We start from the raw sequence: 144,179 nt of genomic DNA, 5'->3' as shown, positions 1-144,179 counted from the left end.
CCTATGAAGCCCTCTGCTATGATTCTGCCATCTTTCGTGTTGGGGTATGCTCTGAGCATGGGGATAAGGGTGTCTATGCAAATTGGTGATGGGCCCTTACCAGGTGACACCTGAATAGGAGAAGCTGCTGGAGGTGGTATGTGACCTGGCTGGTGTCGCAGCGGTGAACTGGCAACGGTGGGGGGGGGGACTGCGCTACTCGTTTTGTTTCTTGTCTGGCTTGTTGGCCGTTGGCTTATTGACGCAGGGCGCTGCTGGTTGACCTGCCCCACACTTGCTGCAAATGTGCCCAAACCTACAGACCTTTGCCCAAGAGCAGAAACCTGCGTTGTATATTCTACAAGAATTTGAGGTGAAACGTTTGCCCCCCTTCCTTGATGGCCGCCTCCTCGGACTTTCCGTCAGTTCGAAAGGACTGACGGAAAGGATGCCTAGTAGGATGTTTCTGACCCCTGACGCTTCCCTGTCCCTTCCTATATTTTGAAGTGCCCTTGACGTCTGCTGTGAACTTCCCCATGTTCTCCACCCAGAGCTGGATCTCCTATTGATCCCAGTTCAAATCTGGACACATAGCCATTCTCATTCTGAAATCTCAATCGTAATTGTACCACCCGATACCCCGTTGTTTCAGCCTCTTCATGTATTGCGTGAGAGTACTGCCAAATGGCGGGGGCCTGCTCTGGGAAATTTTCAGACACCACTGCTGCCAATATAGTGAAAGCGTCGCCCCAATTCTTTAATTGTTTTCTCCAGCCAATTCTGAAATTTGACCCTTTGTCTTCCTCCTTACCCCCCATCCTCCTGGTATCTAGTCCCTCTACCCCATGCATGAGTAGGGTAAAGATGTCCACAAATTCACGCCTCCATATACCCTCTTTTGCCGCCAAAGGAACTTCCCAGGCCAGGGAGCACCGACCTGATTTAAGTGCTGCTACTGTGATGAGCGGCGCTGTCGAACCTGTCTCCCCCATGCCTGACTCTGTCGGTACCGCTGACTTGTTAGCGTCCAAAGATCCCCCAGCGTGTGTTGTAACTGTGACCACTGGACTGATGGTGGGAGGGGGGGGGGGGTTGCAGGTCGCTGTGCTGTGGTAGCAGGCTCTGCTAGCACCCTTGGTGTTGAGCCGCTGCTGCCGGCTTGGGCCCCGTGGGATCCGGCTCTACGAGAGACTGCGCCAAACCCCCTGCTGAGACCTTGTCGCTGCCTAGGCTCCCGTGCTTGCGGGGTACTCGCCCTGTCAGGCGCTTCTCCCCACACTTCAACAATGGATGGTGCACTCCCCTCTCTAGCAGGCACGGCCATAGGCGTAGTAGTACATACTGATTCTACAAATCGGGATTTAAAGTCATCCAAGATGCTCAACATTGAGTCCATAATCTTACTGAATTTCTCAGTGCTCGTGTCGATAACCGTGCCTGACGGGGGCGGACCACCTGTGTAACCACCGATGCTGCTGCTCGTGGGGGGGGGGGAGTCGGGAAATCACCCTGACCTTCTGGACTGGCGGCTCCGGCGGAAACTCCTTGTTGGTCGGCCGGAGAGTGGTATTGACCTGAGACAATTCTGTTACCTTCCAGAATCCGCCGTGACTTGCACACCGGCTTGGTAAACCTCAGGCACCCTGCCTGCCCCCCCCATTGCGTCAGCCCTGCCTCCTTGCACCCTTACTGCTTCTGCGATAGTGCGAGCCGGGGCCCCAGTCACTCCTGCCACTCGTTTTGCTGCGACTAACTTTGTTATGTGGTGGCAGAGAAATGGTGATGACAATAGTTAGTTGTCACCTGCACTGGGGCCCGTAGTACTTCCTTGCTGTAGGTCAGCCCATGCCCACTGAACCCTTTCTCACCAGTGTGTATTCCCTGATGATATCCCGTTTTAAGTACCTCTGCGACTCTGTTGCGTTGTCCAGCTGCTTGCTTTACTTCCGGGTGAGCACCTGCTCCCTCTTTCTCTCTCTCTATATGTTATTCTGCGGATGGCAAAACAGTACACGTTATCAGCATTCAACAGTACCTTACAGGAAAAACCTTTGCAACACAGCTGTAACTCTGGATTAATAATCTCCTGCAAGGGAATGAGGTAAAAAACATGTGAGCCCTCCCACGAGATCCTGTTAGGGCCCTGTTGACCGCAAAGGGCCCGCGGGAGAAAAGTCTCCCCCACGCCCTGCCCCAACCAGGATCCAGCCGGGGACCTTTAACCTGCCCCCCTAAATGCTGTACGCGCTACCAGGCTGTCACGCTGGGGTCACCAGCAGACACGAGGACTCCGCCCGCTTGTGCCCATAGCAGGACGCGAGTGCAACAGTACCCTGCAGCAAAGCCCCTGCAGTCCTACCTCCGGGGGCACTAAGAAGTGGCCGCCAAGCGCCCCCACCTGCTGTAGGGCCGGCATGCTGCCGCGGGGTGCGCCTGGAGTTAGTCAGGTGCGCCTCTGGGTGCCCTGAATGCGGACCCAGCGGCAGCCGCTGAACAGAATTGACAATGTGAGAGTGGTGACAACAGTGTGGGGACCACGGTACCCCCGTTGTGGAGGCGCATAAACTCACGGCGGCATTGCCGCTCAGCTTCCCCTGCCGGACACTGCGTGTCCGTGCAACAGCTGGGGACTCGTGCACTCGCTGAGGTGCAGACACCATGCGGCTCACCGTTCCCCACTGCTCACAAACCCTCCATTGCTCCACCGCATTGGATGCCCGAGTGGCTGGCTAGGCTCAAACACCCCCCAGTTCAGGGCACGGGGTGCAGAAAACAGGCCGATGCCCCTAATACCTTGGCAGAGAGTTGGGGTTTAGGAGATGCATGGAGCATGGTGCACCCCCACTGATAAAGAATATTCTTTCTTTTCGGCACCGCATTGGCTGCATACCCGTATAAATAGAATGTTCTGTTCGCTGAATCTACTTGTAAATGTTAAAGATAATACGTACTTAGGCAAAACCTACTCGTATCATAACCCACTAGAAGTCGCACTGTTATGGGGGAAAAGTTCCAACACCAATACCAACCTAGAGGTTGCACCCCTCGATGTTGGAGGACCTGGTGTTCCATAGTACAGTCTGTGCGGCCATAGTCATTATTTCACTGACAACATAGACACCGCTAGCACACGTCAAATTGAATGGGACGCTTTTAAAACTGTGACTCGGGGGGCAATTAGCACAAGGGTGGGGAGGCGCACTGTTTTACTTAAAAAAAAAATCAAAGAAGTGGAAAAATGGCTAGTAAGTTCGAACAGGAAGCAGCATCAAGCGACATGTCAGGATGCGATACGAGAGACACACATAACACATGCTGAACTTCTAGAAGAACTTCGTACCATGGATTACCACTTATACACGCAGAAGCAGCATGCAATCGCAGATAGAGCGGGCCCACTACTTGCTAGAATTATTAAAGATACACCGTCAATGTCTCCTATTCTTGAAATCAACACGCCAGACGGCGCTGTTGTATGCACTCAATTGATGTCTCATACACCCGCAGCCGTCAATTCACAGGGCTGTATTTCCCTAGACCTACATCAAGCATTTGACTGCAATGGCGCTATAGGTAACAAACTTTCCCAAAAGTTTGGAATTCAGGAGGAATTTGTGAATTGGGTACAACTGCTGTAGACGAACCCCACGGCGCGCACACGTACAAGTGTTCACATCTCACAACAATAAACAATAGCAAAGGTTACTAGACAAGGTTGCCCGCTCTCACCTTTATTATTCATCTTCACTTTTGAACCTCTACTTCTTAAAACTTTACCCCCATCCTCCTGGACCTCTCAGCCGCCTTTGACACCGTCTGCCACCACACCCTACGCACACGACGCAGGATTACGCGGCAAAACCCTGGACTGGATCACCTCCTTCCTCACTGACAGAACCCAGAGGGTCGTGAAGCCACCAAGATCATCTGAGGCGCGCCCCAAGGATCAGCCCTCAGACCCTACCCTCTTCAACGTCTACATGGCACCGCTCGCCAACATTGTCCGCTCACACAACCTTGTCTCCTACGCTGATGACTCGCAACTAATCTGCTCAAACACCGAAAACCCTTCCACCGCCAAATACAATCTCCACGAAGGAATGAAGGCCGTCGCCAGCTGGATGCAGACCAGCCGCTTGAAACTTTACTCGGACAAGACAGAAGTACTCCTCCTCGGATCCACCCCCTCAGCTGAGACGACTCTTGGTGGCCAGCCACCCTGGGAGCCGCACCCACCCCCAACGACCACGCACGCAACCTGGGTGTCATCCTGGACTCATCGCTCTCAATGACGCAGCAAGTCAACGCCGTCTCCTCCTCCTGCTTCAACACCCTTTGCATACTATGCAAGATCTACAGATGGATAACCACCGAAACCAGGACGGTCACACAGGCCCTCGTCAGCAGCAGGCTGACTACGGCAACACCCTTTACGCAGGAACCACGGCAAAACTCCAGAAGAGACGCCAACTCATACAGAACGCCTCCGCATGCCTCATTCTCGACATACCCAGCCACACCCACATCACTGCCCACCTGAATGACCTGCACTGGCCCCCAGTCAACAAGAGGATCACCTTCACGCTCCTCACCCACAAAGCACTACACAACACCGGACCAGCCTACCTCAACAAGCGTCTCACCTTCTACACCCGAACCGCCAGCTGCGATCCGCCGACCTCACCCTCGCCGCTGTCCCACGCATCCACAGATCCTCCACTGGCAGCAGATCCTTCTACTACCTCGCGGCAAAGACATGGAACACCCTCCCCACACAGCTGCGAAAGACCCAGGACCTGCTGACCTTCAGGAGACTTCTCTTGACCTGGCTGTTCGAGCAGTAGCTGCACCCCCACCCCCGCTCAGCCCCTTGAGACTCTCACGGGTGATTAGTAAGCTCTACAAATATATGATTGAATGCAACTTTGTACTATGGCAGGATATAGAGGGATACGAATAGGAAGAGAGACACACATCATTTCAGCATATGTGGATGACCTCATATACTTCAATAATCTGAATGAGGATTATGACCCAATACCCACACTTTTTCTATGCATTTCAGCGGCTTTCAGGTCTTTCCTTAAATGAAAACAAATCATATGTATATTTTTTTACTGACACGGCAAAGGCTGAACCAATTCGTTTTGGACACTGGACATTTCAAACAGCGACAGTTACTTTCAAATATCTGGGCATCCAGATATACAGAGAGACGGAAGGTATTTTAGATGGAAATCTAAACCAAGCTATTGCGGCGCTTAGAGCGCAAATAAGATTCTGGACATCCCTGCCCATATCGGTACCAGGATGAGTAGCCATTGCCAAAATGGGTATGCTCCCTAGGCTGTTATATTATTTCACCAATCTACCTATCATTATTCCAACACAGATGTTTAAACTGCTAGACTCCCTCCTCAAAGAATTAATATGGGGGGCGGGACATAGACGGATAGGACTCACAAAACTACAATTCGATACGAAACAAGGGGGACTGGGAGTTCTGGACCTGAAGGCTTACTGTTATGCGGGCCAATTGCAATGGTTGGCGTACTTAATTGCAGGCCGCAATTTACAACAAATCGCTATTAAACACAATCAAATAAATGATTGACAAACATACTATTCTGGCCCCTGAGGCCAAACTAATGCGTAAAAGTATCCACAGTGTGAATATTAGAAATGGGGTGGGGGTTTTGAAGAATATTTGAAGTTTTTTCCCATTTGGCAACTTCTCCCAGCCATGACAAAAGATGTTGGTATTGGCCCATTACAGAGAGGCTTACAGGCCACAAAGGTTTTTCTGCTGAAAACAAAGTACTAATAACAGCAGACTGCTTCTTTTTGCCAGAGTTAGGCCCTCCACCTGGGATCATTTCAGGCCTCCCATGTTGCCTTGGTCGAAGAATCTAGGAAAATCCTTGTTCAGGGTGGGGTGCCGAACCTCACGCATCTAGCGTGAGGTGCCAAACCTCACGCATCTCGCGTGAGGTGCCGAACCTCACGCATCTCGCGTGAGGTGCCGGCCCTCACGCATCTCGCGTGAGGTGCCAAACCTCACGCATCTAGCGTGAGGTGCCGAACCTCACGCATCTAGCGTGAGATGCCAAACCTCACGCATCTAGCGTGAGTTGCCAAACCTCACGCATCCCGCGTGAGGTGCCGAACCTCACGCATCTCGCGTGAGGTGAGGAACCTCACGCATCTAGCGTGAGGTGCCAAACCTCACGCATCTCGCGTGAGGTGCCAAACCTCACGCATCTGGCGTGAGGTGCCGAAACTCACCCATCGCGCGTGAGGCGTCGAACCTCACGCATCGCACGTGAGACGCCGAACCTCACGCATCGCGCGTGAGGAGCCGGACCTCACGTATCGCGCGTAAGGCTCCGGACCTCACGCATCGTGCGTGAGGCGCCGGACCTCACGCATCGCGCGTGAGTCGCCGGACCTCACGCATTGCGCGTGAGGTGCCGGACCTCACGCATCGCGCGTGAGACGCCGGACCTCACGCATCGCGCGTGCGGTGCAGAACCTCACACATCACGCGTGAGGTGCAGAACCTCACACATCACGTGTGAGGTGCCGATTCTCACACATCTCGCGTGAGGCGCCGAATCTCACGCATCTCGCGTGCGCTGCCGAATCTCACGCATCTCGCGCTAGGGCATGCTGTGGTTGGAGGGGTCTGCAGGCACTGCCGATGGCGCTGGGGCAGGCTGTGGTGGGAGGCAGGAGGGGTATGCAGGCACTGCCGATGGCGCTGGGTCAGGCTGTGGCGGGAGGAGTCTGTAGGCATTGCCGCTGGGGCAGGCTGTGGTGGGAGACGGGAGGGGTATGCAGGCTCTGCCGATGGCGCTGGGGCAGGCTGTGGTGGGAGGCGGGAGGGGTATGCAGGCACTGCCAATGGCGCTAGGGCAGGCTGTGGTGGGAGGCGGGAGGAGTCTGCAGGCACTGTCGATGGCGCTGGGGCAGGCTGTGGTGGGAGGCAGGAGGGGTATGCAGGCACTGCCGATGGCGCTGGGGCAGGCTGTGGTGGGAGGTGGGAGGGGTATGCAGGCACTGCCAATGGCGCTGGGGCAGGCTGTGGTGGGAGGCGGGAGGGGTATGCAGGCCCTGCCAATGGCGCTGGGGCAGGCTGTGGTGGGAGGCGGGAGGGGTATGCAGGCACTGCCGACGGCGCTGGGGCAGGCTGTGGTGGGAGGGGGTATGCAGGCACTGCCGATGGCGCTGGGGCAGGCTGTGGTGGGAGACGGGAGGGGTATGCAGGCACTGCCGATGGCGCTGGGGCAGGCTGTGGTGGGAGGCGGGAGGGGTCTGTAGGCATTGCCGATAGGGCTTGGGCTGGCTGTGGTGGGAGGCGGCTGCAGGCACCACCGATCTTCTGTAAATATGCCAAAATAGTTTCTTACAGATGAAAATATACAGTCAGTGGCGAACAAGGAGCTAACAGAACAAGAATTGGCGGCAGTGAAACGAAAATCGTCCGCGAAATAATAGTTTAAAAAAAACGGGGAAATAACGCGAGTGTGACGCAAAATCGGCCGTGAAATGAAAGAAAAACAAGTCGGATGGGGTGGGGGCGGGGGAGAAGGAGAGTGAGCAGCCTTTGATGAGCGAGTGGGGGAGGAGAAACGAGAGACACGGCCTGGCGGCCGTGAAAGTGAAAGCTCTTGGCATTGCTGTGGGGAGGGGGGAGGAGAAATGCGACACGGCCGAAAAACCTTTGATAACAGCAGGGGGCGGTGAAGCTGCTGGCGGCAGATGGCTGGCTTTCATGTGCACGCGCATTTTATGTCAATGCGCTTGCGCATTGAGCTTGCTTATCACGGGCACTGCATGGAATCGCCTGATGGATAAGCTCTGGATAAGCCCCTATATTCTCGCAAGCGCATTGACAGGCGAGACCTAAAAAAAGGCATTTGCAATGCAGTAGTTCTCGCATTACTGAAAGTTTAAGCTATTGGCATTGCATTATTATTAGCAACGCCAATAGCTCAAACTTTCAGAAATGCGAGACCTATTGCATTGCAAATGCTTGTTATAGATTGGTGTGGATCTCCTTCTTGAGTCGTGTTGTCATTTATTAATCGTTTTGTGAATTTTGCAAATGTCTTGCACTCCTCTGTGTGCCTAAGGCTGCTCAACCACACTAACCCCCCTAATAGAGCACATTGGGATTGTATAGCAAGCCCATGTCCACTTATAAGGGAACCCCTGGAATCTTTACACTGTATATCAGATTTTTGATACACCACATACAGAGCCAGCGTCCTACAGAAACCAAAACCACCTCTGAGGATTTCAGTAAACAGATGTAGTAGCTGTGGTCTGCCAAAGATAGGGGAGAGCACGTTAGCTGTGGCCCTTGCTAGTCTCCTTGCGAAGACTCTGCCCGCTGGCACAACCCTCGCTGCAAAGTTCAGCTTCCCTAAGAGGCTCTGAATGACACCTAGCGGCGCTATGTCTTTGCCTAAGAGAGCCTGGCTATCCAGCCGCAGTGCCTGTACCTTCTCGGCCGGGAGCCTGGACACGCCCTGGACCGTGTCCATCGCAATGCCCAGAAAAGTGAGTACCTGCGCTGGACTCTCAGTTTTTCCCCGGCGCCAACGGCACCCGCCAGCGTCCTGCCAGTTCCTGAAAGTGAAGTAGTGCTGTGCTGCATTCCTGTGTCCCCGCCTTCCCTATGAAGAGAAAGTCGTCCAGGTAGTGCGTAACTCCGACAGTGTTGTACGACCAGGTGAGTGCCCACTGCAAGAAACTGCTAAACACCTCAAAGTACGAGCAGGAGACTGCGCAGCCCATTGGCATGCATTTGTCGAAATAGAATTTGTTCTGCCATTTAAAACCCAGTAGGTGATGACTCTCAGGGTGTACTGGGAGCAGGCGGAAGGCTGATTCTATGTCTGCCTTCACCAGCCATGCCCCCTTTCCTGCTCTCCTGACCATGTCCACCGCCATGTCAAAAGAACAGTACGACACTGAGCATGTTCCTTCCTCCAACCAGTGGTTGACCGAATCGCCTTCTGGGTAGGACAAGTGGTATATGAGGCGAAAGGCCCCAGGTTCTTTTTTGGGGACCACCCCTAGCGGGGATACCAGGAAATTATCTAGTGGAGGGGAGTCAAAAGGCCCTGCTATCCTTCCCAAGACCTTCTCCTTCAGAATCTTCTCATGTACCACCTGCGGAAGCTCCCTGGCAGACCTCAAATTGTAGGCGTCCCTGCACATCTTTGGCCCCTATGAAGCCCTCTGCTATGATTCTGCCATCTTTCGTGTTGGGGTATGCTCTGAGCATGGGGATAAGGGTGTCTATGCAAATTGGTGATGGGCCCTTACCAGGTGACACCTGAATAGGAGAAGCTGCTGGAGGTGGTATGTGACCTGGCTGGTGTCGCAGCGGTGAACTGGCAACGGTGGAGGGGGGGGACTGCGCTACTCGTTTTGTTTCTTGTCTGGCTTGTTGGCCGTTGGCTTATTGACGCAGGGCGCTGCTGGTTGACCTGCCCCACACTTGCTGCAAATGTGCCCAAACCTACAGACCTTTGCCCAAGAGCAGAAACCTGCGTTGTACATTCTACAAGAATTCAAGAATTTGAGGTGAAACGTTTGCCCCCCTTCCTTGATGGCCGCCTCCTCGGACTTTCCGTCAGTTCGAAAGGACTGACGGAAAGGATGCCTAGTAGGATGTTTCTGACCCCTGACGCTTCCCTGTCCCTTCCTATATTTTGAAGTGCCCTTGACGTCTGCTGTGAACTTCCCCATGTTCTCCACCCAGAGCTGGATCTCCTATTGATCCCAGTTCAAATCTGGACACATAGCCATTCTCATTCTGAAATCTCAATCGTAATTGTACCACCCGATACCCCGTTGTTTCAGCCTCTTCATGTATTGCGTGAGAGTACTGCCAAATGGCGGGGGCCTGCTCTGGGAAATTTTCAGACACCACTGCTGCCAATATAGTGAAAGCGTCGCCCCAATTCTTTAATTGTTTTCTCCAGCCAATTCTGAAATTTGACCCTTTGTCTTCCTCCTTACCCCCCATCCTCCTGGTATCTAGTCCCTCTACCCCATGCATGAGTAGGGTAAAGATGTCCACAAATTCACGCCTCCATATACCCTCTTTTGCCGCCAAAGGAACTTCCCAGGCCAGGGAGCACCGACCTGATTTAAGTGCTGCTACTGTGATGAGCGGCGCTGTCGAACCTGTCTCCCCCATGCCTGACTCTGTCGGTACCGCTGACTTGTTAGCGTCCAAAGATCCCCCAGCGTGTGTTGTAACTGTGACCACTGGACTGATGGTGGGAGGGGGGGGGTGTTGCAGGTCGCTGTGCTGTGGTAGCAGGCTCTGCTAGCACCCTTGGTGTTGAGCCGCTGCTGCCGGCTTGGGCCCCGTGGGATCCGGCTCTATGAGAGACTGCGCCAAACCCCCTGCTGAGACCTTGTCGCTGCCTAGGCTCCCGTGCTTGCGGGGTACTCGCCCTGTCAGGCGCTTCTCCCCACACTTCAACAATGGATGGTGCACTCCCCTCTCTAGCAGGCACGGCCATAGGCGTAGTAGTACATACTGATTCTACAAATCGGGATTTAAAGTCATCCAAGATGCTCAACATTGAGTCCATAATCTTACTGAATTTCTCAGTGCTCGTGTCAATAACCGTGCCTGACGGGGGCGGACCACCTGTGTAACCACCGATGCTGCTGCTCGTGGGGGGGGGGGGGGGGGGGGGGGGGGGGGTAGTCGGGAAATCACCCTGACCTTCTGGACTGGCGGCTCCGGCGGGAACTCCTTGTTGGTCGGCCGGAGAGTGGTATTGACCTGAGACAATTCTGTTACCTTCCAGAATCCGCCGTGACTTGCACACCGGCTTGGTAAACCTCAGGCACCCTGCCTGCCCCCCCCATTGCGTCAGCCCTGCCTCCTTCTGCCTCCTTGCACCCTTACTGCTTCTGCGATAGTGCGAGCCGGGGCCCCAGTCACTCCTGCCACTCGTTTTGCTGCGACTAACTTTGTTATGTGGTGGCAGAGAAATGGTGATGACAATAGTTAGTTGTCACCTGCACTGGGGCCCGTAGTACTTCCTTGCTGTAGGTCAGCCCATGCCCACTGAAACCTTTCTCACCAGTGTGTATTCCCTGATGATATCCCGTTTTAAGTACCTCTGCGACTCTGTTGCGTTGTCCAGCTGCTTGCTTTACTTCCGGGTGAGCACCTGCTCCCTCTTTCTCTCTCTCTATATGTTATTCTGCGGATGGCAAAACAGTACACGTTATCAGCATTCAGCAGTACCTTACAGGAAAAACCTTTGCAACACAGCTGTAACTCTGGCTTAATAATCTCCTGCAAGGGAATGAGGTAAAAAACATGTGAGCCCTCCCACGAGATCCTGTTAGGGCCCTGTTAACCGCAAAGGGCCCGCGGGAGAAAAGTCTCCCCCACGCCCTGCCCCAACCAGGATCCAGCCGGGGACCTTTAACCTGCCCCCCTAAATGCTGTACACCCTACCAGGCTGTCACGCTGGGGTCACCAGCAGACACGAGGACTCCGCCCGCTTGTGCCCATAGCAGGACGCGAGTGCAACAGTACCCTGCAGCAAAGCCCCTGCAGTCCTACCTCCGGGGGCACTAAGAAGTGGCCGCCAAGCGCCCCCACCTGCTGTGGGGCCGGCCTGCTGCCGCGGGGTGCGCCTGGAGTTAGTCAGGTGCGCCTCTGGGTGCCCTGAATGCGGACCCTGCGGCAGCCGCTGAACAGAATTGACAATGTGAGAGTGGTGACAACAGTGTGGGGACCGCGGTACCCCCGTTGTGGAGGCGCATAAACTCACGGCGGCATTGCCGCTCAGCTTCCCCTGCCGGACACTGCGTGTCCGTGCAACAGCTGGGGACTCGTGCACTCGCTGAGGTGCAGACACCATGCGGCTCACCGTTCCCCACTGCTCACAAACCCTCCATTGCTCCACCGCACGGGATGCCCGAGTGGCTGGCTAGGCTCAAACACCCCCCAGTTCAGGGCACGGGGTGCAGAAAACAGGCCGATGCCCCTAATACCTTGGCAGAGAGTTGGGGTTTAGGAGATGCATGGAGCATGGTGCACCTCCACTGATAAAGAATATTCTTTCTTTTCGGCACCGCATTGGCTGCATACCCGTATAAATAGAATGTTCTGTTCGCTGAATCTACTTGTAAATGTTAAAGATAATACGTACTTAGGCAAAACCTACTCGTATCATAACCCACTAGAAGTCGCACTGTTATGGGGGAAAAGTTCCAACACCAATACCAACCTAGAGGTTGCACCCCTCGATGTTGGAGGACCTGGTGTTCCATAGTACAGTCTGTGCGGCCATAGCCATTATTTCACTGACAACATAGACACCGCTAGCATATGTCAAATTGAATGGGACGCTTTTAAAACTGTGATTCGGGGGGCAATTAGCACAAGGGTGGGGAGGCGAATTGTTTTACTTAAAAAAAAAAATCAAAGAAGTGGAAAAATGGCTAGTAAGTTCGAACAGGAAGCAGCATCAAGCGACATGTCAGGATGCGATACGAGAGACACACATAACACATGCTGAACTTCTAGAAGAACTTCGTACCATGGATTACTACTTATACACGCAGAAGCAGCATGCAATCGCAGATAGAGCGGGCCCACTACTTGCTAGAATTATTAAAGATACACCGTCAATGTCTTCTATTCTTGAAATCAACACGCCAGACGGCGCTGTTGTATGCACTCAATTGATGTCTCATACACCCGCAGCCGTCAATTCACAGGGCTGTATTCCCCTAGACCTACATCAAGCATTTGACTGCAATGGCGCTATAGGTTACAAACTTTCCCAAAAGTTTGGAATTCAGGAGGAATTTGTGAATTGGGTACAACTGCTGTATACGAACCCCACGGCGCGCACATGTACAAGTGTTCACATCTCACAACAATAAACAATAGCAAAGGTTACTAGACAAGGTTGCCCGCTCTCACCTTTATTATTCATCTTCACTTTTGAACCTCTACTTCTTAAAACTTTACCCCCATCCTCCTGGACCTCTCAGCCGCCTTCGACACCGTCTGCCACCACACCCTACGCACACATCTCGCGTGAGGTGCCGGCCCTCACGCATCTAGCGTGAGGTGCCGAACCTCACGCATCTCGCGTGAGGTGCCGAACCTCACGCATCGCGCGTGAGGCGTCGAACCTTACGCATCGCGCGTGAGACGCCGGACCTCACACATCACGCGTGAGGCACGCATCTCGCGTGAGGTGCCAAACCTCACGCATCTTGCGTGAGATGCCGAACCTCACGCATCTTGCGTGAGGTGCCAAACCTCACGCATCTCGGGTGAGGTGCCAAACCTCACGGATCTCGCGTGAGGTGCCAAACCTCACGCATCGCGCGTGAGGCGTCGAACCTTACGCATCGCGCGTGAGACGCCGGACCTCACGCATCGCGCGTGAGGTGCCGGACCTCACGCATCGCGCGTGAGGCGCCGGACCTCACGCATCGCACGTGAGGCGCCGGACCTCACGCATCGCGCGTGAGTCGCCGGACCTCACGCATCGCGCGTGAGGTGCCGGACCTCACGCATCGCGCGTGAGATGCCGGACCTCACGCATCGCGCGTGAGGCGCCGAACCTCACACATCGCGCGTGAGGCGCCGGACCTCACGCATCGCGCGTGAGGTGCAGAACCTCACACATCACGCGTGAGGCACGCATCTCGCGTGAGGTGCCAAACCTCACGCATCTTGCGTGAGGTGCCGAACCTCACGCATCTCGCGTGAGGTGCCAAACCTCACGCATCTCGGGTGAGGTGCCAAACCTCACGGATCTCGCGTGAGGTGCCAAACCTCACGCATCTCGCGTGAGGTGCTAAACCTCACGCATCTCGCGTGAGGTGCCAAACCTCACGCACCTCACGTGAGGTGCCAAACCTCACACATCTCGCGTGAGATACTGAATCTCACGCATCTCGCTTGACATACCGAATCTCACGCATCTCGCGTGAGGTGCCAAACCTCAGGCATCTCGTGAGTGTCTGGCGCGGTAGTAAATGTCCTCCCATTCTTTGTTGCGCAGAGTCCGCCCCAGTTCCCTCTCCCATCTAGCCCGTCCTGCATTATAAACGCGCGAGTATCTGTCCAAGAGGAGCCGATATATGTTTGAAATGAGTCCCTTATCTATGGTGCGCGAGAGAAGCCAGTATTCATATTTACTGAGCTTGCGTGTAGCGTCTCCACGGATCTGGGGTTGAAGCGCCCAATGTCGGACCTGTAGACACCTAAGGCGTTCAGCCTCCGGGAGGTCATAGGTCTTCCGGAATTCCTCAAAAGGCATCACTCCCGCACCTGAATACATGTGAAAGAGGCATCGGCATCCTGTGGGCGCCACCGTGCAAAGGCCTGGACATCCCTACCCGGGCCGAAGTCAGGGTTTTCTAACAGGGGTGTGAGGGGAGACGGGAAGGTCGTCAGGTCGTGTAAGATGCATGTTCGATCCCATACCTCTAGCGGTACCCTCGCGACGAAGGAGGCGTATAGGTTAGGGGGCCGGTGTTGTCGCCGCAGGAAAGGCACCTCCTGGAGTGGACGCCCCGCGACCTCTTGGTCCTGGAACAACCAATGGCGCTCCGATTCCCATTTGCTCCATTCCACTAGGGTTCTGAGTTGGGTCGCCGGGTAATAGTGACGCAAATCCGGCAGGCCCAGCCCACCACTCTCCAGGGGAAGCATCGCTAGCCTCAGCTTGAGTCTCGGCCGTTTCCCGTTCCACACAAACTGAGCCAGCTCCGATTGCGTGCGGCGAATCCATCCCTCCGGGGGACGGAGCGGGCTAGCCCGAAAAACGTATAAAACTTGCGGGAGGATTGTCATCTTTACTGCTGCCACTCGGCCCAGCCAAGATAGTGGGAGGTGCCGCGGGGGGCGTGGCTTGGATGCCGAAGGAAATGGCGGCGTGAGCTCGGAGCTCGGCGCCTACTCCCCACGTTTATCCTGTCGAGCGGAGCTGAAGAGCCCGGGGCGGCCCCAGAAAAGAGGGGGCTTGATGTGGAGCTCGGTGCGCACGAGTGGAAACGGCGACAGTCTGACAGCCTGAGCACGGATGCCGCGGATCGGAGCTGGCTGGGCCGCGCTTGATGTGCGGAGGCTCTCAAGATGGCGGCCGCGCAGTAATCCCGACCGAGAGGACGAGAGTCCGGCGCTCTGCCGAGCAAAGACCCAACAGCCGGATGCTGTCGCTGCCTGAGGAGTGCTGACTAGGAGGTGCCCTTGGGAGCTGAGTACCGGAGGGCCCCCCGCCGGCTGCAAGCGCTGACGCGAGAAACAGCGGGGGCGAATGGCGGAGAGACCCGGATGACTGCGCCAAGCTGAGGGGGACCACCCGGAGGAGCACAGCCCCGAGATCGGGGTGAGGACGGAAAGTGAGCGGTAGGGGCGTGTGAGAGGGCGTCTACCCCGAGTCCTCCCCACAGTGAGAGGGCGAAAGAGAAGACCGGCCCCGGACAGCGAGGCGGGAGGGCAGATTAGTGGTGCCCGTGCCCCGGGGGGACCTGGCGGTTCCCAGGCGCTGGACAGAGAACCGGGCGGCGCAAAGACTACAAGAGGAGCTGGGGCAGCGGCGGAAAGAACCGCGAGGTGCATCATTGACCTGCTGGACCTGCGGAGCGGTACTGGACGCTGCGCAGAGGCCCTTGTCCTGACCCGAATTGTTCACACCTAGACGCTCTGCGCAGTAAAGCGGCCAACATAGGGCCACCGGAGCGCGAGGACTGAAAGTATTGGGCGGTAACTCCGCGGCAACCCGGACCAAGGGCTGACTGGAAGCGCGGCGTTCCCACAGGGAGGCCCCATTGCCGGAGGGGAAATCTGCAGAGTAGCAGGAGGCTTACTGGGCGAACGAACGCCGGCTGTGGACTGGCAACCTGGGCGCTGAGCAGAATGGGGAAGCCGAAAGGTAAGCCGGTGGGAGCGGCGAGTTCTGACGGGGCGGAGGGAGACCCTGTGGAACCCTCAGAACTGCAGCGACTGCAGGACCGCATCCTGGAGGCCATAACGGCCACGCGGGACACGCTACAAAACGATATCGCACAGGTGGCATCGGGGCTAGGCCTGCTACGAGCGGACCATGATAAATTGAAGAATAGGGTTAAGGAGGTTGAAGTCACCCTGCAGGGCCTGACCCCAGCTAACAAAACTATGGAGAGCAAATTAACAGATGCCCTTGACAGTATCCAGGTCTTGGAAAGGCGAGCTGAGGACGCCGAAAACAGGAGCCGGCGCAGTAACTTACGAATAGTGGGTGTTCCGGAAAAAGAAGAAGGGAGGGACATGGTGGACTTCCTGGACAAGTGGCTCAGGACTGTGGTAGCGCCAGAAGGCCTCTCGCCCTTTTTCACCTTAGAGCGTGCTCACCGAGTCCCGTCTGGCCCGCTCAAACCCGGACTGCCCCCAAGACCGATAGTAGCTAAGCTATTGCATTATAAGGACAGAGACCTCCTACTGCAAAGAGCCCGAGACGCTGGCCCGTTCCGAATAGCGAACAGCAAGGTCACACTATTCCCGGACTTCACCTTCGAAACGCAAAGACTGAGGGTCTCTTTTCTGACGCTCAAGAGGGAGCTACGAACAGAAGGTATTCCGTACTCCTTGCTGTTCCCAGCTAGGCTCCGGATAGTGGTAGACGAAAAGGCGCTCTTCTTCAGCATGGCGGCGGACGCCTGGGACTGGTGGGAAACATATCAGGCGGGAACGGACAGCGCCAAAGTCCGGGAGGAAAGGGAAAAGGAGCAAGAACGAGCACCGGCGGGCCTGCGGAAGTCGCAGAGGCTGAGAAAAAGGAGACATGGGACTCAAAAACCGACGGCCTCACAAACGGAGGCAGAACGGAAGGCAGCACTCCAAGCAGCGGAAACAGTGGCGAGGACCCAGGATTCCCAATCCAGGCAGGGTACGGACACAGAAGCGCATGCCTCGGCATCGGGCTCGGAATCGGACCTATCAGGAAGTGTGAAGAAGTGTGGCTCACTGGTTAGAGGCGGCAGACCCGTAAGCAGAGAACGGCCCGGGACCAGGGTTCGATTCCCGACGGGGCAGGGTCGTGGACCAGAGTCAGCGGACTCGATAATTCTCGCCTCGGTGCATACTCTAGTCAGGAACCACACTCGGCGACTCTGGGCATTAGCTTACCTCATCTTCACAACGGCCCCCCCAGACCGCCGGGGATGCTTGGTCGCACCTTAGAGATACCCATTAGGGACCATCTCTCAGGGTGAGCCAGGACGGGTTCCCCAGCGGTCGAAGCGCGGAGATACTCCTCCGGGAGTCGATCCTAGCGCTATATAAACCCGCAATTAATTAATTAATACATAATGCCAAAGGCCCGAAGGTGACACCGCAGACGTCGGAGGAGATCCTGAACATTTGACCTACAGGTAGTGGGAGGGAGGATTGATGAGAACCACAGACCTTGCAGGTATGAAGAAATGGGGCTAAGAACTGGGCTCAAAGCCAGCTGCTACCATGGGGGACCAAAGAGGGTGCGGGGAAGTGCCAGGTGGCTTCCTATCAGGCAAGGTCACGCTCCATAGGCCCTTAAGGCAACCACGGTTACGACCGTGTAGTAACAACGTCAGTTGGAAAGTTGCTGGAGTTTGGATGGGAACTGATAACCTGATATTGGGCCCTGTTCTGGGGGGGGTGCACTGTTGGGGAATGGTTTCATTCTGTGAGTTTGCGGCTACTGGGAAAGCTGGGAGTCGGAAAGTTTGCAGTTTTTGTTTGGTTGGGGGGGGGGGGGATACCATCTGTGAGGGACTGTTCATGGGGGAAGCAGACGAAATGCACTGAGGAACAATGGCTAATGTGAATGCATTAAAGTGCATAACCTGGAACGTGAGAGGACTTCACACGATGCAACGCAGACACAAAGTACACACCTACTTGCTCCGGAGGGGGGTACTTGTCGCGCTCCTGCAGGAAACACATCTCACAAAGCAGGAAGGAGTAGCTCTACAGAGGAGGTGGAGGGGCCAGATCTTTCACTCTAGCTACTCAGCATATGCCAGAGGAGCTTTGATATGGGTCAGAGCAGGAATACCTTTCCAACCCACACGACATTTGGTAGATCCGGAGGGGAGATATGTGGTGGTAGCGGGCAGGTTGAGGGGGCGGGACATTGTCCTCTGTAGCATATATGCCCCAAACGTGGAGCAGCTAGCCTTCTTTGCGGGATTATCAGGGACTTTAGCACACTTCCTAGCGGGCCCGACCCTAATGGGGGGAGACTTTAATTCCATAACGGACATACAGCTGGATAGATCTCACCCACCATTGAGGGAATCCCCTGTGCATCGACTCATTAAGGGTAGGTTGGAATGGCAGGAGAGTTGGGGACTGACTGACGTGTGGAGAGCTCAACATCCAACTGATCGCGATTATTCGTTCTTCTCCAGATTGCATGATCTCCATGTCCGCTTGGACACAATATTATGCTTGCAAGAAGTGTTACCGACTGTAACTGGGTCGGAATACTTAACGAGAACAATATCAGATCATAACCCGCTCCTGGTTACCTTGGTCTGGGTGAACGAGAAGCCCCGGGTCCCGACCTGGAAACTTAGGCCGGAGACTTTGGAAGACCCGCTATTTAGCGCGGCCCTAGAAGAAGGAATGACCCAGTACTTTGCTGACAATGAGGGGACGGCGGCCACTAGGGCACTAGAATGGGATGCTTTTAAAGTAGTGATGAGGGGCCAATGTATAACAAAGTACGTCGGCACGAGGAGGTGTAGGAAGGTACCTCCTGACTATGGTTGCCCCCAACTTTTTGCCCTGTGTTTTAGCTGGTTTTTGACATAGTCGACCTGGGACCCTACCAATCAGGACCCCAGGCCTACTGCTCTCTCTGTAAAATGGATTCCATGTACCTTAGGTACATTTCCAATTGGTACTGGGCCACCTTATCAGACCCTGTAACTCAGGGCATAGGTGTACCCAGGGCCTACCAGGGGCTGAAGCATGTATTATGCCACCCCTGGCTGGCCTCCTAAATTTGACACAACTGGCTGCATGACAGCTGGGGCAAAGTCGTGTAATCACCCTTTGCTGTAGATATAGTATACCTATATCTAACCCTAAAAATGGACACACAGATTCCTATCAGTCACTCCTATGGCAGGCCTTGACAATCCTGAAGGCAGAGTGCTTGGAATCGTGTGAGATGGTGCTCTGGCATGAGCTGAGCCCGTTTGCAGCTTGCGGAACCAAGTCCTAATAGCTGTTCCATGATAACGCATACCATATACTCTTAAGTGCATTATAATCCTCGCGGTTAAATGCTATCTTTGGTATTGCTTTATCAAAACATGTCGAGTAAGGTGTCATACGAATTGGAATACTAACCCCTCGCCAATTCTGGCGACGGGGTTAGCATTCCACCCTTCTAGAGGGACACGACATGTATGTAACTGTGAACCCCGGTTAAAGTTAAGCGAAGCCTCAGCTCCACAAAATGGATGCTGCCACCACAGACACGAGTCTGACCTCCTGCTGCTGGAAGTCCTTCCAGCGAGGAGAGCTTGGACAAAGGGTTTCCTGTCCGGGGCGGTGCTAGCACCATCCCAGACAGGGTTTTGTGTATCCTGGGTAGGCAGGGCTTTACAGGAAGGCGACTGTAGAGTGGCACCCCGGTGCTCACTACGCATCTGCCGGCTAGAACCAGTTCCAGGGGCACACCAGCCCCTGACCTGGGGAAAGTCCGGCATGGGAGAGGGGTGTAACCACCCCCCTCCTAGTCCCACCCATAGGCAGGACCTAGTCACCGGGTCAGCCCCTTTTCTTAGTATAAAGATAGGAGCGGGCCCCCTGTTCAAATTAGATCATCTTTGGAATCAAGACACGACTTTCTGCGAAAGGACATCAAGATTTCTTCTTCAAGATTCTCCCTTGTGACTAAGGAGTAGTCACCCTGCATCCGCAGGCACCATCCTAAAGAACACTGCGGTCTGCTGCAAGTCCTTCCTAAGGAATCCGACGACACAGCTCGACGAGACCCGGCTTCCCTGGCACCTCTGACCTCTACTCACCTCTACAGCCAAGCTGAGAACCGTGAGTGCGACGAGACCTCGAGGGACCGACGATCGCCAAGACTGCACGACTTCTTTACAGCAAGCCCGCCGAGTAATCCACTGGTGAGTGCTTTGGGGTCCGAGAAGCCCCGACCCTGAGCAGCTCCAGCACCGAAGATCAGCCCTCCAGCATCTCCACGATCTGCGTGGGGCCCTTCTGCTTTTTGCTGCTCACCGCGTTGTTTGGCTACTAGCCCGCTGGCTTGTGGCCTTCTTAACGACGCCCGACGACATCACTGCTGCTGGTCTGGTTGCTCCAGACTGGCCCTTGCTCCCTTCCAAAAGAGGAGCACCCCGGACCCTCCTGGTCCACTCCAGACGCCATTTTGAGTCCACCGCGTGGGCTTGAATTAGCCAAGGCTTTGTTGCCCAATCCTGGGTCCAGCGACGCCGACAGCTTCATCCATCGTGGGACAGCTCGCTCCTCCATCCTGGTCGCCGACAACACGTCCTGGTCCGTGAGATCTGCAGAGCACAGCGTCACCCACTCACCTAGTCGAGGTGACTACCATCCGGTGCCCTCCTGGTGCCACCTGACTACTGGCTAGTAGTCACGAACTTGGTCCCCTCTGCTTTCAGGTGTCTTCTATCTTCCAGATCCAGGCTTGGATCACTTCGAACTCTCTTCACTGGTCGCCTGCCAGCATCTTTCTTCCAGGCTCCTGGTTCCGTCTACGAGGATTCCCGACGTCTTTTCAGACCTATGCAGCTGCCGCCCCTGGGCTAGGTAACTTCGACATTTCAGTGCCCCAGCATAGCCTCACTATCCAAGGGTCAGGATCCACTTTCGTTTTTCTCCTACCAGGTCGGGTTCGCCCGAGAACACTAACTCTGTGAAATCTAGCTACCATAGACTTTTGTCCCGCATCCCGCGTGAGGGTGCACACTCTGCACCCGAGTCCCCTGGGCCTCCTAGAAGTAATCTAAAGATTCTATAGTCAAGTCCTAGCGATTCCAAAACCTATTAGTACTGTACTTACCTGCTAGTAATTTCGCATTCCACTTTCAGAGTATATGGTTTTCCGTGCCCCTCGGGCATTTGTATATACTGTGCTAACTTAAGTATTTTCGTAAGAGTTTTGTTTTGTGCTTAGTACCCTGTCCTCATAAAGAGTACAGGGCTGTTGTGATTCTAATAAATACACTGTTTATTTTCATAACACTTGTGTGGTGTCCTTTCACTTGGTGTTCAAGGGGTATATGTGTGGTATAACAGCTGGCTTAACACGCCCTCTCGAGTCTTTAGCCTTAGACTGCTCGTATCCACGCTACTAGGATAGCTGGTCTATAAGGTTGACTTACAACCAATCATCATAAGGGTCGCTGGACTGATACATAGTGATCACTAGAATAGTGAGCACTGCATATCAGGCCACCTTCTCACAGGAGGGTGCTATTGTCGGACGTGAACAGGGCAGACACCAAGCTGCGAGAAGCGGAAAGGGCGCGGCCAGGCCACCCTGACCTCCAAGAGGAGGTCAGTTCGGCTAGAGAGGCGGTGGCGGTTGAGGTGGAGCGGCTACGGGCCTTTGATTATCGGGCGTTTATGCTTCGGTCCCATGTAGAAGGGGATAAGGCAAGCACCCTCTTGGCGTGGCTAGCAAACCACACGAAACGGTGTACCCCTATATTGAGTATGGAGGATGGCGAAGGCCGTACTCACTATACCCAGGCGGCCATAGTGGATGGCTTCCGAAAGTACTACGAGGGCTTGTACAGAAGTACCCCGGGCGACCGAGAAAATGCAACGAAGCCTTCCTAGATGGCCTAACCCTACCACATCTGGATGAGGAGCAGGCGCGGGAGCTGGGGAAAGACATCGACTTGGGGGAGATCAGAGGTGCGGTGAAGAAAATGGCCCGCAATAAGACTCCGGGGATAGATGGGTTACCAATTGAATTCTACAGCAAGTACTTGGACATCTTAGCGCCGCGACTCCAAATCATCTATAAGGAGGCCATGACAGTGAACTGTCTCCCTCAGTCTATGCGTGAAGCGATAGTGATTCCACTCCTGAAACCGGGTAGGGAAGGCGGCAACCCCGCATCTTATAGACCGCTTTCCATGCTGACAGCAGATTATAAGATCCTGAGCTCCATACTAGTGGCTCGGCTGCTGAGGCATATGCCAGCCTTAGTACATGCGGACCAGAATAGTTTTATTTCCGCCCGGAACACTGCGCTCAATATTAGAAGGCTCACACGCCTACTGGAGGACTCACACATTGAAGGTCGAGCCCCACTAGTCCTCTTGGTTGATATCGAAAAAGCGTTCGATAGCCTGGAATGGGACTATTTATACACAGTGATAAAGCGCTTCGGCCTAGGCGACGGATACATTAAGTGGACACGCGTCCTATATGCAGCGGCTGTGGCGAGAGTGAGGGTCGGACCTTTAGTATCACATCAGTACCCGGTGGAGAGAGGCACCCGACAGGGGTGCTCCCTGTCCCCCCTCCTGTTCGCCCTAGCGATTGAGCCACTGGCAGCTGAGGCCCGGACGGGAAGATTCTTCACAGGAGTGGGAAGCAGCGATGGGCGGCAGTTTATTTCACTGTACGCCGATGACCTGTTGCTATTCCTTGAAAACGACACGTCAGAGCTAGAAGGCGCGGAAGGAATGTTAGAAAGGTTTGGCGAACTTTCAGGATTGAAAGTTAATTGGGCAAAGACGAGCCTGTTTCCAATGCGGAGGGAAGCCGCCCGGCCTGACCACAGACCATTGCTTACTTGGGAACCGACGTGTCTCAAGTCCCTCGGAGTGCACATTTACCACTCAGCTGTGGATATGTTTGAGGGTAATATAGGACGATGTATTCGAGAACTAAAGGGCAGTATGGCCTTTTGGGCCACACTTCCGCTATCCATAGCTGGCCGAATATCATTATTGAAGATGGTTACACTCCCGAGGTTGTTGTATTACTTTCGCGCAATCCCGATTTGGATCCCTGCCTCTATCTTCCGGCAAATTAAGTCTCAGCTAACCGCATTTCTATGGAGAGCGGGTAGATGCAGAGTGGCGCTAGCGACGCTTTCTCGCCCTAAGGATGACGGAGGTCTGGCAGTACCGGACTACGAACTCTATTATCTCGCTGCCCAACTGCAGTTTTATACGCAGGAGGTGGCTCGAGTGTACCGGGGCCCGGAGGACACCAGGATGAGGGGCACGCCTCGACATATCCTAGCCTATATTGCCTTGCAGCAGAAAATAGCTGCCCGAGACCTGACAATGGAGCAACACACGTTGCAACAATGTTGGAACAGGACGCAACGGCGAGCAGGAATTAAGCATCCATATGCCCCGGAAATACCACTAGGTATGCTGACGGCACTGCCGCACGGGGGCGATTGGGGGCGATTACTGCACTGGGAAGAGGCGGGGATACAGGTTATAGGAGACCTTTACGAAAATGGGGCGCTCCTCCCGTTCCAGGACCTTCATGAACGTTTTGGTCTCTCACGAGGAGGCTACCTCCTACACGCGGCAGTGGTAGGGGCGATTCGAACGCATTGGGGGACGGGACTAGCGGAGCCTGAGACGTCCAAGTCTTGCCAGTATACCATGATGGCGGCGGGGACGGTTAAGGCGGTGACGTGCCTTTATAATAGAATGCTCCGCGAAACCCTGTCGCCCCTATTGACGCTAAAATCCAAGTGGGAAACTGACTTGGACAAAGAAATACCTGACACGACGTGGGCCCAACTTGTGCGCCGAGCCCGGAATAGCACGAGGAATGCGAGATTCCAGATTATCCACTATTACGTACTGCATAGGGCGTACTTGACCCCTGGTAGAATTAAGAAGTATTTTGGGGCAGAGGAAGCTGCATGTCCTCGTTGTGCGAGGGAGGGGGCGGAACTGGAGCATATGTTGTGGTCTTGCTTGGCCCTCCGGGAATACTGGCAGGCTATAGGAGAGACCCTGAACGAAGTGACAGACAGGAACATTGACTATGATTCGGCGGTGTGTATTCTGCATTGGTTCCCCCATACCCCCAAAAACAAGACCTCAAGCAAATTCATTGACATGGGACTAGTAATAGCCTAAAGGGAGATAACTAGACAGGCGAAGGCGAAGACAGGCCCAACCCACAGGAGGTGGTACAATGAATTTCTGAAATGGGCGACCTGCGATAGCACACACAGATACCAGATGGCACGTAGGTCTCCTGATGGAAGGGCGCTGGAGGTGGCGGCGGCCTGGGAGATGCTAGTACAGGCCCTCAGAGACAGCATGGAGACAGAGGAGGTGGAGACCCTTAGCGCGAACAGGGACAGCACCCAAACCTAATTGGGAGGACAGCACACGTAGTCACTGAGGAGCTGGACTGATACCTTAGATTGATACATGAACAGAACCTGAGAGCGGATGGTGGGGGGGGGGGGGGGGGCTCAGGGGTTGCATAGTGTAAAGGGAGGGGTTTTGGGGGGGATTTATATAGATTAGGCGGGTTAGGAATGAAAAGTAGTCAGGCACACGCTGATGCGATCTGTAGATCCTAATGAGCAGTAACCACTCATGAGCGGGTTGAGGGATTGTTGCCGCCCAGCCTCCGGGATGTGGGCCTACAGGCTGTGTACAGAGGGGTGACGAATACTATGAAGCGACTCCCAGTTTAATACTGTATTTGTATGAACATTGGTTCGAACAGTGAATGACTACAATAAAAATTACTTTAAAAAAAAAAAGAAATAGTGGGAGGTGCCGCCACCGCCCGACCTCCGCGCAGATAGTGCGACTAAGGTTAGCGTAGTTGAGACGCACCGTTTCTGGTAGCGTGGCCGCCAATTGTATGCCCAGGTAGGGGACTTCACCGCCTGCCCATTGGAAGGGGAATTGAGCTTCTAGGGAGGCCTGCGTGTGTGCCTCCAAGGAAAGGTCAAGAGCTACTGATTTCGTCATGTTCACCTTAAAGCCAGAGGCTGTAGGAAGGTGGATATCTGACTATGGTTGCCCCCAACTTTTTGCCTGGTGTTTTGCTGGTTTTCCGACTTAGTTGACCTGGGGCCCTGCTATTCAGGACCCCAGGCCCACAGCTCTCTCTGTAAAATGGATTCCATGTACCCTAGGTACATATCTAATTGGATACTGAGTCACCTTATCAGCCCCTGTACAGTGTACCTTAGGTACCCAGGGCATAGGTGCACACAGGGCCTACCAGGGGCTGCAGCATGTATTATGCCACCCCTGGCTGGCCACCCAAATCTGACACAACTGGCTGCACGACAGCTGGGGCAAGGTGGTGTAAACACCCTTTGCTTTAGATATAGTATTCCTATATCTAACCCTAAAATGGACACATATATTCCTATCAGTCACTCCTATGGCAGGCCTTATCAATCCTGAAGGCAGAGTGCTTGGAATTATGTGAAATGGTGCTCTGGCATGAGCTGAGCCCGTTTGCAGCTTGCGGAACCAAGTCCTAATAGCTGTTCCATGATAACGCGTACCATATACTCTTAAGTGCATTATAATCCTCGCGGTTATTTGCCAACTTTGGTATCGCTTTATCAAAACATGTCGAGTAAGGTGTCATACGAATTGGAATACTAACCCCTCGCCAATTCTGGCGACAGGGTTAGCATTCCACCCTTCTAGAGGGACACGACATGTATGTAACTGTGAACCCCGGTTAAAGCTAACTCGAGCCTCAGCATCACAAAATGGATGCTGCCACCACAGACACAAGTCTGACCTCCTGCTGCTGGGAGTCCTTCCAGCGAGGAGACCTCGGACAAAGGGTTTCCTGTCAGGGGCGGTGCTAGCACCATCCCAGACAGGGTTTTGTGTATCCCAGGTAGGCAGGGCTGAAAGGAAGGTGACTGCAAGTGGCACCCCGGTGCTCACTGTGCATAGGCCGGCTCAAACCAGTTCCAGGGGCACCCCAGCCCCTGAGCTGGGGCGAGACTGGACAAAGGAGAGGGGTGTAACCACCCCCCTCCTGGTCCCACCCATAGGCAGGACCTAGTCATGGGCCAGCCCCTTTTCTTAGAATAAAGGTAGGAGCGGGTCCCCTTCCCAAATTAGATAATTCTGAATCTTGAACTAAGGAACTCTTGAACATTTCTGAAGACTCTCCCTTGTGGCTATGCATCAGCGGGCACCACCTAAGCATCGCGGTTTGCTGTAAGTCCATCCTCTGGATCAAGATTGCCCAGCTCGACGAGACCCGGATTCCCTGCCATCTCTGACCTCTACCTGCATCATCAGCCCAGCTGAGATTCGTGGGTGTGACGAGACCTGAGGGACCGGCCATCTTCTGAAACTGCACGACGCTTAACCAGCACGACCGCCGAGGGATCCTCGAGTGAGTGCTTTGGGGTTTGCGAAGCCCTAACCCTGAGCAGCTCCAGCACCGAAGTCCATCCCCCCAGCATCCACGAGATCTGCGTGGGGCCCTTCTGCTCTTTGCTGCTCACCGTCTTGTCCGGTCACTTGCCCGTTGGCTAGTGGCCCTCCTGACGATGCACCACGACGATTTCACCGCTGGTCTGGTTGCTCCAGACTGGCCCTCGCTCCCTTCCAAGAGAGGAGCACCCCGGACCCTCCTGGTCCACTCCAGACGCCATCTTAACTCCACCCCGTGGGCTCGCCTTTGCCAAGGCTTGTTGTTCCAATCCTGAGTCCAGCATCGCCGACAGCAGCCGCCTTAGTGGGACAGCTCAATCCTCCAGCCTGGTCGCCCACAACGCCTCCTGGTCCGAGGGACAGCCGAGTCCAGCGTCGCCCACTCACCTGGTCGAGGTGACTTCAGCCGGTGCCCTCCTGGTGCCCACACGATCACTGGCTAGTGATTTAGAACTGAGTCCCCTCTGCTTTCAGGTCATCTCCATCATCGATCCAGGCTTGGATCCATCCGAATATCTTCACTGGTCGCCTGCCAGCAACTTCTTCTTTCAGGCTCCATAGACTTCAACGAGGATTCCCGACGTCTTTTGAACCCTATGCAGCCGCAGCCCCTGGGCTAGGTAACTCGAGCATTACGGTGCTCCAGCACAGGTTCACTATCTAAGTGTCCAGATCCTTTTTCGTTTTCAGTCTAGCTGGTCAGATTCGTCCGGAAACAGTAACTTTACAAATACTAGCCTCCATAGACTTTGTCCCGCATCCCGCGTGAGAGTGCACACTCTGCACCCGATCTCCCTGGGCCTCCTGCTCCTAACCTTAGAGTTTGGTAGTGTAGTCCTAGCGATCCTAAAGCCTCTGGATCGAGTTACTCACCTGCTAGTATTTCGCATTCCACTTTTAGTGTATATGGTTTTTCGTGCCCCTCGGGCATTTGTGTAAATTGTGCAACTTGAAGTATTTTCTTAAGAGTTTTGTATTGTGCTTAGCTCCCTGACTCATAAAGAGCCAGGGTAGTCTTGTTATAAATAAATATCCTTTATTTTCATAACAACTTGTGTGGTGTCCTTTCACTTGGTGTTCAAGGGGTATATGTGATGGTAAAACAGCTGGCTTAACACGCCCTCTAGAGTTTAGCCTAAAGACTGCTCTTGTCCATGCTACTAGGATAGCTGGTCTATAAGGTTGACTTACAACCAATCATCAATAAGGGTCGTTTGGTATGATACACAGTGATCACTAAAATAGTGAGCACTATATATCAGGCCAACTTTTCACAGAGGCCTTCGCAAACGCATCCAGGATGGCCGCCCCGGCCGGCAGGGATGCCGCAGGGGAAGCAAAGGAAAGCAAGACGTCATCAGCGTATAAGCTAATCGTGTGAATATAAGCCCCAAATTTAATCCCCTTAATGGTCGGATGCGATCGCATGGCCTGCGCCAGGGGTTCCATATACAGCGCGAAGAGCAGGGGCGAGAGCGGATACCCCTGCAGAGTTCCGCGTTCAATGGGAAATACGGGTGATGAGCAGCCATTCACCCGAACCGATGCCGTGGGGAAGGTATAGCAGTTCAGAACCCACGTACGAAATCTCGCGCCTAACCCTGCCTTGATGAGCACCTGTTCCAAGTACGGCCAGTGGACACGATCAAAGCCCTTCTCCGCATCAATTGCCAACATCATGAACTCTCCCGGCAACCTGGAGGCCCGTTCCACTAAGTGGAGTGCTCTTTTTGTGTTGTCGACCGTCTGGCGCTCCGGAATAAAGCCGGCCTGGTCCGGATCAATCAGACCCGGCATAAGTGGGCCCAGCCGCTTCGACAGTATACTGGTGTAAAGCTTCAGATCTACGTTAAGTAACGAGATAGGGCGGTATGCCCCGCATTGCGTTCGGTCCTTCCCCGGTTTGGGAATGACTGAGATCATGGCACTCATCAGATCTCTTGGGATGGCGCCGGGCTCCGAGAAGGAATTAAAGAGGGCAGTCAACAACGGAGCAACCTGGGGGCAGAATGTTTTGTAGGTGAAGCCATCCGGTCCCGGCGCCTTGGCCAGCTTGAGGCGGGAGATCGCGGCAATGACTTCTTCAGGACGGATCTCCCTGTCAAGGAGTTCTGATTGTTCCGTCGATAAAGCCGGTATGGGCACCGAGTCCAGGAAGGCCGCCCCGTCCGCTGGATCCAGAGCAGCCCCCTCGTATAGTGTGGTATAAAAGTCACTAAATGCCTGCGCTATAGCTCCGTCCTCCGTCACTGTGACTCCGTCCTGCGTGTGTATTTCCTGCACCGATTGTGTCGCTGCTGCTGTTCGTGGAGTGCCCGACCCAACAGCCTGCCGCATCTGTCGCCTCCCGTGTAGTATGCATGTCGTACCCGTAGTGCCGCGTATTCTGCTCTATCTTGATCTAGTGCTGCTAACTGTTGATGTGCCACTCACAACTGTTTCCACACCCGCGGAGCCCCTGTCCCCTGGTGTACCTGCTCCAATCCCTTCGTGCGGGCAGAGAGCTCGTCTCTCTTACGGGCCCTCTCCGCATTTTCTGCTGCCGCGATTGCAATGAACTCGCCCCGTATGACTGCCTTGAGTGCTGCCCAATGTGTTGCATGTGAAGTGTCTGTCGGTGTGTTGTGTACCAGGTATTCAGCTATAGCTTCCTTGATCTTGGCCACAACCCCCTGTCTGTGCAGCAGCGTGTCCCTCAGTCTCCAGCAACGGGCACTGCGCCCCACCGGTGGAAAGGTAAACACCGCTGTGAGTGGTGCATGATTGGAAAGGGCTGCCGCTCCTATCTCAACGCTTGACGCCAGCGCTCTAAATTAAGTGGATGTTAGAAAATAATCTAGGCGCGCATAGGTTTTGTGGGCGTTGGAGTAATATGTGTAGTCCCGGTCGCCCGGGTGGAGGGAGCGCCACAAGTCCGTCATACCCAGTTCTGACAATCTGTTCCGTCCCCCCTTCGATAAAGTGCCTGCCTGCGTGGATCGCTGCGCTGACCTGTCAAGTAGGTTGTCAAAAACTAAATTGAGGTCCCCCCAACCAGAACGTGTCTATCAGGTGCCGCCGCTGCTTCAGTAAGCACTTGGTGGAAGAACTTCTCCTGCCCCTCATTTGGCGCAAAAACTGCAATCACCGTGAAGGTGTGAGCACCCAGTGAGAACCTGCAGGATAGGAGTCTCCCTTTAACCTCTGTCCCCCGGTGTAACTGCTTCCCCTTAAATCGCTTTGACACCAGGAGCGCCACCCCAGCAGTCTTTGTGGTCGTGGATGAGAAAAGTTGTGTCGGAAAGTGACGGGATTTAAGCCTATGACAATCCTTAGTTAGCAAATGCGTTTCCTGGAGGAGACAGATATCTGCTTTTGAATTCTCCAGCAGGGACAGCACCGCTCGCCGCTTAACCGGACTGTGCCCACGCACATTCAACTTGAGCACACTCAACACAGTCGCAGGCATAAGGAATCATACCCCACACGCTCTCTGAGAAAACTTCCAGTGGCCAAAACATCAGCCAAGCCCTGTCTCGCAGCTGCCCCGGCCACCCAGGACCCTCAGATCTGCGCAGTTCGCCACACCCTTTCAGTCCAACATTCACTCGGATCCAGAGTTCCTCCCCCTTACCAACAACACCCCTCTCCCCACAATGAACAAAACCCTTGACAGCCCCCCACCCCCCGCAATCCCAAGATGCCAACATTGATAGTCCTTCATCCAGAGATGAATGGGAAAGGTCTCTCCCAGTCCAGAAACCCCCTTTTCCTGACTGGCCAAAGAAGCAAAATAGTCTCTCCCCACCCCTCCACCTGCCAAGGAGACCACCCTCCCTCCCCTTTCCCCAACTTGAAGAATACCAAAAATAGTCCTGTCCAACGTCCATAGTTGTAGATGAGGAGGTTGGGACACCTTTGGGGGAATGTGTCGGATCCCAATACCTCCGCCCCCGCCGCCGACTCAGTCGGCCCCAAACCCCACTGTCTCATCAAAAGCCCTCGTGCCACCTCATCGTTGGTTATCCGCTGTCGGAGGTTGCCAGTCACAGCCAGTTCTACCGCAGCACGGCGACCATCTTCGATCTCTTGCGCGGCCGGGCGCCTCGGTCTTCGTCGTCGCCGTTGCTATTTCCACTGCCCAGGGCCGTCCGTGCCATTTGCTCCCCCTCCAGGCTGATCGTCATCCTCCGTCGGTTCCTCGAGGCCTAGCAATTTGCATGCATCCCTGAAAGACCGCAACTGGTGAACCTTGTTGTCCAGCTTAAACACCAGGCGAAAGGGGTGACCCCAGCTATATGGGATGTCGGGTCGCAGTTCTGCCGTGATCGGTCGGAATGACCGTCGTTTCTCCAGGGTGATGGAGGCGAGGTCCTGATATAGAGTCGGCGAGTGGGCACCATATGAGATGGTTCCCATCTGGCGCGCTTTGCTAAGGATCTCCTCCTTCGTGCGGAAGTCCTGCACGCAGACCAAGATGTCAGCCGGTTGGGACGAGGCCGCCCTGGGCGGGCCCGTCCTATGGGCCCTGTCCAACCGAAGCGTTGAGTCCGCCGGTCGGCCCAGGATGTGGTTAAAGAGGCCTTGGGTGAAATGGAAGAGGTCGTCTGTGTCGGGAGCCTGCTTCACTCCCCGAATCCTGATGTTGTGCCGCCGGGAGCGGTTCTCCAGGTCCTCGGCGTGAGAATGGAGGTCCACCTGTTGGTCGTGAATACAGACTATTTCTTGCCGCAGCGCCTCTATTTCTACATCTCGCCCATCGCATTTGGTCTCTAGGTCCGCCACTTTTTCTCCTATGGCGTCAGTGTCGCGTCGGACTTCCCGTATTTCCTCCTGTAGTTCCTTCTTCAACGCGTGGATGTCCTCTCGCAGGCCAGCGAAGAGGGATTCTAGAAAGGTCTTTGTGATAGTCTCCTCAATGTCCGCCTTTCCCGAGGGTGGAGAGTCCGTGGTCTTCTTTTCCGTGCCGGTCCGTTGGCCTGATGTGGCGGTGTCCGTCCGCTTCCCCATTGTGCTGGGAGTGAATAGATCCTTAATAGTCCTGTCCTTCTGGATTCTCCCCGAGGACATGTCACTCAGGGCCTCCCCGGCCCGGACATCACCAGTGCTGCTTGACGGCGTTGGTCCCGACAACGAGGGTGCAAGGAAGTTCGACGGGTCGGTCCGGTATGCAGGGGAGCTCACCTAGGGCTGCGCCAGGAGCCCGCCTTTCCCTGCTCCGGTGCCGAGGAGACTACACTCTGTCCCTGCCCAAACCCCAGGGTGTCCGCAGCTGGACCAGGACACCAGTCACTGGTGTCCGGTTGCTCCTGTCCGGGCACTGGCCTCTATTTGCCCACCGAGCGCCTCCGTGTTCTGCTCGCAGTCTTGGGGCCTAGCAGGGCTTCTAGGATGCCACACAAGGGGCAGCTCCGACCAGCGAGTGGCTCAAAATGGCGGAAGCAAACTCCAGTGCGAATCAGGCGCTTCCGTTCGATTCCCCCTGTGGGCTCTACCTCGGCGCTTCCGAAACCCTCTGGGCCTGGTCGACGCGCCGACACTCTCAGCCGCCACTCGGGTACGATTCCTCCCCGCTGCTCCTCACCTCGGTCCCTGGGGCTCGGGTTCTGTGTTCCGTCCGCCGTGCTCCGCGGTCGGGCCCACTTCGCCTGGCCGCCAGCCCGTCCGCCGTCAGAGATCTGTCTCTGCCGCTACCACCGCAACCGTGTGTTCGCGGGTCCGCAGTAGCCCCCGGACAGTGTCGTCCCAGGGGCCTCGCGCTGTCAACGCGCGGGCCGGACCTTCCGCTCCGGCGTCGGCTCTCGCGTAGTCTGGCGCCACTCAGTCGGACTGCCTCGCCGGGGCCCAAGGCCACGCCCCGCGGCTCCTCTCCGCTAGGCCCAACCCGGCCTCGCTCACAGCGGCACTTCTCCCTCTGTTCCGGGTGGCCCCAGCGTCGTTCGGTTCTCTCCTCCGGGTGCAGACCTCTCCCGGCTGTAAGCGCTCTCCGACGGGGCCCACTGATGGGGGATTGAAGCGCTGCAATGGTGCTATAAGGACGGCCGGTGGTGGGAGCTCTCGGAGACACGTCCGCTCACACCGCCATCTTGGCCACGCCCCCCATATCTGCTTTTAGACGCCGTTTTCCATTCGTCATCATTACGAATGCGCACCAAATGATACGCACCTCGAAGATCTAATTTGGTGTAGATCACAGCGGTCTTCACCTGGTTCAAAAGAACTGGGATCAATGGAAGGGGGTACTTGTTCTTTATTTTGATCTTATTCAATGCTCTATAAATCAGTACAAGTTCTTAATTCCCCATTTGCCTTAGGAATAAAAAAACAACGGAGAGGCCGCAGGTGACTTAGATGGGCGTATAAATCCGTTTTCCAAGTACTGATCAAGATATTGTCTCAAATGTTGGTTTTCTTTTTCTGATAATGCATATATCCGACAGTTAGGCACACATGAACCAGGCACAAGATCAATTTGACAGTCGTATGACCAATGAGGAGGGAGGGTCGCTGCTTTTGCTTCACTGAAGACTTCTTTAAATTCCTCATAGGGAGTTGGTAGCACGGTTTCTTTCTCTTCTGTGGTTGCAATTTGTCCCGTTGTAGATTCTTTGGTCTTTAAACATGTGGAGTGACAATATTGAGAAAGAAAAACAAGTTCCCTTTTTTGCCAATCTCTTAAAGGGTTATGCAAGCAAAGCCAAGGCATTCCTAAAATAAAGCCATATTGTGGGGCTTGGATTACATCGAAATGAACTTCCTCTTTATGCTGTTGGTTATTTGTATCTATGCAGAACATCTGAATTGTAGAGGTTTGCATGGTAACAGGGCCTCCAGACAACATTTTGCCATCTACTGCTTGCACAATTTCTGGAGTGACCTTTTTCTCACAAGCAATTTGTAACCGTTGAGTTGTTTCAAAATCTACGAATTTCCCTGTTGCGCCTTAGTCTATTAGGACTTCCATTTGGTATATTTTTGAAGTCAACTGAATTTGTACTGCCAAACGGAAGTGAGATTTGTAGTTGGATACACAGGAATTTATTGAAGGGAAGGCGATAGTTCCCAAGAGATCCCCTTCTAAACATCTTGGGCACAATAGTTTCCCGACGTTTGCTCAGTTGTAGTCACAGCCACAGACTTGTTAGTACTCACAGTCTTTTTTTTTTTTTTTTAATTTTTTGAAACCTTTATTGTGCTACAGAAGAATACAAATACGGGCCTACAACCATGCAGGCCGGCCTCGAAAGCACTTGGAAGCACAAATAGTAAGGATAGGTCGGCCCAGCTGCCCCAAAGACAAAAAGCAGCAAGTGTCCATAACATGGAATATGAAAGGGGGACAGCCTGGGAAAGGAGAAATTAGGTTAATTTAAAAAGTTTTTAAGGTATGAAGGATCAGATGCATACAGTCCACCGAAAGTACAGTACAGGCAATGAACCCAGCAAGTTGGCCACAAATTGAAGGATGTTAATGGACAAGCAGCATACGATAACACTAATCCGGATGATAGCACAGTCCAACAGAACATACTGGCCATTGCGCATCCCACGAGTGTAATATCTAATTTCCACAAAAGCACAAGACCGTCAGCGGAAAGAAGTGGCAACTCTACACCCAAAAATCCTACTGACCAAAAAGGAAGAAAGTGAAAGCAGAACAGAAAGAAGAAGAAAAGAAGGCCCATAGAAACTGAAACGAAACAAGATCCCCACCCCCCTACCCCCACCCTGCACGCATGCGGAGGCTACGGCCTACCCCCCCCCCCCCCTAGCAGTGTGCCTGTCGCCCATAAGAACCCGAAATTTAGAACAAGAGAAGAGAAGAAGAAAGAAAAAGAAATAACACAGTTCACATGAGACCGGAGGAGGGCCACATGTTTATGCACAAAACTACCATCATGTATTATTCTGGCCGCCCTTACCCCGACCCCGCCAACAATACAGTTCCAATGTGTAGCATCCCCAGTAGACCATCAACATCCCAGCAGTACAAGAAGGACAGTCCCGACTTAAGAGAGGGCACCCTCAACCTTGCCCCCTGCGGTACGGTGGAACGACGCAGTCCAACTGCACAAACGACGTCCAGGAGAAAGTGAATGAGCAGAGGGACCACACCAGAACGGAAAGATGGCCATCAAAGTCCATCCAACACATAAACAGGTGATCCGCAGTGGTAGAGGAAGAAGCAGCACACAGCCATGATCCATCGAAATCAACTAGTCCAACCAGTAGCAACCGCTCCAGGAGAAGGGAGTGAGTCCCGTCGGTAGTCCATGTGGAAGCCGCCAGATATGGTGTCCAGTGATGTCTCTCCAGCCATATCACGACTCCAGAAACAGTGGATCTCCTTCGGAGTGCTCCTGCCGGCACCTCAGTAGTGTTGGTGTCCCACAGCCCCAATTTTCCAATAGCGACCGGGGCGGAGGATCCACAGTAGCCAGAGACAGGGTATGGCGCAGTGTCCCGCTCTCGAAGACATACGTGGTCAGGCGAGGAAGTTGCAAATAGTATTGCGTCCAACCGATCCCCCAAACCACAGGCAGCAGTACACAGGGCAGCTTTCAAGGTGTTTAGGGCGCCCAAAATGTAGCTAACCAGCAGTGGCGCATCAGGGAGAGAGGGCGCATCAGTGTCCTGTACACGGGGCAATCCGACGCGGAGCTGCCCCGATAGTCGGTCCCCATCACCCTTTGCAAGTGTCTGGTCACCCCGCCGATACTCAGCATATCGAGACCGATCGGGGGTCACTGAGGCAGCACTTTCCATCATCCACAGTGTCAAAGGACGTGAACAAAAGCTCGCGTTCGTAGTAACCGCCCAGGGTCCACAAGCACGGGAGCTGAAGGCAGGCTGGAAGATGGCGCCCATCTCGGCACTCGGGGAGACAATGTATCAGCCGAGCCGCCCACGAGCCGGAGAGAAGAAACAATGTTGCTCTTACAGCGGCGGTGCCCAAAGCCTAGAAGTCGGGAAACGCGGGACGCGGAGGGTGTGATGCAGCCACCTCGTTGCGCCAGCCGACTCCGTCCTGCCCGTAATGGCCGCCGTCGCTTGTGCAGGGCCGGTCGCCCTCGAAGAACAAAGACCCGGACCCATCCGTGGAACGTCTGGAGGAGGCGAGGGCGTTTCGGCACTTTCACTGCCGGGATCAAGCCAAGATGCACATCGGCCTGACCAGGTTCGCCTCCCGTTTCCGCTGACGGCAAGCAATGCACTAGTAAGCAACAGGATGAGGCGGAAAACGGGAGAGTGGTGCGAGGGTCGGCGGAGCCGAGGAATCAGGCGGCCATCATGGTTTCGAGCCAGGCTCCTCCCAGCACTCACAGTCTTACCTTTAGGTTTTATTTTGCAATCTTTCACGAAATGTCCCTTTCCACCACAATAAAGACACTGGCCATTTTTAAGTCTATTATCTTTTTCATCTTTAGACAATGGTTGCCTAAGAGTCCCGATTTCCATTGGTTCTGTAGTTGTTTCTGAACTACTAAGTTGATTTCTGGGTTTACTGTCAAACTTCCAACTTGATTTATCATATTTTTTCCTGTCAGTTCTTCTTTCGGGCAGTCTATGATCCAGACGTAAAGTTAGATTGACTAACTCTGAACAAGTAGTTGGTTGAGGATCGATTTGCGCAAGAACGTCTTTCAGATCATCTTTTAACCCTTGATAAAAGAGTGCTGCCCTCTTTTCTTCAGGCCACGAGGTTTCTGCAATTAACCTATTGAAATGTGACAAATAGGAAATAAGGTCTCTATTCCCTTCTCGTAGCTGTAATAGTTTGCGATCTGCGGACAGAGTCACCAGTGGCGGCTGGTGACATTTGAAATTGGTGTGGCGTAAAATTGGCGGTGGAGAAAAAAATACAGGAACAAACACGACACAGTACCATACAAAGAATAGAAACCAACCCCACATCAAAACTAATTCAGCGCGCTATGTGAAAGTGAACTCAGCATGTTCATAAAGTGATCACATATTTTAGAAAATATTCATTTCTTAAAACCATCATGCAGTGTTAGAAGATTAGCTTATGAGTAGCTTCAAATAGAATGAAAACACAAAACAGGTATTACAGCAACTTTTGCCTGCAGCGAGCACCAATGCATTGTATATTCCATACCTTGCAAATACATATACAGGGTAAATTTACGCGAGGAAAACTGCCCAGATTTGAAAATGTGGGATAGTTTTTTTTCAGCTGAAACACGCTAATTGAGGGCCACTTTCATTTTAATGCCCAGATGTATTTGCTGTGCTAGTCCGACCCTGGATGTTCCAGGTATTCCGAGTGAATTTATCAATAAATAACACATGACTCAACCCCCAGTGGCTCCAATTGCCCTGTTGGTCCAGTGTCACTCCGAACTGAGGGAGTTCTTGCTGGGTCAGAGGTGCACTCACACGGAGCTGTTTACATAACGTGCTCGCCGTGCAAACCGTAGCAGCCCTCTCAATTGACTCCAGTGACGCCATTTAAACTTATTTTAATTAATGTTTAACCTATCGCAGATACTGTTTTTACACTCCGTCGATCGTCAGCCCCTCCTTATCCTCTCCCTCCCAAATATACAATTTGGCACCAGCATGACTGAGCTAAACTGTGTGAATCAGGCGAGTGACGAAGGTGCTGGTGCTGACAAGTTCGTGTCTAGTCAGAGGCCAGTCACTCCTCTGATGTCTCTACTTGTTCGGTGTGCAGGGGAATGCCAGTTCTCTTGTGTCAGTGAATTAACGAGACACGCGTTTGTGCCTGCTTACTGGCACTATGACTATGAGAGATGGAAACAAACATACAAACTACTGCCACAAACGGATGAGAGAAACTTGAACTTTATTTTCTCGGAACTTTTATACAGAATGCAAAGCATGACTGTATTTTCGGCTGAATTGGGTTAAATGTTACAACTCATTTACACACAGTCACAGAGGCCCTTATTTAAGGCAACCCAAGGAACGTGCCAACAATGTACAGTCTTCAGAGTTTATTCGATGTTATATTGTTTTCATTTTTAATTATTATGTATGCACATGCACAATGGCACTCACCACATGGGAAGGAAGTCGGAACGGGAAACCAAGAATCAGGCGTGAGTGCTCTCACTGCACAGGACCATCTCTTCCCAGAGCAAGGGCAGGTGGCACGGAGACATCGCAGTCCCACCTGTCCCATCACAGTCAGGCACGGGTTGCCAAACGCAGCCGCAAGAAGATCTCAGAGCATCCATAGAAGCACCAAGCACCTGCACGCCACTGCCAACGGACCCGAGCCGGCGCACAAGGAGGCATGCATGAGCTGAGCATCCCGGGTGACAGGGTAAAGGAGTCCCGGCGCGTGGCGCAACACAAACCACCTCAACCCCCAGACTAGAGAGCTTCTTCTTCACCCCTCTGAAACCAGCCTCCTTAACGAAATCCCCCTCACTCCGAAGCCGGCAGAGACAGGCAACATTTAAATACTTAAGTATAATTTACATGCGATATGTATGTATGTATGTATGTATAGGCGTTCTTTTATAGCGCTATAACTGTCACCAGACGGGCATCCTGGCGCTTAGACTGTTATGACACAATACATGATGTTTCCAGCTTCCAATCTATTTACATTGTTCTGGGGAACAGATGGGTCTTTAATGCTTTTTTAAAGGAAGAAAAATCTTCCAGGCCCCTCAGGCCTAGCGGTAGAGAATTCCACAGCCGCGCTGCGGTAAACCTGAAGGACCGACCACCCATCCGGGACCTCAGAAACTTGGGTACTACCACCAAGTAAGCCGAGGCTGACCGGAGGGGTCTTGGAGGATATAGCATGAGAAAAGGTCCTGCAGAGGAGACGGGTCTTGTCCGTGTAGAGCCCTAAAAACCAAACACAAAGCTTTGAAGTTCACCCGTTGAGAGATTGGCAACCAATGGAGGTCCCCAAGTGCCTTGGCAGAAGAGTCCAGGCGGCGTCGCGAGAGTGCCAGTTTGGCAGCAAAATTCTGTACTCGTTGGAGTTTTCCTAGCAGAGTAACTGGTGCCCCCAGCAGCAGTGCGTTGCAGTAGTCGAGACGACTTAAAATTATGCTCCGCACTACCTCTGGTCTGGCCTGTACCGGGAGCAAGGGTAGAATCTTTCGCAATGATCCAAGTAATGCCATACAAGTGGCCACCGTTTTGTTCACTGATGTGTCCAGCTGTAAGTCGGAACTAAACATTACCCCCAAATTCCGAACCGATTCGGCAGGCAGACTAGTACCTTGGAAATCAGGAGGCCAAAAACCCTGTGGTAGGGGTCTGGGGGTCCGATCCATAGAGCAATGTAGCACCTCGGTTTTCGAGCTGTTAAATTGTAGGGAGTTGTTAGCCAGCCATTCTGCCGTGTTGCTCATGCATCGATGGAAGACCTCCTGTGACACCCCGTCCTTACCCTCAAACGAGAAGATAAGTTGGGTGTCATCGGCGTAGTTGGTGACTGTTATGCCAAAAGATTTAATCAGCGTGATCAGGGGACGGAGGTAAAGATTGAAAAGAATGGGGCTGATGGACGAGCCCTGGGGTACTCCCTGACCAACCCTCCTGATGTTGGATTTAAAGGGTGGCAGGGCAACTACCTGGTGCCTTTGATCGAGATATGACACCAGCCATTCAAGGGCCAAGCCCGACACCCCAGCCTCCGTCAGTCTCCTGATCAGGATTGCATGGCTGACCGTGTCGAACGCGGCCGACATGTCGAGCAGCACTAAAAAGGCTGCTCGACCCTGGTCGGCACGCGTTCGAAGGTCATCGAGAAGAGTCACCAATGCGACTCTGTCCCATGTGCCGGTCTAAACCCAAACTGAGCCACATCCAAACAATCAGTAGTCTCAAGAAAGTTGGAGAGATGTTTTGTGGCCAGTTTCTCTAGAATTTTAATAGGGAATGGCAAGAGGGAGATGGGCCTAAAGTTGGCTGGGCATGTGGGGTCCAGATTCTCCTTTTTAAGCAGTGGGGAGACCACCGCCAATTTCCAGCAATCTGGAACCCGGGCTGAAGTGAGAGACTGGCGACAGATGGAAAAAAGTGGGGGAAACAGCTCTTCACGAAAAAGTTTCCAGAATTTGGGTGGAAGAGGATCAGAAGGTGAGCCAGAGGACACCCCGTCAGCCAAAGAGCAGAAGTCCTCAAAAGATGGTAGAGGAAAGTTGCTCAGCTCACCTGATTTAGTACACTCCTTCCTATTCTCAAACGAGATGGAATCGTGCACAGCACGGCCAGTTGCGAGGGAAGATTGTTTAAGATGTTGGCAATCTTATCCTCAAAGGCCTGTGCTAGCGAATCACAGAGAGCTTGAGAGGCCGGGATGATATTTTTGGTACAGCCAGGATGGGCCAGGTCCTTTACGATCTTAAATAAGGCCTGAGATTTATTTACAGCTGCCATCAAAGATTCTTCTAAGAATCTAGCTTTGGCAAGCTTGATCTGGATTTTATAGGACGCCAGTGCTTGTTTGAAGAGGACTCTATGTGATTCCAGGTACTGTTTCCTCCAGGTCCGCTCAGCCTGTTTACATTGGAGCTTGAGCTGCCGAAGTTCTTCCGAGTACCATGGCATAGCAAGATTAGTCCTATCTTTTATTTTTCGCAGTGGGGCCAAAGAGTCCAGAGAAGCCGAGATTCGCTGACAGAGAGTCTCATAACTTACGTCCACATTCGCTCCCAATACAAAGCCATCTGGCAGCAGAGAGGGCAAGATTGTTTGTTTGAGGAGTCTAGACCATTGTCTCCCCATTCTAGTGCCCCCCACACTTCCTTTCTTTAATGGAGCACTAGTGCACGAGAGGGAGAACTGGACGAGGGCGTGATCCGTCCAACACTGAGGCAGGACGTCACGTATAGCCGTTCGACAAGCGTCAGCAAAAAGTAGATCAAGAATATGGCCCTTTGAATGGGTTTTGGAGAGTGCCAGTTGTTGTAGCTCAATAGTATGACAAGCTTGGACCAGCTCTACATAGGCCGTCTTGGTCGGTCCCTCTGACCAAAGATTGAAATCCCCTAACACCATCAACTTTGTGTGGGAGTGGGAGAGATCGTATATTAAGTCTATGAGCTCAGGTACAGCAGATAACGAGCTAGCCGGGGTCTATAACATAGTAGACCCGTGAATAGCACGCTTCCTTGGTCCTTGATGGAGAAACCCAATGTTTCGCACCCAGCGATTGCCTTGATGATAAGCTGGGAGACGTCAAGAGTCTGCCTAAAAATTAATCCAGTTCCACCTCCTCTGGCTCCCACCCTGGGATTATGCATTATTTTGAAGCCAAGGGGACAAGCTGTCCACAGTTCCACCGAGCTAGTCGGTGTTGTCCAAGTCTCTGTCATGAAGAGTACGTCTAGATGGTAAGACTCGATAAGTAAAGCAATTTCTTCACAGTGTTTGATGAGAGATCTCACATTCAACAAGCCACAGGACAAGGCAACTGGGTGCTTACTGGTGATATTATACTTTCGGTTACTGAGTGAACCGAGATTAAGGCGTAAAAGTTCATCGCGGGAATAAGAGTAAGAAGTTACATCTTGGTTCCGAGAGGCAGAAATTTCGGCGCCCGGTGCGTCCTGTGCGCGAACGGGCGCAAACGGGCTTACCTCTGGTGCACCTCTGGCGCTCCGCCGGCGCGCCCGCTGCGCGCCTACGCTGCGCGCTTTAGGGGCGTCCATCATATATAGCCGTATACGCAAGAGTCCTGTAGTGCGATCACTAGCCCCCCAACCAAGATGGCGCCAGCAATTCGGCACTCCCTGGTTCTCTCACTCACCCAAGATGGCGGCTACCAACACCGCAGCGCGATGTCCCCAGGAGCCCTAAGGTGCCCTGAAGCGCTCGAATTCCCGCAAAGTGCGGAATGAGGTCACAATTATAGTGCGGGTAAGAGTGGTACTAATAACACGCTATTAGAGAGGTAGCGCCTAGCGCCAAGATCGACAGCGCGAGCGCGGAGTAAAGTAGATTAATTTTAAAATAATTAAAACAGCAATGCGGCAATAGATTCTGCAGCGCGCAATGGTCATGCAAGTCTGCGATACGCGATAATAATACATAATAAAATATTATATAAAACTTACCTTGGCTTCCCGCGCTGACTCCGAGACTTCCGACTCCCGCCGTCCTGGAATTTGAATGCGTCTGACGTGGTCTGGGCTCTCGTCAACAGGAAGGCTGCAGGCAACCTCCCTCCCCTCCACCGCAGCCAGCACCGATTGGTTCGGACGGCTGCCCCAACAGCGTCATTTCTCTCAGTCTGTATGCTGCAGAGAATGGAGAGGAGGAAGCGGAGTACTTAATCGCTGTATCCTATCTACTTTATCAGAGAGCATTGCAGTGGCATTCCTAGCTTCAGTTAAATCTGTTTGCATCTGAACAATAACCCTCATTAAATCATCCATGGTGGCCATAATGTCAAAACTCTCAGACCGGGAGGAATATTATTCGTGGGCTCACTATTCTGTCAGGTTGCTTCTTCCTCAGGGTCTGGAGTGATGATATAAGGGGCCCACCTCTCAATACCTCCAACTCTGATTGTAATGATTACACAGAGTATTGAAGTGATTAAGCGGGGGGAAAGGGAATTAGGAAGGGAACAGCTGGGAAGGAGATCTAAAAAAGGAAAAGTTACTCGCAAACAAAAATACACGCACTTTCCTTCGCACAAAGACGTAAATTAGGACATCAGATTCTGTCCTTCACTCAGGAACTAGCTTAAGAGCTTCGTGGCTTGCGTTTATTCAGACAATCAGACTCTTAGTTGACCTTTCTTAGATCCGCTATATTGTGGCGATAATACTTCACTTCAGTATCAACTGCTCAAAGGCATAAGCGGCAGAATTTGGTTTAGGTCTTTCTATAACTAGGTTTTCAATCACCTAAACAATCAGTGTCTTATATTTCCTTATTTTATGTGACTTAAAAGTGTTCCCAAAAACATTCATGGAACTACTATAGAGCAAGAATCGCACTCGTGAATATGGTAATGAGCTAGAGAAAGCATGCATAGAATTTCTACTGAACAAGAATCACACTCGTGAATAAGGTAAATGATCTTGAAAATCAAATTGAATGTTCCTAATAAATCACTGAAATGGTTTTAACAAGATTCTCAATCTTACCTGTAGAGTGGACCTCTGTCTCCTTTCTCTCACTCTGCTCCTTCACTCGTTTTTCTATCCTTTCTATCTTTCACCTTTCTGCATCTTTGCTCTTTTGTGCGTTATTTCTGCCCATTTTCCCTTTCTCTCCCTCTGCTCCTTTACTCGTTATTCTACAATTTCTATCTTTCACCTTTCTGCACCTCTGCTCTTTTGTGCCTTATTTCTGCCCATTTTCCCTTTCTCTCCCTCTGCTCCTTCAATCGTTTTCACTCGTTTTTCTACCCTTTCCATCTTTCACCTTTCTGCCCTTTTCTGCATCTCTGCTCTTTTGTGCCTTATTTCTGCTTATTTTCCCTTTTTTCTTTATCCCTTCTTTCCTCCCTTTACCTTTCCCCGCCGCTGCTGCCCCCGCGGCCCCTCCCCCCCCCCGCGCGACCGGCCCATCCAGCTCTTCTCCCCGCTCCCGCCTCCCAGCTGTCCAGCCCTCCCCGACCCCTACTTAATGGCGGCCACTGGTGCACCGAAGGCGCGTCAAAGGCAAGCATGTCTGCGCCCGTCCGCGACCAGCACCAGGAACCCTGGACCTCCGCCCGCCAACGCTACGACCCAGCAGCACTCCACGCACTCAACCCAGGCTGCAACAACAACTACAAGCTAGCATCACCAGCCGACACCCATGGACCCTTCAGCTGTCACCGCTGCCGGCACACCTGCAGCACCGCCAAGAACACGGATCCAGCACAACCCGCCCCCAAGAACACAACCGAACCGAAGACCCTGCAATGCATCCTCCTCAACGTCCGATCCCTCCACAAACACACCACAGAAATCTGGGACCTCCTCGACAGCACCACCCTGGACGTAGCATTCTTCACCGAAACCTGGACCAACACCACCTCGGGACCGGACATCGCCATCGCCATCCCCCAAGGATACAAGATCTCCAGGAAGGACCGCCCCACCCACCCAGGAGAAGGAATCGCCATCGTCCACAAATCCAGCCTCCGCCTGAGCACACTCCCTGACGAGTCCACAAAACTGATGGAACACCTTCACTTCAAGATACTGGCCAGCCTCACCGCCGCCCTCCGAGGAACCCTCATCTACCGACCCCCTGGACCCCGCGGACCCTTCGCCAACTCCATCACGGACATTATCTCCCCGCAGGCCATCGCATCCACCAACTACACCCTGCTGGGAGACCTCAACTTCCACCTCGACAATCAACTGGACCCCAACACCACATGCCACCTGGACAACCTCCACAACATTGGACTCTGCCAGATCGTGACAGAGCCCACGCACTCAGCAGGACACACCCTCGACACCCTCTTCACTACAGGAAACTCCATCACCTTCAGCCACACCACCGAACTCCCATGGACCGACTATCGTTGCGTCCACTTCACCTTCAGAACACACACCATCCACAGACACCAGCACCTACTTCCAGAAAGAAACTGGACCAAAATCACCAACGACCAGCTCACCTCCTCACTCAACAACTCCACCCCAACCATCGCGGAAAACGACGACCCCAACACCGCAGCTCGAACCCTGCATAGATGGATCTCGGACAGCACCAACACCATAGCCCCCCTCAAGAAAACAAGCATTTACAATGCAATAGGTCTCCCAGCTTTAAAGTTTGAGCTATTGGCATTGTATATTACAATGTGTTACATTAATTTGTTATCAAACTCTGAATTGTTGTATAAAGATGGTAAATGCTGCAAGAAAAAGTAGCACTGAAATTGATAGCTTTCGCAATCGCTATTGTAATGAAGCTGAACAGGCAGGGACAAAAGCATAGTCATAACAGTCGATTTAAAAAATAAATGAAAAAAACACTCACTGAAAGTCTGCTTTCGATTCTGCGACTGTCCGCAAACCCAAAACAACGGCCTCCTCCTCCCCCTAGGGCACCTCACCAGCATTTGCAGTGCAATAGATCTCGGAGCATTAAAGTTTGAGTTATTGACATTCCGCCTGGGAACATCACGCGAGCCCGAGGAGGTGTAGGCCGTGCCACGAGGCAACCTGCGGCCTGGTGTGCCCATCGGGTGAAGTCGGAGCTGCTCGCTGAGGTTGGTGTTTCTCCCCCCCACCCCCCCGTGGGGCACAGAGACCTACCCGCAAGCCCTGAAAGAAATGCCCAGGGTGCCGATTGCAAATTCGGCCCGAACTGGTAGATGGAGCACGAAGCTAGCTGAGGCCTACTCTGCAAAGGAGGTGAGAAGTGGCGGCCGCTAGGCGTGTGGAGAGAGACATAAAGCGAGGCAAGCTACCGCGAGTGGGTTGGGCACTCACTACTCTGCACTCACTACTCTGCACACTCACTACTCTGCACACTCACTACTCTGCACTCACTACTCTGCACTCACTACTCTGCACTCACTACTCTGCACTCACTACTCTGCACTCACTACTCACTACTCTGCACTCACTACTCTGCACACTCACTACTCACTACTCTGCACTCACTACTCTGCACTCACTACTCTGCACTCACTACTCTGCACTCACTACTCTGCACTCACTACTCTGCACTCACTACTCTGCACTCACTACTCTGCACTCACTACTCTGCACTCACTACTCTGCACTCACTACTCTGCACTCACTTCTCTGCACTCACTACTCTGCACTCACTACTCACTACTCTGCATTACCACTCTGCACTCACTACTCTGCACTCACTACTCTGCACTCACTACTCTGCACTCACTACTCTGCACTCACTACTCTGCACTCACTACTCTGCACTCACTACTCTGCACTCACTACTCTGCACTCACTACTCTGCATTACCACTCTGCACTCACTACTCTGCATTACCACTCTGCATTACCACTCTGCACTCACTACTCTGCACTCACTACTCTGCACTCACTACTCTGCACTCACTACTCTGCACTCACTACTCTGCACTCACTACTCTGCACTCACTACTCTGCACTCACTACTCACTACTCTGCATTACCACTCTGCACTCACTACTCTGCATTACCACTCTGCATTACCACTCTGCATTACCACTCTGCATTACCACTCTGCATTACCACTCTGCACTCACTACTCTGCACTCACTACTCTGCACTCTGCACTCACTGCTCTGCACTCACTACTCTGCACTCACTACTCTGCACTCACTACTCTGCACTCAGCACTCACTACTCAGCACTCACTACTCAGCACTCACTACTCTGCACTCACTACTCTGCACTCACTACTCTGCACTCACTACTCTGCACTCACTACTCTGCACTCACTACTCTGCACTCTGCACTCACTACTCTGCACTCACTACTCTGCACTCACTACTCTGCACTCACTACACTGCACTCACTACACTGCACTCACTACACTGCACTCTGCACTCACTACTCTGCACTCACTACTTTGCACTCACTACTCTGCACTCACTACTCTGCACTCACTACACTGCACTCACTACACTGCACTCAGCACTCTGCACTCACTACTCTGCACTCACTACTCTGCACTCACTACTCTGCACTCACTACTCTGCACTCTGCACTCACTACTCTGCACTCACTACTCTGCACTCACTACTCTGCACTCACTACACTGCACTTACTACACTGCACTCAGCACTCTGCACTCACTACTCTGCACTCACTACTCTGCACTCACTACTCTGCACTCACTACTCTGCACTGGACGTGTAGCCTCTGGTTGCTTAGTGCTTGAAGTGCAGGCTACTTCAGCTAATATTAATTATTTCACCATCATGTAGAGTGACTACTCTTCATTACCAGAAATAAACTGTTTTTCTTTCTGTGGCCTCTTTGATTATCCCAAAAATCATCTTGTAATAACCGTGTCCAAATGCCATGATGGCATTAACTTTTGTAATTAGAAAATAGCGGTGGAATTACTAAAAGGGGCTTCCGTTATATTTTCCCAGCATCAGCAAAATGGCCAAACCATTTCCGGACCCACGTTCGGTTTTTCCAATTGCTTTTCTATGAAGAGGAGAAATTATTTGGTTTCAGGCTTTGGCTACTGCCATAGACTTTACAATGTTACAATGCTAGCTAGTATGCCCCCGGAATGCCGCCGCGGCCGCCCCGGAAGTCAGGCACGTTCGCCTGTGACGGGGGCGGAGCCACGTTCAGAGCGGAAGAGAAGGCAGGCGGAGTCGTTGCGTCTCGCGGCCCGGGGCTCCTGTGAGCGGTGTGGAGCCCCGGGGCCGCGCCAGCAGGAGGTTGGGCGCCGCGTGCTGAGCAGAGTCCCCGACATTGGCCAGGTAAGTTCAAAAAAAGGCTGGGGGGGGCTTGGTGCACTTGTGTGTGTGTGTGTGCGTGTATGCTCGTGTGTGTGCGTGTATGCTCGTGTGTGTATGTATGCGTGCGACGGTGACGGCGGGGGAGGGAGGGAGGGAGGGGGGGGGGCCTCGGTGCACGTGTGTGTGTGTGTGCGCGCGTGTGTGTATGTGTCAGGGGGGGTGTCTCTGTATGTATGTATGTGCGTGCGTGCATGGGCGCTTGTGTGTGTGTATGCGCATGCGTGTGTTGTGCTTGCGCTTCCCAGGAGACAGCGCCAGGCCACAGCGCGCGTTCCAGCTACAAATCGCCTGGAAGGATGCGCGTGACCTGGCCTGTCTCCTGGGACTGCGAGTCGCTGACAAAAGATCTCCTGGCGGACACAGCGCTGACGCGCTGTTAAACGCCAGGAGACCTAAACAACAATACCCGTGCCAAGAAAGCCAGATGGTTTACCACCGAACTTCGAGAGTCCAGGCGCACATGCCGCCGCCTCGAAAAGGCCTGGAGAAACACCAAATCCACAGAAGCCCACAACAACTTCAGAGCAGCCACCAACTCCCACCATCAACTCATCAGAGAAACGAGGAAAAAAGCGATTGAAGACAGAATCTCCACCCACGCACACACCAGCAAGGAACTCTTCAGCATCATCAAGGAGTTCGCCCAACCCACCAGCGAGTCTACTGACATTCCTCCCTCACAAGACCTCTGCGACAAACTCAGCACCTTTTTCCACCACAAAATCAAGAGCATCTACGACAACTTCGACAAAGACAACCAACACACTGAACCCTCACGAACCACAACCGACACCCGGAAACCAGCGATTGATGACTGGACAGTCCCCACCATCGAAGACACACTGAAGACAATGAAGTCAATCCACTCAGGGGCCCCCATGTACCCCTGCCCCCACCACATCTTCAACAGAGCCACCGATACCATCGCACCCATGCTCCACCACACCATCAACCGCTCCCTGGCGACCTCCTCGTTCCCCGACGACTGGAAGCACACCGAGGTCAACCCCCTCCTAAAGAAACCCTCAGCGGACCCCACCGACCTCAAAAACTACAGACCCACCTCCCTGCTCCCTTTCCCAGCGAAAGTCATCGAGAAAGCCATCAACAGCCAACTCGCCACATTCATTGAAGAACACAACATCCTCGACTCCTCCCAATCCGGCTTCAGAAAAAAACACAGTACGGAAACCGCCCTCCTCGCTGCAACAGACGACATCCGCACCCAACTGGACAAAGGAGAAACAGTAGCCCTCATCCTCCTAGACCTATCAGCGGCGTTCGACACAGTCTCCCACTGCACCCTAATATGCAGACTCTACGACGCAGGAATCCAGGACAAGGCCCTCGACTGGATCTGCTCCTTCCTCTCCGGCAGGACGCAACGGGTCAGACTCCTCCCTTTCCTCTCAGACCCCACACCTACCACCTGTGGAGTCCCCCAGGGCTCCTCCCTCAGCCCGACGCTCTTCAACGTCTACATGGCTCCACTTGCCCCCATCGTCAGAACCTACGGACTCAACATCGTGTCATACGCAGACGACACCCAGATCCTCCTCTCCCTATCCAACGAGCCCAACACCACCAGACGCAACTTTCGAGAAGGCATGGAAGCCGTTGCCAAATGGATGAAAAACAGCTGCCTACAACTAAACACCAACAAAACAGAAGTACTCATCATGGACCCAAACCCCGACGCCTGGAGCGACACCTGGTGGCCCACCGCCCTCGGAAACCCGCCAACCCCCACAGACCACGCACGCAACCTGGGAATCATCCTGGACTCCGAGCTCAAAATGGACCGCCAGATCAACTCTGTCTCATCTTCCTGCTTCCACACCCTCCGCCTCCTTCGTAAGACCTTCAAATGGATCCCCCACGATCACGGAAAGACAGTCACTCACGCCCTGGTCACCAGCAGACTCTACTACGGCAACGCACTCTACGCCGGAATAAACAAAAACCTCATCCGCAAGCTACAGAACATCCAGAAAGCCGCCGCAAGACTGGTCCTCAACCTGCCAAAACACTGCCACATCTCCCAGCACCGGCGCACACTCCACTGGCTCCCCGTCGAGGCGAGAATCACCTTTAAGATGCTCACCCACGCACACAAGGTCCTCCATGGCACCGTACCAGCATACCTGAACAGCCGGCTCAAATTCCAGGCACCCCAAAGGACCCTACGATCAGCCCAGCTCTCCTAAGCCGTGGTCCCCCGCACCAGAAAGACCAGATCAGGAGGCCGCTCCTTCTCCTTCCTCACGGCCAAAGCATGGAACGCCCTTCCGCTCCACCTCAGACAGACAATATCGCTCCCCATCTTCGCAAGAAACCTCAAAACCTGGTTCTTCGACAGACCCCCTCCTTGATGGAATGGAACCTGCACCCCCCCACCCCTAGCGCCTTGAGTCCCTTACGGGTGAGTAGTTGCGCTTTAACAAACTCCTGATTGATGGATTGACTCTACTTCTGAATCTGCCTTAGTGACAGGTAATCCCCCCAAAAGCTAGCCTCACCGGGAGCCCATCAAGAAGAGAAGTCTCCGCAGATTCTAAACTCCCCCTGCAGCTCAGCGAGCGTTGTAGCAGTCTTCAGGCACCCAGAACTCTCCACCGATCAAAAGAAGAAAGCTGGCCTCGCAGAGAAACGGAGCCCCAAGATCCTCTTCCTCCTTCACCAAAAGACGCTGAATAGTGAGCACGGGGAACTGGGCGTGGCCGCTGACATCATCGTAGGCACGCCCCGTGCCAAACCTAACACATCTCGCGTGAGGTGTTGAGCCTCACGCATCTCGCGTGAGGTAAAAACCTCACGCATCTCGCGCGAGGTGCCGAACCTCACGCATCTCGCGTGAGTTGCCGAACCACACGCATCTCGAGTGAGGTGCTAAACCTCACGCATCTCGCGTGAGTTACCGAACCTCACGAATCTCGCGTGAGCTGCCAAACTTCACGCATCTCGCGTGAGGTGCCAAACCTCACGCATCTGGCGCGAGATGCCGAACCTCACGCATCTCGGGTGAGGTGCCAAACCTCACGCATCTCGGGGGAGGTTCCAAACCTCACGCATCTCGCGTGAGGTGATAAACCTCACGCATCTCGCGTGAGGTACCAAACCTCACGCATCTCGCGTGAGGTGCCAAACCTCACGCACCTCACGTGAGGTGCCAAACCTCATGCATCTCGCGTGAGATACCGAATCTCACGCATCTCGCTTGACATACCGAATCTCACGCATCTCGCGTGAGGTGCCAAACCTCACGCATCTCGTGAGTGTCTGGCGTGGTAGTAAATGTCCTCCCATTCTTTGTTGCGCAGAGTCCGCCCCAGTTCCCTCTCCCATCTAGCCCGTCCTGCATTATAAACGCGCGAGTATCTGTCCAAGAGGAGCCGATATATGTGTGAAATGAGTCGCTTATCTGTGGTGCGCGAGAGAAGCCAGTATTCATATTTACTGAGCTTGCGTGTAGCGTCTCCACGGATCTGGGGTTGAAGCGCCCAATGTCGGACCTGTAGACACCTAAGGCGTTCAGCCTCCGGGAGGTCATAGGTCTTCCGGAATTCCTCAAAAGGCATCACTCCCGCACCTGAATACATGTGAAAGAGGCATCGGCATCCTGCTGGGCGCCACCGTGCAAAGGCCTGGACATCCCTACCCGGACCGAAGTCAGGGTTTTCTAACAGGGGTGTGAGGGGAGACGGGAAGGTCGTCAGGTCGTGTAAGACGCATGTTCGATCCCATACCTCTAGCGGTACCCTTGTGACGAGGGAGGCGTATAGGTTAGGGGGCCGGTGTTGTCGCCGCTGGAAAGGCACCTCCTGGAGTGGACGCCCCGCGACCGCTTGGTCCTGGAACAACCAATGGCGCTCCGATTCCCATTTGCTCCATTCCACTAGGGTTCTGAGTTGGGTCGCCTGGTAATAGTGAAGCAAATCTGGCAGGCCCAGCCCACCACTCTCCGGTGGAAGCATCGCTAGCCTCAGCTTGAGTCTCGGCCGTTTCCCGTTCCACACAAACTGAGCCAGCTCCGATTGCGTGCGGCGAATCCATCCCTCCGGGGGACGGAGCGGGCTAGCCCGAAAAACGTATAAAACATGCGGGAGGATTGTCATCTTTACTGCTGCCACTCGGCCCAGCCAAGATAGTGGGAGGTGCCGCGGGGGGCGTGGCTTGGAAGCCGAAGGAAATGGCGCCGTGAGCTCAGAGCTCCGCGCCTACTCCCCACGTTTATCCTGTCGAGCGGAGCTGAAGAGCCCGGGACGGCCCCAGAAAAGAGGGGGCTTGATGTGGAGCTCGGTGCGCACGAGTGGAAACGGCGACAGGCCGACAGCCTGAGCACGGACGTCGCGGATCGGAGCTGGCTGGGACGGGCTTGATGTGCGAAGGCTCTCAAGATGGCGGCCACGCAGTAGCCCCGACCGAGAGGACGAGAGTCCGGCGCTCTGCCGAGCAAAGACCCAACAGCCGGATGCTGTCGCTGCCCGAGGAGTGCTGACTAGGAGGTGCCCCAGGGAGCTGAGTACCGGAGGGCCCCCCGCCGGCTGCAAGCGCTGACGCGAGAAACAGCGGGAGCGAATGGCGGAGAGACCCGGATAACTGCGCCCAAGCTGAGGGGGACCAGCCGGAGGAGCACAGCCCCGAGATCGGGGTGAGGATGGAGAGTGAGCGGTAGGGGCGTGTCAGAGGGCGTCTACCCCGAGTCCTTCCCACAGTGAGAGGGCGAAAGAGAAGACCGGCCCCGGACAGCGAGGCGGGAGGGCAGATTAGTGGTGCCCGTGCCCCGGGGGGACCTGGCGGTTCCGAGGCGCTGGACAGAGAACCGGGCGGCGCAAAGACTACAAGAGGAGCTGGGGCAGCGGCGGAAAGAACCGCGAGTGCATCATTGACCTGCCTGGACCTGCGGAGCGGTACTGGATGCTGCGCAGAGGCCCTTGTCCAGATCCGAATTGTTCACACCTAGACGCTCCGCGCAGTAAAGCAGCCAACATAGGGCCACCAGAGCGCGAGGACTGAAAGTATTGGGCGGTAACTCCGCGGCGACCCGGACCAAGGGCTGACTGGAAGCGCGGCGTTCCCACAGGGAGGCCCCATTGCCGGAGGGGAAATCTGCAGAGTAGCAGGAGGCTTACTGGGCGAACGAACGCCGGCTGTGGACTGGCAACCTGGGCGCTGAGCAGAATGGGGAAGCCGAAAGGTAAGCCGGAGGGAGCGGCGAGTTCTGACGGGGCGGAGGGAGACCCTGTGGAACCCTCAGAACTGCAGCGACTGCAGGACTGCATCCTGGAGGCCATAACGGCCACGCGGGACACGCTACAAAATGATATCGCACAGGTGGCATCGGGGCTAGGCCTGCTACGAGCGGACCATGATAAATTGAAGAATAGGGTTTAGGAGGTTGAATTCACCCTGCAGGGCCTGACCCCAGCTAACAAAACTATGGAGAGCAAATTAACAGATGCCCTTGACCGTATCCAGGTCTTGGAAAGGCAAGCTGGGGATGCCGAAAACAGGAGCCGGCGCAGTAACATACGAATAGTGGGTGTTCCGGAAAAAGAAGAAGGGAGGGACATGGTGGACTTCCTGGACAAGTGGCTCAGGACTGTGGTAGCGCCAGAAGGCCTCTCGCCCTTTTTCACCTTAGAGCGTGCGCACCGAGTCCCGTCTGGCCAGCCCAAACCCGGACTGCCCCCAAGACCGATAGTAGCTAAGCTATTGCATTATAAGGACAGAGACCTCCTACTGCAAAGAGCCCGAGACGCTGGCCCGTTCCAAATAGCGAACAGCAAAGTCACACTATTCCCGGACTTCACCTTCGAAACGCAAAGACTGAGGGCCTCTTTTCTGACGCTCAAGAGGGAGCTACGCACAGAAGGTATTCCGTACTCCTTGCTGTTCCCAGCTAGGCTCCGGATAGTGGTAGACGAAAAGGCGCTCTTCTTCAGCACGGCGGCGGACGCCTGGGACTGGTGGGAAACATATAAGGCGGGAACGGACGGCGCCAGGGTCCGGGAGGAAAGGGAAAAGGAGCGAGAACGAGCACCGGCGGGCCTGCGGAAGTCGCAGAGGCCGAGAAAAAGGAGACATGGGACTCGAAAACCGACGGCCTCACAAACGGAGGCAGAACGGAAGTCAGCACTCCAAGCAGCGGAAACAGTGGCGAGGACCCAGGATTCCCAATCCAGGCAGGGTACGGACACAGAAGCGCATGCCTCGGCATCAGGCTGGGAATCGGACCTATCAGGAATACATAATGCCAAAGGCCCGAAGGTGACACCGCAGACGTCGAAGGAGATCCTGAACATTTGACCTACAGGTAGCAGGTAGTGGGAGGGAGCATTGATGAGAACCACAGACCTTGCAGGTATGAAGAAATGGGGCTAAGAACTGGGCTCAAAGCCAGCTGCTACCATGGGGGACCAGAGAGGGTGCGGGGAAGTGCCAGGTGGCTTCCTATCAGGCAAGGTCACGCTCCATAGGCCCTTAAGGCAACCACGGTTACGACCGTGTAGTAACAACGTCAGTTGGAAAGTTGCGGGAGTTTGGATGGGAACTGATAACCTGATATTGGGCCCTGTTCTGGGGGGGGGGGTGCACTGTTGGGGACTGGTTTCATTCTGTGAGTTTGCGGCTACCGGGAAAGCTGGGAGTTGGAAAGTTTGCAGTTTTTGTTTGGTTGGGGGGGGGGGACACACCATCTGTGAGGGACTGTTCATGGGGGGAAGGAGACGAAATGGGACAATGGCTAATGTGAATGCATTAAAGTGCATAACCTGGAACGTGAGAGGGCTCCACACGATGCAACACAGACACAAAGTACACGCCTACTTGCTCCGGAGGGTGGTACATGTCGCGCTCCTGCAGGAAACACATCTCACAAAGCAGGAAGGAGTAGCGCTACAGAGGAGGTGGAGGGGCCAGATCTTTCACACTAGCTACTCAGCATATGCCAGAGGAGCTTTGATATGGGTCAGAGCGGGAATACCTTTCCAACCCACACGACATTTGGTAGATCCGGAGGGGAGATACGTGGTGGTAGCGGGCAGGTTGAGGGGGCGGGACATTGTCCTCTGTAGCATATATGCCCCAAACGTGGAGCAGCTAGCCTTCTTTGATGGATTATCAGGGACTTTAGCACACTTCCTAGCGGGCCCGACCCTAATGGGGGGAGACTTTAATTCCATAACGGACATACAGCTGGATAGATCTCACCCACCATTGAGGGAATCCCCTGTGCACCGACTCACTAAGGGTAGGTTGGAATGGCAGGAGAGTTGGGGACTGACTGACGTGTGGAGAGCTCAACATCCAACCGATCGCGATTATTCGTTCTTCTCCAGATTGCATGATCTCCTTGTCCGCTTGGACACAATATTATGCTCGCAAGAAGTGTTACTAACGGTAACTGGGTCAGAATACTTAACAAGAACAATATCAGATCATAACCCGCTCCTGGTTACCTTGGCCTGGTGAACGCGACCCCCCGGGTCCCGACCTGGAAACTTAGGCCGTAGACTTTGGAAGACCCGCTATTTAGCACGGCCCTAGAAGAAGGAATGACCCATTACTTTGCTGACAATGAGAGGACGGCGGCCACTAGGGCACTAGAATGGGATGCTTTTAAAGTAGTGATGAGAGGCCAATGTATAACAAAGTACGTCGGCACGAGGAGGGTGCTATTGTCGGACCAGAACAGGGCAGACACCAAGCTGCGAGAAGCGGAAAGGGCGCGACCAGGCCACCCTGACCTCCAAGAGGAGGTCAGTTCGGCTAGAGAGGCGGTGGCGATTGAGGTGGAGCGGCTACGGGCCTTTGATTATCGGGCGTTTATGCTTCGGTCCCATGTAGAAGGAGATAAGGCAAGCACCCTCTTGGCGTGGCTAGCAAACCCCACGAAACGGTGTACCCCTATATTGAGTATGAAGGATGGCGAAGGCCGTACTCACTATACCCAGGCGGCCATAGTGGATGGCTTCCGAAAGTACTACGAGGGCTTGTACAGAAGTACCCCGGGCGACCGAGAAAATGCGACCGAAGCCTTCCTAGATGGCCTAACCCTACCACATCTGGATGAGGAGCAGGCGCGGGAGCTGGGGAAAGACATCGACTTGGGGGAGATCAGAGGTGCGGTGAAGAAAATGGCCCGCAATAAGACTCCGGGGATAGATGGGTTACCAATTGAATTCTACAGCAAGTACTTGGACATCTTAGCGCCGCGACTCCAAATCATCTATAAGGAGGCCATGACAGTGAACTGTCTCCCTCAGTCTATGCGTGAAGCGATAGTGATTCCACTCCTGAAACCGGGTAGGGAAGGCGGCAACCCCGCATCTTATAGACCGCTTTCCATGCTGACAGCAGATTATAAGATCCTGAGCTCCATACTAGCGGCTCGGCTGCTGCGGCATATGCCAGCCTTGGTACATGAGGACCAGAATGGTTTTATTCCCGCCCGGAACACTGCGCTCAATATTAGAAGGCTCACACGCCTACTGGAGGACTCACACATTGAAGGTCGAGCCCCACTAGTCCTCTCGGTTGATATCGAAAAAGCGTTCGATAGCCTGGAATGGGACTATTTATACACAGTGATGAAGCGCTTCGGCCTAGGCGACGGATACATTAAGTGGACACGGGTCCTATATGCAGCGGCTGTGGCGAGAGTGAGGGTCGGACCTTTAGTATCACATCAGTACCCGGTGGAGAGAGGCACCCGACATGGGTGCTCCCTGTCCCCCCTCCTGTTCGCCCTAGCGATTGAGCCACTGGCAGCTCAGGCCCGGACGGGAAGATCCTTCACAGGAGTGGGAAGCAGCGATGTGCGGCAGTTTATTTCACTGTACGCCGATGACCTGTTGCTATTCCTTGAAAATGACACGTCAGAGCTAGAAGGCGCGGAAGGAATGTTAGAAAGGTTTGGCGAACTTTCAGGATTGAAAGTTAATTGGGCAAAGACGAGCCTGTTTCCAATGCGGAGGGAAGCCACCCGGCCTGACCACAGACCATTGCTTACTTGGGAACCAACGTGTCTTAAGTACCTCGGAGTGCACATTTACCACTCAGCTGTGGATATGTTTGAGGGTAATATAGGACGATGTATGCGAGAACTAAAGGGCAGTATGGCCTTTTGGGCCACACTTCCGCTATCCATAGCTGGCCGAATATCATTATTGAAGATGGTTACACTCCCGAGGTTGTTGTATTACTTTCGCGCACTCCCGATTTGGATCCCTGCCTCTTTCTTCCGGCAACTTAAGTCTTAACCGCATTTCTATGGGGAGCGGGTAGATGCAGAGTGGCGCTAGCGACGCTTTGTCGCCCTAAGGATGACGGAGGTCTGGCAGTACCGGACTACGAACTCTATTATCTCCCTGCCCAACTGCAGTTTTATACGCAGGAGGTGGCTCGAGTGTACCGGGGCCCGGAGGACACCAGGATGAGGGGCACGCCTCGACATGTCCTAGCCTATATTGCCTTGCAGCAGAAAATAGCTGCCCGAGACCTGACAATGGAGCAACACACGTTGCAACAATGCTGGAACAGGACGCAACGGCGAGCAGGAATTAAGCATCCATATGCACCGGAAATACCACTAGGTATGCTGACGGCATTGCCGCACAGGGGCGATTGGTCGCGATTACTGCACTGGGAAGAGGCGGGGATACAGGTTATAGGAGACCTTTACGAAAACGGGGCGCTCCTCCCGTTCCAGGACCTTCGGGAACGTTTTGGTCTCTCACGAGGAGGCTACCTCCTATACGCGGCAGTGGTAGGGGCGATTCGAACGCATTGGGGGACGGGACTAGCGGAGCCTGAGACGGTCAAGTCTTACCAGTATACCATGATGGCGGCGGCGACGATTAAGGCGGTGACGTGCCTTTATAATAGGATGCTCCGCGAAACCCTGTCGCCCCTATTGACGCTAAAATCCAAGTGGGAAACTGACTTGGACAAAGAAATACCCGACACGACGTGGGCCCAACTCGTGCGCCGAGCCCGGAATAGCACGAGGAATGCGAGGTTCCAGATTATCCACTATTACGTACTGCATAGGGCGTACTTGACCCCTGGTAGAATTAAGAAGTATTTTGGGGCAGAGGAAGCTGCATGTCCTCGTTGTGCGAGGGAGGGGGCGGAACTGGAGCATATGTTGTGGTCTTGCTCGGCCCTCCGGGAATACTGGCAGGCTATAGGAGAGACCCTGAACGAAGTGACAGACAGGAACATTGACTATGATTCGGCGGTGTGTATTCTGCATTGGTTCCCCCATACCCCCAAAAACAAGACCTCAAGCAAATTCATTGACATGGGACTGGTAATAGCCAAAAGGGAGATAACTAGACAGGGGAAGGCGAAGACAGGCCCAACTCACAGGAGGTGGTACACTGAATTTCTGAAATGGGCGACCTGCGAAAGCACACACAGATACCAGATGGCCCGTAGGTCTCCTGATGCAAGGGCGCTGGAGGTGGCGGCGGCCTGGGAGATGCTAGTACAGGCCCTCAGAGACAGCATGGAGACAGAGGAGGTGGAGACCCTCAGCGCGAACAGGGACAGCACCCAAACCTAATTGGGAGGACAGCACACGTAGTCACTGAGGAGCTGGATTGATACATGAACAGAACCTGGGAGCGGATGGTGGGGGTGGCTCAGGGGTTGCATAGTGTAAAGGGAGGGGTTTTGGGGGGGATTTATATAGATTAGGCGGGTTAGGAATGAAAAGTAGTCAGGCACACGCTGATGCGATCTGTAGATCCTAATGAGCAGTAACCACTCATGAGCGGGTTGAGGGATTGTTGCTGCCCAGCCTCCGGGATGTGGGCCTACAGGCTGTGTACAGAGGGGTGACGAATACTATGAAGCGACTCCCAGTTTAATACTGTATTTGTATGAACATTGGTTCGAACAGTGAATGACTACAATAAAAATTACTTAAAAAAAAAAAAAATAGTGGGAGGTGCCGCCACCGCCCGACCTCCGCGCAGATAGTGCGACTAAGGTTAGCGTAGTTGAGACGCACCGTTTCTGGTAGCGTGGCCGCCAATTGTATGCCCAGGTAGGGGACTTCACCGCCTGCCCATTGGAAGGGGAATTGAGCTTCTAGGGAGGCCTGCGTGTGTGCCTCCAAGGAAAGGTCAAGAGCTACTGATTTCGTCATGTTCACCTTAAAGCCAGAGGCTGTAGGAAGGTGGATATCTGACTATGGTTGCCCCCAACTTTTTGCCTGGTGTTTTGCTGGTTTTCCGACTTAGTTGACCTGGGGCCCTGCTATTCAGGACCCCAGTCCCACAGCTCTCTCTGTAAAATGGATTCCATGTACCCTAGGTACATATCTAATTGGATACTGAGTCACCTTATCAGCCCCTGTACAGTGTACCTTAGGTACCCAGGGCATAGGTGCACACAGGGCCTACCAGGGGCTGCAGCATGTATTATGCCACCCCTGGCTGGCCACCCAAATCTGACACAACTGGCTGCACGACAGCTGGGGCAAGGTGGTGTAAACACCCTTTGCTTTAGATATAGTATTCCTATATCTAACCCTAAAATGGACACATATATTCCTATCAGTCACTCCTATGGCAGGCCTTATCAATCCTGAAGGCAGAGTGCTTGGAATTATGTGAAATGGTGCTCTGGCATGAGCTGAGCCCGTTTGCAGCTTGCGGAACCAAGTCCTAATAGCTGTTCCATGATAACGCGTACCATATACTCTTAAGTGCATTATAATCCTCGCGGTTATTTGCCAACTTTGGTATCGCTTTATCAAAACATGTCGAGTAAGGTGTCATACGAATTGGAATACTAACCCCTCGCCAATTCTGGCGACAGGGTTAGCATTCCACCCTTCTAGAGGGACACGACATGTATGTAACTGTGAACCCCGGTTAAAGCTAACTCGAGCCTCAGCATCACAAAATGGATGCTGCCACCACAGACACAAGTCTGACCTCCTGCTGCTGGGAGTCCTTCCAGCGAGGAGACCTCGGACAAAGGGTTTCCTGTCAGGGGCGGTGCTAGCACCATCCCAGACAGGGTTTTGTGTATCCCAGGTAGGCAGGGCTGAAAGGAAGGTGACTGCAAGTGGCACCCCGGTGCTCACTGTGCATAGGCCGGCTCAAACCAGTTCCAGGGGCACCCCAGCCCCTGAGCTGGGGCGAGACTGGACAAAGGAGAGGGGTGTAACCACCCCCCTCCTGGTCCCACCCATAGGCAGGACCTAGTCATGGGCCAGCCCCTTTTCTTAGAATAAAGGTAGGAGCGGGTCCCCTTCCCAAATTAGATAATTCTGAATCTTGAACTAAGGAACTCTTGAACATTTCTGAAGACTCTCCCTTGTGGCTATGCATCAGCGGGCACCACCTAAGCATCGCGGTTTGCTGTAAGTCCATCCTCTGGATCAAGATTGCCCAGCTCGACGAGACCCAGATTCCCTGCCATCTCTGACCTCTACCTGCATCATCAGCCCAGCTGAGATTCGTGGGTGTGACGAGACCTGAGGGACCGGCCATCTTCTGAAACTGCACGACGCTTAACCAGCACGACCGCCGAGGGATCCTCGAGTGAGTGCTTTGGGGTTTGCGAAGCCCTAACCCTGAGCAGCTCCAGCACCGAAGTCCATCCCCCCAGCATCCACGAGATCTGCGTGGGGCCCTTCTGCTCTTTGCTGCTCACCGTCTTGTCCGGTCACTTGCCCGTTGGCTAGTGGCCCTCCTGACGATGCACCACGACGATTTCACCGCTGGTCTGGTTGCTCCAGACTGGCCCTCGCTCCCTTCCAAGAGAGGAGCACCCCGGACCCTCCTGGTCCACTCCAGACGCCATCTTAACTCCACCCCGTGGGCTCGCCTTTGCCAAGGCTTGTTGTTCCAATCCTGAGTCCAGCATCGCCGACAGCAGCCGCCTTAGTGGGACAGCTCGATCCTCCAGCCTGGTCGCCCTCAACGCCTCCTGGTCCGAGGGACTGCCGAGTCCAGCGTCGCCCACTCACCTGGTCGAGGTGACTTCAGCCGGTGCCCTCCTGGTGCCCACACGATCACTGGCTAGTGATTTAGAACTGAGTCCCCTCTGCTTTCAGGTCATCTCCATCATCGATCCAGGCTTGGATCCCTCCGAATATCTTCACTGGTCGCCTGCCAGCAACTTCTTCTTTCAGGCTCCATAGACTTCAACGAGGATTCCCGACGTCTTTTGAACCCTATGCAGCCGCAGCCCCTGGGCTAGGTAACTCGAGCATTACGGTGCTCCAGCACAGGTTCACTATCTAAGTGTCCAGATCCTTTTTCGTTTTCAGTCTAGCTGGTCGGATTCGTCCGGAAACAGTAACTTTACAAATACTAGCCTCCATAGACTTTGTCCCGCATCCCGCGTGAGAGTGCACACTCTGCACCCGATCTCCCTGGGCCTCCTGCTCCTAACCTTAGAGTTTGGTAGTGTAGTCCTAGCGATCCTAAAGCCTCTGGATCGAGTTACTCACCTGCTAGTATTTCGCATTCCACTTTTAGTGTATATGGTTTTTCGTGCCCCTCGAGCATTTGTGTAAATTGTGCAACTTGAAGTATTTTCTTAAGAGTTTTGTATTGTGCTTAGCTCCCTGACTCATAAAGAGCCAGGGTAGTCTTGTTATAAATAAATATCCTTTATTTTCATAACAACTTGTGTGGTGTCCTTTCACTTGGTGTTCAAGGGGTATATGTGATGGTAAAACAGCTGGCTTAACACGCCCTCTAGAGTTTAGCCTAAAGACTGCTCTTGTCCATGCTACTAGGATAGCTGGTCTATAAGGTTGACTTACAACCAATCATCAATAAGGGTCGTTTGGTATGATACACAGTGATCACTAAAATAGTGAGCACTATATATCAGGCCAACTTTTCACAGAGGCCTTCGCAAACGCATCCAGGATGGCCGCCCCGGCCGGCAGGGATGCCGCAGGGGAAGCAAAGGAAAGCAAGACGTCATCAGCGTATAAGCTAATCGTGTGAATATAAGCCCCAAATGTAATCCCCTTAATGGTCGGATGCGATCGCATGGCCTGCGCCAGGGGTTCCATATACAGCGCGAAGAGCAGGGGCGAGAGCGGATACCCCTGCAGTGTTCCGCGTTCAATGGGAAATACGGGTGATGAGCAGCCATTCACCCGAACCGATGCCGTGGGGAAGGTATAGCAGTTCAGAACCCACGTACGAAATCTCGCGCCTAACCCTGCCTTGATGAGCACCTGTTCCAAGTACGGCCAGTGGACACGATCAAAGCCCTTCTCCGCATCAATTGCCAACATCATGAACTCTCCCGGCAACCTGGAGGCCCGTTCCACTAAGTGGAGTGCTCTTTTTGTGTTGTCGACCGTCTGGCGCTCCGGAATAAAGCCGGCCTGGTCCGGATCAATCAGACCCGGCATAAGTGGGCCCAGCCGCTTCGACAGTATACTGGTGTAAAGCTTCAGATCTACGTTAAGTAACGAGATAGGGCGGTATGCCCCGCATTGCGTTCGGTCCTTCCCCGGTTTGGGAATGACTGAGATCATGGCACTCATCAGATCTCTTGGGATGGCGCCGGGCTCCGAGAAGGAATTAAAGAGGGCAGTCAACAACGGAGCAACCTGGGGGCAGAATGTTTTGTAGGTGAAGCCATCCTGTCCCGGCGCCTTGGCCAGCTTGAGGCGGGAGATCGCGGCAATGACTTCTTCAGGACGGATCTCCCTGTCAAGGAGTTCTGATTGTTCCGTCGATAAAGCCGGTATGGGCACCGAGTCCAGGAAGGCCGCCCCGTCCGCTGGATCCAGAGCAGCCCCCTCGTATAGTGTGGTATAAAAGTCACTAAATGCCTGCGCTATAGCTCCGTCCTCCGTCACTGTGACTCCGTCCTGCGTGTGTATTTCCTGCACCGAGTGTCGCTGCTGCTGTTCGTGGAGTGCCCGACCCAACAGCCTGCCGCATCTGTCGCCTCCCGTGTAGTATGCATGTCGTACCCGTAGTGCCGCGTATTCTGCTCTATCTTGATCTAGTGCTGCTAACTGTTGATGTGCCACTCACAACTGTTTCCACACCCGTGGAGCCCCTGTCCCCTGGTGTACCTGCTCCAATCCCTTCGTGCGGGCAGAGAGCTCGTCTCTCTTACGGGCCCTCTCCGCATTTTCTGCTGCCGCGATTGCAATGAACTCGCCCCGTATGACTGCCTTGAGTGCTGCCCAATGTGTTGCATGTGAAGTGTCTGTCGGTGTGTTGTGTACCAGGTATTCAGCTATAGCTTCCTTGATCTTGGCCACAACCCCCTGTCTGTGCAGCAGCGTGTCCCTCAGTCTCCAGCAACGGGCACTGCGCCCCACCGGTGGAAAGGTAAACACCGCTGTGAGTGGTGCATGATTGGAAAGGGCTGCCGCTCCTATCTCAACGCTTGACGCCAGCGCTCTAAATTAAGTGGATGTTAGAAAATAATCTAGGCGCGCATAGGTTTTGTGGGCGATGGAGTAATATGTGTAGTCCCGGTCGCCCGGGTGGAGGGAGCGCCACAAGTCCGTCATACCCAGTTCTGACAATCTGTTCCGTCCCCCCTTCGATAAAGTGCCTGCCTGCGTGGATCGCTGCGCTGACCTGTCAAGTAGGTTGTCAAAAACTAAATTGAGGTCCCCCCAACCAGAACGTGTCTATCAGGTGCCGCCGCTGCTTCAGTAAGCACTTGGTGGAAGAACTTCTCCTGCCCCTCATTTGGCGCAAAAACTGCAATCACCGTGAAGGTGTGAGCACCCAGTGAGAACCTGCAGGATAGGAGTCGCCCTTTAACCTCTGTCCCCCGGTGTAACTGCTTCCCCTTAAATCGCTTTGACACCAGGAGCGCCACCCCAGCAGTCTTTGTGGTCGTGGATGAGAAAAGTTGTGTCGGAAAGTGACGGGATTTAAGCCTATGACAATCCTTAGTTAGCAAATGCGTTTCCTGGAGGAGACAGATATCTGCTTTTGAATTCTCCAGCAGGGACAGCACCGCTCGCCGCTTAACCGGACTGTGCCCACGCACATTCAACTTGAGCACACTCAACACAGTCGCAGGCATAAGGAATCATACCCCACACGCTCTCTGAGAAAACTTCCAGTGGCCAAAACATCAGCCAAGCCCTGTCTCGCAGCTGCCCCGGCCACCCAGGACCCTCAGATCTGCGCAATTCGCCACACCCTTTCAGTCCAACATTCACTCGGATCCAGAGTTCCTCCCCCTTACCAACAACACCCCTCTCCCCACAATGAACAAAACCCTTGACAGCCCCCCACCCCCCGCAATCCCAAGATGCCAACATTGATAGTCCTTCATCCAGAGATGAATGGGAAAGGTCTCTCCCAGTCCAGAAACCCCCTTTTCCTGACTGGCCAAAGAAGCAAAACAGTCTCTCCCCACCCCTCCACCTGCCAAGGAGACCACCCTCCCTCCCCTTTCCCCAACTTGAAGAATACCAAAAATAGTCCTGTCCAACGTCCATAGTTGTAGATGAGGAGGTTGGGACACCTTTGGGGGAATGTGTCGGATCCCAATACCTCCGCCCCCGCCGCCGACTCAGTCGGCCCCAAACCCCACTGTCTCATCAAAAGCCCTCGTGCCACCTCATCGTTGGTTATCCGCTGTCGGAGGTTGCCAGTCACAGCCAGTTCTACCGCAGCACGGCGACCATCTTCGATCTCTTGCGCGGCCGGGCGCCTCGGTCTTCGTCGTCGCCGTTGCTATTTCCACTGCCCAGGGCCGTCCGTGCCATTTGCTCCCCCTCCAGGCTGATCGTCATCCTCCGTCGGTTCCTCGAGGCCTAGCAATTTGCATGCATCCCTGAAAGACCGCAACTGGTGAACCTTGTTGTCCAGCTTAAACACCAGGCGAAAGGGGTGACCCCAGCTATATGGGATGTTGGGTCGCAGTTCTGCCGTGATCGGTCGGAATGACCGTCGTTTCTCCAGGGTGATGGAGGCGAGGTCCTGATATAGAGTCGGCGAGTGGGCACCATATGAGATGGTTCCCATCTGGCGCGCTTTGCTAAGGATCTCCTCCTTCGTGCGGAAGTCCTGCACGCAGACCAAGATGTCAGCCGGTTGGGACGAGGCCGCCCTGGGCGGGCCCGTCCTATGGGCCCTGTCCAACCGAAGCGTTGAGTCCGCCGGTCGGCCCAGGATGTGGTTAAAGAGGCCTTGGGTGAAATGGAAGAGGTCGTCTGTGTCGGGAGCCTGCTTCACTCCCCGAATCCTGATGTTGTGCCGCCGGGAGCGGTTCTCCAGGTCCTCGGCGTGAGAATGGAGGTCCACCTGTTGGTTGTGAATACAGACTATTTCTTGCCGCAGCGCCTCTATTTCTACATCTCGCCCATCGCATTTGGTCTCTAGGTCCGCCACTTTTTCTCCTATGGCGTCAGTGTCGCGTCGGACTTCCCGTATTTCCTCCTGTAGTTCCTTCTTCAACGCGTGGATGTCCTCTCGCAGGCCAGCGAAGAGGGATTCTAGAAAGGTCTTTGTGATAGTCTCCTCAATGTCCGCCTTTCCCGAGGGTGGAGAGTCCGTGGTCTTCTTTTCCGTGCCGGTCCGTTGGCTGGATGTGGCGGTGTCCGTCCGCTTCCCCATTGTGCTGGGAGTGAATAGATCCTTAATAGTCCTGTCCTTCTGGATTCTCCCCGAGGACATGTCACTCAGGGCCTCCCCGGCCCGGACATCACCAGTGCTGCTTGACGGCGTGGGTTCCGGCAACGAGGGTGCAAGGAAGTTCGACGGGTCGGTCCGGTATGCAGGGGAGCTCACCTAGGGCTGCGCCAGGAGCCCACCTTTCCCTGCTCCGGTGCCGAGGAGACTACACTCTGTCCCTGCCCAAACCCCAGGGTGTCCGCAGCTGGACCAGGACACCAGTCACTGGTGTCCGGTTGCTCCTGTCCGGGCACTGGCCTCTATTTGCCCACCGAGCGCCTCCGTGTTCTGCTCGCAGTCTTGGGGCCTAGCAGGGCTTCTAGGATGCCACACAAGGGGCAGCTCCGACCAGCGAGTGGCTCAAAATGGCGGAAGCAAACTCCAGTGCGAATCAGGCGCTTCCGTTCGATTCCCCCTGTGGGCTCTACCTCGGCGCTTCCGAAACCCTCTGGGCCTGGTCGACGCGCCGACACTCTCAGACGCCACTCGGGTACGATTCCTCCCCGCTGCTCCTCACCTCAGTCCCTGGGGCTCGGGTTCTGTGTTCCGTCCGCCGTGCTCCGCGGTCGGGCCCACTTCGCCTGGCGCCAGCCCGTCCGCCGTCAGAGATCTGTCTCTGCCGCTACCACCGCAACCGTGTGTTCGCGGGTCCGCAGTAGCCCCCGGACAGTGTCGTCCCAGGGGCCTCGCGCTGTCAACGCGCGGGCCGGACCTTCCGCTCCGGCGTCGGCTCTCGCGTAGTCTGGCGCCACTCAGTCGGACTGCCTCGCCGGGGCCCAAGGCCACGCCCCACGGCTCCTCTCCGCTAGGCCCAACCCGGCCTCGCTCACAGCGGCACTTCTCCCTCTGTTCCGGGTGGCCCCAGCGTCGTTCGGTTCTCTCCTCCGGGTGCAGACCTCTCCCGGCTGTAAGCGCTCTCCGACGGGGCCCACTGATGGGGGATTGAAGCGCTGCAATGGTGCTATAAGGACGGCCGGTGGTGGGAGCTCTCGGAGACACGTCCGCTCACACCGCCATCTTGGCCACGCCCCCCCATATCTGCTTTTAGACGCCGTTTTCCATTCGTCATCATTACGAATGCGCACCAAATGATACGTACCTCGAAGATCTAATTTGGTGTAAATCACAGCGGTCTTCACCTGGTTCAAAAGAACTGGGATCAATGGAAGGGGGTACTTGTTCTTTATTTTGATCTTATTCAATGCTCTATAAATCAATACAAGTTCTTAATTCCCCATTTGCCTTAGGAATAAAAAAACAACGGAGAGGCCGCAGGTGACTTAGATGGGCGTATAAATCTGTTTTCCAAGTACTGATCAAGATATTGTCTCAAATGTTGGTTTTCTTTTTCTGATAATGCATATATCCGACAGTTAGGCACACATGAACCAGGCACAAGATCAATTTGACAGTCGTATGACCAATGAGGAGGGAGGGTCGCTGCTTTTGCTTCACTGAAGACTTCTTTAAATTCCTCATAGGGAGTTGGTAGCACGGTTTCTTTCTCTTCTGTGGTTGCAATTTGTCCCGTTGTAGATTCTTTGGTCTTTAAACATGTGGAGTGACAATATTGAGAAAGAAAAACAAGTTCCCTTTTTTGCCAATCTCTTAAAGGGTTATGCAAGCAAAGCCAAGGCATTCCTAAAATAAAGCCATATTGTGGGGCTTGGATTACATCGAAATGAACTTCCTCTTTATGCTGTTGGTTATTTGTATCTATGCAGAACATCTGAATTGTAGAGGTTTGCATGGTAACAGGGCCTCCAGACAACATTTTGCCATCTACTGCTTGCACAATTTCTGGAGTGACCTTTTTCTCACAAGCAATTTGTAACCGTTGAGTTGTTTCAAAATCTACGAAATTCCCTGTTGCGCCTTAGTCTATTAGGACTTCCATTTGGTATATTTTTGAAGTCAACTGAATTTGTACTGCCAAACGGAAGTGAGATTTGTAGTTGGATACACAGGAATTTATTGAAGGGAAGGCGATAGTTCCCAAGAGATCCCCTTCTAAACATCTTGGGCACAATAGTTTCCCGACGTTTGCTCAGTTGTAGTCACAGCCACAGACTTGTTAGCACTCACAGTCTTTTTTTTTTTTTTTTTTTTTTGAAACCTTTATTGTGCTACAGAAGAATACAAATACGGGCCTACAACCATGCAGGCCGGCCTCGAAAGCACTTGGAAGCACAAATAGTAAGGATAGGTCGGCCCAGCTGCCCCAAAGACAAAAAGCAGCAAGTGTCCATAACATGGAATATGAAAGGGGGACAGCCTGGGAAAGGAGAAATTAGGTTAATTTAAAAAGTTTTTTAAGGTATGAAGGATCAGATGCATACAGTCCACCGAAAGTACAGTACAGGCAATGAACCCAGCAAGTTGGCCACAAATCGAAGGATGTTAATGGACAAGCAGCATACGATAACACTAATCCGGATGATAGCACAGTCCAACAGAACATACTGGCCATTGCGCATCCCACGAGTGTAATATCTAATTTCCACAAAAGCACAAGACCGTCAGCGGAAAGAAGTGGCAACTCTACACCCAAAAATCCTACTGACCAAAAAGGAAGAAAGTGAAAGCAGAACAGAAAGAAGAAGAAAAGAAGGCCCATAGAAACTGAAACGAAACAAGATCCCCACCCCCCTACCCCCACCCTGCACGCATGCGGAGGCTACGGCCTACCCCCCCCCCCCCCTAGCAGTGTGCCTGTCGCCCATAAGAACCCGAAATTTAGAACAAGAGAAGAGAAGAAGAAAGAAAAAGAAATAACACAGTTCACATGAGACCGGAGGAGGGCCACACGTTTATGCACAAAACTACCATCATGTATTATTCTGGCCGCCCTTACCCCGACCCCGCCAACAATACAGTTCCAATGTGTAGCATCCCCAGTAGACCATCAACATCCCAGCAGTACAAGAAGGACAGTCCCGACTTAAGAGAGGGCACCCTCAACCTTGCCCCCTGCGGTACGGTGGAACGACGCAGTCCAACTGCACAAACGACGTCCAGGAGAAAGTGAATGAGCAGAGGGACCACACCAGAACGGAAAGATGGCCATCAAAGTCCATCCAACACATAAACAGGTGATCCGCAGTGGTAGAGGAAGAAGCAGCACACAGCCATGATCCATCGAAATCAACTAGTCCAACCAGTAGCAACCGCTCCAGGAGAAGGGAGTGAGTCCCGTCGGTAGTCCATGTGGAAGCCGCCAGATATGGTGTCCAGTGATGTCTCTCCAGCCATATCACGACTCCAGAAACAGTGGATCTCCTTCGGAGTGCTCCTGCCGGCACCTCAGTAGTGTTGGTGTCCCACAGCCCCAATTTTCCAATAGCGACCGGGGCGGAGGATCCACAGTAGCCAGAGACAGGGTATGGCGCAGTGTCCCGCTCTCGAAGACATACGTGGTCAGGCGAGGAAGTTGCAAATAGTATTGCGTCCAACCGATCCCCCAAACCACAGGCAGCAGTACACAGGGCAGCTTTCATGGTGTTTAGGGCGCCCAAAATGTCGCTAACCAGCAGTGGCGCATCAGGGAGAGAGGGCGCATCAGTGTCCTGTACACGGGGCAATCCGACGCGGAGCTGCCCCGATAGTCGGTCCCCATCACCCTTTGCAAGTGTCTGGTCACCCCGCCGATACTCAGCATATCGAGACCGATCGGGGGTCACTGAGGCAGCACTTTCCATCATCCACAGTGTCAAAGGACGTGAACAAAAGCTCGCGTTCGTAGTAACCGCCCAGGGTCCACAAGCACGGGAGCTGAAGGCAGGCTGGAAGATGGCGCCCATCTCGGCACTCGGGGAGACAATGTATCAGCCGAGCCGCCCACGAGCCGGAGAGAAGAAACAATGTTGCTCTTACAGCGGCGGTGCCCAAAGCCTAGAAGTCGGGAAACGCGGGACGCGGAGGGTGTGATGCAGCCACCTCGTTGCGCCAGCCGACTCCGTCCTGCCCGTAATGGCCGCCGTCGCTTGTGCAGGGCCGGTCGCCCTCGAAGAACAAAGACCCGGACCCATCCGTGGAACGTCTGGAGGAGGCGAGGGCGTTTCGGCACTTTCACTGCCGGGATCAAGCCAAGATACACATCGGCCTGACCAGGTTCGCCTCCCGTTTCCGCTGACGGCAAGCAATGCACTAGTAAGCAACAGGATGAGGCGGAAAACGGGAGAGTGGCGCGAGGGTCGGCGGAGCCGAGGAATCAGGCGGCCATCATGGTTTCGAGCCAGGCTCCTCCCAGCACTCACAGTCTTACCTTTAGGTTTTATTTTGCAATCTTTCACGAAATGTCCCTTTCCACCACAATAAAGACACTGGCCATTTTTAAGTCTATTATCTTTTTCATCTTTAGACAATGGTTGCCTAAGAGTCCCGATTTCCATTGGTTCTGTAGTTGTTTCTGAACTACTAAGTTGATTTCTGGGTTTACTGTCGAACTTCCAACTTGATTTATCATATTTTTTCCTGTCAGTTCTTCTTTCGGGCAGTCTATGATCCAGACGTAAAGTTAGATTGACTAACTCTGAACAAGTAGTTGGTTGAGGATCGATTTGCGCAAGAACGTCTTTCAGATCATCTTTTAACCCTTGATAAAAGAGTGCTGCCCTCTTTTCTTCAGGCCACGAGGTTTCTGCAATTAACCTATTGAAATGTGACAAATAGGAAATAAGGTCTCTATTCCCTTCTCGTAGCTGTAATAGTTTGCGATCTGCGGACAGAGTCACCAGTGGCGGCTGGTGACATTTGAAATTGGTGTGGCGTAAAATTGGCGGTGGAGAAAAAAATACAGGAACAAACACCACACAGTACCATACAAAGAATAGAAACCAACCCCAAAGCAAAAATAATTCAGCGCGCTATGTGAAAGTGAACTCAGCATGTTCATAAAGTGATCACATATTTTAGAAAATATTCATTTCTTAAAACCATCATGCAGTGTTGGAAGCTTAGCTTATGAGTAGCTTCAAATGGAATGAAAACACAAAACAGGTATTACAGCAACTTTTGCCTGCAGCGAGCACCAATGCATTGTATATTCCATACCTTGCAAATACATATACAGGGTAAATTTACGCGAGGAAAACTGCCCAGATTTGAAAATGTGGGATAGTTTTTTTTCAGCTGAAACACGCTAATTGAGGGCCACTTTCATTTTAATGCCCAGATGTATTTGCTGTGCTAGTCCGACCCTGGATGTTCCAGGTATTCCGAGTGAATTTATCAATAAATAACACATGACTCAACCCCCAGTGGCTCCAATTGCCCTGTTGGTCCAGTGTCACTCCGAACTGAGGGAGTTCTTGCTGGGTCAGAGGTGCACTCACACGGAGCTGTTTACATAACGTGCTCGCCGTGCAAACCGTAGCAGCCCTCTCAATTGACTCCAGTGACGCCATTTAAACTTATTTTAATTAATGTTTAACCTATCGCAGATACTGTTTTTACACTCCGTCGATCGTCAGCCCCTCCTTATCCTCTCCCTCCCAAATATACAATTTGGCACCAGCATGACTGAGCTAAACTGTGTGAATCAGGCGAGTGACGAAGGTGCTGGTGCTGACAAGTTTGTGTCTAGTCAGAGGCCAGTCACTCCTCTGATGTCTCTACTTGTTCGGTGTGCAGGGGAATGCCAGTTCTCTTGTGTCAGTGAATTAACGAGACACGCGTTTGTGCCTGCTTACTGGCACTATGACTATGAGAGATGGAAACAAACATACAAACTACTGCCACAAACGGATGAGAGAAACTTGAACTTTATTTTCTCGGAACTTTTATACAGAATGCAAAGCATGACTGTATTTTCGGCTGACTTGGGTTAAATGTTACAACTCATTTACACACAGTCACAGAGGCCCTTATTTAAGGCAACCCAAGGAACGTGCCAACAATGTACAGTCTTCAGAGTTTATTCAATGTTATATTGTTTTCATTTTTAATTATTATGTATGCACATGCACAATGGCACTCACCACATGGGAAGGAAGTCGGAACGGGAAACCAAGAATCAGGCGTGAGTGCTCTCACTGCACAGGACCATCTCTTCCCAGAGCAAGGGCAGGTGGCACGGAGACATCGCAGTCCCACCTGTCCCATCACAGTCAGGCACGGGTTGCCAAACGCAGCCGCAAGAAGATCTCAGAGCATCCATAGAAGCACCAAGCACCTGCACGCCACTGCCAACGGACCCGAGCCGGCGCACAAGGAGGCATGCATGAGCTGAGCATCCCGGGTGACAGGGTAAAGGAGTCCCGGCGCGTGGCGCAACACAAACCACCTCAACCCCCAGACTAGAGAGCTTCTTCTTCACCCCTCTGAAACCAGCCTCCTTAACGAAATCCCCCTCACTCCGAAGCCGGCAGAGACAGGCAACATTTAAATACTTAAGTATAATTTACATGCGATATGTATGTATGTATGTATGTATAGGCGTTCTTTTATAGCGCTATAACTGTCACCAGACGGGCATCCTGGCGCTTAGACTGTTATGACACAATACATGATGTTTCCAGCTTCCAATCTATTTACATTGTTCTGGGGAACAGATGGGTCTTTAATGCTTTTTTAAAGGAAGAAAAATCTTCCAGGCCCCTCAGGCCTAGCGGTAGAGAATTCCACAGCCGCGCTGCGGTAAACCTGAAGGACCGACCACCCATCCGGGACCTCAGAAACTTGGGTACTACCACCAAGTAAGCCGAGGCTGACCGGAGGGGTCTTGGAGGATATAGCATGAGAAAAGGTCCTGCAGAGGAGACGGGTCTTGTCCGTGTAGAGCCCTAAAAACCAAACACAAAGCTTTGAAGTTCACCCGTTGAGAGATTGGCAACCAATGGAGGTCCTCAAGTGCCTTGTGTGAGAAGGTGGCCTGATATGCAGTGCTCACTATTCTAGTGAACACTATGTATCAGTCCAGCAACCCTTATTGATGATTGGTTGTAAGTCAACCTTATAGACCAGCTATCCTAGTAGCATGGATACGAGCAGTCTAAGGCTACAGACTCGAGAGGGCGTGTTAAGCCAGCCGTTTACCACACATATACCCCTTGAACACCAAGTGAAAGGACACCACACAAGGGTTATGAAAATAAACAGTTATTTATTAAAGATCACAACAGCCCTGTACTCTTTATGAGGACAGGGTACTAAGCACAAACCAAAACTCTTACAAAAATACTTAAGTTAGCACAGTATATACAAATGCCCGAGGGGCACGGAAAACCATATACTCTGAAAGTGGAATGTGAAATTCCTAGCAGGTAAGTACAGTACTAATAGCTTTTGGAATCGCTAGGACTTGACTAGGGAATCGTTAGATTACTTCTAGGAGGCCTAGGGGACTCGGGTGCAGTGTGTGCACTCTCACGCGAGATGCGGACAAAAGTCTATGGTAGCTAGGAAGTAGAAAGTTAGTGTTCTCGGGCGAACCCGACCTGGTAGGGAGAAAACGAAAGTAGATTCTGACCCTTGGATAGTGAGGCTATGCTGGGGCACCGAAATGCCGAAGTTACCTAGCCCAGGGGCTGCAGCTGCATAGGTCTGAAAAGACGTCGGGAATCCTCGTAGACGGACCAGGAGCCGGAAGAAAAGATGCTGGCCGGTGACCAGTGAAGAAAGTTCAGTTGGATCCAAGCCTGGATCTCGAAGATAGATGACACCTGAAAGCAGAGGGGACCAAGTTCGAGACTACTAGCCAGTAGTCAGTGGGCACCAGGAGGGCACCGGATGGTAGCCACCTCGACTAGGTGAGTGGGTGACGCTTGAGCTCGAAGATCTCACGGACCAGGAGGCGTTGTCGGCGACCAGGATGGAGGATCGAGCTGTCCCACGAAGATAGAAGCTGTCGGCGTCGCTGGACCCAGGATTGGGCAACAAAGCCTTGGCAAATTCAAGCCCACGCGGTGGACCTAAAATGGCGTCTGGAGTGGACTAGGAGGGTCCGGGGTGCCTCTCTTCAAGAAGGAAGCAAGGGCCAGTCTGGAGCAACCAGACCAGAAGTCGTGAAGTCGTTGGGCGTCGTTCAGAAGGCCACAAGCCAGCCGGCTAGTAGCCAAACAACGCGGTGCACAGCAAACAGCAGAAGGGCCCCACGCAGATCGTGGAGATGCAGGGAGGCTGACCTTGGGTGCTGGAGCTGCGCAGGGTCGGGGCTTCTCGGACCCCAAAGCACTCACCAGTGGAGGACACGGTGGGCTTGCAGTAAAGATGTCGTGCAGTCTTGGCGATCGTCGGTCCCTCGAGGTCTCGTCGCACTCACGGTTCTCAGCTTGGCTGTAGAGGTGAGTAGAGGTCAGAGGTGCCAGGGAAGCCGGGTCTCGTCGAGCTGGGTCGTCGGATTCGTGATGAAGGACTTGCAGCAGACCGCAGTGTTCTTTAGGATGGTGCCCGCTTGATGCAGGGTGACTACTCCTTAGCCACAAGGGAGAATCTTGAAGAAGAAATCGTGAAGTCCTTTCGAAGAAAGTGGTATCTTGATTCCAAAGATGATCTAATTTGAACAGGGGGCCCGCTCCTATCTTTATACTAAAAAAGGGGGCTGACCCGGTGACTAGGTCCTGCCTATGGGTAGGACCAGGAGGGGGGTGGTTACACCCCTCTCCCCTGCCGGACTTCCCCAGGCCAGGGCTGGTGTGCCCCTGGAACTGGTTCTGACTGGCCTATGCGTAGTGAGCACCGGGGTGCCACTCAGCAGTCACCTTCCTGGAAAGCCCTGCCTACCCAGGATACACAAAACCATGTCTGGGACGGTGCTAGCACCGCCCCGGACAGGAAACCCTTTGTCCAGGCCTCCCTCGCTGGAAGGACTCCCAGCAGCAGGAGGTCAGACTCGTGTCTGTGGTGGCAGCATCCATTTTGTGGAGCTGAGGCTTCAGTTAACTTTAACCGGGGTTCACAGTTACATACATGTCGTGTCCCTCTAGAAGGGTGGAATGCTAACCCCGTCGCCAGAATTGGCGAGGGGTTAGTATTCCAATTCGTATGACACCTTACTCGACATGTTTTGATAAAGCAATACCAAAGATAGCATTTAACCGCGGGGATTATAATGCACTTAAGAGTATATGGTATGCGATATCATGGAACAGCTATTAGGACTTGGTTCCGCAAGCTGCAGACAGGCTCAGCTCATGCCAGAGCACGATCTCACACGATTCCAAGCACTCTGCCTTCAGGATTGTCAAGGCCTGCCATAGGAGTGACTGATAGGAATCTGTGTGTCCATTTTAGGGTTAGGTATAGGTATACTACACCTACAGCAAAGGGTGATTACACGACTTTGCCCCAGCTGTCATGCAGCCAGTTGTGTCAAATTTAGGAGGCCAGCCAGGGGTGGCATAATACATGCTGCAGCCCCTGGCAGCCCTGGGTACACCTATGCCCTGAGTTACAGGGTCTGATAAGGTGGCCCAGTACCAATTGGTAGATGCACCTAGGGTACATGAGGTAATTTAGAAAGAGAACAGCCAGGCTGTGGGTCTGATTGGCAGGCCCACAGCCAGAGAAAGTCGTAAACCAGTGAAACAAAAGCAAAAAATCTGGGTGATCATAGGATTGCAGACCCTACTCTCCTACATGACCCCCCCCAAACTTTGGGACAATAAGCTAACCTTGACCAGGTGAGTCTTCTTGTTCTAAGTGGAAATATCTGGAGAGCCCATCGGCATTGCCATGATCAGTACCAGGTCTATGTTCCACTGTAAAGTCCATCCCCTGTAGGGAAATGGACCACCTAAGCAGTTTGGGGTTTTCACCCTTCATCTGATTTAGCCACAAGAGGGGCTTACGGTCGGTCTGAATCTTGAAGTGAGTGCCAAACAAGTATGGCCTCAGCTTCTTCAGGGCCCAAACCACAGCAAAGGCCTCCCTCTCAATAGCTGACCAATTCTTCTCTCTGGGGGTCAGCCTTCTGCTTATAAAAGCAATGGGCTGATCCTGACCATCAAAATTCAGTTGAGAAAGAACAGCTCCCACACCCAACTCAGAAGCATCTGTTTGGACAATGAATGGTTTGGAGTAGTCTGGACTCTTAAGGATAGGTGCTGTGCACATGGCCTGCTTTAGGTCATCGAATGCTTTTTGACAGCCTGCTGTCCACTGAACCTTTTTTGGCATTTTCTTACTTGTCAGTTCATTTAATGGTGTCACAATGGAACCATAGTTCCTGACAAACTTTCTGTAGTATCCAGTCAGGCCCAAGAAAGCTCGAACCTGAGTCTGGGTGGTTGGAGGAGCCCAGTCCCTGATTGACTGTATTTTGCTCTCCAGTGGCTGAACCTGGCCTCCACCTACAAGGTGGCCCAGGTATACAACCTGTGTCTGCCCTATCTGGCACTTGGTGGCCTTGATAGTGAGGCCTGCTGCTTGCAGAGCCTCTAACACTTTCCTCAGGTGGACCAGGTGATCCTCCCAGGTGGAGCTAAAGACAGCAATATCATCTAGATATGCTGCACAGAAGTCATCCAGCCCAGTAAGGACTTGATTCACCAACCTTTGGAAGGTGGCAGGTGCATTTTTCAGACCAAAGGGCATTACCACAAATTGATAATGCCCACCAGGGGTTGAAAATGCTGTCTTGGGCTTGGCATCCTCAGCTAACCTGATTTGCCAATACCCAGCTGTTAAGTCAAATGTACTTAAGTAGTTTGAAGAAGCCAATCTATCTATAAGTTCATCTGCCCTTGGTATTGGATGGGCATCAGTCTTAGTGACTGCATTGAGACCCCTGTAGTCTACGCAAAACCTCATCTCTCTCTTACCATCTTGGGTGTGAGGCTTTGGCACTAGAACTACTGGACTAGCCCAAGGGCTATCTGAGGGTTCAATGACTCCCAATTCCAACATTTTCTGCACTTCAGTTTTTATGCAGTCTCTAACATGATCAGGCTGCCTGTAGATTTTACTCTTGACTGGCAGGCTGTCACCAGTGTCAACCTCATGGGTGCACCAATTGGTCTGACTGGGTGTCAGAGAGAACATATGTCTGAAAGACTGAAGAACCTGTTTACAGTCTTTCTGCTGATGCTCAGAGAGGCTGCCACAAAAGACAACACCATCTACTGACCCATCATCAGGATTCTGAGTGAGCAGGTCTGGGAGAGGGTCACTCTCTTCCTCCTGTCCCTCATCTATGGCCATGAGCAAGCTCATGTCCTTCCTGTCGACATATGCTTTGAGCCTGTTGACATGGAGTACCCTGTGGGGACTCCTGGGAGTTCCAAGGTCCACCAGGTAGGTGACCTCTCCCTTTTGCTCAAGAATTGTGTGGGGCCCAGACCATTTGTCTTTGAGTGCTGCTGGGGCCACTGGCTCCAACACCCACACCTTCTGTCCAGGCTGGTAAACAGTCAGGACAGCCTTTTGGTCATGCCAAGCTTTTTGAAGTTCTTGACTGGCCTTAAGGTTTTCAGATGCCTTCTCCATATACTCAGCCATCCTGGAGCGGAGACCAAGTACATAGTCCATTATGTTGGTTGCAGGCTTTTTGAGAGGTCTCTCCCATCCTTCCTTCACCAAACACAAGGGGCCTCTCACAGGATGCCCATACAAAAGTTCAAAAGGGCTGTAGCCAACCCCCTTTTGTGGGACCTCTCTGTAAGCAAACAGAAGGCAGGGCATCAGGACATCCCATCTACGCCTGAGTGTTTCAGGTAGTCCATGAATCATCCCTTTTAGGGTCCTGTTGAACCTCTCAACAAGCCCATTGCATTGTGGGTGATAGGGTGTAGTGAATTTGTAATTGACACCACACTCCTTCCACATAGCAGTTAAGTAGCTTGACATGAAGTTTGCACCTCTGTCAGAGACAACCTCCTTAGGGAAGCCCACTCTGGAGAACACTCCAACTAGGGCCCTTGCCACCACAGGTGCTGTGGTGGTCCTAAGTGGAATAGCTTCAGGATACCTGGTGGCATGATCCACTACCACCAGTATAAACTTGTGCCCTGATGCTGTCTGGGGTTCCATTGGACCAACAATGTCAATCCCCACTCTTTCAAAGGGCACCCCCACCACAGGCATTGGTATAAGGGGGGCCTTTGTTGTGCCACCTGACTTACCACTGGCTTGGCAAGTGACACAGGAGCGACAAAACTCCTTGGTATCCTCATTCATGTGAGGCCAGTGAAAGTGTGAGACAAGCCTGTCCCAAGTCTTTGTCTGGCCTAAGTGACCTGCTAAGGGAATCTCATGGGCCAAGGTAAGTAGGAAACCTCTCTGAGACAAGGGTACAACCAGCCTCCTGGTCATGCCAGGCTTGGGGTCTCTTGACTCAGTGTACAGGAGTCCATCTTCCCAGTATACCTTGTGGGTACCTGTGGCGTTCCCAGCAGCCTCAGCAGCAGCCTGCTGTCTGAGGGGTTCAAGAGAAGGGCAGTCTAACTGGTCCTTCCCCAGGTCTTCCCTTGAGGGTCCCCCTGAACCCAAGAATTCAACTTGATCAAGTTCAAACTCTCTAGGCTCAGTTTCCCTCAATTCCTGTAGGTCAGCCTCCTCTGAGACTTGATCCACAACCTGGGGCAAGGGGGAAGGCACAGCCTTAACCCTACTGCTCTTTTTCTTGGAAGGTGTCTGGTCCATTGTTCCAGGATCCAGCACCTGTTCAGTGGGACATTTTCTGGCCTGTGACCTGGTCACAGCAAACACATGTGCTGGCAAGCCTAACATTTCCAGATGAGTCCTCTGCTCCACTTTTGACCATTGTGATGACTCCAAATCATTGCCCAACAAACAATCCACTGGGAGGTCTGAACTAACTACAACCTTCTTTTGGCCAGTTACCCCTCCCCAGGAGAAAGCTACAATTGCCATCCTATGATTGGTAGTGACATTGCTTGCATTGGTCACCAGGAATTCTGTACCTGGCATGATCTGTCCAGGGTCCACAAAGCTAGGTGTCACCATTGTGACACTGGCACAAGTGTCCCTATAGGCCTGAGCCATTTTTCCATTAATGAAAGGTGTCTGTCTGTATTTGCCCAAAGTATTGGGACTGATGTCAGGGGACATATCCATATCCCCTGTACTGACAAGGACAGCCTGAGTAAGGGTGCCAACTAAGTTGTCACTCCCCTCAGAACCCAGGGTTAACCCTACTAAACCCTTGGGAGGTGCACTACCACTGCTGGCTGTACTAGGGGGCACAGGTGCCTTAGGGGCTGCAGTGGCAGGAGTCTGCCCTCCTCCTTTCTTGGTGCACTCACTAAACCAGTGAGTTTTACTTTTACAGTATTGGCACCACCTTTTAGATTGGCCTTCTTTCTTCTTTTGGGGGGCCTGACCCCCACCCTCTTTGGGTTGTTGGGGACCTGTCGAAGACTTCTGGTCATTTTGTTCCCCCTTAGAATCTTTACCCTTCTGGTCTGCTTTCTTCTGACCACCTTGATTCTGGACCTGGTTCTGTTTAACTCTTGTTCTAACCCATCTGTCTGCCTTCTTTCCCAATTCTTGGGGAGAGGTCAGATCTGAGTCAACAAGATGCTGATGCAACAACTGGTTCTGACAATTGTTTAAAATTTGTTCTCTCATCATCAAATTGTACAATCCTTTATAATCAGTAACCTTACTGCCCAGCAACCAGCCCTCAAAAGCCTTAGTGGCACAATCTACAAAGTCAGCCCAATCTTGAGACTGAGTTTTCTGGGTATCCCTGAACAGCACCCTGTACTGTTCAGTGGTTAGGCCAAACCCATCAACCAGTGCATTTTTCAAGACTTGGTAATCATTAGCATCCTCTACCCTTGTGGTGAGGAGCTTGTCTCTTCCTTTACCTTCAAAGGAGAGCCACAAGATAGCTGCCCACTGACTTGGGGGAACACCTTGCACAGTGCAGGCCCTCTCCAAAGCAGTAATCCATTTGTGGATGTCATCCCCTTGTTTAAAGGGGGGCACTATCTTACCAAGGTGTTTTGTATCAAAACTCCTTTCCCTATTGCTAGGTACAATGCTGCCACCAGTGGGGACTACCCCACTCAATTGTTGCTCTCTAGCAAAGGCAAGCCTCTCTTTGGCCAGGGCAAGTTCTTCCCTTTCAATCCTCCGATTGGCTGCCCTTTCTTTAGCTTCATACACTCTCCTCTGAGGGGATGTCATCCCTCTTTGAGAAGAGTTGTGAGAGCCATTGGTTTGAAGGGATCTGTTAGAGCCTCTTGATAGAGACCTAGCTCGTCCATTCCCAATGTTAAGCTGACCTGATAGTGGCCCCAGGAGTCCCCCAGTACCACTGTCATGTTTGCTTAAGTTGGACCTGCTTAGTCTTACGACTTCTACCTGTCCCTTATCTGCCTCATCTCCAGAGGGATCCTCATCCTCATCCTCCTCCACATCTTCATTCTCAGTTGAGAGGTGGATTAGGTCAGGGTCTCCTCTGGTTCCCTCAAGGGGAGGCATGCCTCCTTCTGGATTAGAAGAGCTAAGAAGGGTCTCAGCTTTTCTGGCATCATAAGTCTCCAAGAGACCAATCAGAAAGGAAGTTGTGGGGTTAGACCCCTGCTTGATCTTCCTGGAGTGACACACCTGTCTTAACTCCTTGAAGCTCAGCACAGTATATCTTGAAGGGATGACCTGTGGAGGGTCAGCTGACACAAGGGGAGACTCAGAGTTTCCTCCTTTGTCCGACATACTGTTTCTAGTGTGGTGTAAGTGATGCACCTACCTACACTATATGTTATCTACTGATCCCTTGCTAGAGTTGCAGCCAAGGTGTGCTAAGCCTTGAGGAGCTACAACAGCTGGTTCAGTAGAACTCAGAGTATTCTAAGCTTTAGTTATATGTACCTAACAGTACTTATGTGATCTTTCAACAAGATATTCTTAGGATACGTGTGGTAAAAACAACAGCAAGCTCAAATCCCAACCGCTGCTCACCAATGTGAGAAGGTGGCCTGATATGCAGTGCTCACTATTCTAGTGAACACTATGTATCAGTCCAGCAACCCTTATTGATGATTGGTTGTAAGTCAACCTTATAGACCAGCTATCCTAGTAGCATGGATACGAGCAGTCTAAGGCTACAGACTCGAGAGGGCGTGTTAAGCCAGCCGTTTACCACACATATACCCCTTGAACACCAAGTGAAAGGACACCACACAAGGGTTATGAAAATAAACAGTTATTTATTAAAGATCACAACAGCCCTGTACTCTTTATGAGGACAGGGTACTAAGCACAAACCAAAACTCTTACAAAAATACTTAAGTTAGCACAGTATATACAAATGCCCGAGGGGCACGGAAAACCATATACTCTGAAAGTGGAATGTGAAATTCCTAGCAGGTAAGTACAGTACTAATAGCTTTTGGAATCGCTAGGACTTGACTAGGGAATCGTTAGATTACTTCTAGGAGGCCTAGGGGACTCGGTGCAGTGTGTGCACTCTCACGCGAGATGCGGACAAAAGTCTATGGTAGCTAGGAAGTAGAAAGTTAGTGTTCTCGGGCGAACCCGACCTGGTAGGGAGAAAACGAAAGTAGATTCTGACCCTTGGATAGTGAGGCTATGCTGGGGCACCGAAATGCCGAAGTTACCTAGCCCAGGGGCTGCAGCTGCATAGGTCTGAAAAGACGTCGGGAATCCTCGTAGACGGACCAGGAGCCGGAAGAAAAGATGCTGGCCGGTGACCAGTGAAGAAAGTTCAGTTGGATCCAAGCCTGGATCTCGAAGATAGATGACACCTGAAAGCAGAGGGGACCAAGTTCGAGACTACTAGCCAGTAGTCAGTGGGCACCAGGAGGGCACCGGATGGTAGCCACCTCGACTAGGTGAGTGGGTGACGCTTGAGCTCGAAGATCTCACGGACCAGGAGGCGTTGTCGGCGACCAGGATGGAGGATCGAGCTGTCCCACGAAGATAGAAGCTGTCGGCGTCGCTGGACCCAGGATTGGGCAACAAAGCCTTGGCAAATTCAAGCCCACGCGGTGGACCTAAAATGGCGTCTGGAGTGGACCAGGAGGGTCCGGGGTGCCTCTCTTCAAGAAGGAAGCAAGGGCCAGTCTGGAGCAACCAGACCAGAAGTCGTGAAGTCGTTGGGCGTCGTTCAGAAGGCCACAAGCCAGCCGGCTAGTAGCCAAACAACGCGGTGCACAGCAAACAGCAGAAGGGCCCCACGCAGATCGTGGAGATGCAGGGAGGCTGACCTTGGGTGCTGGAGCTGCGCAGGGTCGGGGCTTCTCGGACCCCAAAGCACTCACCAGTGGAGGACACGGTGGGCTTGCAGTAAAGATGTCGTGCAGTCTTGGCGATCGTCGGTCCCTCGAGGTCTCGTCGCACTCACGGTTCTCAGCTTGGCTGTAGAGGTGAGTAGAGGTCAGAGGTGCCAGGGAAGCCGGGTCTCGTCGAGCTGGGTCGTCGGATTCGTGATGAAGGACTTGCAGCAGACCGCAGTGTTCTTTAGGATGGTGCCCGCTTGATGCAGGGTGACTACTCCTTAGCCACAAGGGAGAATCTTGAAGAAGAAATCGTGAAGTCCTTTCGAAGAAAGTGGTATCTTGATTCCAAAGATGATCTAATTTGAACAGGGGGCCCGCTCCTATCTTTGTACTAAAAAAGGGGGCTGACCCGGTGACTAGGTCCTGCCTATGGGTGGGACCAGGAGGGGGGTGGTTACACCCCTCTCCCCTGCCGGACTTCCCCAGGCCAGGGCTGGTGTGCCCCTGGAACTGGTTCTGACTGGCCTATGCGTAGTGAGCACCGGGGTGCCACTCAGCAGTCACCTTCCTGAAAAGCCCTGCCTACCCAGGATACACAAAACCATGTCTGGGACGGTGCTAGCACCGCCCCGGACAGGAAACCCTTTGTCCAGGCCTCCCTCGCTGGAAGGACTCCCAGCAGCAGGAGGTCAGACTCGTGAATAAGGTAAATGATCTTGAAAATCAAACTGAATGTTCCTAATAAATCACTGAAATGGTTTTAACAAGATTCTCAATCTTACCTGTAGAGTGGACCTCTGTCTCCTTTCTCTCACTCTGCTCCTTCACTCGTTTTTCTATCCTTTCTATCTTTCACCTTTCTGCATCTTTGCTCTTTTGTGCGTTATTTCTGCCCATTTTCCCTTTCTCTCCCTCTGCTCCTTTACTCGTTATTCTACAATTTCTATCTTTCACCTTTCTGCACCTCTGCTCTTTTGTGCCTTATTTCTGCCCATTTTCCCTTTCTCTCCCTCTGCTCCTTCAATCGTTTTCACTCGTTTTTCTACCCTTTCCATCTTTCACCTTTCTGCCCTTTTCTGCATCTCTGCTCTTTTGTGCCTTATTTCTGCTTATTTTCCCTTTTTTCTTTATCCCTTCTTTCCTCCCTTTACCTTTCCCCGCCGCTGCTGCCCCCGCGGCCCCTCCCCCCCCGCGCGACCGGCCCATCCAGCTCTTCTCCCCGCTCCCGCCTCCCAGCTGTCCAGCCCTCCCCGACCCCTACTTAATGGCGGCCACTGGTGCACCGAAGGCGCGTCAAAGGCAAGCATGTCTGCGCCCGTCCGCGACCAGCACCAGGAACCCTGGACCTCCGCCCCGCCAACGCTACGACCCAGCAGCACTCCACGCACTCAACCCAGGCTGCAACAACAACTACAAGCTAGCATCACCAGCCGACACCCATGGACCCTTCAGCTGTCACCGCTGCCGGCACACCTGCAGCACCGCCAAGAACACAGATCCAGCACAACCCGCCCCCAAGAACACAACCGAACCGAAGACCCTGCAATGCATCCTCCTCAACGTCCGATCCCTCCACAAACACGCCACAGAAATCTGGGACCTCCTCGACAGCACCACCCTGGACGTAGCATTCTTCACCGAAACCTGGACCAACACCACCTCGGGACCGGACATCGCCATCGCCATCCCCCAAGGATACAAGATCTCCAGGAAGGACCGCCCCACCCACCCAGGAGAAGGAATCGCCATCGTCCACAAATCCAGCCTCCGCCTGAGCACACTCCCTGACGAGTCCACAAAACTGATGGAACACCTTCACTTCAAGATACTGGCCAGCCTCACCGCCGCCCTCCGAGGAACCCTCATCTACCGACCCCCTGGACCCCGCGGACCCTTCGCCAACTCCATCACGGACATTATCTCCCCGCAGGCCATCGCATCCACCAACTACACCCTGCTGGGAGACCTCAACTTCCACCTCGACAATCAACTGGACCCCAACACCACATGCCACCTGGACAACCTCCACAACATTGGACTCTGCCAGATCGTGACAGAGCCCACGCACTCAGCAGGACACACCCTCGACACCCTCTTCACTACAGGAAACTCCATCACCTTCAGCCACACCACCGAACTCCCATGGACCGACTATCGTTGCGTCCACTTCACCTTCAGAACACACACCATCCACAGACACCAGCACCTACTTCCAGAAAGAAACTGGACCAAAATCACCAACGACCAGCTCACCTCCTCACTCAACAACTCCACCCCAACCATCGCGGAAAACGACGACCCCAACACCGCAGCTCGAACCCTGCATAGATGGATCTCGGACAGCACCAACACCATAGCCCCCCTCAAGAAAAACAACAATACCCGTGCCAAGAAAGCCAGATGGTTTACCACCGAACTTCGAGAGTCCAGGCGCACATGCCGCCGCCTCGAAAAGGCCTGGAGAAACACCCAATCCACAGAAGCCCACAACAACTTCAGAGCAGCCACCAACTCCCACCATCAACTCATCAGAGAAACGAGGAAAAAAGCGATTGAAGACAGAATCTCCACCCACGCACACACCAGCAAGGAACTCTTCAGCATCATCAAGGAGTTCGCCCAACCCACCAGCGAGTCTACTGACATTCCTCCCTCACAAGACCTCTGCGACAAACTCAGCACCTTTTTCCACCACAAAATCAAGAGCATCTACGACAACTTCGACAAAGACAACCAACACACTGAACCCTCACGAACCACAACCGACACCCGGAAACCAGCGATTGATGACTGGACAGCCCCCACCATCGAAGACACACTGAAGACAATGAAGTCAATCCACTCAGGGGCCCCCATGGACCCCTGCCCCCACCACATCTTCAACAGAGCCACCGATACCATCGCACCCATGCTCCACCACACCATCAACCGCTCCCTGGCGACCTCCTCGTTCCCCGACGACTGGAAACACACCGAGGTCAACCCCCTCCTAAAGAAACCCTCAGCGGACCCCACCGACCTCAAAAACTACAGACCCATCTCCCTGCTCCCTTTCCCAGCGAAAGTCATCGAGAAAGCCATCAACAGCCAACTCGCCACATTCATTGAAGAACACAACATCCTCGACTCCTCCCAATCCGGCTTCAGAAAAAAACACAGTACGGAAACCGCCCTCCTCGCTGCAACAGACGACATCCGCACCCAACTGGACAAAGGAGAAACAGTAGCCCTCATCCTCCTAGACCTATCAGCGGCGTTCGACACAGTCTCCCACTGCACCCTAATATGCAGACTCTACGACGCAGGAATCCAGGACAAGGCCCTCGACTGGATCTGCTCCTTCCTCTCCGGCAGGACGCAACGGGTCAGACTCCTCCCTTTCCTCTCAGACCCCACACCTACCACCTGTGGAGTCCCCCAGGGCTCCTCCCTCAGCCCGACGCTCTTCAACGTCTACATGGCTCCACTTGCCCCCATCGTCAGAACCTACGGACTCAACATCGTGTCATACGCAGACGACACCCAGATCCTCCTCTCCCTATCCAACGAGCCCAACACCACCAGACGCAACTTTCGAGAAGGCATGGAAGCCGTTGCCAAATGGATGAAAAACAGCTGCCTACAACTAAACACCAACAAAACAGAAGTACTCATCATGGACCCAAACCCCGACGCCTGGAGCGACACCTGGTGGCCCACCGCCCTCGGAAACCCGCCAACCCCCACAGACCACGCACGCAACCTGGGAATCATCCTGGACTCCGAGCTCAAAATGGACCGCCAGATCAACTCTGTCTCATCTTCCTGCTTCCACACCCTCCGCCTCCTTCGTAAGACCTTCAAATGGATCCCCCACGATCACGGAAAGACAGTCACTCACGCCCTGGTCACCAGCAGACTCTACTACGGCAACGCACTCTACGCCGGAATAAACAAAAACCTCATCCGCAAGCTACAGAACATCCAGAAAGCCGCCGCAAGACTGGTCCTCAACCTGCCAAAACACTGCCACATCTCCCAGCACCGGCGCACACTCCACTGGCTCCCCGTCGAGGCGAGAATCACCTTTAAGATGCTCACCCACGCACACAAGGTCCTCCATGGCACCGTACCAGCATACCTGAACAGCCGGCTCAAATTCCAGGCACCCCAAAGGACCCTACGATCAGCCCAGCTCTCCTAAGCCGTGGTCCCCCGCACCAGAAAGACCAGATCGGGAGGCCGCTCCTTCTCCTTCCTCACGGCCAAAGCATGGAACGCCCTTCCGCTCCACCTCAGACAGACAATATCGCTCCCCATCTTCGCAAGAAACCTCAAAACCTGGTTCTTCGACAGACCCCCTCCTTGATGGAATGGAACCTGCACCCCCCCACCCCTAGCGCCTTGAGTCCCTTACGGGTGAGTAGTTGCGCTTTAACAAACTCCTGATTGATGGATTGACTCTACTTCTGAATCTGCCTTAGTGACAGGTAATCCCCCCAAAAGCTAGCCTCACCGGGAGCCCATCAAGAAGAGAAGTCTCCGCAGATTCTAAACTCCCCCTGCAGCTCAGCGAGCGTTGTAGCAGTCTTCAGGCACCCAGAACTCTCCACCGATCAAAAGAAGAAAGCTGGCCTCGCAGAGAAACGGAGCCCCAAGATCCTCTTCCTCCTTCACCAAAAGACGCTGAATAGTGAGCACGGGGAACTGGGCGTGGCCGCTGACATCATCGTAGGCACGCCCCGTGCCAAACCTAACGCATCTCGCGTGAGGTGTTGAGCCTCACGCATCTCGCGTGAGGTAAAAACCTCACGCATCTCGCGCGAGGTGCCGAACCTCACGCATCTCGCGTGAGGTGCCGAACCACACGCATCTCGAGTGAGGTGCTAAATCTCACGCATCTCGCGTGAGTTACCGAATCTCACGAATCTCGCATGAGGTGCCAAACTTCACGCATCTCGCGTGAGGTGCCAAACCTCACGCATCTCGCGCGAGATGCCGAAACTCACGCATCTCGTGTGAGGTGCCAAACCTCACGCATCTCGGGGGAGGTTCCAAACCTCACGCATCTCGCGTGAGGTGATAAACCTCACGCTTCTCGCGTGAGGTGCTAAACCTCACGCATCTCGCGTGAGGTGCCAAACCTCACGCATCTCGCGTGAGGTGCCAAACCTCACGCACCTCACGTGAGGTGCCAAACCTCATGCATCTCGCGTGAGATACCGAATCTCACGCATCTCGCTTGACATACCGAATCTCACGCATCTCGCGTGAGGTGCCAAACCTCACGCATCTCGTGAGTGTCTGGCGCGGTAGTAAATGTCCTCCCATTCTTTGTTGCGCAGAGTCCGCCCCAGTTCCCTCTCCCATCTAGCCCGTCCTGCATTATAAACGCGCGAGTATCTGTCCAAGAGGAGCCGATATATGTGTGAAATGAGTCGCTTATCTGTGGTGCGCGAGAGAAGCCAGTATTCATATTTACTGAGCTTGCGTGTAGCGTCTCCACGGATCTGGGGTTGAAGCGCCCAATGTCGGACGTGTAGACACCTAAGGCGTTCAGCCTCCGGGAGGTCATAGGTCTTCCGGAATTCCTTAAAAGGCATCACTCCCGCACCTGAATACATGTGAAAGAGGCATCGGCATCCTGCTGGGCGCCACCGTGCAAAGGCCTGGACATCCCTACCCGGGCCGAAGTCAGGGTTTTCTAACAGGGGTGTGAGGGGAGACGGGAAGGTCGTCAGGTCGTGTAAGATGCATGTTCGATCCCATACCTCTAGCGGTACCCTTGTGACGAGGGAGGCGTATAGGTTAGGGGGCCGGTGTTGTCGCCGCTGGAAAGGCACCTCCTGGAGTGGACGCCCCGCGACCGCTTGGTCCTGGAACAACCAATGGCGCTCCGATTCCCATTTGCTCCATTCCACTAGGGTTCTGAGTTGGGTCGCCTGGTAATAGTGAAGCAAATCTGGCAGGCCCAGCCCACCACTCTCCGGGGGAAGCATCGCTAGCCTCAGCTTGAGTCTCGGCCGTTTCCCGTTCCACACAAACTGAGCCAGCTCCGATTGCGTGCGGCGAATCCATCCCTCCGGGGGACGGAGCGGGCTAGCCCGAAAAACGTATAAAACTTGCGGGAGGATTGTCATCTTTACTGCTGCCACTCGGCCCAGCCAAGATAGTGGGAGGTGCCGCGGGGGGCGTGGCTTGGAAGCCGAAGGAAATGGCGCCGTGAGCTCGGAGCTCCGCGCCTACTCCCCACGTTTATCCTGTCGAGCGGAGCTGAAGAGCCCGGGACGGCCCCAGAAAAGAGGGGGCTTGATGTGGAGCTCGGTGCGCACGAGTGGAAACGGCGACAGGCCGACAGCCTGAGCACGGACGTCGCGGATCGGAGCTGGCTGGGCCGAGCTTGATGTGCGAAGGCTCTCAAGATTGCGGCCACGCAGTAGCCCCGACCGAGAGGACGAGAGTCCGGCGCTCTGCCGAGCAAAGACCCAACAGCCGGATGCTGTCGCTGCCCGAGGAGTGCTGACTAGGAGGTGCCCCAGGGAGCTGAGTACCGGAGGGCCCCCCGCCGGCTGCAAGCGCTGACGCGAGAAACAGCGGGAGCGAATGGCGGAGAGACCCGGATAACTGCGCCCAAGCTGAGGGGGACCAGCCGGAGGAGCACAGCCCCGAGATCGGGGTGAGGACGGAGAGTGAGCGATAGGGGCGTGTCAGAGGGCGTCTACCCCGAGTCCTTCCCACAGTGAGAGGGCGAAAGAGAAGACCGGCCCCGGACAGCGAGGCGGGAGGGCAGATTAGTGGTGCCCGTGCCCCGGGGGGACCTGGCGGTTCCGAGGCGCTGGACAGAGAACCGGGCGGCGCAAAGACTACAAGAGGAGCTGGGGCAGCGGCGGAAAGAACCGCGAGGTGCATCATTGACCTGCCTGGACCTGCGGAGCGGTACTGGATGCTGCGCAGAGGCCCTTGTCCAGACCCGAATTGTTCACACCTAGACGCTCCGCGCAGTAAAGCAGCCAACATAGGGCCACCAGAGCGCGAGGACTGAAAGTATTGGGCGGTAACTCCGCGGCGACCCGGACCAAGGGCTGACTGGAAGCGCGGCGTTCCCACAGGGAGGCCCCATTGCCGGAGGGGAAATCTGCAGAGTAGCAGGAGGCTTACTGGGCGAACGAACGCCGGCTGTGGACTGGCAACCTGGGCGCTGAGCAGAATGGGGAAGCCGAAAGGTAAGCCGGAGGGAGCGGCGAGTTCTGGCGGGGCGGAGGGAGACCCTGTGGAACCCTCAGAACTGCAGCGACTGCAGGACTGCATCCTGGAGGCCATAACGGCCACGCGGGACACGCTACAAAATGATATCGCACAGGTGGCATCGGGGCTAGGCCTGCTACGAGCGGACCATGATAAATTGAAGAATAGGGTTTAGGAGGTTGAATTCACCCTGCAGGGCCTGACCCCAGCTAACAAAACTATGGAGAGCAAATTAACAGATGCCCTTGACCGTATCCAGGTCTTGGAAAGGCAAGCTGGGGACGCCGAAAACAGGAGCCGGCGCAGTAACGTACGAATAGTGGGTGTTCCGGAAAAAGAAGAAGGGAGGGACATGGTGGACTTCCTGGACAAGTGGCTCAGGACTGTGGTAGCGCCAGAAGGCCTCTCGCCCTTTTTCACCTTAGAGCGTGCGCACCGAGTCCCATCTGGCCAGCCCAAACCCGGACTGCCCCCAAGACCGATAGTAGCTAAGCTATTGCATTATAAGGACAGAGACCTCCTACTGCAAAGAGCCCGAGATGCTGGCCCGTTCCAAATAGCGAACAGCAAAGTCACACTATTCCCGGACTTCACCTTCGAAACGCAAAGACTGAGGGCCTCTTTTCTGACGCTCAAGAGGGAGCTACGCACAGAAGGTATTCCGTACTCCTTGCTGTTCCCAGCTAGGCTCCGGATAGTGGTAGACGAAAAGGCGCTCTTCTTCAGCACGGCGGCGGACGCCTGGGACTGGTGGGAAACATATAAGGCGGGAACGGACGGCGCCAGGGTCCGGGAGGAAAGGGAAAAGGAGCGAGAACGAGCACCGGCGGGCCTGCGGAAGTCGCAGAGGCCGAGAAAAAGGAGACATGGGACTCGAAAACCGACGGCCTCACAAACGGAGGCAGAACGGAAGTCAGCACTCCAAGCAGCGGAAACAGTGGCGAGGACCCAGGATTCCCAATCCAGGCAGGGTACGGACACAGAAGCGCATGCCTCGGCATCAGGCTGGGAATCGGACCTATCAGGAATACATAATGCCAAAGGCCCGAAGGTGACACCGCAGACGTCGGAGGAGATCCTGAACATTTGACCTACAGGTAGCAGGTAGTGGGAGGGAGCATTGATGAGAACCACAGACCTTGCAGGTATGAAGAAATGGGGCTAAGAACTGGGCTCAAAGCCAGCTGCTACCATGGGGGACCAGAGAGGGTGCGGGGAAGTGCCAGGTGGCTTCCTATCAGGCAAGGTCACGCTCCATAGGCCCTTAAGGCAACCACGGTTACGACCGTGTAATAACAACGTCAGTTGGAAAGTTGCGGGAGTTTGGATGGGAACTGATAACCTGATATTGGGCCCTGTTCTGGGGGGGGGGGGGGGTGCACTGTTGGGGACTGGTTTCATTCTGTGAGTTTGCGGCTACCGGGAAAGCTGGGAGTCGGAAAGTTTGCAGTTTTTGTTTGGTTGGGGGGGGGGGGACACACCATCTGTGAGGGACTGTTCATGGGGGGAAGGAGACGAAATGGGACAATGGCTAATGTGAATGCATTAAAGTGCATAACCTGGAACGTGAGAGGGCTCCACACGATGCAACACAGACACAAAGTACACGCCTACTTGCTCCGGAGGGTGGTACATGTCGCGCTCCTGCAGGAAACACATCTCACAAAGCAGGAAGGAGTAGCGCTACAGAGGAGGTGGAGGGGCCAGATCTTTCACACTAGCTACTCAGCATATGCCAGAGGAGCTTTGATATGGGTCAGAGCGGGAATACCTTTCCAACCCACACGACATTTGGTAGATCCGGAGGGGAGATACGTGGTGGTAGCGGGCAGGTTGAGGGGGCGGGACATTGTCCTCTGTAGCATATATGCCCCAAACGTGGAGCAGCTAGCCTTCTTTGCGGGATTATCAGGGACTTTAGCACACTTCCTAGCGGGCCCGACCCTAATGGGGGGAGACTTTAATTCCATAACGGACATACAGCTGGATAGATCTCACCCACCATTGAGGGAATCCCCTGTGCACCGACTCACTAAGGGTAGGTTGGAATGGCAGGAGAGTTGGGGACTGACTGACGTGTGGAGAGCTCAACATCCAACCGATCGCGATTATTCGTTCTTCTCCAGATTGCATGATCTCCTTGTCCGCTTGGACACAATATTATGCTCGCAAGAAGTGTTACTAACTGTAACTGGGTCAGAATACTTAACAAGAACAATATCAGATCATAACCCGCTCCTGGTTACCTTGGCCTGGTGAACGCGACCCCCCGGGTCCCGACCTGGAAACTTAGGCCGTAGACTTTGGAAGACCCGCTATTTAGCACGGCCCTAGAAGAAGGAATGACCCATTACTTTGCTGACAATGAGAGGACGGCGGCCACTAGGGCACTAGAATGGGATGCTTTTAAAGTAGTGATGAGGGGCCAATGTATAACAAAGTACGTCGGCACGAGGAGGGTGCTATTGTCGGACCTGAACAGGGCAGACACCAAGCTGCGAGAAGCGGAAAGGGCGCGACCAGGCCACCCTGACCTCCAAGAGGAGGTCAGTTCAGCTAGAGAGGCGGTGGCGATTGAGGTGGAGCGGCTACGGGCCTTTGATTATCGGGCGTTTATGCTTCGGTCCCATGTAGAAGGAGATAAGGCAAGCACCCTCTTGGCGTGGCTAGCAAACCCCACGAAACGGTGTACCCCTATATTGAGTATGAAGGATGGCGAAGGCCGTACTCACTATACCCAGGCGGCCATAGTGGATGGCTTCCGAAAGTACTACGAGGGCTTGTACAGAAGTACCCCGGGCGACCGAGAAAATGCGACCGAAGCCTTCCTAGATGGCCTAACCCTACCACATCTGGATGAGGAGCAGGCGCGGGAGCTGGGGAAAGACATCGACTTGGGGGAGATCAGAGGTGCGGTGAAGAAAATGGCCCGCAATAAGACTCCGGGGATAGATGGGTTACCAATTGAATTCAACAGCAAGTACTTGGACATCTTAGCGCCGCGACTCCAAATCATCTATAAGGAGGCCATGACAGTGAACTGTCTCCCTCAGTCTATGCGTGAAGCGATAGTGATTCCACTCCTGAAACTGGGTAGGGAAGGCGGCAACCCCGCATCTTATAGACCGCTTTCCATGCTGACAGCAGATTATAAGATCCTGAGCTCCATACTAGCGGCTCGGCTGCTGCGGCATATGCCAGCCTTGGTACATGAGGACCAGAATGGTTTTATTCCCGCCCGGAACACTGCGCTCAATATTAGAAGGCTCACACGCCTACTGGAGGACTCACACATTGAAGGTCGAGCCCCACTAGTCCTCTCGGTTGATATCGAAAAAGCGTTCGATAGCCTGGAATGGGACTATTTATACACAGTGATGATGCGCTTCGGCCTAGGCGACGGATACATTAAGTGGACACGGGTCCTATATGCAGCGGCTGTGGCGAGAGTGAGGGTCGGACCTTTAGTATCACATCAGTACCCGGTGGAGAGAGGCACCCGACATGGGTGCTCCCTGTCCCCCCTCCTGTTCGCCCTAGCGATTGAGCCACTGGCAGCTCAGGCCCGGACGGGAAGATCCTTCACAGGAGTGGGAAGCAGCGATGTGCGGCAGTTTATTTCACTGTACGCCGATGACCTGTTGCTATTCCTTGAAAACGACACGTCAGAGCTAGAAGGCGCGGAAGGAATGTTAGAAAGGTTTGGCGAACTTTCAGGATTGAAAGTTAATTGGGCAAAGACGAGCCTGTTTCCAATGCGGAGGGAAGCCGCCCGGCCTGACCACAGACCATTGCTTACTTGGGAACCAACGTGTCTTAAGTACCTCGGAGTGCACATTTACCACTCAGCTGTGGATATGTTTGAGGGTAATATAGGACGATGTATGCGAGAACTAAAGGGCAGTATGGCCTTTTGGGCCACACTTCCGCTATCCATAGCTGGCCGAATATCATTATTGAAGATGGTTACACTCCCGAGGTTGTTGTATTACTTTCGCGCACTCCCGATTTGGATCCCTGCCTCTTTCTTCCGGCAACTTAAGTCTTAACCGCATTTCTATGGGGAGCGGGTAGATGCAGAGTGGCGCTAGCGACGCTTTGTCGCCCTAAGGATGACGGAGGTCTGGCAGTACCGGACTACGAACTCTATTATCTCCCTGCCCAACTGCAGTTTTATACGCAGGAGGTGGCTCGAGTGTACCGGGGCCCGGAGGACACCAGGATGAGGGGCACGCCTCGACATGTCCTAGCCTATATTGCCTTGCAGCAGAAAATAGCTGCCCGAGACCTGACAATGGAGCAACACACGTTGCAACAATGCTGGAACAGGACGCAACGGCGAGCAGGAATTAAGCATCCATATGCACCGGAAATACCACTAGGTATGCTGACGGCATTGCCGCACAGGGGCGATTGGTCGCGATTACTGCACTGGGAAGAGGCGGGGATACAGGTTATAGGAGACCTTTACGAAAACGGGGCGCTCCTCCCGTTCCAGGACCTTCGGGAACGTTTTGGTCTCTCACGAGGAGGCTACCTCCTATACGCGGCAGTGGTAGGAGCGATTCGAACGCATTGGGGGACGGGACTAGCGGAGCCTGAGACGGTCAAGTCTTACCAGTATACCATGATGGCGGCGGCGACGATTAAGGCGGTGACGTGCCTTTATAATAGGATGCTCCGCGAAACCCTGTCGCCCCTATTGACGCTAAAATCCAAGTGGGAAACTGACTTGGACAAAGAAATACCCGACACGACGTGGGCCCAACTCGTGCGCCGAGCCCGGAATAGCACGAGGAATGCGAGGTTCCAGATTATCCACTATTACGTACTGCATAGGGCGTACTTGACCCCTGGTAGAATTAAGAAGTATTTTGGGGCAGAGGAAGCTGCATGTCCTCGTTGTGCGAGGGAGGGGGCGGAACTGGAGCATATGTTGTGGTCTTGCTCGGCCCTCCGGGAATACTGGCAGGCTATAGGAGAGACCCTGAACGAAGTGACAGACAGGAACATTGACTATGATTCGGCGGTGTGTATTCTGCATTGGTTCCCCCATACCCCCAAAAACAAGACCTCAAGCAAATTCATTGACATGGGACTGGTAATAGCCAAAAGGGAGATAACTAGACAGGGGAAGGCGAAGACAGGCCCAACCCACAGGAGGTGGTACACTGAATTTCTGAAATGGGCGACCTGCGAAAGCACACACAGATACCAGATGGCCCGTAGGTCTCCTGATGCAAGGGCGCTGGAGGTGGCGGCGGCCTGGGAGATGCTAGTACAGGCCCTCAGAGACAGCATGGAGACAGAGGAGGTGGAGACCCTCAGCGCGAACAGGGACAGCACCCAAACCTAATTGGGAGGACAGCACACGTAGTCACTGAGGAGCTGGACTGATACCTTAGATTGATACATGAACAGAACCTGGGAGCGGATGGTGGGGGTGGCTCAGGGGTTGCATAGTGTAAAGGGAGGGGTTTTGGGGGGGATTTATATAGATTAGGCGGGTTAGGAATGAAAAGTAGTCAGGCACACGCTGATGCGATCTGTAGATCCTAATGAACAGTAACCACTCATGAGCGGGTTGAGGGATTGTTGCCGCCCAGCCTCCGGGATGTGGGCCTACGGGCTGTGTACAGAGGGGTGACGAATACTATGAAGCGACTCCCAGTTTAATACTGTATTTGTATGAACATTGGTTCGAACAGTGAATGACTACAATAAAAATTACTTTAAAAAAAAAAAATAGTGGGAGGTGCCGCCACCGCCCGACCTCCGCGCGGATAGTGCGACTAAGGTTAGCGTAGTTGAGACGCACCGTTTCTGGTAGCGTGGCCGCCAATTGTATGCCCAGGTAGGGGACTGCACCGTCTGCCCATTGGAAGGGGAATTGTGCTTCTAGGGAGGCCCGCGTGTGTGCCTCCAAGGAAAGGTCAAGTGCTACTGATTTCGTCATGTTCACCTTAAAGCCAGAGGCTGTAGGAAGGTGGATATCTGACTATGGTTGCCCCCAACTTTTTGCCTGGTGTTTTGCTGGTTTTCCGACTTAGTTGACCTGGGGCCCTGCTATTCAGGACCCCAAGCCCACTGCTCTCTCTGTAAAATGGATTCCATGTACCCTAGGTACATATCTAATTGGATACTGAGTCACCTTATCAGCCCCTGTACAGTGTACCTTAGGTACCCAGGGCATAGGTGCACACAGGGCCTACCAGGGGCTGCCGCATGTATTATGCCACCCCTGGCTGACCACCCAAATCTGACACAACTGGCTGCACGACAGCTGGGGCAAGGTGGTGTAAACACCCTTTGCTTTAGATATAGTATTCCTATATCTAACCCTAAAATGGACACATATATTCCTATCAGTCACTCCTATGGCAGGCCTTATCAATCCTGAAGGCAGAGTGCTTGGAATTATGTGAAATGGTGCTCTGGCATGAGCTGAGCCCGTTTGCAGCTTGCGGAACCAAGTCCTAATAGCTGTTCCATGATAACGCGTACCATATACTCTTAAGTACATTATAATCCTCGCGGTTATTTGCCAACTTTGGTATCGGTTTATCAAAACATGTCGAGTAAGGTGTCATACGAATTGGAATACTAACCCCTCGCCAATTCTGGCGACGGGGTTAGCATTCCACCCTTCCAGAGGGACACGACATGTATGTAACTGTGAACCCCGGTTAAAGCTAATTCGAGCCTCAGCATCACAAAATGGATGCTGCCACCACAGACACAAGTCTGACCTCCTGCTGCTGGGAGTCCTTCCAGCGAGGAGACCTCGGACAAAGGGTTTCCTGTCAGGGGCGGTGCTAGCACCATCCCAGACAGGGTTTTGTGTATCCCAGGTAGGCAGGGCTGAAAGGAAGGTGACTGCAAGTGGCACCTTGGTGCTCACTGTGCATAGGCCGGCTCAAACCAGTTCCAGGGGCACCCCAGTCCCTGAGCTCAGGCGAGACCGGACAAAGGAGAGGGGTGTAACCACCCCCCTCCTGGTCCCACCCATAGGCAGGACCTAGTCACGGGCCAGCCCCTTTTCTTAGAATAAAGGTAGGAGCGGTCCCCTTACCAAATTAGATAATTCTGAATCTTGAACTACTTTCCACGAAAGGAACTCTTGAACATTTCTGAAGACTCTCCCTTGTGGCTAAGGAGTAGCCACCCTGCATCAGCGGGCACCACCTAAGCTCCGCGGTTTGCTGTAAGTCCATCCTCTGGATCAAGATTGCCCAGCTCGACGAGACCCGGATTCCCTGCCATCTCTGACCTCTACCTGCATCATCAGCCCAGCTGAGATTCGTGGGTGTGACGAGACCTGAGGGACCGGCCATCTTCTGAAACTGCACGACGCTTAACCAGCACGACGGCCGAGGGATCCTCGAGTGAGTGCTTTGGGGTTTGAGAAGCCTTACCCCTGAGCAGCTCCAGCACCGAAGTCCAGCCCCCCAGCATCCACGAGATCTGCGTGGGGCCCTCCTGCTCTTTGCTGCTCACCGCGTTGTCCGGTCACTTGCCCGTTGGCTAGTGGCCCTCCTGACGACGCACCACAACGATTTCACCGCTGGTCTGGTTGCTCCAGACTGGCCCTCGCTCCCTTCCAAGAGAGGAGCACCCCAGACCCTCCTGGTCCACTCCAGACGCTATCTTAACTCCACCGCGTGGGCTTGCCTTTGCCAAGGCTTGTTGTTCCAATCCTGAGTCCAGCATCGCTGACAGCAGCCGCCTTCGTGGGACAGCTCGATCCTCCAGCCTGGTCGCCCACAACGCCTCCTGGTCCGAGGGACAGCCGAGTCCAGCGTCGCCCACTCACCTGGTCGAGGTGACTTCAGCCGGTGCCATCCTGGTGCCCACACGATCACTGGCTAGTGATTAGGAACTGAGTCCCCTCTGCTTTCAGGTCGTCTCCATCATCGATCCAGGCTTGGATCTCTCCGAATATCTTCACTGGTCGCCTGCCAGCAACTTCTTCTTTCAGGCTCCATAGACTTCAACGAGGATTCCCGACGTCTTTTGAACCCTATGCAGCCGCAGCCCCTGGGCTAGGTAACTCGAGCATTTCGGTGCTCCAGCACAGGTTCACTATCTAAGTGTCCAGATCCTTTTTCGTTTTCAGTCTAGCTGGTCGGATTCGTCCGGAAACAGTAACTTTACAAATACTAGCCTCCATAGACTTTGTCCCGCATCCCGCGTGAGAGTGCACACTCTGCACCCGATCTCCCTGGGCCTCCTGCTCCTAACCTTAGAGTTTGGTAGTGTAGTCCTAGCGATCCTAAAGCCTCTGGATCGAGTTACTCACCTGCTAGTATTTCGCATTCCACTTTTAGTGTATATGGTTTTTCGTGCCCCTCGGGCATTTGTGTAAATTGTGCAACTTGAAGTATTTTCTTAAGAGTTTTGTATTGTGCTTAGCTCCCTGACTCATAAAGAGCCAGGGTAGTCTTGTTATAAATAAATATCCTTTATTTTCATAACAACTTGTGTGGTGTCCTTTCACTTGGTGTTCAAGGGGTATATGTGATGGTAAAACAGCTGGCTTAACACGCCCTCTAGAGTTTAGCCTAAAGACTGCTCTAGTCCATGCTACTAGGATAGCTGGTCTATAAGGTTGACTTACAACCAATCATCAATAAGGGCCGTTTGGTATGATACACAGTGATCACTAGAATAGTGAGCACTATATATCAGGCCAACTTCTCACATTGGTGGCAGCGGTGGGATTCGAACCCACGCCTCCGGAGAGACTAGAGCCTCAATCCAGATGGGAACATGCCTCCCTTAGAGGGAACCCTTGGTGACCCTGACCTTAACCTCCAGGAGGAAGAGGAAGAGGAGTTATCAGGGGACGAGGCAGACAAAGGTCCAGCAGTAGTCAGTAGGCTCACTAGGACCAACTTAAGCAGGCATGAGAATTGAACTGGGGGAGCCCCAGGCCCACTCTCAGGCAGGCTTAACATTGGGAATGGACGAGTTAGGTCTCTCTCCAGAGGCTCTACCAGGTCTGTTTGTACCCATGTCTCTCAGGCATCTTCTCAGGGAGGAATGACATCCCCCCAGAGAAGAGAGCATGAAGCTAAGATGAGGGAAGTCAATCTGAGGATTGAGAGGGAAGAACTTGCCCTTGCCAAAGAAAGACTTGCCTTTGCCAGAGAGCAGAAATTGAGTGGGGCAGACCCCACTGGTGGCAGCATTATCATTAGAGATAAAGACAGGAGTTTAGACACTAGACACCTGAGCAAAATAGTGCCCCCCTTTAAACAAGGGGATGACATCCACAAATGGATGACTGCTTTGGAGAGGGCCTGCACTGTCCAGTGCATCCCCCAGAGTCAGTGGGCAGCTATACTGTGGCTCTCCTTTGAAGGTAAAGGTAGAGATAAGCTCCTCACTACTAGAGCTGAGGATGCTAACAATTACCAAGTCCTGAAGAATACACCGGTTGATGGGTTTGGCTTAACAACTGAGCAGTACAGGTTGCTGTTCAGAGACACCCAGAAAACTCAGTCTCAGGATTGGGCTGACTTTGTTGATTGTGCCACTAAGGCTCTAGAAGGCTGGCTACTGGGTAGTAAAGTTACTGACTTCACAGGATTGTATAATCTTATTATGAGAGAGCAAGTCTTACATAATTGTCAGAACCAGTTATTACACCAGCACCTGGTAGACTCTGATCTGACCTCTCCACAAGAATTGGGTAAGAGGGCAGACAAATGGGTCAGAACCAGGATTAGGCCTAAGAACCAGGATGGTGACCAAAAGAAAGAATCAACCAAGCCTCAAGAGAAGGGTGGGAATAAATCTTCTGATCAAACCCCATCAGGGCCCCAAAAATCCTCTGAAAAGGGTGGGTCCCAGAATCCTTCCAATACCCAAAAGAAACCTTATTGCCATACCTGCAAACAGGTAGGCCATTGGAAAACTGACAGCAGTTGCCCAATGGCCAACAACAATAAGGAGAACATACCCCCAGGTAACACTTCCAAGCCTCCTGTTACTACTAGTAGTAATCCCCCAGGTGGTGGGAGTGCCCCCAAGAATCTGGGTGCATTTACTTTGGGAGTTCCTGGGGACTCTGGCCTAACCAGGTCCCCAAACTTAGATACTCTTGTCTGTGAGACTGGCATGGGGTTTGCCAACTTCACAGCTTGTCCCAACACTTTGGGCAAGTACAGACAGGAGCCCCTCATCAATGGTATAAAGGTTGAGGCCTATAGAGACACAGGGGCTAGCATCACCATGGTGACTTAAAGCCTAGTCCCCTCAAAGCAACTTATACCTGGAGCCACATACCAGGTAATCAACATTGATGGGGTGCAGAGAGATCATCCCATAGCAGTAGTCAATCTCAACTGGGGAGGTGTCACTGGCCCCAAGAGAGTGGCAGTGTCATCAAACTTGCCCGTAGATTGCCTACTAGGGAATGATTTAGAGATCTCAGCCTGGGCTGAGGTAGAGCAAGAAACCCATTTTAAAATGGTAAACCCCCATGGTAAGGTTAGTGGAGCAGTGGTAGCCACAGCCCCAGTCCAAGATGTCCTCCCTGAACAGGTCAGGAGGGCTGTGCCAGTCACAGCCCAATCTCAGACAGATTCCTTCCCTGAACAGGTGGGCAAGGCTGTGATGGTCACAGCCCATACCCAAACTGAGTCCCTTCCTGAAAAGGTTGGTGGAGTTGTGATGGCCACAGCTCAAACTCAGACAGATAATAGTGTTGTGAAGCCTGAAACTATGGATCACTCCACTCAGAAAGAGAGCATGGAGGAGGAAGATAAATCTCTCTCCCACCAGACTTTAGGAAAGGATCAGCCTCCTCAGGGAACTGATCTGACCCCTTGTGAAGAAACTGCCCCAGAGGTAGTCAGGCCTAGCCTGGCAGAACCCCTGATGTCAGTGGACCCTTCCAAGGTGGGACCCAGTCTGGAGCAGGTAACCTGCCCCTCTCTACCCTGCCTCAGTCAGCCCAGGGCTGTAGAGGTCAGGGAGGCCAGTGGTGGACCCCAAAGGGCCCCTGTCCAAAAGAACTCCCCACTCAGCAGATTAAGGGCACTGAAGCTAGCAGACCTAGCCAAGTGAAAATAAAACAGACTCCTGAGGGATCCCCCTTAAACTTAGTTAGGGACCTCCCACAGATGGACACTGTTGGGCACAGCCAAACCTGGGACCTAAAAGCCCCAAACCTGACCTGTCCCTCCAGTAAGCCAAACAGAGGGACTCAGCCTCCAGCTTTAGGTAGCCAGAGGTTGACCCTGAGAGCTCACAGCAACTCAGTCCTGGAAAGAAAGGCATATATGGTGGATAGTGATTGGAGGAAGTTGAGCCCAACAGTAGTAGAGTCTCACTTCAGTACTCCATCCCAGCACCAGCCTTTTACTTTGCCAAAACACACCACAGGTAGAGATTCCCTATGGTGGAGACCCTCAGATACCCTTAGGGGGAGGGATTGCTTAGTGGACCATGATATAGGGGGTAACCATGCCAGTGCATATACCACCTCATATGGCCACTCAGGCAATATAGGCTTACCTGGTCAAGGATAGCCTTATCTCCTTTCGTTTGGGGGGGGGGGGGGGTTATGTAGGAAGGTGGATATCGGACTATGGTTGCCCCCAACTTTTTGCCTGGTGTTTTGCTGGTTTTCCGACTTAGTTGACCTGGGGCCCTGCTATTCAGGACCCCAGGCCCACTGCTCTCTCTGTAAAATGGATTCCATTTACCCTAGGTACATATCTAATTGGATACTGAGTCACCTTATCAGCCCCTGTAGAGTGTACCTTAGGTACCCAGGGCATAGGTGCACACAGGGCCTACCAGGGGCTGCAGCATGTATTATGCCACCCCTGGCTGGCCACCCAAATCTGACACAACTGGCTGCACGACAGCTGGGGCAAGGTGGTGTAAACACCCTTTGCTTTAGATATAGTATTCCTATATCTAACCCTAAAATGGACACATATATTCCTATCAGTCACTCCTATGGCAGGCCTTATCAATCCTGAAGGCAGAGTGCTTGGAATTATGTGAAATGGTGCTCTGGCATGAGCTGAGCCCGTTTACAGCTTGCGGAACCAAGTCCTAATAGCTGTTCCATGATAACGCGTACCATATACTCTTAAGTACATCATAATCCTCGCGGTTATTTGCCAACTTTGGTATCGCTTTATTAAAACATGTCGAGTAAGGTGTCATACGAATTGGAATACTAATCCCTCGCCAATTCTGGCGACGGGGTTAGCATTCCACCCTTCTAGAGGGACACGACATGTATGTAACTGTGAACCCCGGTTAAAGCTAATTCGAGTCTCAGCATCACAAAATGGATGCTGCCACCACAGACACAAGTCTGACCTCCTGCTGCTGGGAGTCCTTCCAGCGAGGAGACCTCGGACAAAGGGTTTCCTGTCAGGGGCGGTGCTAGCACCATCCCAGACAGGGTTTTGTGTATCCCAGGTAGGAAGGGCTGAAAAGAAGGTGACTGCAAGTGGCACCCCGGTGCTCACTGTGCATAGGCCGGCTCAAACCAGTTCCAGGGGCACCCCAGCCCCTGAGCTGGGGCGAGACCAGACAAAGGAGAGGGGTGTAACCACCCCCCTCCTGGTCCCACCCATAGGCAGGACTTAGTCATGGGCCAGCCCCTTTTCTTAGAATAAAGGTAGGAGCGGGTCCCCTTCCCAAATTAGATAATTCTGAATCTTGAACTACTTTCTACGAAAGGAACTCTTGAACATTTCTGAAAGACTCTCCCTTGTGGCTAAGGAGTAGCCACCCTGCATCAGCGGGCACCACCTAAGCATCGCAGTTTGCTGTAAGTCCATCCTCTGGATCAAGACTGCCCAGCTCGACGAGACCCGGATTCCCTGCCATCACTGACCTCTACCTGCATCATCAGCCCAGCTGAGATTCGTGGGTGTGACGAGACCTGAGGGACCGGCCATCTTCTGAAACTGCACGACGCTTAACCAGCACGACCGCCGAGGGATCCTCGAGTGAGTGCTTTGGGGTTTGAGAAGCCCTAACCCTGAGCAGCTCCAGCACCGAAGTCCAGCCCCCCAGCATCCACGAGATCTGCGTGGGGCCCTTCTGCTCTTTGCTGCTCACCGCGTTGTCCGGTCACTTGCCCGTTGGCTAGTGGCCCTCCTGACGATGCACCACGACGATTTCACCGCTGGTCTGGTTGCTCCAGACTGGCCCTCGCACCCTTCCAAGAGAGGAGCACCCCGGACCCTCCTGGTCCACTCCAGACGCCATCTTAACTCCACAGCGTGGGCTTGCCTTTGCCAAGGCTTGTTGTTCCAATCCTGAGTCCAGCATCGCCGACAGCAGCCGCCTTCGTAGGACGGCTCGATCCTCCAGCCTGGTCGCCCACAACGCCTCCTGGTCCGAGGGACAGCCGAGTCCAGCGTCGCCCACTCACCTGGTCGAGGTGACTTCAGCCGGTGCCATCCTGGTGCCCACACGATCACTGGCTAGTGATTAAGAACTGAGTCCCCTCTGCTTTCAGGTCGTCTCCATCATCGATCCAGGCTTGGATCTCTCCGAATATCTTCACTGGTCGCCTGCCAGCAACTTCTTCTTTCAGGCTCCATAGACTTCAACGAGGATTCCCGACGTCTTTTGAACCCTATGCAGCCGCAGCCCCTGGGCTAGGTAACTCGAGCATTTCGGTGCTCCAGCACAGGTTCACTATCTAAGTGTCCAGATCCTTTTTCGTTTTCAGTCTAGCTGGTCGGATTCGTCCGGAAACAGTAACTTTACAAATACTAGCCTCGATAGACTTTGTCCCGCATCCCGCGTGAGAGTGCACACTCTGCACCCGATCTCCCTGGGCCTCCTGCTCCTAACCTTAGAGTTTGGTAGTGTAGTCCTAGCGATCCTAAAGCCTCTGGATCGAGTTACTCACCTGCTAGTATTTCGCATTCCACTTTTAGTGTATATGGTTTTTCGTGCCCCTCGGGCATTTGTGTAAATTGTGCAACTTGAAGTATTTTCTTAAGAGTTTTGTATTGTGCATAGCTCCCTGACTCATAAAGAGCCAGGGTAGTCTTGTTATAAATAAATATCCTTTATTTTCATAACAACTTGTGTGGTGTCCTTTCACTTGGTGTTCAAGGGGTATATGTGATGGTAAAACAGCTGGCTTAACACGCCCTCTAGAGTTTAGCCTAAAGACTGCTCTTGTCCATGCTACTAGGATAGCTGGTCTATGAGTTTGACTTACAACCAATCATCAATAAGGGTCGTTTGGTATGATACACAGTGATCACTAGAATAGTGAGCACTATATATCAGGCCTACTTCTCACAGAGGCCTTCGCAAACGCATCCAGGATGGCCGCCCCGGCCGGCAGGGATGCCGCAGGGGAAGCAAAGGAAAGCAAGACGTCATCAGCGTATAAGCTAATCGTGTGAATATGAGCCCCGAATTTAATCCCCTTAATGGTCGGATGCGATCGCATGGCCTGCGCCAGGGGTTCCATATACAGCGTGAAGAGCAGGGGGGATAGCGGATACCTCTGCCGAGTTCCGCGTTCGATGGGGAATACGGGCGATGAGCAGCCATTCACCCGAACCGCCGCCGTAGGGAAGGTATAGCAGTTCAGAACCCACGTACGAAATCTCGCGCCTAACCCTGCCTTGATGAGCACCTGTTCCAAGTACGGCCAGTGGACACGATCAAAGGCCTTCTCCGCATCAATTGCCAACATCATGAACTCTCCCGGCAACCTGGAGGCCCGTTCCACTAAGTGGAGTGCTCTTTTTGTGTTGTTGACCGTCTGGCGCTCCGGTATAAAGCCGGCCTGGTCCGGATCAATCAGACCCGGCATAAGTGGGCCCAGCCGCTTCGACAGTATACTGGTGTAAAGCTTCAGATCTACGTTAAGTAACGAGATAGGGCGGTATGCCCCGCATTGCGTTCGGTCCTTCCCCGGTTTGGGAATGACTGAGATCATGGCACTCATCAGATCTCTTGGGATGGCGCCGGGCTCCGAGAAGGAATTAAAGAGGGCAGTCAACAACTGAGCAACCTGGGGGCAGAATGTTTTGTAGGTGAAGCCATCCGGTCCCGGCGCCTTGGCCAGCTTGAGGCGGGAGATCGCGGCAATGACTTCTTCAGGACGGATCTCCCTGTCAAGGAGTTCTGATTGCTCCGTCGATAAAGCCGGTATGGACACCGAGTCCAGGAAGGCCGCCCCGTCCGCTGGATCCAGAGCAGCCCCCTCGTATAGTGTGGTATAAAAGTCACTAAATGCCTGCGCTATAGCTCCGTCCTCCGTCACTGTGACTCCGTCCTGCGTGTGTATTTCCTGCACCGAGTGTCGCTGCTGCTGTTCGTGGAGTGCCCGACCCAACAGCCTGCCGCATCTGTCGCCTCCCGTGTAGTATGCATGTTGTACCCGTAGTGCCGCGTATTCTGCTCTATCTTGATCTAGTGCTGCTAACTGTTGACGTGCCACTCACAACTGTTTCCACACCCGCGGAGCCCCTGTCCTCTGGTGTACCTGCTCCAATTCCTTCGTGCGGGCAGAGATCTCGTCTCTCTTACGGGCCCTCTCCGCATTTTCCTGCTGCCGCAATTGCAATGAACTCGCCCCATATGACTGCCTAAAGTGCTGCCCAATGTGTTGCATGTGAAGTGTCCGTCGGTGTGTTGTGTACCAGGTATTCAGCTATAGCTTCCTTGATCTTGGCCACAACCCCCTGTCTGTGCAGCAGCGTGTCCCTCAGTCTCCAGCAACGGGCACTGCGCCCCACCGGTGGAAAGGTAAACACCGCTGTGAGTGGTGCATGATTGGAAAGGGCTGCCGCTCCTATCTCAACGCTTGACGCCAGCGCTCTAAATGAAGTGGATGTTAGAAAATAATCTAGGCGCGCATAGGTTTTGTGGGCGTTGGAGTAATATGTGTAGTCCCGGTCGCCCGGGTGGAGGGAGCGCCACAAGTCCGTCATACCCAGTTCTGACAATCTGTTCCGTCCCCCCTCCGATAAAGTGCCTGCCTGCGTGGATCACTGCGCTGACCTGTCAAGTAGGTTGTCAAAAACTAAATTGAGGTCCCCCCAACCAGAACGTGTCTATCAGGTGCCGCCGCTGCTTCAGTAAGCACTTGGTGGAAGAACTTCTCCTGCCCCTCATTTGGCGCACAAACCGCAATCACCGTGAAGGTGTGAGCACCCAGTGAGAACCTGCAGGATAGGAGTCGCCCTTTAACCTCTGTCCCCCTGTGTAACTGCTTCCCCTTAAATCGCTTTGACACCAGGAGCGCCACCCCAGCAGTCTTTGTGGTCGTGGATGAGAAAAGTTGTGTCGGAAAGTGACGGGATTTAAGCCTATGACAATCCTTAGTTAGCAAATGCGTTTCCTGGAGGAGACAGATATCTGCTTTTGAATTCTCCAGCTGGGACAGCACCGCTCGCCGCTTAACCGGACTGTGCCCACGCGCATTCAACGTGAGCACACTCAACTCAGTCGCAGGCATAAGGAGTCATACCCCACACGCTCTCTGAGAAAACTTCCAGTGGCCAAAACATCAGCGAAGCCCTGTCTCGCAGCTGCCCCGGCCACCCAGGACCCTCAGATCTGCGCAATTCACCACACCCTTTCAGTCCAACATTCACTCGGATCCGGAGTTCCTCCCCCTTACCAACAACACCCCCCTCCCCACAATGAACAAAACCCTTGACAGCCCCCCACCCACCGGCAATCCCAAGATGCCAACATTGATAGTCCTTCATCCAGAGATGAATGGGAAAGGTTTCTCCCAGTCCAGAAACCCCCTTTTCCTGACTGGCCAAAGAAGCAAAACAGTCTCTCCCCACCCCTCCACCTGCCAAGGAGACCACCCTCCCTCCCCTTTCCCCAACTTGAAGAATACCAAAAATAGTCCTGTCCAACTTCAATAGTTGTAGATGAGGAGGTTGGGACACCTTTGGGGGAATGTGTCGGAGTCCAATACCTCCGCCCCCGCCGCCGACTCAGTCGGCCCCAAACCCCACTGTCTCATCAAAAGCCCTCGTGCCACCTCATCGTTGGTTATCTGCTGTCGGAGGTTGCCAGTCCCAACGCTACGGTTTCTACCGCAGCACGGCGACCATCTTCGATCTCTTGCGCGTTGCTATTTCCACTGCCCAGGGCCGTGATCGGTCGGAATGACCGTCGTTTCTCCAGGGTGATGGAGGCGAGGTCCTGATATAGAGTCGGCGAGTGGGCACCATATGAGATGGTTCCCATCTGGCGCGCTTTGCTAAGGATCTCCTCCTTCGTGCGGAAGTCCTGCACGCAGACCAAGATGTCAGCCGGTTGGGACGAGGCCGCCCTGGGCGGGCCCGTCCTATGGGCCCTGTCCAACCGAAGCGTTGAGTCCGCCGGTCGGCCCAGGATGTGGTTGAAGAGGCCTTGGGTGAAATGGAAGAGGTCGTCTGTGTCGGGAGCCTGCTTCACTCCCCGAATCCTGATGTTGTGCCGCCGGGAGCGGTTCTCCAGGTCCTCGGCGTGAGAATGGAGGTCCACCTGTTGGTCGTGAAAGGAGCCCGCCTTTCCCTGCTCCGGTGCCGAGGAGACTACACTCTGTCACTGCCCAAACCCCAGGGTGTCCGCAGCTGGACCAGGACACCAGTCACTGGTGTCCGGTTGCTCCTGTCCGGGCACTGGCCTCTATTTGCCCACCGAGCGCCTCCGTGTTCTGCTCGCAGTCTTGGGGCCTACCAGGGCTTCTAGGATGCCACACAAGGGGCAGCTCCGACTAGCGAGTGGCTCAAAATGGCGGAAGCAAACTCCAGTGCGAATCAGGCGCATCCGTTCGATTCCCCCTGTGGGCTCTACCTCGGCGCTTCCGAAACCCTCTGGGCCTGGTCGACGCGCCGACACTCTCAGCCTCCACTCGGGTACGATTCCTCCCCGCTGCTCCTCACCTCAGTCCCTGGGGCTCGGGTTCTGTGTTCCGTCCGCCGTGCTCCGCGGTCGGGCCCACTTCGCCTGGCCGCCAGCCCGTCCACCGTCAGAGATCTGTCTCTGCCGCTACCACCGCAACCGTGTGTTCGCGGGTCCGCAGTAGCCCCCGGACAGTGTCGTCCCAGGGGCCTCGCGCTGTCAACGCGCGGGCCGGACCCTCCGCTCCGGCGTCGGCTCTCGCGTAGTCTGGCGCCACTCAGTCGGACTGCCTCGACGGGGCCCAAGGCCACGCCCCGTGGCTCCTCTCCGCTAGGCCCAACCCGGCCTCGCTCACAGCGCCACTTCTCCCTCTGTTCCGGGTGGCCCCAGCGTCGTTCGGTTCTCTCCTCCGGGTGCAGACCTCTACCGGCTGTAAGCGCTCTCCGACGGGGCCCACTGATGGGGGATTGAAGCGCTGCAATGGTGCTATAAAGACGGCCGGCGGTGGGAGCTCTCGGAGACACGTCCGCTCACACCGCCATCTTGGCCACGCCACCCCATATCTGGTTTTAGACGCCGTTTTCCATTCGTCACCATTATGAATGCGCACCAAATGATACGCACCTCGAAGATCTAATTTTGTGTAGATCACAGCGGTCTTCACCTGGTCCAAAAGAACTGGGATGAATGGAAGGGGGTACTTGTTCTTTATTTTGATCTTATTCAATGCTCTATAAATCAATACAAGTTCTTAATTCCCCATTTGCCTTAGGAATAAAAAAACAACAGAGAGGCCGCAGGTGACTTAGATGGGCGTATAAATCCGTTTTCCAAGTACTGATCAAGATATTGTCTCAAATGTTGGTTTTCTTTTTCTGATAATGCATATATCCGACAGTTAGGCACACATGAACTAGGCACAAGATCAATTTGACAGTCGTATGACCAATGAGGAGGGAGGGTCGCTGCTTTTGCTTCACTGAAGACTTCTTTAAATTCCTCATAGGGAGTTGGAAGCACGGTTTCTTTCTCTTCCGTGGTTGTAATTTGTCCCGTTGTAGATTCTTTGGTCTTTAAACATGTGGAGTGACAATATTGAGAAAGAAAAACAAGTTCCCTTTTTTGCCAATCTATTAAAGGGTTATGCAAGCAAAGCCAAGGCATTCCTAAAATAAAGCCATATTGTGGGGCTTGGATTACATCGAAATGAACTTCCTCTTTATGCTGTTGGTTATTTGTATCTATGCAGAACATCTGAATTGTAGAGGTTTGCATGGTAACAGGGCCTCCAGACAACATTTTGCCATCTACTGCTTGCACAATTTCTGGAGTCACCTTTTATTCACAAGCAATTTGTAACCATTGAGTTGTTTCAAAATCTACGAAATTCCCTGTTGCGCCTGAGTCTATTAGGACTTCCATTTGGTATATTTTTGAAGTCAACTGAATTTGTACTGCCAAACGGAAGTGAGATTTGTAGTTGGATACACAGGAATTTATTGAAGGGAAGGCGATGGTTCCCAAGAGATCCCCTTCTAAACATCTTGGGCACAATAGTTTCCCGACGTTTGCTCAGTTGTAGTCACAGCCACAGACTTGTTAGCACTCACAGTCTTACCTTTAGGTTTTATTGTGCAATCTTTCACGAAATGTCCCTTTCCACCACAATAAAGACACTGGCCATTTTTACGTCTATTATCTTTTTCATCTTTAGACAATGGTTGCCTAAGAGTCCCGATTTCCATTGGTTCTGTAGTTGTTTCTGAACTACTAAGTTGATTTCTGGGTTTACTGTCGAACTTCCAACTTGATTTATCATATTTTTTCCTGTCAGTTCTTCTTTCGGGCAGTCTATGATCCAGACGTAACGTTAGATTGACTAACTCTTCTTTCAGATCATCTTTTAACCCTTGATAAAAGAGTGCTGCCCTCTTTTCTTCAGGCCACGAGGTTTCTGCAATTAACCTATTGAAATGTGACAAATAGGAAATAAGGTCTCTATTCCCTTCTCGTAGCTGTAATAGTTCGCGATCTGCGGACAGAGTCACCAGTGGCGGCTGGTGACATTTGAAATTGGTGTGGCGTAAAATTGGCGGTGGAGAAAAAAATACAGGAACAAACACTACACAGTACCATACAAAGAATAGAAACCAACCCCACATCAAAACTAATTCAGCGCGCTATGTGAAAGTGAACTCAGAATGTTCATAAAGTGATCACATATTTTAGAAAATATTCATTTCGTGAAACCATCATGCAGTGTTAGAAGCTTAGCTTATGAGTAGCTTCAAATAGAATGAAAACACAAAACAGGTATTACAGCAAATTTTGCCTGCAGCGGGCACCAATGCATTGTATATTCCATACCTTGCAAATACATATACAGGGTAAATTTACGCGATGAAAACTGCCCAGATTTGAAAATGTGGGATGCTTTTTTTTTCAGCTGAAACACGCTAATTGAGGGCCACTTTCATTTTAATGCCCAGATGTATTTGCTGTGCTAGTCCGACCCTGGATGTTCCAGGTATTCCGAGTGAATTTATCAATAAATAACACATGACTCAACCCCCAGTGGCTCCAATTGCCCTGTTGGTCCAGTGTCACTCCGAACTGAGGGAGTTCTTGCTGGGTCAGAGGTGCACTCACACGGAGCTGTTTAAATAATGTGCTCGCCGTGCAAACCGTGCAAAAAAACGATGGATTTGGGCCCAGATCTTTTGACTGGGGTGAATGTGTGACATTGATCCACATTCGGTCCATCACCTGTTTTGTTTGCAATTACCGCCATAAGTGCGCTGGGGATGCCCAGACATGGGTCCCAGGCACTCCACACCACTTGGAGTCAAGTTAGCCGGGCTGATGAGAGGTGTTACCTCGAAACCGGTCCGGTCCTCGGATGCTTGATTCCGTTCTGGGAAGGACATGGCTTTTGTAGTTCGGACTGGACTGTTCCCATGGGGCACAGGGTCAGAGCTGATTTGCATATCGCCATTGTCTAACCCAGGGTGGTGTGGAGTGCAAAAAACGATGGATTTGGGCCCAGATCTTATGACTGGGGTGAATGTGTGACATTGATCCACATTCGGTCCATCACCTGTTTTGTTTGCAATTATCGCCGTGCAAACCGTAGCAGCCCTCTCAATTGACTCCAGTGACGCCATTTAAACTTATTTTAATTAATGTTTAACCTATCGCAGATACTGTTTTTAACACTCCGTCGATCGTCAGCCCCTCCTTATCCTCTCACTCCCAAATATACAATTTGGGACCAGCATGACTGAGCTAAACTGTGTGAATCAGGCGAGTGACGAAGGTGCTGGTGCTGACAAGTTTGTGTCTAGTCAGAGGCCAGTCACTCCTCTGATGTCCCTACTTGTTCGGTGTGCAGGGGAATGCCAGTTCTCTTGTGTCAGTGAATTAACGAGACACGCGTTTGTGCCTGCTTACTGGCACTATGAATATGAGAGATGGAAACAAACATACAAACTACTGCCACAAACGGATGAGAGAAACTCGCACTTTATTTACTCTGAACTTTTATACAGAATGCAAAGCATGACTGTATTTTCGGCTGAATTGGGTTAAATGTTAGAACTCATTTACACACAGTCACAGAGGCCCTTATTTAAGGCAACCCAAGGAACGTGCCAACAATGTACAGACTTCAGAGTTTATTCGATGTTATATTGTTTTCATTTTTAATTATTATGTATGCACATGCACAATGGCACTCACCACATGGGAAGGAAGTCGGAACGGGAAACCAAGAATCAGGCGTGAGCGCTCTCACTGCACAGGACCATCTCTTCCCAGAGCAAGGGCAGGTGGCACGGCGACATCGCAGTCCCACCTGCCCCATCACAGTCAGGCACGGGTTGCCAAACGCAGCCGCAAGAAGATCTCAGAGCATCCATAGAAGCACCAAGCACCTGCACGCCACTGCCAACGGACCCGAGCCGGCGCACAAGGAGGCATGCATGAGCTGAGCATCCCGGGTGACAGGGTAAAGGAGTCCCGGCGCGTGGCGCAACACAAACCACCTCAACCCCCAGACTAGAGAGCTTCTTCTTCACCCCTCTAAAACCCGCCTCCTTAACGAAATCCCCCTCACTCCGAAGCCGGCAGAGACAGGCAACATTTAAATACTTAAGTATAATTTACATGCGATATGTATGTATGTATGTATGTATAGGCGTTCTTTTATAGCGCTATAACTGTCACCCGACGGGCATCCTGGCGCTTAGACTGTTATGACACAATACATGATGTTTCCAGCTTCCAATCTATTTACATTGTTCTGGGGAACAGATGGGTCTTTAATGCTTTTTTAAAGGAAGAAAAATCTTCCAGGCCCCTCAGGCCTAGCGGTAGAGAATTCCACAGCCGCGCTGCGGTAAACCTGAAGGACCGACCACCCATCCGGGACCTCAGAAACTTGGGTACTACCACCAAGTAAGCCGAGGCTGACCGGAGGGGTCTTGGAGGGATGTAGCATGAGAAAAGGTCCTGCAGAGGAGACGGGTCTTGTCCGTGTAGAGCCCTAAAAACCAAACACAAAGCTTTGAAGTTCACCCGTTGAGAGATTGGCAACCAATGGAGCTCCCTAAGTGCCTTGGCAGAAGAGTCCAGGCGGCGTCGCGAGAGTGCCAGTTTGGCAGCAAAATTCTGTACTCGTTGGAGTTTTCCTAGCAGAGTAACTGGTGCCCCCAGCAGCAGTGCGTTGCAGTAGTCGAGACGACTTAAAATTATGCTCCGCACTACCTCTGGTCTGGCCTGTACCGGGAGCAAGGGTAGAATCTTTCGCAATGATCCAAGTAATGCCATACAAGTGGCCACCGTTTTGTTCACTGATGTGTCCAGCTGTAAGTCGGAAGTAAACATTACCCCCAAATTCCGAACCGATTCGGCAGGCAGACTAGTACCTTGGAAATCAGGAGGCCAAAAACCCTGTGGTAGGGGTCTGGGGGTCCGATCCATAGACCAATGTAGCACCTCGGTTTTCGAGCTGTTAAATTGTAGGGAGTTGTTAGCCAGCCATTCTGCCGTGTTGCTCATGCATCGATGGAAGACCTCCTGTGACACCCCGTCCTTACCCTCAAACGAGAACATAAGTTGGGTGTCATCGGCGTAGTTGGTGACTGTTATGCCAAAAGATTAAATCAGCGTGATCAGGGGATGGAGGTAAAGATTGAAAAGAATGGGGCTGATGGCCGAGCCCTGGGGTACTCCCTGACCAACCCTCCTGATGTTGGATTTAAAGGGTGGCAGGGCAACTACCTGGTGCCTTTGATCGAGATATGACACCAGCCATTCAAGGGCCAAGCCTGACACCCCAGCCTCCGTCAGTCTCCTGATCAGGATTGCATGGCTGACCGTGTCGAACGCGGCCGACATGTCGAGCAGCACTAAAAAGGCTGCTCGACCCTGGTCGGCACGCGTTCGAAGGTCATCGAGAAGAGTCACCAATGCCGACTCTGTCCCATGTGCCGGTCTAAACCCAAACTGAGCCACATCCAAACAATCAGTAGTCTCAAGAAAGTTGGAGAGATGTTTTGTGGCCAGTTTCTCTAGAATTTTAATAGGGAATGGCAAGAGGGAGATGGGCCTAAAGTTGGCTGGGAATGTGGGGTCCAGATTCTCCTTTTTAAGCAGTGGGGAGACCACCGCCAATTTCCAGCAATCTGGAACCCGGGCTGAAGTGAGAGACTGGCGACAGATGGAAAAAAGTGGGGGAAACAGCTCTTCACGAAAAAGTTTCCAGAATTTGGGTGGAAGAGGATCAGAAGGTGAGCCAGAGGACACCCCGTCAGCCAAAGAGCAGAAGTCCTCAAAAGATGGTAGAGGAAAGTTGCTCAGCTCACCTGATTTAGTACACTCCTTCCTATTCTCAAACGAGATGGAATCGTACACAGCACGGCCAGTTGACGAGGGAAGATTGTTTAAGATGTTGGCAATCTTATCCTCAAAGGCCTGTGCTAGCGAATCACAGAGCGCTTGAGAGGCCGGGATGACATTTTTGGTACAGCCAGGATGGGCCAGGTCCTTTACGATCTTAAATAAGGCCTGAGATTTATTTACAGCTGCCATCAAAGATTCTTCTAAGAATCTAGCTTTGGCAAGCTTGATCTGGATTTTATAGGACGCCAGTGCTTGTTTGAAGAGGACTCTATGTGATTCCAGGTACTGTTTCCTCCAGGTCCGCTCAGCCTGTTTACATTGGAGCTTGAGCTGCCGAAGTTCTTCCGAGTACCATGGCATAGCAAGATTAGTCCTATCTTTTATTTTTCGCAGTGGGGCCAAAGAGTCCAGAGAAGCCGAGATTAGCTGACAGAGAGTCTCGTAACTTACGTCCACATTCGCTCCCAATACAAAGCCATCTGGCAGCAGAGAGGGCAAGATCGTTTGTTTGAGGAGCCTAGACCATTGTCTCCCCATTCTAGTGCCCCTCAAACTCCCTTTCTTTGATGGAGCACTAGTGCACGAGAGGGAGAACTGGGCGAGGGCGTGATCCGTCCAACACTGAGGCAGGACGTCACGTATAGCCGTTCGACAAGCGTCAGCAAAAAGTAGATCAAGAATATGGCCCTTTGAATGGGTTTTGGAGAGTACCAGTTGTTGTAGCTCAATATTATGACAAGCTTGGACCAGATCTACATAGGCCGTCTTGGTAGGTCCCTCTGACCAAAGATTGAAATCCCCTAACACCATCAACTTTGTGTGGGAGTGGGAGAGATCGTATATTAAGTCTATGAGCTCAGGTACAGCAGATAACGAGCTAGCCAGGGGTCTATAACATAGTAGACCCGTGAATAGCACGCCTCCTTGGTCCTTGATGGAGAAACCCAATGTTTCGCACCCAGCGATTGCCTTGATGATAAGCTGGGAGACGTCAAGAGTCTGCCTAAAAATTATTCCAGTTCCACCTCCTCTGGCTCCCACCCTGGGATTATGCATTATATTGAAGCCAGGGGGACAAGCTGTCCCCAGTTCCACGAGCTAGTCGGTGTTGTCCAAGTCTCTGTCATGAAGAGTACGTCTAGATGGTAAGACTCGATAAGTAAAGCAATTTCTTCACAGTGTTTGATGAGAGATCTCACATTCAACAAGCCACAGGACAAGGCAACTGGGTGCTTACTGGTGATATTATACTTTCGGTTACTGAGTGAACCGAGATTAATGAAGAAGAGTGGGGCCAGTGAGCCACTGGTCCCATCCTTGTATGCACACAATTACCCCTTCTAAAACACAAAGGGTTCACTCAATTTTGATGATCATTTGAAATGTTTAATTTTCCATCAAGATTTTTTAGCTTTGATCTCACTTTGTATCAAATAACATTGTTCATTTTCATCATATAACACAATCCTTCATTCACATCCAATGCATTTCGGGGTTATCAAGCACCCCTTCATCAGGGAAAGGACTCTACAATCAAAAACATAAAATTACAATGAGATCTGATATCCAACGTGATGGGTGTTGTAAGTGAAAATAATGGCGATGTGGGGATCGGGTAGTGTGGTCGATCGGGTTCACCTTAAAAAAGACCCTTTTACCGTGTGAAAAGTATGGGTAAACTCGGTTAGAACGAGCTTACGTGAGTCACGATGTTCGTGGTTTCAGAATCTGAAAACGGAAGGTAATGGCAAGTAAATTAACTATGACTATGCGAAGACTGAGGAGCGCCTGTGATATAAATCCAGGTGCTGGCGAGATATCACTAACCTGTTTGGCAGTAGCGGTTCGTTCCGATCAAAGACGCGGATCCGGGCGGAGACGCCTCTGGTCGCGTTTCGTACGATTCAAATGCGCGGGTCACGTGATGTATATAAGAGAAGGAGACTCCTCTCAGTGTTAAAGAGACAGTGTAGCGCAAACACAGGCTCCGTGTGAGTTAAAGGGACAGTACGCAATGTGGTGTTTTCAGAGTAGCGTGACAGTATGGCTAATGAGTACTGATGGTGACATGCGTGTATTTCTTATAGTTAGTGCAATAGTGAAAACAAATAAAAGATAAAGCAATGATGTTAACAATTCTAAAGGAACTGTAATAAACATGAATATAAACTGATTGCGTATTCGTCCGAATACACAGGATTTACTAGATCAGTCCGTGGACAACATTATAAGTAGCATGAAAGTTCAATTCTGTCATTTAGTCCCAGTGGCTTCTGGGTTGACAGTTTTTGGATCCACGTGTTTTCTCTTTGGAGGAGAAATTTGGTGTTATCTCTCCCTTCGTATTTTGAGATCGTTTCCAGTATGATGAATTTCATTTGTGAGATGTTGTGTTTCTCCTCATGAAAATGTACTGCCAGTGCGGATTTGGTGTTCTTAAGACGGATGTTAGACTTGTGTTCTGTGAGTCTCGTTTTGATTTTTCTTTCCGTCTTGCCAATATATAGTTTTCCACAAGGACATTTTAGAGCATAGATGACATTGCTGGAGTCGCATGTGGCATTAACCTGTAGTTTTATCTTGTAACCTTTCATGGGGTGGTTAATTGTGTTTCCTCGGATAATACTATTGCAGTTTCCACAATTGAGACATGGTTTGGTTCCTGAGTAGTTGGTAGTTGTGGTGGGTTTGTATTGTACTAATTCTCCCAAATTCCGTGCTCTGGTGAATGCAAATAGTGGGGGTTCCATAAAAATTTGATTGAAGTCTGGCTCCAAGTTCAACAAAGACCAATGTTGGAGTATAATCCGTTTGAATTTATTGGTGGCTGTTGAGAATTTTGAGACGACCACAATGCGGGTCTGTTGTCTTTTGTGACTGGGTTGTAATAGTTCTTGTCTGTCTATGTTGTTGATCTTTTGTGTGGAATCTCTAATTATATTTTCTGGATACCCTCTCTTGTGAAATTTAGTGGCAATCTCTTGAATTCTTTGTGTGGTTTTTGCTGGGTTTGATGTGATTCTTTTAGCACGTGCCATTTGGGAAAATGGTAAGTGTGTCTTCAAGTTTGGTTCATGGAAACTGGTATAGTGGAGCATGTTGTTCCTATCAGTCGGTTTGGTGAATAAGTCTGTTTCAAATCCTTGATCCTTGATGGAGACTTTAACATCCAGGAAGTTAACACTTTCTTCCGATATCTCCCACGTTAGTTGTATCCGTTCATCAATCTGATTAAATGCCGTGAGCCGATTTTGGAGTTCTTCTTTGGTATTCTTCCATACGATAAAGATATCGTCTATGTATCTTGTGAAGAGTAGCATGTGGTCCGTCCATAGTTTATTACTGAATATGTGTGTCTCTTCGAAATAATGCATGAAAATATTAGCATACGCTGGTGCCGCTGAATTGCCCATAGCCATTCCCACAAGTTGTTGGTACCATGTATCTTGGTATCTGAAGTAGCTTTGGTATAGTGTGAAAAGCATAAGTTCCATGAGGAACGTTTGAAACGGTATCTCAATTTCCGAGGTCAGCAAAGCTTGTTCTATTGCTTCGATACCCAAGGAGTGGGGTATTGAGGTATAGAGGGATCGAACATCCGCTGTGCACAGAATTAGGTTATCCGTGGGGTCAATGTTTAGGCTCGTGAGTTTAGAAATGAAATGTGTCGTGTCTTTAGTGTAGGTTCTCATAGCCTGTACCAATGGTTGTAGATATTTGTCGAGCAGTTGACCTATCGGTTCATGGAGACTCCCACATGTAGAGACTATTGGTCTCATGGGGGGGTCCCAAAGGTTTTTATGAATTTTTGGAACCATTCTCAGGGTTGGACTCTTTGGGTTGGTTTTGATGAGGAAGTTTTTAGTTTTCTCTGTTATGGTTCCAGTTTCATGTGCTTTATCCAAGATGCATCGCAAGGTCTGTTTGTATTCTGTTGTAGGATTCTTGTCAAGTTTCATGTACGTTGTCGTGTCATTAATATGTTGCAACACTTTGGATTCATACATATTTGTGTTCATGATAATTAGGGCACCGCCCTTATCTGCTTTCATACATCTGATTTGTTCATTTGATGATATGTTTTTCAGGGTGCTCCAATCCTTCTGTGTTATATTCCTGGATTTTTTATTGATGTGTTTGATTTTGTGTAAGTCTTGTTTGACTCTATTTTCGAATGGATCCAGTGTTTTATGGCTGATTGGTGATTGGAAGGTACTCTGTGGTCTTAACCCTAGTAGTTGATCCTCTTCATCTCTTGTTTGTGGTGGTAGCACGTTGTCGAAGAAGTGGCGTAGTCGGAGCTTCCGCATGAGTTTGAAAAAACTAACTTCAAGTTCTAAATTGTTAGAATTAGTAGTTGGTACAAACGAAGTTCCTTTCTGTAGTAGTCGACACTCATGGTCCGTGAGCTGGTAATCACTGATGTTAATAACTAAGTGTTCGGTGTTTTCTTCCCCTTCTTGTCCTTGGCGGTTCCTGTAACGCTCCTCGTGTTGGGTGGCTCTTTGTCTTTCTCTTTTTCTTTTGTTCTGTCCTCTCCTGGGTCTCCTTTTTGTGTTTGACCTTGTTCTAAAAAAGGGTTTGTATCAACTTGTAGGCTGGTGGTTGGTTGTTGTGCCTGGGTCGTCTCTGAATCTTTAGGAGTGGGTTGGGTTCTTCTAGTTCTTTGACTCTGGTCACTATCTGATGATGAAGTCTCTGTTTGTGAGGTGTAGGGTCTATTACGTCTCTTCTGAGCATAGATTTCGGCCCATGTGTAGACCTCTCCGAGTCTATAGTCAAGGGTATCCCTTTTATATTTGCGGATTTTGCTCTCGTTAATCTCACTAGTGTGTTTGTCCAATTGGGTTTGAATGTTATCCAGTATGGTTTTAAGTTCTGCTTCGGATAGCATTTTAGATAGTTCTGTGGACGTCTCGTCTATTTCCCTAGTAAGTTCTCCCAATATTCCAGATAGTTCTTCGATAATTAGGAGAATAAGGTCCAATGAACATTTGTTAAGAATTTCAAACCATCTTTCCTGAAACTTTTTAGAATTTTTGCAGAGTGATGGTTTTAAAGCAATCCTTAGGCCCCTTGGTATGCGTTGGTTCCGATGGTATTTTACGAGTGTGCTCGCGTGTAATTGTTGATTGATCTTTCTCTTGCTTAGATAGATTAATTGTCTTATATGTTGCTCTTTGGAGCGAGTAGTTGTTTCCTGTGCATTTTCTTCCCTAATCAGTGCGTAGATACGGTCTGCCTCGTCTGGTTTGAAGGCAAAGGTGGAGGCTCTGGCCTCAGCGCTTTTCGAGATCTCTTCAAAATTGCTCATGTTGAGTTGGTTTGCGTGCTGCCTGCCCTGTTGTGGGAGCGAAAATTTGAAACAGTAGTACTGGTAGAGCTGGCGCACAGCTTACTTCAAAGAAAGTTTTGTCTGTTTTTCAAGGTGCCATACAAGTAACGTCAGGCGTCCCTCGACGTTAGTTATAACAATGAAGAAGAGTGGGGCCAGTGAGCCACTGGTCCCATCCTTGTATGCACACAATTACCCCTTCTAAAACACAAAGGGTTCACTCAATTTTTTTTCAATTCAAATAAAGCTTTATTCGATTCTTACAAGGAAAATCATAAAAGCACATATAATACAGCATAAAAATGAGTATGAATTGCAATCAAAGAAACATACTATGTGTTAAGAACAAGTTATTTTTAAAAAAAATTGAGTTTGTGCAGAATTGTGCAAATTTTCGCTGGTGGGGAACAGAAGACAGTTAGTTCATAGATGCTCTGCACCTTACTGTGAATTTCAAAAAGCCAGAAGCTGCATTGATTGTAAGTTCATCTTCAAGCATGTATAGCTTAAGTAAGGCTGGCCTGCACTGTCTTAAGCCCCAGAGTTTAAGGAGCGGGAGAAGGTGTTTCCTTCTACCCCAGTCATAAAATTTGCAGAATAAGATAACGTGAATGTTGGTTTGCTTGGAAACATTGTCACAAGGACAGGCCACCAGAGTAACCAATCGTTTACGGTGGGAAATGTTAGTAGACGGAAGAAACAATCCGTCCTCATCCTTGTCAGCAACATTCTCGTATAGGGTGTGGTGAACGGGGAAAGGTAGGATGGAATGCCGTCGCCGTGAAGTAAGAGGTTGTGATTGACAATCGATAGTTTGTTACCTTCAAGATAAGAACGTCTGTCTGAAAGTAAACCTAAACAACGAGACTTGAGGTCCTTTTTGGAAATCGTTTGACACATTGTGGGATTAATATACATATCAGCTAGATCCAGTGAGGTTAAAAAATTTTGTACATAGGCGAGCCAGGGTATTTTTCTTGAATTGGTTAAGGTCATGCAGTCCTTAATTATATCCTGGTTTAACACCGTTTTTTCTGAGGACCAAACTTTGTGCCATAGCAGGATTGGCGCGATTTTAATTATGTCCGAGATATGTACTCGTGCTAGCTCGTTGTGGCAGACTGTGGTTGAAATGGATCGAGGAACGGCCAACAGAAATCTTAAAAACGCGTTCTCGCTGATTTGGATCTCTCCACATTCCGCCAAGCCCCAAATACCTGCTCCGTATGTTGAGGTAGAAACGCATTTGGCAGCAAATATGTCCAACAAGATTCTAACTGGTTTCCCACCTAGTTTAGTCGCAAATTTCTTTAAGGCTCCAATTTGTCTGATAAAAGCCAGGTTTCGGGTGTGTACGGCGTTCTTCCAAGTGCCAGTATTGCTAAAAAGTATACCTAAGTAGGTGAAGGTTTTTGTGAGACTGATCTTGTTTGCATCAATATACGTATTGCAAGAGATGTTCTTTTTGTTACTGCAACACATTGTAAAGGTTTTGCTTACATTGATCTTAAGACCTCTCAAGTCCATAAAAGTAGAAAAGGCAGTCAGCGCTTTTTGAAGCCCTAATTGGGTCCTGGACATGATCACAGCGTCGTCCGCATATAAAAGAATTGGAACCGCTAGGCCATTTATTTTTGGATAATCGACATCTAGTTTAGCCAGGCAGTCGGCGACGCTGTTGATGTACAAATTAAAAAGAAAGGGGGCAAGGATGCAACCCTGCCTGACCCCCTTTCTGATAGGGAACTTGTTCGTACAGGCTCCATCCTTCCCATATCGAACCTTGGCCCCAGCTCCTCGATAGAGTTCTTTTATGAAAGATAAGATATTGGGGTCAACGCCCATATTGATGAGGGTAGACCAGAGTAGGCTATGGTTGAGGCAATCAAAAGCAGAGCTTAAGTCCACAAAAGTCATATATATATATTGCCTCTTTTTGCCAGCACATGTTTGTCAATAATCAGGGCTAGATTTAAGCATTGTTCCACTGTCCCGAGACCAGAGACGAACCCATATTGAAATTTAGACAAAATGTTATTTTCCTGTGCCCATGTTTGTAGTTGATTCAAAAGGACTCTCCCGGCCACCTTCATCATGGAGTCCAATAAGGAAATTGGTCTATAACATTTTGGGTCCGTTCTTTCTCCTTTTTTAAAAATGGGAATTATGATCGCTTCTTGCCATGTTGCAGGGAATCCTTTACGGGCATAAGAATTAAGGACGTTAGTAAGGATAGGTGCCCATAATTGAATGTTGTCTTTAAATAGGTCTATAGGGATTCCATCTGGGCCGGGCGCTTTGGCATTTGAGCTTTCAAGAATAGCCAGTTCCACTTCTGAGTAATTAAAGTAGATAGAAAGTGGGAACGGCTCTAAGTTATTGATTAGCGATTCATTACTCTCCATTGGTTCAATTCGGTCATCTAGTTTGTACAGTTCGGTAAAGTGGTTTATCCAGACTTCTTCCGTGATGGCAATTTCTATGCAGTCGGTTGACCTATCGCTAAAAAAAGGGGCGTTGACCTCCCTCCAGAAGGCCGTGTTGTCTCTTAATGTACTGGCTTTCAACAGAGCTTCCCAGGCCGCGTTTTTCAGATCCTTTTTTCTATTCTTAATTGCCAGTTTATAAGCGGCGCGGGCGGATCTGATTTCCATCTGGTTTTTTGGAGTTTTGTTAAGGCTGGCCTTCAAGATGTCACGAGTGTTAGAACACTCGTGATCAAACCAACCTTGGCTCTTGGGAGCATTGCTTTTGTTGTTATTTCTGGTCAGGTTTTTTCTGATTTGCGAGGCGATTTGATCAAAGGCAGAGATGATTTCAGTTGGATTGGGTGGGAGTTCTAAGCAGGTCCAAAAAAGATCAGAAACAGTTTTGATCAAGTTTTCGAGAAATTTCAAGATGTCAATTTTAGCCCATTTTATGGTATATCCGTTTCTTGATGAAAGTGAGATGGTATGTGAAAAAAGATTTTCCGTGTTGCTCCTGGACTTAATACCACTGGAGGGGGAATATATTTTGACACTGATGGGGTAGTGATCGCTCAGAATCAGCTCCTCTCTGTTGAATTCTAAGGCGTCTCCATGATGACTGTTAGACAAGAGGAAAAAATCTATTGTCGTGAGCGACCCCCTTCCATGAAATGTGGGTAGAAAGTCGGTCGGGGGCACAGTTAGATCGTTGAAAAAACCCAGGTCCCACTCGTGTAATAGATTGTTCAGTTGGGATCCCGCAGTTGAATGTTCAAAATGGGTAGTGTGTTCTCCATTTGGGGCTCTTTGGTCACAGACCCTGGTTCCGCTATATGGGCATAGGTGACAATTGAAATCACCTAGTATGATTAAGCGCCTGTCTAAGGAGGACCCTCCCATGCCCTTCTTTATTAATTTAGAAAGAAACTCCATAAATTTTATTTGATCGTCTCTCTGTACACTATTATATAGATTAATAATGAGAGAGTTGACTACCTCTTTCCCAGACATTTTAAAGGCCTGGAGTAAGCGACCAAAAGACTTTGAGCCACGATCAGTTTGCGGGAGGTCAATGCGTTCTAATGATACGTTTAATCTATTTGAAACGTACAAGCAAAGACCTCCAGAGGGCCTACCTCTGTGAGACTGAGTGGATGGGGTAAAATGTGTACTATAGCCGTCCAGATTTACAGGTGTTAGGTCCCAACATTCCTGGAACGCTAAGATGTCAAAAGTATGTATGTAGTTCAGGAAGGTTGGGTCAGTTATTTTATTTGAAAGCCCGGCTATATTCCAAGATAAGATAGAAAAATAATTATCATCAACAGAGTGCGTTGAAGAGCAGTGTGAGGGATTCAAGTCAGAGGTTGAGGGTAAAAGGGAAATCTGGGCGTCATCAGTTTGTAAACTTTCCGGCCCGAAGGGGCCGTATGACAGGGCCAGATTGGAGGAGTCCACAGTAGGTTGAGCTGGGGCAAATTTCCCATGTTTACTTGAAGACATCCCTAGACTAACAGGAGACGGGAGGGTCACAAGCTTGTTGTTAGAGGGTAGATGGTTATTTAATGGTCAGTCAACCATTTCTAAGGTTGAAAAGTAGTTACTAGTTGGAGCCCCTCTCCACCCCTCTGCGTATGGTTGATCTCTTCTTGGGTTCCAAGGCTGATAATCCCAATCCCTCCTCCTGTTACGCGTTTCAACTTGAGACCAACTCCAGCCTGGGGATTGGTCCCAGTTTTGAGGGAAATCTTGTTCACGTGGGAACCTCGGTGGGTAAAAGAAGGACAGACGGTTAGTGTCTATACTTCCCTTTCTCTCCAAGGTTGACCAGGAACATATATAACTCACTGTCTCTGGGTTATCAAAGTTGATAATAATACAGTCCCCTTTAATTCTTTTCCTTGTTTCCCCAATCCAAGGGACTCTTCGTACCATAGAGAGTCTACTTTTACAATGTGAAGGAAGGGGTCTGTTAATCTGGAGCCACTGCATAACTTTATTTTTCAGTGACCAGGTGGATTCACTCATGTGTTCTTCCAGTTCTGTTACCCCTGTAAGAATCACGGTATAGGGGGTTGCTTCTGGGGGAAGATGGACTGGTCTCTTTGAGCTAACTGGTTTGCTGGGTGCATCAGCAACCTGTTGGGTAACCGAGGGTTTGGGCGAAGGGGGCTTGGAATTCATTCTGGTGGGGTCAGAACTTGTTACTGGTTTTCCATGTACTTGTTTGGTGGAGCCTTTAGTATCTGTAGAAGTTGCTTGGTTAATGGTTGGGGTTTTGTTTTTTTTTTCTGTGGGTAGGGGGATTTTATGTATTGTAGGTTGGGGCACAGGTTTCTGTACGGTAACCGCCTTGACTTGTTTGTTGGTCGTAGGGACAAGTGGCGCTAAGGTAGTGACGGAAGGTTTGAGTTGGCTGGTGTGATTTGTTAGTCTGGCGAGCTGCTTCTCGATATTATTTAGCGTTCGCTCTATTGGGAGTAGTTGCAATTTTATGAAATCCTTAATTGAGTCAAACACTTGTGCATTGAGTTCAGGATGGTTAGTATTAACAGTGTCATGACCCCTATGATTCTCTTCCACTGATGCTGCCAGAAGAGAGGAGTCATCCACGTTGTCAGGCAGTGAATGTCTTGTGTTCTTTGAAAGGTTGATACGAGAAGGTTTTTTTGACCTAGTGCGCTTCGGTGGACAGTGCGACTTAGTCTTGGGAATTGGCCTTGCGCCAGCTTGTTTGGAAATGGCACCCTCCTTAGACACCTTCTCAGGTTTTGAGGGGGAAGCTCAACTAATGGTAATGGCAACGGTTGTGACTCTGTCAAAGTTAAAGGTAAGGTTTGAGTGGGGCTAATCACCAGGGTAGGTGTTTTCTCCAAGTCATCCATAGAGGCTTCCCCTAGTGAGAGATGTGTGACAGATAAATCGACGCTCATTGGGATGGTGTGAAGTTCTGCACGGATTTCTTGCAATAATGGGACGTTGGTTTCCTGGTGGATAGGTGTTTTGGCTAAAGCCAGAAGGCCCATAGAGGATCTTCGTGCTGCAGCAAGGTCCTGGGAAACACGTCTTTCAAGCAGTTCAATCCCCTGATTGATAGCGTCGTTAGCTTTAGTAATAAATTGATCAATTGGGCCGATTACTTGACCCACTCCTTGAGCCGTCTTGTTCCTCATAGCCCTGGTAGTCATGTTAGCAGGGTAGCACCCGTGGGTTGATAAGCTAACTAAGTAGTGGTAAAAAACGCCTAATAATAATCAACAGTACGAGGATGAAGATTGAAGAGAGTTGGCCCAGACCAGACTTGCCCAGGCTTGAACGGGCTTAAACGGGCCCGCCCTTGGCCCGGGCTTCGCCCGGGCGTCGACCCGCGATGCGCGTTATGAGCCCTGTTTAAGTAACTGTGATGCGATGTAAGGAAGGGGCGGGGCACTGGGAGGGGGCGCGGCTCACGCGGGAAGAGGAAACAGCTGGTGTTGCTAACGCTGTGCCTCGCAGTCCCGGGGCCGCGCCTCTCACCTCCTCTGCGGCCTCACTTCTCCTCCCTCAGGGTCACAATGTTCTTGGCAAATGAAAGCTACTCCTGTAGCGGTGTCAGGTAGGACTTTGAAACGCTGGAAACGCTGGAAACAACAACCTCTAAGGCGAGCGGCACCCGCGAAGCGGGGGCGGCGAGAGGTTAAATACGCCTTGTAGGGGGCGGGGCACTGGGAGAGGGCGCGGCTCACGCGGGAAGAGGAAACAGCTGGTGTTGCTAACGCTGTGCCTCGCAGTCCCGGGGCCGCGCCTCTCACCTCCTCTGCGGCCTCACTTCTCCTCCCTCAGGGTCACAATGTTCTTGGCAAATGAAAGCTACTCCTGTAGCGGTGTCAGGTAGGACTTTGAAACGCTGGAAACGCTGGAAACAACAACCTCTAAGGCGAGCGGCCCCCGCAAAGCGGGGGCCGCGAGAGAATAAATACGCCTTGTAGGGGGCGGAGCACTGGGAGGGGGCGCGGCTCACGCGGGAAGAGGAAACAGCTGGTGTTGCTAACGCTGTGCCTCGCAGTCCAGGGGCCGCGCCTCTCACCTCCTCTGCGGCCTCACTTCTCCTCCCTCAGGGTCACAATGTTCTTGGCAAATGAAAGCTACTCCTGTAGCGGTGTCAGGTAGGACTTTGAAACGCTGGAAACGCTGGAAACAACAACCTCTAAGGCGAGCGGCACCCGTGAAGCGGGGGCCGCGAGAGGTTAAATACGCCTTGTAGGGGGCGGGGCACTGGGAGGGGGCGCGGCTCAAGCGGGAAGAGGAAACAGCTGGTGTTGCTAACGCTGTGCCTCGCAGTCCCGGGGCCGCGCCTCTCACCTCCTCTGCGGCCTCACTTCTCCTCCCTCAGGGTCACAATGTTCTTGGCAAATGAAAGCTACTCCTGTAGCGGTGTCAGGTAGGACTTTGAAACGCTGGAAACGCTGGAAACAACAACCTCTAAGGCGAGCGGCTCCCGCGAAGCGGGGGCCGCGAGAGGTTAAATACGCCTTGTAGGGGGCGGGGCACTGGGAGGAGGCGCGGCTCACGCGGGAAGAGGAAACAGCTGGTGTTGCTAACGCTGTGCCTCGCAGTCCCGGGGCCGCGCCTCTCACCTCCTCTGCGGCCTCACTTCTCCTCCCTCAGGGTCACAATGTTCTTGGCAAATGAAAGCTACTCCTGTAGCGGTGTCAGGTAGGACTTTGAAATGCTGGAAACGCTGGAAACAACAACCTCTAAGGCGAGCGGCTCCCGCGAAGCGGGGGCCGCGAGAGGTTAAATACGCCTTGTAGGGGGCGGGGCACTGGGAGGGGGCGCGGCTCACGCGGGAAGAGGAAACAGCTGGTGTTGCTAACGCTGTGCCTCGCAGTCCCGTGGCCGCGCCTCTCACCTCCTCTGCGGCCTCACTTCTCCTCCCTCAGGGTCACAATGTTCTTGGCAAATGAAAGCTACTCCTGTAGCGGTGTCAGGTAGGACTTTGAAACGCTGGAAACGTTGGAAACAACAACCTCTAAGGCGAGCGGCCCCCGCGAAGCGGGGGCCGCGAGAGGTTAAATACGCCTTGTAGTGGGCGGGGCACTGGGAGGGGGCGCGGCTCACGCAGGAAGAGGAAACAGCTGGTGTTGCTAACGCTGTGCCTCGCAGTCCCGGGGCCGCGCCTCTCACCTCCTCTGCGGCCTCACTTCTCCTCCCTCAGGGTCACAATGTTCTTGGCAAATGAAAGCTACTCCTGTAGCGGTGTCAGGTAGGACTTTGAAACGCTGGACACGCTGGAAACAACAACCTCTAAGGCGAGCGGCACCCCACAATTAACCACCCCATGAAAGGTTACAAGATAAAACTACAGGTTAATGCCACATGTGACTCCAGCAATGTCATCTATGCTCTAAAATGTCCTTGTGGAAAACTATATATTGGCAAGACGGAAAGAAAAATCAAAACGAGACTCACAGAACACAAGTCTAACATCCGTCTTAAGAACACCAAATCCGCACTGGCAGTACATTTTCATGAGGAGAAACACAACATCTCACAAATGAAATTCATCATACTGGAAACGATCTCAAAATACGAAGGGAGAGATAACACCAAATTTGCAAATTTCTCCTCCAAAGAGAAAACACGTGGATCCAAAAACTGTCAACCCAGAAGCCACTGGGACTAAATGACAGAATTGAACTTTCATGCTACTTATAATGTTGCCCACGGACTGATCTAGTAAATCCTGTGTATTCGGACGAATACGCAATCAGTTTATATTCATGTTTATTACAGTTCCTTTAGAATTGTTAACATCATTGCTTTGTCTTTTATTTGTTTTCACTATTGCACTAACTATAAGAAATACACGCATGTCACCATCAGTACTCATTAGCCACACTGTCACGCTACTCTGAAAACACCACATTGCGTACTGTCCCTTTAACTCACACGGAGCCTGTGTTTGCGCTACACTGTCTCTTTAACACTGAGAGGAGTCTCCTTCTCTTATATACATCACGTGACCCGCGCATTTGAATCGTACGAAACGCGACCAGAGGCGTCTCCGCCCGGATCCGCGTCTTTGATCGGAACGAACCGCTACTTCCAAACAGGTTAGTGATATCTCGCCAGCACCTGGATTTATATCACAGGCGCTCCTCAGTCTTCGCATAGTCATAGTTAATTTACTTGCCATTACCTTCCGTTTTCAGATTCTGAAACCACGAACGTCGTGACTCACGTAAGCACGGTCTAACCGAGTTTACCCATACTTTTCACACGGTAAAAGGGTCTTTTTTAAGGTGAACCCGATCGACCACACTACCCGATCCCCACATCGCCATTATTTTCACTTACAACACCCATCACGTTGGATATCAGATCTCATTGTAATTTTATGTTTTTGATTGTAGAGTCCTTTCCCTGATGAAGGGGTGCTTGATAACCCCGAAATGCATTGGATGTGAATGAAGGATTGTGTTATATGATGAAAATGAGCAATGTTATTTGATACAAAGTGAGATCAAAGCTAAAAAATCTTGATGGAAAATTAAACATTTCAAATGATCATCAAAATTGAGTGAACCCTTTGTGTTTTAGAAGGGGTAATTGTGTGCATACAAGGATGGGACCAGTGGCTCACTGGCCCCACTCTTCTTCATTGTTATAACTAACGTCGAGGGACGCCTGACGTTACTTGTATGGCACCTTGAAAAACAGACAAAACTTTCTTTGAAGTAAGCTGTGCGCCAGCTCTACCAGTACTACTGTTTCAAATTTTCGCGCCCACATCAGGGCAGGCAGCACGCAAACCAACTCAACATGAGCAATTTTTAAGAGATCTCGAAAAGCACTGAGGCCAGAGCCTCCACCTTTGCCTTCAAACCAGACGAGGCAGACCGTATCTACGCACTGATTAGGGAAGAAAATGCACAGGAAACAACTACTCGCTCCAAAGAGCAACATATAAGACAATTAATCTATCTAAGCAAGAGAAAGATCAATCAACAATTACACGCGAGCACACTCGTAAAATACCATCGGAACCAACGCATACCAAGGGGCCTAAGGATTGCTTTAAAACCATCACTCTGCAAAAATTCTAAAAAGTTTCAGGAAAGATGGTTTGAAATTCTTAACAAATGTTCATTGGACCTTATTCTCCTAATTATCGAAGAACTATCTGGAATATTGGGAGAACTTACTAGGGAAATAGACGAGACGTCCACAGAACTATCTAAAATGCTATCCGAAGCAGAACTTAAAACCATACTGGATAACATTCAAACCCAATTGGACAAACACACTAGTGAGATTAACGAGCGCAAAATCCGCAAATATAAAAGGGATACCCTTGACTATAGACTCGGAGAGGTCTACACATGGGCCGAAATCTATGCTCAGAAGAGACGTAATAGACCCTACACTTCACAAACAGAGACTTCATCATCAGATAGTGACCAGAGTCAAAGAACTAGAAGAACCCAACCCACTCCTAAAGATTCAGAGACGACCCAGGCACAACAACCAACCACCAGCCTACAAGTTGATACAAACCCTTTTTTAGAACAAGGTCAAACACAAAAAGGAGACCCAGGAGAGGACAGAACAAAAGAAAAAGAGAAAGACAAAGAGCCACCCAACACGAGGAGCGTTACAGGAACCGCCAAGGACAAGAATGGGAAGAAAACACCGAACACTTAGTTATTAACATCAGTGATTACCAGCTCACGGACCATGAGTGTCGACTACTACAGAAAGGAACTTCGTTTGTACCAACTACTAATTCTAACAATTTAGAACTTGAAGTTAGTTTTTTCAAACTCATGCGGAAGCTCCGACTACGCCACTTCTTCGACAACGTGCTACCACCACAAACAAGAGATGAAGAGGATCAACTACTAGGGTTAAGACCACAGAGTACCTTCCAATCACCAATCAGCCATAAAACACTGGATCTATTCGAAAATAGAGTCAAACAAGACTTACACAAAATCAAACACATCAATAAAAAATCCAGGAATATAACACAGAAGGATTGGAGCACCCTGAAAAACATATCATCAAATGAACAAATCAGATGTATGAAAGCAAATAAGGGCGGTGCCCTAATTATCATGAACACAAATATGTATGAATCCAAAGTGTTGCAACATATTAATGACACGACAACATACATGAAACTTGACAAGAATCCTACAACAGAATACAAACAGACCTTGCGATGCATCTTGGATAAAGCACATGAAACTGGAACCATAACAGAGAAAACTAAAAACTTCCTCATCAAAACCAACCCAAAGAGTCCAACCCTGAGAATGGTTCCAAAAATTCATAAAAACCTTTGGGACCCCCCCATGAGACCAATAGTCTCTACATGTAGGAGTCTCCATGAACCGATAGGTCAACTGCTCGACAAATATCTACAACCATTGGTACAGGCTATGAGAACCTACACTAAAGACACGACACATTTCATTTCTAAACTCACGAGCCTAAACATTGACCCCACGGATAACCTAATTCTGTGCACAGCGGATGTTCGATCCCTCTATACCTCAATACCCCACTCCTTGGGTATCGAAGCAATAGAACAAGCTTTGCTGACCTCGGAAATTGAGATACCGTTTCAAACGTTCCTCATGGAACTTATGCTTTTCACACTATACCAAAGCTACTTCAGATACCAAGATACATGGTACCAACAACTTGTGGGAATGGCTATGGGCAATTCAGCGGCACCAGCGTATGCTAATATTTTCATGCATTATTTCGAAGAGACACACATATTCAGTAATAAACTATGGACGGACCACATGCTACTCTTCACAAGATACATAGACGATATCTTTATCGTATGGAAGAATACCAAAGAAGAACTCCAAAATCGGCTCACGGCATTTAATCAGATTGATGAACGGATACAACTAACGTGGGAGATATCGGAAGAAAGTGTTAACTTCCTGGATGTTAGTCTCCATCAAGGATCAAGGATTTGAAACAGACTTATTCACCAAACCGACTGATAGGAACAACATGCTCCACTATACCAGTTTCCATGAACCAAACTTGAAGACACACTTACCATTTTCCCAAATGGCACGCGCTAAAAGAATCACATCAAACCCAGCAAAAACCACACAAAGAATTCAAGAGATTGCCACTAAATTTCGCAAGAGAGGGTATCCAGAAAATATCATTAGAGATTCCACACAAAAGATCAACAACATAGACAGACAAGAACTATTACAACCCAGTCACAAAAGACAACAGACCCGCATTGTGGTCGTCTCAAAATTCTCAACAGCCACCAATAAATTCAAACGGATTATACTCCAACATTGGTCTTTGTTGAACTTGGAGCCAGACTTCAATCAAATTTTTATGGAACCCCCACTATTTGCATTCACCAGAGCACGGAATTTGGGAGAATTAGTACAATACAAACCCACCACAACTACCAACTACTCAGGAACCAAACCATGTCTCAATTGTGGAAACTGCAATAGTATTATCCGAGGAAACACAATTAACCACCCCATGAAAGGTTACAAGATAAAACTACAGGTTAATGCCACATGCGACTCCAGCAATGTCATCTATGCTCTAAAATGTCCTTGTGGAAAACTATATATTGGCAAGACGGAAAGAAAAATCAAAACGAGACTCACAGAACACAAGTCTAACATCCGTATTAAGAACACCAAATCCGCATTGGCAGTACATTTTCATGAGGAGAAACACAACATCTCACAAATGAAATTCATCATACTGGAAACGATCTCAAAATACGAAGGGAGAGATAACACCAAATTTCTCCTCCAAAGAGAAAACACGTGGATCCAAAAACTGTCAACCCAGAAGCCACTGGGACTAAATGACAGAATTGAACTTTCATGCTACTTATAATGTTGCCCACGGACTGATCTAGTAAATCCTGTGTATTCGGACGAATACGCAATCAGTTTATATTCATGTTTATTACAGTTCCTTTAGAATTGTTAACATCATTGCTTTATCTTTTATTTGTTTTCACTATTGCACTAACTATAAGAAATACACGCATGTCACCATCAGTACTCATTAGCCATACTGTCACGCTACTCTGAAAACACCACATTGCGTACTGTCCCTTTAACTCACACGGAGCCTGTGTTTGCGCTACACTGTCTCTTTAACACTGAGAGGAGTCTCCTTCTCTTATATACATCACGTGACCCGCGCATTTGAATCGTACGAAACGCGACCAGAGGCGTCTCCGACCGGATCCGCATCTTTGATCGGAACGAACCGCTTCTTCCAAACAGGTTAGTGATATCTCGCCAGCACCTGGATTTATATCACAGGCGCTCCTCAGTCTTCGCATAGTCATAGTTAATTTACTTGCCATTACCTTCTGTTTTCAGATTCTGAAACCACAAACGTCGTGACTCATGTAAGCACGGTCTAACAGAGTTTACCCATACTTTTCACACGGTAAAAGGGTCTTTTTTAAGGTGAACCCGATCGACCACACTACCCGATCCCCACATCGCCATTATTTTCACTTACAACACCCATCACGTTGGATATCAGATCTCATTGTAATTTTATGTTTTTGATTGTAGAGTCCTTTCCCTGATGAAGGGGTGCTTGATAACCCCGAAATGCATTGGATGTGAATGAAGGATTGTGTTATATGATGAAAATGAACAATGTTATTTGATACAAAGTGAGATCAAAGCTAAAAAATCTTGATGGAAAATTAAACATTTCAAATTATCATCAAAATTGAGTGAACCCTTTGTGTTTTAGAAGGGGTAATTGTGTGCATACAAGGATGGGACCAGTGGCTCACTGGCCCCACTCTTCTTCATTGTTATAACTAACGTCGAGGGACGCCTGACGTTACTTGTATGGCACCTTGAAAAACAGACAAAACTTTCTTTGAAGTAAGCTGTGCGCCAGCTCTACCAGTACTACTGAACCGAGATTAAGGCATAAAAGTTCATCGCGGGAATAAGAGTAAGAAGTTACATCTTGGTTCCGAGAGGCAGAACTTCCGGCGCCCGGCGCATCCTGTGCGCGAACGGGCGCAAACGGGCTTACCTCTGGCGCACCTCCGGCGCTCCGCCGGCGCGCCCGCTGCGCGCCTACGCTGCACGCTTTAGGGGTGTCCATCATATATAGCCATATACGCAAGAGTCCTGTAGTGCGATCACTAGCCCCCCAACCAAGATGGAGCCAGCAATTCGGCACTCCCTGGTTCCCTCACTCACCCAAGATGGCAGCTACCAACACCGCAGCGCGATGTCCCCAGGAGCCCTAAGGTGCCCTGAAGCGCTCGAATTCCCGCAAAGTGCGGAATGAGGTCACAATTATAGTGCGGGTAAGAGTGGTACTAATAACACGCTATGAGAGAGGTAGCGCCTAGCGCCAAGATCGACAGCGCGAGCGCGCAGTAAAGTAGATTAATTTTAAAATAATTAAAACAGCAATGCGGCAATAGATTCTGCAGCGCGCAATGGTCATGTAAGTCTGACCTGTCGATGGGGAAGTTCTGCTTTTATGCACTTCCAGACGCAAGAGTCCTGTAGTGCGATCACTAGCCCCCCAACCAAGATGGCGCCAGCAATTCGGCACTCCGACCAGTACTACTGAACCGAGATTAAGGCATAAAAGTTCATCGCGGGAATAAGAGTAAGAAGTTACATCTTGGTTCCGAGAGGCAGAACTTCCGGCGCCCGGCGCATCCTGTGCGCGAACGGGCGCAAACGGGCTTACCTCTGGCGCACCTCCGGCGCTCCGCCGGCGCGCCCGCTGCGCGCCTACGCTGCGCGCTTTAGGGGTGTCCATCATATATAGCCATATACGCAAGAGTCCTGTAGTGCGATCACTAGCCCCCCAACCAAGATGGAGCCAGCAATTCGGCACTCCCTGGTTCCCTCACTCACCCAAGATGGCGGCTACCAACACCGCAGCGCGATGTCCCCAGGAGCCCTAAGGTGCCCTGAAGCGCTCGAATTCCCGCAAAGTGTGGAATGAGGTCACAATTATGGTGCGGGTAAGAGTGGTACTAATAACACGCTATGAGAGAGGTAGCCCCTAGCGCCAAGATCGACAGCGCGAGCGCGCAGTAAAGTAGATTAATTTTAAAATAATTAAAACAGCAATGCAGCAATAGATTCTGCAGCGCGCAATGGTCATGTAAGTCTGCGATATGCGATAATAATACATAATAAAATATCATATAAAACTTACCTTGGCTTCCCACGCTGACTCCCGAGTCTTCCGACTTCCGACTCCCGCCGTCCTGGAATTTGAATGCGTCTGACGTGGTCTGGGCTCTCGTCAACAGGAAGGCTGCAGGCAACCTCCCTCCCCTCCACCGCAGCCAGCACCGATTGGTTCGGATGGCTGCCCCAACAGCGTCATTTCTCTCAGTCTGTATGCTGCAGAGAACGGAGAGGAGGAAGAGGAGTACTTAATCGCTGTATCCTATCTACTTTATCAGAGAGCATTGCAGTGCATTCCTAGCTTCAGTTAAATCTGTTTGCATCTGAACAATAACCCTCATTAAATCATCCATGGTGGCCATAATGTCAAAACTCTCAGACCGGGAGGAATATTATTCGTGGGCTCACTATTCTGTCAGGTTGCTTCTTCCTCAGGGTCTGGAGTGATGATATAAGGGGCCCACCTCTCAATACCTCCAACTCTGATTGTAATGATTACACAGAGTATTGAAGTGATTAAGCGGGGGGAAAGGGAATTAGGAAGGGAACAGCTGGGAAGGAGATCTGAAAAGGAAAAGTTACTCGCAAACAAAAATACACGCACTTTCCTTCGCACAAAGACGTAAATTTGGACATCAGATTCTGTCCTTCACTCAGGAACTAGCTTAAGAGCTTCGTGGCTTGCGTTTATTCAGACAATCAGACTCTTAGTTGACCTTTCTTAGATCCGCTATATTGTGGCGATAATACTTCACTTCAGTATCAACTGCTCAAAGGCATAAGCGGCAGAATTTGGTTTAGGTCTTTCTATGACTAGGTTTTCAATCACCTAAACAATCAGTGTCTTATATTTCCTTATTTTATGTGACTTAAAAGTGTTCACAAAAACATTCATGGAACTACTATAGAGCAAGAATCGCACTCGTGAATATGGTAATGAGCTAGAGAAAGCATGCATAGAATTTCTACTGAACAAGAATCACACTCGTGAATAAGGTAAATGATCTTGAAAATCAAATTGAATGTTCCTAATAAATCACTGAAATGGTTTTAACAAGATTCTCAATCTTACCTGTAGAGCGGACCTCTGTCTCCTTTCTCTCACTCTGCTCCTTCAATCGTTTTTCTATCCTTTCTATCTTTCACCTTTCTGCATCTTTGCTCTTTTGTGCGTTATTTCTGCCCATTTTCCCTTTCTCTCCCTCTGCTCCTTCACTCGTTTTTCTACCCTTTCTATCTTTCACCTTTCTGCACCTCTGCTCTTTTGTGCCTTATTTCTGCCCATTTTCCCTTTCTCTCCCTCTGCTCCTTCACTCGTTTTCACTCGTTTTTCTACCCTTTCCATCTTTCACCTTTCTGCCCTTTTCTGCATCTCTGCTCTTTTGTGCCTTATTTCTGCTTATTTTCCCTTTTTTCTTTATCCCTTCTTTCCTCCCTTTACCTTTCCCCGCCGCTGCTGCCCCTGCGGCCCTTCCCCCCCCCCTAGCGCGACCGGCACAATCCAGCTCTTCTCCCCGCTCCCACCTCCCAGCTGTCCAGCCCTCCCCGACCCCTACTTAATGGCGGCCACTGGTGCACCGAAGGCGCGTCAAAGGCAAGCATGTCTGCGCCCATCCGCGACCAGCACCAGGAACCCTGGACCTCCGCCCCGCCAACGCTACGACCCAGCAGCACTCCACGCACTCAACCAAGGCTGCAACAACAACTACAAGCTAGCATCACCAGCCGACACCCATGGACCCTTCAGCTGTCACCGCTGCCGGCACACCTGCAGCACCGCCAAGAACACGGATCCAGCACAACCCGCCCCCAAGAACACAACCGAACCGAAGACCCTGCAATGCATCCTCCTCAACGTCAGATCCCTCCACAAACACGCCACAGAAATCTGGGACCTCCTCGACAGCACCACCCCGGACGTAGCATTCTTCACCGAAACCTGGACCAACACCACCTCGGGACCAGACATCGCCATCGCCATCCCCCAAGGATACAAGATCTCCAGGAAGGACCGCCCCACCCACCCAGGAGAAGGAATCGCCATCGTCCACGAATCCAGCCTCCGCCTGAGCACACACCCTGACGAGTCCACAAAACTGATGGAACACCTTCACTTCAAGATACTGGCCAGCCCCACCGCCGCCCTCCGAGGAACCCTCATCTACCGACCCCCTGGACCCCGCGGACCCTTCGCCAACTCCATCACGGACATTATCTCCCTGCAGGCCATCGCATCCACCAACTACACCCTGCTGGGAGACCTCAACTTCCACCTCGACAATCAACTGGACCCCAACACCACATGCCTCCTGGACAACCTCCACAACATTGGACTCGGGCAGATCGTGACAGAGCCAACGCACTCAGCAGGACACACCCTCGACACCCTCTTCACTACAGGAAACTCCATCACCTTCAGCCACACCACCGAACTCCCATGGACCGACTATCGTTGCGTCCACTTCACCTTCAGAACACACACCATCCACAGACACCAGCACCTGCTTCCAGAAAGAAACTGGACCAAAATCACCAACGACCAGCTCACCTCCTCACTCAACAACTCCACCCCAACCATCGCGGAAAACGACGACCCCAACACCGCAGCTCGAACCCTGCATAGATGGATCTCGGACAGCACCAACACCATAGCCCCCCTCAAGAAAAACAACAATACCCGTGCCAAAAAAGCCAGATGGTTTACCACCGAACTTCGAGAGTCCAGGCGCACATGCCGCCGCCTCGAAAAGGCCTGGAGAAACACCAAATCCACAGAAGCCCACAACAACTTCAGAGCCACCACCAACGCCCACCATCAACTCATCAGAGAAACGAGGAAAAAAGCGATTGAAGACAGAATCTCCACCCACGCACACACCAGCAAGGAACTCTTCAGCATCATCAAGGAGTTCGCCCAACCCACCAGCGAGTCTACAGAAATCCCTCCCTCACAAGACCTCTGCGACAAACTCAACACCTTTTTCCACCACAAAATCAAGAGCATCTACGACAACTTCGACAAAGACAACCAACACACTGAACCCTCACGAACCACAACCGACACCCGGAAACCAGCGATTGATGACTGGACAGCCCTCACCATCGAAGACACACTGAAGACAATGAAGTCAATCCACTCAGGGGCCCCCACGGACCCCTGCCCCCACCACATCTTCAACAGAGCCACCGATACCATCGCACCCATGCTCCACCACATCATCAACCGCTCCCTGGCGACCGCCTCGTTCCCCGACGACTGGAAACACGGCGAGGTCAACCCCCTCCTAAAGAAACCCTCAGCGGACCCCACTGACCTCAAAAACTACAGACCCATCTCCCTGCTCCCTTTCCCAGCGAAAGTAATCGAGAAAGCCATCAACAGCCAACTCGCCACATTCATTGAAGAACACAACATCCTCGACTCCTCCCAATCCGGCTTCAGAAAAAACCACAGTACGGAAACCGCCCTCCTCGCTGCAACAGACGACATCCGCACCCAACTGGACAAAGGAGAAACAGTAGCCCTCATCCTCCTAGACCTATCAGCGGCGTTCGACACAGTCTCCCACTGCACCCTAATACGCAGACTCTACGACGCAGGAATCCAGGACAAGGCCGTCGACTGGATCTGCTCCTTCCTCTCCGGCAGGACGCAACGGGTCAGACTCCCCCCTTTCCTCTCAGACCCCACACCTACCACCTGCGGAGTCCCCCAGGGCTCCTCCCTCAGCCCGACGCTCTTCAACGTCCACATGGCTCCACTTGCCCCCATCGTCAGAACCTACGGACTCAACATCGTGTCATACGCAGACGACACCCAGCTCATCCTCTCCCTATCCAACGAGCCCAACACCACCAGACGCAACTTTCGAGAAGGCATGGAAGCCGTCGCCAAATGGATGAAAAACAGCTGCCTACAACTAAACACCAACAAAACAGAAGTACTCATCATGGGCCCAAACCCCGACGCCTGGAGCGACACCTGGTGGCCCACCGCCCTCGGAAACCCGCCAACCCCCACAGACCACGCACGCAACCTGGGAATCATCCTGGACTCCGAGCTCAAAATGGACCGCCAGATCAACTCTGTCTCATCTTCCTGCTTCCACACCCTCCGCTTCCTTTGTAAGACCTTCAAATGGATCCCACTCGATCACCGAAAGACAGTCACTCACGCCCTGGTCACCAGCAGACTCTACTACGGCAACACACTCTACGCCGGAATAAACAAAAACCTCATCCGCAAGCTACAGAACATCCAGAACGCCGCCGCAAGACTGGTCCTCAACCTGCCAAAACACTGCCACATCTCCCAGCACCGGCACACACTCCACTGGCTCCCCGTCGAGGCGAGAATCACCTTTAAGATGCTCACCCACGCACACAAGGCCCTCCATGGCACCGTACCAGCATACCTGAACAGCCGGCTCAAATTCCAGGCACCCCAAAGGACCCTACGATCAGCCCAGCTCTCCTAAGCCGTGGTCCCCTGCACCAGAAAGACCTTCTCCTTCCTCGCGGCCAAAGCATGGAACGCGCTTCCGCTCCACCTCAGACAGACAATATCGCTCCCCATCTTCGCAAGAAACCTCAAAACCTGGTTCTTCGGCAGACCCCCTCCTTGTTGGAATGGAACCTGCACCACCCCACCCCTAGCGCCTTGAGACCCTTACGGGTGAGTAGTTGCGCTTTAACAAACTCCTGATTGATGGATTGACTCTACTTCTGAATCTGGGTTAGTGACAGGTAATCCCCCCAAAAGCTAGCCTCACCGGGAGCCCATCAAGAAGAGAAGTCTCCGCAGATTCTAAACTCCTCCTGCAGCTCAGCGAGCGTTGTAGCAGTCTTCAGGCACCCAGAACTCTCCACCGATCAAAAGAAGAAAGCTGGGCTCGCAGAGAAACGGAGCCCCAAGATCCTCTTCCTCCTTCACCAAAAGACGCTGAATAGTGAGCACGGGGAACTGGGCGCGGCAGCTGACATCATCGTAGGCACGCCCCGTGCCAAACCTCACGCATCTCGCGTGAGGTGCCGAGCCTCACGCATCTCGCGTGAGGTGCCGAGCCTCACGCATCTCGCGTGAGGTGCCGAACCTCACACATCACGCGTGAGATGCCGAACCTCACGCATCTCGCGTGAGGTAAAAACCTCACGCATCTCGCGCGAGGTGCCGAACCTCACGCATCTCGCGTGAGGTGCCGAACCGCACGCATCTCGAGTGAGGTGCTAAACCTCATGCATCTCGCGTGAGTTACCGAACCTCACGCATCTCGCGTGAGGTGCCAAACTTCACGCATCTCGCGTGAGGTGCCAAACTTCACGCATCTCGCGCGAGATGCCGAACCTCACGCATCTCGCATGAGGTGCCAAACCTCCCGCATCTCGCGTGAGATGCCGAACCTCACGCATCTCGCGTGAGGTGCCAAACCTCACGGATCTCGCGTGAGGTGCCAAACCTCACGCATCACGCGTGAGGTGCCGAACCTCATGCATCTCGGGTGCTGGGCCAAACCTCACGCATCTCGGGTGAGGTTCCAAACCTCACGCATCTCGCATGAGGTGCCAAACCTCACGCACCTCACGTGAGGCGCCAAACCTCATGCATCTCGCGTGAGATACCGAATCTCACGCATCTCGCTTGACATACCGAATCTCACGCATCTCGCGTGAGGTGCCAAACCTCACGCATCTCGTGAGTGTCTGGCGCGGTAGTAAATGTCCTCCCATTCTTTGTTGCGCAGAGTCTGCCCCAGTTCCCTCTCCCATCTAGCCCGTCCTGCATTATAAGTCAAGTCAAGTCAAGTCATTAAATTTATATAGCGCGCTACATACCCAGAGGGTCTCAAGGCGCTTGAAGAAGGGTGGGGAATTACTTGTCGAATATCCACGTTTTAAGTTGTTTTCTGAAAGCAAGGTGGTTCTGAGTAAGGCGAAGGTGAGTGGGAAGTGAGTTCCAGGTTTTAGCTGCCAGGTAGGAAAAGGATCTACCTCCCATGGTGGTTTTGTATATGCGAGGTACAGTGGCAAGGGCTTGGTTGGAGGATCGTAGCTGGCGGGGGGGTGTAGAAGGATAGTCGTGTGTTAAGGCATTCGGGTCCGATTTCGTAGAGTGCTTTGTGTGCGTGGGTTAGGAGCCGGAAAGTAATTCTCTTATTGACGGGGAGCCAGTGGAGGTTTTTCAGGTGACCAGAGATGTGTTCTTTACGCGGGATGTCTAATATGAGTCTGGCTGAAGCGTTCTGGATGCGTTGGAGTTTTTTCTGGAGTTTTGCGGTGGTGCCGGCGTAAAGTGTGTTTCCGTAGTCCAGGCGGCTCGTGACCAGTGCGTGGGTGACCGTTTTTCTAGTTTCGGCGGGGATCCAGCTAAATGTTTTTTTGAGCATGCGAAGAATGTTGAAGCAAGATGAAGAAACGGCGTTGACTTGTCTGTTCATCGAGAGTGAGGAATCTAGAATGACGCCCAGGTTCCGTGCGTGGTCCGTCGGGGTGGGAGCTTTTCCAAGGGCCTCTGGCCACCATGAGTCATCCCAGGCGGAGGGGGAGGTGCCTAGGATGAGGACTTCTGTTTTGTCTGAGTTCAGTTTCAGACGGCTGTGCTTCATCCATTCGGCTACTTCTTTCATTCCTTCGTGCAGGTTGGTTTTGGCGGTGTTAGGGTCTCTGGTGAGTGATAGGATAAGTTGGGTGTCGTCGGCGTAGGAGATGATGTTGAGGTTGTGTTGGCGTGCGATGACCGCGAGGGGGCTCATGTAAACGTTGAAGAGGGTGGGGCTGAGTGAAGATCCTTGTGGTACTCCGCAGATGACTTCAGTGGCTTCTGATTTGAATGGTGGAAGACGGACTCTCTGGGTTCTTCCGGTGAGGAACGAGGTGATCCAGTCCAATGCTTTTCCTTGGATTCCGACGTTTCTGAGGCGTTGTAAAAGGGTGCTATGACAGACGGTGTCGAAGGCTGCGGAGAGGTCGAGGAGGATGAGGGCGACTGTGTCTCCATTGTCCAGTAGAGTACGAATGTCGTCTGTTGCTGCGATGAGGGCGGTTTCAGTGCTGTGTTTGGCTCGGAAGCCGGATTGTGAGGAGTCGAGGGATTTGTTGGTTTCGAGGAATGCAGCGAGCTGGTTGTTGACCGCTTTCTCGATGACTTTGGCCGGGAATGGAAGGAGTGAGATAGGGCGGTAGTTTTTGAGTTCGGTGGGGTCAGCTGTGGGTTTCTTCAGGAGGGCGCTGAGTTCGGCGTGTTTCCAGCTTTCCGGGAAGGATGCGGAGTTGAGGGAGCAGTTGATGACGTCTCGAAGGTGTGGTGCTATAATGGAGTCTGCTTTGTTAAAGATGTGGTGAGGGCATGGGTCTGTGGGGGATCCTGAATGGATAGAGTTCATCAGACGGATGGTGTCCTCAGTGGAGATTGGCTTCCAGTCATTGAGGGTGTTCAGGGAGGGTGGGGGTCCTGCAGGGGGATGGGTGGGTTGGTCTTCGGGTCGGTTGTCGAAGCTGTTGTGGATGTCTGCAATTTTGTTGTGGAAGAATGAGGCTAGGGAGTCGCAGAGGGCTTGAGAGGGGGTGATGTCGTTGGAGTTGGCCGAGGGGTTGGTAAATTCCTTGACGATGTTGAATAGTTCCTTGCTGTTGTGGGCATTGTTATCTAGTCGGTCCTTGAAAGCGGCTTTCTTGGCATTCCGGATCAGTTGGTGGTGTATGCGGGTGGCGTTTTTGAAGGCGTCCTTGGTGCTGGTGGATGGGTCTTTTTTCCAGGCCTTCTCAAGGGAGCGACAGAGTTTCTTGGATTTCTTAAGATCGTCGTTGAACCAGGAGGCCTTCTTGCTGCCTAGTTTGATTTGTCGTTTTTTCAGTGGTGCTAGGATGTTGGCGCTGTTGGATAACCATTAGGTGAGGTTTGTGGCTGCTTGGTCTGGGTTAGAGGAGAGGGCTGGGGGGTTTTGAAGAAGCGATGAGGAGATCTGGTCGATGGAGATTTTGTTCCAGTTTCTTTGCAGAGTGGGTTGGGGGTGGTTGTTGGAAGTGGACTTGTTGTAGTTAAAGTGAACGCAGCTGTGGTCAGTCCAAAGGAGAGCTGTGGTGTGGCTGAAGGAAACATGTTTGCTGGAGGTGAAAATAGGGTCGAGTGTGTGACCTGCGATGTGGGTGGGGCTAGTGACAAGTTGTTTAAGTCCGAGGTTGGTGAGGTTATCCAAAAGGGTGGTGGTGTTGCTGTCGTTGCTTTTTTCAAGACGAAAATTGAGGTCTCCCAATAGAATGTAGTCCTTGGAGGGGAGTGCGTGTGGGGTAATAAAGTCAGTGATGTCTTCACTGAATTGTGCTCGGGGTCCTGGAGGCCTGTAGAGAAGGGTGCCTCTGAGTGTGGTCTTGGGGTCGGTGTGGATCTGGAAGTGGAGGTGTTCAGAGTTGGCGAGATTGACGTCTGAGCTGGTTGAGATGCGAATGGATTTCTTATGGACGATAGCGATGCCTCCTCCTGTGTGGCCGGTACGGTCCTTCCGGATGATCTTGTATTCTTCTGGGATGGCAATAGTGATGTCTGGGGCTGAGGAGGCGTTCATCCATGTTTCAGTTAGGAAGGCGACGTCCGGAGAGATGGTGTCTAGTAGATTCCAGAGGTCAATGGCGAGTCTGTGGACCGAGCGGGTGTTGAGCAGGATGCATTGTAGGTGGTTGGGGTTGGATACCTGTTGTGTGTTCGTAGATGAGGAGTTGTTCTTGGTGCCGTCGAACTTGCAGGAGTTGCAGGAAAAGGGTCCATGGGTGTGTCCGGGGGCGGCTTGGACGCAGTTGGGGAGTCGGCCGGGGTTAAGGGCTAGGAGGGTGGAGGCATCGTACGTAGTGCGGGAGGGGTGGACAATACGAGGACCAGGGGGTCTGGCGCTGGGCGCGGTCCAGGCGCGGCACCTTCGGCGCGGATTGGGCGCGAACGCTGCGCGTGTACGCTGCACGCATGGGCTACTGTCATATATGGATGGTGGGAAGGGGGAGGGGCGAGGGCTGTTCGGCTGGGAGGCGGGGCGGGCTCACGAGGAGGCAGATGTCAGACAACAACAAAATAAACAAAATGGCAGCGGGGGGGAGGGCAGAGCACAGCGCCGGCGGTAAACGCGCACTTAAGTAAAATCAATATCAGCGGAAGCGAGGCGAAGCAGCGCCCAGTGTCCTACAGTGAAAACAGGCTTTACAATGCAATGCAGTTTAATCACAAGCGAGGCGAAGCAGCGCCCAGTGCCCTACAGTGAAAACAGGCTTTACAATGCAATGCAGTTTAATCACAAGCAAGGCGAAGCAGCGCCCGGTGCCCTACAGTACACGCAAGCTATACAATGCAATGCAATTAAATCACAAGCGAGGCAAAGCAGCAATGCAATTAAATCACAAGCGAGGCAAAGCAGCGCCCAGTGCACAACGATACCAGGAATCACCAGGGAGGCTGGGGAGCGACCTCTCAGCAAGTAGCACTGAGGGGATCACAGCACTTCCAGGAACGGGAGTGCTGTAAATGCAAAGTGGGAGGGCTGTTCAGCTGGGAGGCAGGGCGGGCTCACGAGGACGCAGACCTCGGACAACAACAAAATAAACAAAATGGCAGCGGGGGGGAGGGCAGAGCACAGCGCCGGCGGTAAACGCGCACTTAAGTAAAATCAATATCAGCGGAAGCGAGGCGAAGCAGCGCCCAGTGTCCTACAGTGAAAACAGGCTTTACAATGCAATGCAGTTTAATCACAAGTGAGGCGAAGCAGCGCCCAGTGCCCTACAGTGAAAACAGGCTTTACAATGCAATGCAGTTTAATCACAAGCGAGGCGAAGCAGCGCCCGGTGCCCTACAGTACACGCAAGCTATACAATGCAATGCAATTAAATCACAAGCGAGGCAAAGCAGCAATGCAATTAAATCACAAGCGAGGCAAAGCAGCGCCCAGTGCACAACGATACCAGGACTCGCCAGGGAGGCTGGGGAGCGACCTCTCAGCAAGTAGCACTGAGGGGATCACAGCACTTCCAGGAACGGGAGTGCTGTAAATGCAAAGTGGGAGGGCTGTTCAGCTGGGAGGCGGGGCGGGCTCACAAGGACGCAGACCTCGGACAACAACAAAATAAACAAAATGGCAGCGGGGGGGAGGGCAGAGCACAGCGCCGGCGGTAAACGCGCACTTAAGTAAAATCAATATCAGCGGAAGCGAGGCGAAGCTGCGCCCAGTGTCCTACAGTGAAAACAGGCTTTACAATGCAATGCAGTTTAATCACAAGCGAGGCGAAGCAGCGCCCAGTCCCCTATCTGTCCAAGAGGAGCCGATATATGTCTGAAATGAGTCGCTTATCTGTGGTGCGCGAGAGAAGCCAGTATTCATATTTACTGAGCTTGCGTGTAGCGTCTCCACGGATCTGGGGTTGAAGCGCCCAATGTCGGACCTGTAGACACCTAAGGCGTTCAGCCTCCGGGAGGTCATAGGTCTTCCAGAATTCCTCAAAAGGCATCACTCCCGCACCTGAATACATGTGAAAGAGGCATCGGCATCCTCCTGGGCGCCACCGTGCAAAGGCCTGGACATCCCTACCCGGGCCGAAGTCAGGGTTTTCTAACAGGGGTGTGAGGGGAGACGGGAAGGTCGTCAGGTCGTGTAAGACGCATGTTCGATCCCATACCTCTAGCGGTACCCTTGTGACGAAGGAGGCGTATAGGTTAGGGGGCCGGTGTTGTCGCCGCAGGAAAGGCACCTCCTGGAGTGGACGCCCTGTGACCGTTTGGTCCTGGAAGAACCAATGGCGCTCCGATTCCCATTTGCTCCATTCCACTAGGGTTCTGAGTTGGGTCGCCTGGTAATAGTGACGCAAATCTGGCAGGCCCAGCCCACCACTCTCCGGGGGAAGCATCGCTAGCCTCAGCTTGAGTCTCGGCCGTTTCCCGTTCCACACAAACTGAGCCAGCTCCGATTGCGTGCGGCGAATCCATCCCTCCGGGGGACGGAGCGGGCTAGCCCGAAAAACGTATAAAACTTGCGGGAGGATTGTCATCTTTACTGCTGTCACTCGGCCCAGCCAAGATAGTGGGAGGTGCCGCGGGGGCGTGGCTTGGAAGTCGAAGGAAATGGCGGCGTGAGCTCGGAGCTCCGCGCCTACTCCCCACGTTTATCCTGTCGAGCGGAGCTGAAGAGCCCGGGACGGCCCCTGAAAAGAGGGGGCTTGATGTGGAGCTCGGTGCGCACGAGTGGAAACGGCGACAGGCCGACAGCCTGAGCACGGACGCCGCAGATCGGAGCTGGCTGGGCCGGGCTTGATGTGCGGAGGCTCTCAAGATGGCGGCCGTGCAGTAATCCCGACCGAGAGGACGAGAGTCCGGCGCTCTGCCGAGCAAAGACCCAACAGCCGGATGCTGTCGCTGCCCGAGGAGTGCTGACTAGGAGGTGCCCCAGGGAGCTGAGTACCGGAGGGCCCCCCGCCGGCTGCAAGCGCTGACGCGAGAAACAGCGGGAGCGAATGGCGGAGAGACCCGGATGACTGCTCCAAGCTGAGGGGGACCAGCCGGAGGAGCACAGCCCCGAGATCGGGGTGAGGACGGAGAGTGAGCGGTAGGGGCGTGTCAGAGGGCGTCTACCCCGAGTCCTTCCCACAGTGAGAGGGCGAAAGAGAAGACCGGCCCCGGAAAGCGAGGCGGGAGGGCAGATTAGTGGTGCCCGTGCCCCGGGGGGACCTGGCGGTTCCGAGGCGCTGGACAGAGAACCGGGCGGCGCAAAGACTACAAGAGGAGCTGGGGCAGCAGCTGAAAGAACCGCGAGGTGCATCATTGACCTGCCTGGACCTGCGGAGCGGTACTGGATGCTGCGCAGAGGCCCTTGTCCAGACCCGAATTGTTCACTCCTAGACGCTCCGCGCAGTAAAGCGGCCAACATAGGGCCACCGGAGCGCGAGGACTGAAAGTATTGGGCGGTAACTCCGCGGCGACCCGGACCAAGGGCTGACTGGAAGCGCGGCGTTCCCACAGGGAGGCCCCATTGCCGGAGGGGAAATCTGCAGAGTAGCAGGAGGCTTACTGGGCGAACGAACGCCGGCTGTGGACTGGCAACCTGGGCGCTGAGCAGAATGGGGAAGCCGAAAGGTAAGCCGGAGGGAGCGGCGAGTTCTGACGGGGCGGAGGGAGACCCTGTGGAACCCTCAGAACTGCATCGACTGCAGGACCGCATCCTGGAGGCCATAACGGCCACGCGGGACACGCTACAAAATGATATCGCACAGGTGGCATCGGGGCTAGGCCTGCTACGAGCAGACCATGATAAATTGAAGAATAGGGTTAAGGAGGTTGAAGTCACCCTGCAGGGCCTGACCCCAGCTAACAAAACTATGGAGAGCAAATTAACAGATGCCCTTGACCATATCCAGGTCTTGGAAAGACGAGCTGAGGACGCCGAAAACAGGAGTCGGCGCAGTAACGTACGAATAGTGGGTGTTCCCGAAAAAGAAGAAGGGAGGGACATGGTGGACTTCCTGGACAAGTGGCTCAGGACTGTGGTAGCGCCAGAAGGCCTCTCGCCCTTTTTCACCTTAGAGCGTGCGCACCGAGT

This window comes from Lissotriton vulgaris, chromosome 1_1, assembly GCF_964263255.1.
Source record: "Lissotriton vulgaris chromosome 1_1, aLisVul1.2, whole genome shotgun sequence".
In the NCBI taxonomy this organism is placed as follows: domain Eukaryota; kingdom Metazoa; phylum Chordata; class Amphibia; order Caudata; family Salamandridae; genus Lissotriton; species Lissotriton vulgaris.
Note: the sequence above shows the minus strand (reverse complement) of the source record.